General features: G+C 37.1%; 1 protein-coding gene and 2 pseudogenes across 4 annotated transcripts; 2 read left to right on the top strand and 1 right to left on the bottom strand.

The window, feature by feature from the left end:
* The first annotated feature begins 5808 nt into the window (after positions 1-5808).
* On the top strand, positions 5809-6659 carry LOC308415114 (testin-like; annotated as a pseudogene). The gene has a single exon. The product of its transcript is annotated as a testin-like (transcript).
* Positions 6660-10850: 4191 nt separating this feature from the next.
* LOC308415566 (putative ribosome biogenesis protein RLP24) lies at positions 10851-11331 on the top strand (annotated as a pseudogene). The gene has a single exon. The product of its transcript is annotated as a putative ribosome biogenesis protein RLP24 (transcript).
* A 29112-nt stretch (positions 11332-40443) lies between these two features.
* On the bottom strand, positions 40444-142113 carry WDR44 (WD repeat domain 44). 2 transcript variants are annotated; one of them, XM_080909540.1, is made up of 21 exons: positions 141936-142113; positions 141666-141851; positions 104065-104098; positions 98116-98190; positions 81985-82627; positions 81100-81230; positions 80036-80131; positions 79223-79359; positions 78379-78462; positions 72201-72307; positions 68728-68879; positions 66818-66956; positions 63708-63772; positions 57374-57487; positions 52473-52595; positions 46987-47178; positions 46715-46816; positions 46398-46513; positions 45270-45397; positions 43684-43818; positions 40444-41499 (listed from the first exon to the last, which is right to left on the bottom strand). In XM_080909540.1, exons 2-21 carry the CDS (start codon positions 141740-141742, stop codon positions 41405-41407), a joined length of 2745 nt encoding a protein of 914 aa, XP_080765666.1. In that variant the 5' UTR covers positions 141743-141851; positions 141936-142113; the 3' UTR covers positions 40444-41404. The 2 variants fall into 2 exon arrangements, with proteins under 2 accessions (XP_080765666.1, XP_080765665.1); XM_080909539.1 differs by having other exon boundaries at positions 141666-142113.
* Between the last annotated feature and the right edge of the window lie 2066 nt (positions 142114-144179).

The following is a 144179-nucleotide window of genomic DNA, read 5'->3' as shown; positions in this document are numbered from 1 at the left end:
GGCTATCTTCTGATTATTACTTTGACCCTTTCCCTTGGTCAATTGTCAAATGTTGTAGAGTCACTTGTACCAGTGGTAACATCTCAAGAGTTCTTCATAAAGGGAAGTCCCTTAATGTAGATGGCAAAGGTTACAGATTCTGTTTGGTATGCCTGTAAATTTGTAGTTGCCCTGAATTGTTATCAAAGGTCCTATGGCATATGGAGTAGATAGAGAAGGTGTCTGTACAGCTTCTGCAGAGGGTGAATCTTTTTAACCTTTTCTGTCAGAGAGCAATAACCCTTAAGATGCCTGGCAAGATGAGAAGGATACCTAAACCTCTGTAGCAAAGGGTGAATGTGGAGCAAAAGGGGAAGTTCCTTTGGCTCCTGTGTCAGATGAAGAAAATTATCTGTCTTTTCCCACATTTGACAAATGCACACGCTTTCTGTGTTCTGATTTTGATGGTTCCACAATTCTTGAAGAAGACACTAAGAGTCATAGAACCCCTTGGATAAATGGTGATGGATTCAACATTTTCTGTTTTGGTATGAACAGTTCAACAGATCTTTTAGAAGTTGGCAAATGATCTAGATTGTTTAGGGTAAATGGGCCAGGTTGCAAAGCAACTAGTTGAATTTGCTACAACATTTGTAAATGGCAAAAGTTTATAGATGCCTTTGTTCGGTTAGTAATGTCTCTGAGACCCTGATACAGATATTGAATATTGGTGAGGACCTTGGATCAATAGAGAAGGTCTTCAAAGCTCTTATAAATCAGTAAAGGTTTCACTGGACTTTCAGGAGATAATACATTTTCTACCCTACTCTTTCAGTTTTGTTCAGTTCCATGCATTTGCAGTAGTTATCCAGGTAAGGCAGTCTCTGTAGATCTTTTCTTAAATCCCTGTTCATCTATTTGATCTTGTATTTCCTCCCCTGTTTTGTCACTGAAAATGTCTTATAGCTGCTCTATCAGAAGCAGAATTCATCAGAGCCATTACATCTGGTTTCAAAGGTAGTCAAGTCCCTTGTTTTAAGGTGGGAAGTTCTGAAGCTCTTTGAGAGTCTGTTGTACAAATTGGGACTGTCCCATAGCCCCTTGGGCAGAGGGCTGGGGTGCTACACTTCCTTCAGAGGATGAGGGAATCTCCTCTCTTGCCATTGCATAGATTACATTACATTCGTGGCCCCTGATCCATTTTGAAGTAAATCTAGTAGTCCATAGACATTCAACCAACACAACAGAGTCTCCTGAGACAATGTGTCTTAATCAGTGATTTTACCGCTCTGAACAGACACTATGACCAAGGCAACTCATATATGGAGCTGGATTGCAGGTTCAGAGGTTAATCCATTATCTTCAAGATGAACATGGTGGCATCCAGGCAGGAAGGATACAGCTGGGGCTAAGAGCTTGATATCTTCATCTGAAGGCTACTAGCAGAATACTAGCTTCCAGGAAGGTAGGATGGGGTCTCAAGGCCCACACCCACAGTGACATACCTACTCTAACAAGGCCACACATACTATACCAGGGCCACACCTTCTAATAGTACTATTTCTGGGACTGAGCATATTCAAATCATCACATTCCACCCTCTAGCCCTTCTAGGCTTACTGAAACATATGAGGTTATATGGGACATACCTAAACATAACATAATACAAAATACATTTAGTCTAATTTCAAAGGTCTCTATAGTTTAAAACAAACTCAACAATGTTAAAAGTCTGAAGTTCAAAGTCTCTTTTGAGAGAGACTTAACTATAACTCTCAAAGCAAGACAAGAAACTAGCTGGACACATTCCAAACTCTGCATCATATCTATCTCTGATGTCAAGCAGTCTTCAGATTTCTAACTTCTTTTTCATATTTGTTGACTGCAACAAACTTCTTTCTCCTTGGCTGGTTCCATTACCTGTTAGCGGCTTTCCTCGGCAGATATTCTATGGCTCTGGTATCTTGGAAATCTTGGGATATTCAAGGCAACTTCAATATTACAGCTTGTTATTTCAGTCCGGGATCCACACATGATCATCTGGGCTCCTATAAATGGCTGGTGTCTTTCTTCAGCTCTGGCCTCTGTAACACTCAAGCTAAGGTTGATCCATTCCAATGCTGCTGCTATTCTTGATGATCATCCCATTGTATTGGCATCTCTAATACACTGAGATCTTCCAATGCAACTAGACTTCACCAATAAATAGCCTCTTCTGTTCTCTTCATGGTTACAAGTCTCAAATCCTTTGCATAATAACTTCAGTCCTGGGCTGGAAACTACAGCTGGTGCTGCATGTTCACCAATGGTCTTCCATGTCCTCTCACAGTGCCAAGCCTCACATGCTCTTCATGACTCCTTCACGTTTTCAAAACCAGTACCACCTGAGTGATTTTTACATATTACCAAGTACAACTACAACATGAGCTACAGACTTGACTATCTCTGGAACACAGCTTCTTATTGCTCTCAGGAAACACTTCCCAGAAGATTTCACCTCAGTCATGCTGGTCATTTTTAATCACCACTAATTTCTTAGCTCCAGCTAACCAGAATCAATTGTCCCAATAGCCCCTTTTATTCTGGACTCTAAAGCCAGGTCCATGTGGCCAAAGCTGCTGAATTCTGCTGTTTGCTGGAGCTAAAACATGGTCCTCTTACTGTATTACATTATCACTAGCCTTCTGTTTTCCAACTCGTTCATTGTCAAAGCTTGACTGTCTTGGAACTTGCTCTGTATATTAACTTTGAACTCAGAAATCTACATGCCTGTTTCTTAAATACCAGAATTAAAGGTGTGTGGTCTACAAAGCCTAGAATAAGTTTTTTTATTCACCCAGAACTTGCTATGTTCTAGACTGGCCTTGAACTCAAGAGATCTGCTTGTGTTTGCCTCCTTCGATTAAAGGCTTGTACTGCCATACTTAGATATAAATTTGGGTGGAATCTTGCCTCAAGGTTCTCCCTTAATTCAATTTAATATCCTTGAACACAGGATTCAGATACATTTCATTTTCTGGTGACTCTACTGTCAGGAACATTTTTTTTTCTGCCTTCACTAAGTCTGAGCACTCAGAAAAGAAGAAAACATCTGTGTTTGAAAAAAAAAAAAGTTAGTGTTAATCTAATTCAGTTTCATTATTATCTAGATGAAGCCCAGAGAAAGGCTTCGCCACTGGTACATGTGAACTCAAGTATTGTAGTGTTCACATGAGTTCAAATATCCTCTCATTCAGCCTGTTTTGTGTAGGTGAACATATTGTTGAGAGATCATGGGTACAGCTTTCCCGTCATATCTAGAAGGCACTATCAAGGAGTAGAGACCTGGTCCTCTGGATCTTATAGTGCCTACCCTACAATGTTCCCTGGGACTATTGAAGGTATATCATTGGGTTTCAGTATGCTATAGTCAGTTATCCTCTGAATTTTGACCAGTTCTGGATTCTGACAATAGTTCCCTTCTACTGCCAAGAGATACTTCTTTGATGAGGAGGGAGAGATACTCTTATCTATGGTTATAATATTATGCATTTAGACTATAGTGTACTGGTTTAAGAATGTGGTAGCAGGTTTTTCTTTACTGTCCATGAACTCTTTTTTTTTTTACAATGAAAACATCTTCACATTCAGTTTTATTTAATCAAGAGTTAAACATAGTCTACTGTTCTTATGAAGACTGTGCTTTACAGTTATCTACAATCTCATGAAATATTTTCTATGAGTATTTTTGAAAATATTTAATACATGAAAGAAAATGAAGTAGATGTTCCCATACATGCTGGTCAGATTTACTTGCTGCATGACTGACATTATTTGTCTGTATTATTTTAAGTATATTACATATAGAATGATCAGTCATGGCTGATATTCACAATTACAGATTGTCTTGGTCATTTGTATTTTTAGACATTAAGCATAATATTAAATAAATTATTTCACATACATATGTCAGTGCAGTATGTGACACATGCTAGTTTGCAAGAGCAGATTCACATATATGTTCATGTACATGTGTGCAATAGTGTGTGTAGACTGTTGGGTGGCATTAGATGCCCTTCTCCATAACTCTCTACTTTCTATACTGAAGTAGCCTTTGGTCTGTACCCAAAGCTTTAGTCAACTAGTCTAACTAGTAACATTGCTCTAGAGATGTCTTCTCTCTGCCTCCTGGTCATTGAGAATGCATGTTGCCTTGTTCATCAGTCTGTTGCCTAGGTGCTGAATATTTGAACTCTTGTCTTCATGCTTAAAAACTAACTAGTTTTATCTGCTGTCTTAGTTAGGGTTCCATTGCTAGTCCATGAACTCTTGACTGTAGAATTGTTTGGTTTTCAGTACCAGGCATAAATATCTATTTACAGGGTAGGTCTTAAGTCCAAGTAGATAGCTGTTGGTTGCTCATCAAATAAAAGTAGCAATGTTGCACCATCATGAGTATCTTGTCATGGTACTCACTGTAAAATCTAGATTTATAGCTGGATAACTCTTCAAATTGCTTCTCTCTCTTGTCACCTTTCATAATAGTTTTGGGTTACATGAGAGATACACTATAGGGATATGGCTTCCAGGTAAGTTCTAGAATATGCTGACATTTTGACTCTGAGCAAATTTTAAAAACTATTTGGGTTTTAATTAAATCGTCTGTAAAGAATGGAGGGAAATAGTGTCTGTTTCCTAAATGTAGTGCGAGGTTTTATAAGATTTAAATAGTAAGTATAATAGAATACTCTTTCTGAAATTTAATACATATTTGTTGTTGCTGTGATTGTACTTCCACAATGTAAAGTAATCCTTTAGTCATAATCCCTAAACTCTTTCATACATTTGTTTGCTTTTCAGTCTCTTTCCTATTTGTCCTTCCTGTACTTGTATTCAGAGCACATAGATGCTCTGACATGATGTATTCATGAGTCATGTGACTTTCAGTATTTGTAGTCTTCTATAAGGTTTACTTTACTTCTTTTCCTTTTATAATGAAAGCAACAAGAATATAAAGTATGCTCTTTATGTACTTGCTGCTTCCACTTACATACGTGATGTCATAGTTCACTAAACAATGTGACTCTCATAAGAGATTTGTTTGAAAGTTACATTATAAAGAGTGTTAAGTGGAATTAAAAGTGTGGTCCTTCAGTCGATGAATGGATACAAAAATTGTGGTATATTTACACAATGGAGTACTACTCAGCTATCAGAAACAACGACTTTATGAAATTCCTAAGAAAATGGATGCATCTCGAGAATATCATCCTGAGTGAGATAACCCAGTCACAAAAGAACAGACATAATATGCAGTCACTGATAATTGGATACTAACCCCAGAAAGCTCTGAACACCCCAGAAACAACTCACAGACTATATGAAGCTCAAGAAAAACAAAGGCCAAAAAAAAAAAAAAAAAAAGCCTCAGTCCTTCTTAGGGAAAAAAATGTATAGCACCCTCTCAGAGTGTGGTACACCTGGACCTCAAATCATTAATAATCCAAGAGCTAAGATGATAGCTTTGTGGCAATTTTTTGGTATTCACAAACCATTATGCTTAATCTATACCCAACAAGAAATCTGTTTCCATGTTACGTTTTGTCCTACATGTACTTCATGCTTATGGTGACTAGTGGGATTTCAATGCATGCTATCAAACCTCTAAGAGAATTAAGTACTGACAAAATTATTCATATAGTGTTATGCCAAAATGCCTTTAAATATCTGTAAGTGTATCCCTATTTTTAAAAAAAAAAGCTGTAAGGAATAATAAAAAAAATATGGTCTATTGAATTTTTTTTTTTAATTTTAGAAATTTATACTAGATTTTGTTTCCCCTCTTAAGAGATGGACTTAGGTCAAAATCGAGGATTGGAAACCCCATGCCTAAAATGCGAAGAAAAATGCCCAGGGTTTGAACTACACTTTTGGAGGAAAACATGTAACTGTAAATGTGCTCAAGAAGAACATGACATACTCCTAAGCAATGACAAGGATCAAAAAGTAGAGACTCTTTGAAGACACCAAGTATACCACCATGATCACCAAGCTGAATTCATCTGGAATTCCCATGTACAAACACAATAGTATAATGACCAATCCAGTTGCTGCCAAGAAAAACGTATTTTTCAATACTGTTGCCTATGAGTGGGCTCCCGTTGTCCAGAACCAGGCACTACATGCAGATGCTACATAAGGGTAAACAGCCAGTGTCAGGTTCAGAGGGGGCACAGTACTGGAAGAAGCAGCTGGCAAAGCAGCTCCCTGCACATAACCAGGACCCTTCTAAGTGTCATGAGTTGTCTCCCAAAGAGGTGAAAGAGATGGAACAGTTTGTGATGAAGTATAAAAGTGAGGCTCTGGGAGTGGGTGACATGAAGCTTCCCCCTGAGATGAATGCTCAAGGTGACAGGCTGTACAACCATGCTGGATTCAGAAACACCACAGTATCAGTGGGTTCCAAGGACAATTCTATGAAATCTACGAAGACCCAATATTCCTGTTACTGTTGCAAACACCCAATGAAAATAGGAGACCCAGCCATCTATGCTGAAATGACTGGCTACAGTAAACTCTGGCACCCGGCTTGTTTTAACTGCAGCACCTGTGGGGAACTCTTGGTCCAAATGATTTACTTCTGGAAGAATGGGAAGGTATACTGTGGCAGACATTACTGTGACAGTGGGAAGCCCCGCTGACCCAAGCAGAAAGCAAGATGTGGGATTTTGTTGTTAATAAAGACCAGCCTTAGTTCATGGTGATCTGATAGGATGCATAGGAGTATTTTAATCTTCTTATATCTATTGAGGCCTGTTTTGTGACCAATTATATGGTCAATTTTGGAGAATGTACTGTGAGGTTCTGAGAAGAAAGTATATTCTTTTGTTTTAGGATGAAATGTTCTGTAGATGTCTGTTAATTCCAGTTTGTTCGGTACCTCTGCTAGTTTCGCTGTGTTCAGTTTCTGCTTCTATGATCTGTCTATTAATGAAAGTGGGGTATTGAAGTCTCCCACTATTATTGTGTGTGGTACAATATATTCTTTGAGATTTAGTAGGGTTTCTTTTATGAAAGTGGGTGCCCGTGTATTTGGAGCATAGATGTTCAGGTTTTATACTTCATCTTGATAGATTTTTTTTCCGTTGATGAGAAAAAAAACTGTCCTTCTTTATCATTTTTGCTAACTTTTGGTTGAAAATCTATTTCATTCAATATTAGAATGGCTACTCCTGCTAGTTTCTTGGGACCATTTGCTTGGAAGTTTATCTTCCAAGCCTTTTACTCTTAGGTAGTATCTGTCTTTGTCTCTGAGATGATTTTCCTGCATGCAGCAAAATACTGGATCCTGTTTTTGTATCCAGTCTGATAGTCTATGTCTTTTTATTGGGGAATTGACTCCATTAATGTTATGAGATATTAAGGTATAGTAATTATTGTTTCTTGTTATTTATGTTGTTAGAGGTAGAATTATATTTTTGTGCTTTTCTTCTTTGCAGTTTGTTTCATGATTATTTTTTTTTGCTTTTTCTAGTGTGTAGTTTTAGTTCTTGTTTTGGGTTTTTCCATTTATTATCCTTTGTAGGGCAGGATTTGTGGACAGATATTGTGAAAATTTGGTTTTGTCCTGGAATATCTTGGTCTCTCTATCTATGGTAATTGAGAGTTTTGCTGGATATAGTAACCTGAGCTGGCATTTGTCTTCTCTTAGTGTCTGTATGACATCAATCCAGAATCTTCTAGCTTTCATAGTCGCCTTGAGAAGTCTTGTGTAATTCTGATTGGTCTACCTTTATATGTAACTTGTCTTTTTCCCATTTCTGCTTTTAGGTTTCTTTCTTTGTTTTGAACATTTAGTGTTTTGTTTTATTCTTTTGAATTTTGACTATTATGTGTCAGAAGGATTTTCTTTTCTGGTCCAATCTATTTGGAGTTCTCTACGTTTCTTGTATGTTCATGGTCATCTCATTCTTTTGTTTGTGATTTTTTTTCTATGATTTTTTGTTGAAGATATTTACTGTACCTTTCAGTTGTGAGTCTTCACACTCTTGTAGACCTATTAGGTTGTTCTTCTCATTTTGTCTTGTATTTCCTGGTTATTTTGGGTTAGAAGCTTTTTGGCTTTTGCATTTTCTCTGTTGTGTCAATGTTTTCTATGTTGTTTTCTGCCCCCTGAGATCCTCTCTTCCATCTCTTGTAATCTGTTGGTGATGCTTGTATCTATGACTCCTGATCTCTTTCTTAGGTCTTTTATCTCCAGGATTGTCTCTTGTTCTGCTTTCTTTATTGTCCTATTTCCATTTTCAATTCCTTCACCTCTTTGGTTTTCTTTTCCTGTAGTTCTTTGAGTGATTTTTGTGTTTCCTCTTTAAGGGCTTCTATTTGTTTATGTGTGTTCCCCTGGTTTTCTTGTAATTATTTAAGGGAGTTATTTGTGTACTTCTGGAATATCTCCATCATCATCATGAAGTATGATTGTAAATCTTGTTTTGTGTGTGTGTGTGTGTGTGTGTGTGTGTGTGTGTGTGTGTGTGTGTGTGTGTTGGGAAATCCACTACTTGCTGTGTCATAGGAGAGCAAGTTCTGATGTTGCCAATTTGTCTTTGTTTCCATTGCTTAGGTTCTGGTGTATTCCTCTTTCCATCTTATTATCTGTGATTCTAGGTGATCTTGTTGTCTCTGAATGGAGCTTATCTCTCCTCTGGGTCTGAGGGCCTGTGGGCTTAGGAAGAAGATTTCTCCTTGGTGTTCAGCTCTTTGCGTGAAGGCAGTGAGTTCTGATGGCATTGACTAGGTTCTGTCTCTGTGAGGTCGGGTGGAAGAGCACTGTTCTGGATGCTCAGCCTTCTGCGTGCAGATCCTGAGTCCTCATGGCTGTGACAAGGCTTTCTCTCGTGGACTCAGTCAGGAGAGCCCTTGTGAGGCTGTTCTGGGAGCTCAGCAATGTGTGTGCAGGTCATGAGTCCTGATGGCAGTCACCTGGCTCTGTCTCTGGGCTGTAAATCTATTTAGGGATCTTAAAGGCTTCAACCAACTGACCAGAAGTAAGAGAGAAAGAAATACCAATGACCAGCTGTAGAATCCATGTGGTGGGTAAATTGAAGCAAGCAGCCCCTGAGAGTTCAATGCTTAGTGCCACACACAGGGGTGGATCCAGATACCTATAGGGGCTTCTGCTGAAAGCCACAAGTGATTGGAGAAATTATAAAGCAGATTTTTCTCTGGAAGAACTCAATTTACTGGGGCTGACATGACCTCTGGCCAACAGAGAAACTATGAACACTTTTTAACACCCTAGTGCAGGCATGAAAGAGAAGAGAGAAAATTCACACACACACACACACACACACACACACACACACACACACACTGAGTGGATGAAACAAAAGGCAGAGTCCAATAACTCCATACATAAAAATACATACATACATACATAAAGACAGACTGACCTACAGACATACCTACAGACAGACCTATACACATTCACACATAGGATGTCTACAGCAAAGGTCTAGCAAGCAGGCTCCAACATGGGTGGAAGAAAAACCATGTCAATATGCACTCACATAAACCTTAAACATATACATACACATCGTTGATCGATAGAAGAATGCCATAACATACTCTCACACAAATCTTACACATGTACAAGCATACACATAGTTGATGGGTGGAAGAAACAATGTTTGAGCCTCCTTTCACACAAACATTACACATATACTAATGTAAAAAACAAAGTTTTTAGGGGCTCTGAGACTTTTCCAAAACACCCCATTCTTAGAATGTGAGACCCTAAAAACACAGAAACAGTTAAAATCAGACTCAGAAATTTTCCAGTGGCTATGAGATGCCGCCTGTGCTCCCCCCCCCCACACAAAATATACTGACTGATAGCCACCTGGCCCTTTAGAAAGCCTAGATAAGGTCCTGACACATGCCATAGTTAGCTCATGCTCTAATCACCCATATCTGAGAAACAAAACAAGGACAAAACCCCTCAAAGATTTAAAATATATAAACAAGGTTCTGAAAATGTAAAAACAGAGTTTTAGTGGACAGGTCAAGCTATACTGACCAAGCTGAGTTAAGACAAAACAAAAGTGACTGCTTTTAGGAACAGCTCCCCTACCCCTCCCTGTACTGATTTCCAAGGAGAACTGCAAATTGTCAACAACCTGACTGCCAAAGTTTCTCCCCCCTTACCTCCCCCTTCCTCTCCTCTTTCTGAAAATTATACTGCTGACCAATGGTTAAATAGTAGTTCACCCCCCTCACAAAAAAAGTATAAAAGATGTATACTTTTTATATTCAGGGTTGACTCTCCCTGCTTGGATGAGCAACCCCATGTACATGGAATAAAAACCTCTTGTTATTACAGCGGCCTATCATCTAATTGTGTTCTGTGGGTCACGCTCCTGAGCTAAGACTCCTCGGGGTCTTACAATACACATAGTTAATGGATGGACAGACCAGTGTTCCAACCCTCCACTCACAAAAACCTTACATACATACTCCTGGGTGATGAATAGAAAAAACAGTTTTCTAACCTTCCCAACTTTATCCTTTCTTCCATATCTTATATATCACAGCAAAATCTTTCAAGCAGTATAAAATTACAATATAATTACGTTTTAGTTTTTTTCTAGTAAATTATTATGAAAAATGATATGCTCCCCAACATCTTTACAAGAGAATATGTAAAGAAAATAGATTATTCCCCAAACCTCATGTACAATCACAGCAAGCAACTTGTGATATATTAACAGAGTTTAAGCAAGCAAGGTAGTTTTCTCGGCCAGTTTCTATTACTTGCAGACAGCAATTTGCAGTAACAAAGAAAGGAGTAATGCTTTTATTCTTTATCTTTAAAGAAATCTTGTGGCAGGGTCAACATGAGGATCAAGAAGTGTCATTTTTGCTCTGGGCCAATCTCTCCAGTCCACGGCATGATGTCCATCCTCAACGACTGCAAGGTGTTTCGATTCTGCAAATCCAAGAGTCATAAAAACTTCAAGAAGAGGAACCCATGTAAGGTCTAAAGCCTTCCTTAAAGTAGCAGGCAAAGAGCTCAAGGTGGACAACTCACTTGAATTTGAAAAGTGTAGAACCGAGCCTGTGAACTACCAGCAGGAGCTGTGGAATAAAACTATTGATGCACTGAAGAGAGTTGAAGAGATCAAACAGAAGCGCCAGGCTAAATTCATCATGAACAGGTTGTAGAAAAACAAAGAGCTACAGAAGGTTCAGGACATCAAAGAGGTCAAGCAGAACATCTATCTTATCTGGGCTCCTCTTGCAGGCAAAGGAAAGCAGCTGGAGGAAGAAATGGTCCAGCAGTTACCGGAGGATGTGGACATGGAGGAAGCTTCCTAACAGTGCTGCCTGCAACCGGCCCTGTGCACACTAGAGTCAGATGGAGACTTTTGGCCCTTAAGTTATTGATTGGTTCCATAAAGTCCCTCAGACAAGGGTGATTCAATGAGCTTCCCCCTTAAATCTTGCAGTCTGTAAAAGCATCCCCTTGTGGGTGCTAGGTCTCAGCTCAGCATTCTGCTTCACTGTCTTATGCTCATGCAAACAGGAAAGTTTGTGTGTAGGTGAAGACATGAACTGTGGGTGTAACTTGGTTGAGCCAACTGACTTCCAGTGTGAAATATGAACTGAGGTAATATTTTCCTTGCATTGGGATAGTCTGCTTATTAGGGTTATTGTAATGGAGGTCACACAGGAATTGACTGTTCTCATGTCTACCTGAGTCTCTTTTGTTTTGGTCTACTATGTTTAGTAACTTCTTAAAATTGCATAATAGCAGCATACAGTACAGTTGAATTATGTTGGGCCATCAGACCTGCTTCAGCTATTCTAATAGGCAGCTGTGATGGTGGAGGTGTGCCGGGAGGATAAACTTTGCATAAAAGGCACCTCACTATTTATGATTTGGAGAATGCTCAGTTCCAAATTGAGACATCTGTCCCAAAATATTCTCCTCTTCTTCCAGCCCATCACTGATCTTGAAGCAGAAGAATATTGGTGCCTTTCAAAGTTTAGTGTGCAGTTTTCTCCCCCCGCCCCTTTTTTGAGACGCGATTTCTTTGTGTAGCTCTGGCTGTCCTGAAACTCACTCTGTAGACCAGGCTGCCTTGAACTCACATAAAATCCACCTGCCCTTGCCTCCCATTTCTGGGATTAAAGGCATCATGTCTAGCATTTTTTTATTTTTATTTGTATTTTTTTAAACCTTAAGGCTCAGTTAAGAGCACTTGACTGCCCTTTCAGAGATCTTGAGTTCAAATCCTAGCAACCACACGGTGTCTCACAACCATCTGTAATAAGATCTGATGCCCTTTTCTGGTGTGTCTAAAGACAGCTACAGTGTACTTACATATAATAAATAAATAAATCTTTAAAAAAAAGAAAGAAAACCAACCAAAGAGAAACTCTGGCTTTGGAAAGAAGAATTTATGACTTGAATGCTGACTATTATTTGTACACTTCCTAAAGTTAAAAAAAAGTAATCTTTTAGGAATCTTAAAAGAATCACAAATCTAAACTTCTATATAAAAATCAGTCACATCAAGCTTAAATCCTCAAAATAAATATCTATTCATCAGTAATTCTTTTTTTATTTAACTTTTTTTACTTATTCACTTTACATTCTTCTCACTGCCCCTCTCCAGGTTTGTCACTGCCTCCGAAGATCCTTCCCCGATACCACCTCCCCTTCTCCTCTGAGAGGGCAGAGGCCCTCATGAGTATTCCCAGACTCTGGCACCTCAAATCTCTTCTAGGCAAGGCATTTCTTCTCCCACTGAGGCCAACAAGGCAGCTCAGCTAGAAAAACATATTCCATGAACAGGCAACAGCGTTGGGGATAGCCCACACTCCAGTTGTTTTGGACCCAAATGAAGTCTAAGCTGTACATCTGCAACAGGCCCAACCCATGCATGTTACTTTGTTGGTGTTTCAGACTCTGAGAGCCTCAAGGGTCCAGGTTAGTTCATTCTGTTGGTCTTTTTGTGGAGTCTCTGTCCTCTTCAGGGCCTGAAATCCAAGAGTCAAAAAGCTCTATCCACTGATTGGCTGTAGGTGTCTATATCTATCTCAGTCAGCTGCTGGGTGGAAGCTCTCAGAGGACAACATGCTCCTGACTGCAAGCAGAGCAGAATACCCTCCAGTATTTTTCCTGGAGAACATTTACCATTTGCCCTAGAATCTCCAGAACCATCAAAATGTAAGAAGGGGTATCTGGAAACTTTACCAGCTGTTCAAAGATCTTTAGCATGTTCAGCAACTTCCCCAAGAGTGATGAGTTCCCAAAGAACAAGAGAACATCTGCAGTCTGCCCAAAGTATTCAGAAAGGTTTTCCATCTTCACTAAGATATATGCCCCACCTTCCAGGAGATCAGGAACCTTCTTCATTAGCACAACACGTTTTAGGACTTGTCCTCAATGCTCAGAGGCCTATGGAAACTTCTTCATGCTCACTTTGATTTCCAGGACCTTTAATGTCTTTACAAAGACCTGTGAATCTTTCTACAACTACCCAGGGTACTACTGCTTCTTCACCAACTACCCAAGGGGCTCTAGAAGTTTTGTTGTCTCTCCCAAGCAAAGCGAAACCTGCCAATCTGCACAAGAGATACAAGGACCCCCATAGACAAAAAACTCCGGTAATTTCCCCTTCATCCTCTGTGGCTCCTGTACCCCTAGCAGTGGATCTAAAGCCTCTGGCCTCATTTGATCATCTCAGGAAACTCAATCATATTTTCTGCATGTTCATGGACTTTTAGATTTATCTCAGTTTGGCTCCGAGCCCCTCCAAAATGACAAGTCACCTACCCAATGGCAACAGGGAAGTCCCTCATCCTCAGAAGGAAATACAGCACATTTTCCTCTGCACAAGGGGCTGTGGGACACTCACTATCTGTACACCAGACTCTAGAAATCTCCACATCTACACAGGGAACTCTAAGACATTTTCTGTGTGGTCCAGGTTATATGGCAACTTCCCTGTCTTCCCAGGGATCCAAAGGACCATTGCCATATGTAGAAGTGGATATGAGGACATATTTACATGCTAATATATCTTCAGGACTTTTGACAAATATCTCAGATTTTCCAAGACATATGCTGTCTGACCAGGATCCTGAGGGAAATTCTTTACCTGCTCACGGAAGTCTCACAAACTTGCCATCTTCTGAAGGAGCTGAGGGAATTTCTCTATCAGCCCATCAAGCTCCAGTACTGCCTACCTTAGAACAAAGGTATATCCATCATTTGAAACTAGCTGAAATTGATCTGATGAATCCTTTTTCCCAAGGGGCTGTAAGACACTTCCAGTGTGCCCAAAATGCTGGAGCATATTTGTTACCTTGTGTAGGGGCTCTTAAATAATCTGTGAATGACCAGGAGATTCAGAAACATTTGACATCTGCCCAAGAGGCTCATGAAACTTTGTCATCAAACTCTAAAGCTGTAGAAAGTTCTCCATGTGCAGGGGGTCTGTAACCCTCTCTGTCTGTTGTTGAACATATGCTATCTGCCAGAGAGCCAGAAAAACATTCCAAATCTGCACCTGGGTCTCTAGGTCTTTCACTATCTGCCTCAAAGCTTCCAGAATGCTTAGCACATTTACTAAAAAATTTGAAATCTTGCTAATCTTCCAAGGAGAAATGCGGAATGTTGAAAAATTTACAAATTGTTCTGGAATCTTCTCCAAGTATTTCAGGGACACCAGACACTTTGTCTTTAGCTTCAGGGCATATACGACTTTCTACATTAGCAAATAAGACACAGAAGCTTTCACAATATGCTGAAGGGGCTGTAAAATATTTTTCTGCAACGGGAACTCAGTCATTTATGGCATTCCCCCCACCAAAGCGTTTTAGAAAATTCCTTATCTGGACAAGGGAATAATGATTCATTGACATCTTCTCAAGGACCAATGGAATGTTTGCTTTTTACCCCATGGGCCGTGAGCAAGCATAGGTCCACAAAAGGGAGAATAGAAAACATATCATCTTCTGAAAGGCCAGTGAAACCTCTTTCTGCTTTACAGGAGCTTTCTCTATTGATTCAAGATCCTCACCAACATTCAAAATCTGCCTCAGTGCCTCCAGGACCTTACCAATCTGACAGTGGCATTCAAAGACCTTTGCCATCTCCAGAAGTTTTGGGAAATTCAACAAGTGTACCAGGTGCTTTGCAACCTGGCCCACTTATCCTAAAAGCTCCGGATAATTTGCAAACTGCTGAAGGACATTTCAAACTATCTGTGCTAGGAAAGGGGGTGTGGGAATCTTCACTATCTACCCAAGGGTCTCTATGACATTTGGGACCTTCTCCAAGCATTCTGAAACTATCAAAAGAGAAATTCAGATAGCATAGACAATTGTCAAATGTAGGAAAAGACATGGAAATTTCCCCATCTGACACAGGAGCCAAGGGAAGTTGTTTTTTTTTTTTTTGTGAATATATGTATATTTTTTGTTTTCTTTATTTCTTGGACTTCATACAGTCTGTGAGTTGTTTCTGGGGGAGTGCAAGCCTCTGGGGTTAGCATCCCACTATCAGTGACTGCACATTATGTCTGTTCTTTTGTGACTGGGTTATCTCACTCAGGATGATCTTCTCTAGATGCAGCCATTTTCTTAAGAATTTGGTTAAGTCATTGTTTCTGGTGGCTGAGTAGTATTCCATTGTGTATATGTACCACAATTTTTGTATCCATTCGTCTTCTGAAGGACATCTGGGTTCCTTCCAGCTTCTGGCTATTATAAATAGAGCCGCTATGAACATTGTGGTGCATATATCTTTGTTGTGTATTAAAGTGTCTCTGGGGTATATGCCCAGAAGTGGAATAGCTGGGTCTTCAGGTAGTACTATATCCAATTTTCTGAGGTATCGCCAGACAGATTTCCAGAGTGGTTGTATTAGCTTGCAACCCCACCAACAGTGGAGAAGTGTTCCTCTTTCTCCGCAGCCTCGCCAGCATCTGCTGTCATCTGAGTTTTGGATCTTGGCCAATCTGACTGGTGTGAGGTGGGATCTCAGGGTTGTTTTGATTTGCATTTCCCTGATGGCTAAGGATGTCGAGCACTTCCTCAGATGTTTCTCGGCCATTCGGTGTTCCTCAATTGAAAACTTTTTTTTTTTTTTTTTTTTTTTTTTTTTTTAGCTCTGTACCCCATTTTTTAATAGGGTTATTTGATTCTTGGTGTCTAGCTTTTGGAGTTCCTTGTACACCTTGGATATTAGGCCTCTATCTGATGTGGTGTTGGTAAAGATCTTTTCCCATTCTGTTGGTTGCCGTTTTGTTTTCTTGACGATGTCCTTAGCCTTACAGAAACTTTGCAATCTCATTAAGTCCCATCTGTTAATCTTTGACCTTAGAGCTTGAGCCATTGGTGTTTTGTTCAGGAAATTTTCTCCTGTGCCTATGTGTTCTAAGGTTTTCCCTACTTTCTCATCTAATAGTTCCAGTGTATCTGGTTTAATGTGGAGATCTTTAATCCACTTACACTTGAGCTTTGTACAAGGAGATAAGAACGGGTCTATTTTCATTCTTTTGCATGTTGAGTGCCAATTGGACCAGCACCATTTGTTGAATAGGCTGTCCTTTTTCCATTGAATGTCTACTGCTCCTTTGTCAAAAATCAGGTGACCATATACATGAGGGCTCATTTCTGGATCTTCTATTCTATTCCATTGATCCACTTGCCTATTTCTGTACCAGTACCATGCAGTTTTCAGCACAATTGCCTTGTAATATAGCTTGAGGTCAGGGATAGTGATTCCCGCAGATGTTTTTTTGTTGTTGAGGATGGATTTCGCTATTCTAGGTCTTTTGTTATTCCATATGAAATTGCACATTGATCTTTCCAATTCCATGAAGAACTGGGTTGGAATTTTGATGGGGATTGAATTGAATCTGTAGACTGCTTTTGGTAGGATGGCCATTTTTAAGATGTTGATCTTTCCAATCCATGAGCATGGGAGATCTTTCCATTTTCTGAGATCCTCCTCAATTTCTTTCTTTAGAGGTTTGAAGTTCTTGTCATACAGGTCCTTCACTTCCTTAGTTAGAGTCACACCAAGGTATTTCATAGTTTTTGTAACGATTGTGAAGGGTACCTTTTCCCTAATTTCTTTCTCCACATGTTTGTCCTTTGAGTATAGGAAGGCTACTGATTTGTTTGAGTTAATTTTGTATCTGGCCACTTTGCTGAACTTGTTTATCAGCTGTAGGAGTTCTCTGGTGGAATTTTTGGGGTCACTCAAGTACACTATCATGTCATCGGCAAAGAGTGATGTTTTTATCTCTTCCTTTCCGATTTGTATCCCCTTGATCTCCTTTTGCTGTCTAATTGCTCCAGCCAGGACTTTCAGTACTATGTTGAATAGGTAGGGGGAGAGTGGGCAGCCTTGACGAGTCCCTGATTTTAGTGGGATTGCTTCAAGTTTCTCGCCATTAAGTTTGATGTTGGCTGTTGGTTTGCTGTATATTGCTTTTATTATGTTTAAATATGGGCCTTAGATTCCTGTTCTTTCCAGGACTTTTAACATGAAGGGGTGTTGGATTTTGTCGAATGCTTTCTCAGCGTCTAGTGAGATGACCATGTGATTTTGGTCTTTAAGTTTGTTTATATGGTGGATTGATAGATTTCCTTATGTTAAACCATCTCTGCATCCCAGGGATGAAGCCTACTTGGTCATGATGAATGATGGTTTTGATGTGTTCTTGGATTCGGTTTGCAAGGATTTTGTTGAGTATTTTTGCATCAATGTTCATAAGTGAGATTGGTCTGAAGTTCTCTTTCCTTGTAGGGTCTTTGTGTGGCTTAGGTACGAGGGTTATTGTAGCCTCAAAAAATGAGTTGGGTAATATTCCATCTGATTCTATCTTTTGGAATAGTTTGGCGAATATTGGTGTTATATTCCCAATAAATGTCTGATAAAATTCTGCACTGAACCCGTCTGGACCTGGGCTTTTTTTGGTTGGGAGGCTTTTGATGACTTCTTCTATTTCTTTAGGTGTTATAGGGTTATTTAGATGGTTTACTTGGTCCTGGTTAAACTTTGGGACCTTGTATCTGTCTAGGAATTCGTCCATTTCTTCCAGATTTTCCAATTTTGTGGAGTATAAGTTTTTGTAGTAGGATCTGATGATTTCTTGAATTTCCTTAGTTTCAGTTGTTATGTCACCACTTTCCTTTCTGATTTTGTTAATTTGTATACTCTCTCTTTGCCCTTTAGTTAGTCTGGCTAGGGGTTTATCAATCTTGTTGATTTTCTCAAAGAACCAACTCTTTGTTTTGTTGATTTTTTCAATGGTTTTTTTTGTTTCTATTTGGTCTATTTCTGCCCTAATTTTGATTATTTCTTGCCGTCTACTCTTTTTGGGTATATCTGCTTCCTTTTGTTCTAGGGCTTTTAGCTGTGCTGTCAGGTTGCTGATGTGAGCTCTCTCCAGTTTCTTCTTGGAAGCACTTAGGGCAATGAGTTTTCCTCTCAATACTGCTTTCATTGCATCCCATAGGTTTGGGTATGTTGTGTTATGATTTTCGTTGAATTCTAGAAAGTCCTTAATTTCTTTCTTTATTTCTTCTTTGACCCTGCTATCCTTTAACAGAGCGTTGTTTAGTTTCCATGTGTATGTGGGCATTTTGTTGTCTTTGTTGTTGTTAAAGACCAGTCGTAGACCATGGTGATCTGAGAGGATGCATGGGAGTATTTCAATCTTCTTATATCGATGAAGGCTCGTTCTGTGTCCAATTATGTGGTCAATTTTCGAGAAGGTGCCATGGGGTGGTGAGAAGAAGGTGTATTCTTTTACTTTAGGATAGTATGTTCTGTACATATCTATTAATTCTAGTTGGTTCAAAGTCTCTGCTAGTTTTGCAGTGTCCTTGTTCAGTTTCTGTTTCCCTGATCTGTCCATTGGTGAGAGTGGGGTGTTAAAGTCTCCCACTATTATTGTGTGGGGTGAAATGTATTTTTTGAGCTTTAGTAGAGTTTCTTTTATGAATGTGGGTGATTTTTTATTTGGAGCATATATGTTAAGGATTGAGAGTTCCTCCTGACAGATTTCCCCGGTAATGAGTAAAAAGTGTCCTTCTTTATCTTTTTTGATAACTTTTGGTTGGAAGTTTACTTTATTCGATATTAGAATAGCCACTCCAGCTTGCTTCTTGGAGCTGTTTGCTTGGAAGTTTTTTTCCCACCCTTTTACTCTGAGATAGTGTCTGTCTCTGTCTCTGAGATGAGTTTCCTGTATGCAGCAAAAGGCTGGATTTTGTTTATGTATCCAGTCTGATAGTCTATGTCTCTTTATTGGGGAGTTGAGACCATTTATGTTAATAGATATCAAGGAATAATTGTTTCTGTTTCCTGCAATTTTTGCTTTTTTGGGTTGAGTTGTGTCTGTGTTTTTTTTCTTTTAGTTTTCTTGTTTAGGAGTTTTCTTGTTTTTACTAGGCTGTATTTTCCCTCCTTGTATTAGGTTTTCCACCTATAATTCGTTGTAGTGCTGGGTTTGTGGTCAGATATTGTGTGAATTTTGATTTGTCTTGAAATATCTTTGTCTCTCCATCGATGGTGATTGATAGTTTTGCTGGGTATAGCAGCTTGGGCTGGCACTTGTGCTCTCTTAAGGAGTTCATGATGTCTGTCCAGGCTCTTCTAGCTTTCATAGTCTCTGTTGAGAAATCGGGTGTGAGTCTGATTGGTCTGCCTTTATATGTTACCTGACCTTTTTCCCTTACTGCTTTTAGTATTCTTTCTTTACTTTGGGCACTTGATGTTTTTACTATTATGTGTCGAGAGGTATTTCTTTTCTGGTCCAACCTATTTGGAGTTCTGAAGGCTTCTTTTATGCTCGTGGTCATCTCATTCTTCAGGGTAGGGAAGTTTTCTTCTATGATTTTGTTGAAGATATTTACTGTGCCTCTTAGTTGATACTCTTCTCCCTCTTCTATTCCTATTATCCTTAGGTTAGGTCTTCTCATTGTGTCTTGTATTTCCTGGACATTTTGGGTTAGGAGCTTTTTGTTTTTTGCATCTTCTCTGGCTGTTTTGTCTATGTTTGCAATGTTGTCTTCTGCCCCCGAGATTCTCTCCTCGATCTCTTGTAATCTGTTGGAAATGCTTGCTTCTGTGACTCCTGATTTCTTTTTTTGGTGTTCTGACTCTAGGGTTATCTCTTTTAGTGCTTTCTTTATTGTGTCAATTTCTGTTTTAATTTCCCTCTTCCATTCCTTTATTTCTTTGGTTCTGTTTTCGTCTCGTTCTTTGAGTTCTTTGAGTGTTTTTCTTGTTTCTTCTTTAAAAGCTTCTGAATCTTTTTGCTTTTCCTCCCTTTCTTGTTTAAGTAACTCTATCAGCGTCTTGAGGCATGATTTCAGGTCTGTGTCTTCTTTCTCTGGAGTGTTTGGAATTCCGATGTTTGCTACTATCGGAGAGCTGGGTTCTGGTGTTGCTAGATTGTCTTGGTTTCCTTGGGATATACTCTTTCTCTTTCCTCTTGCCATTTTGTTGTCAGTGATATGTTCTTGCCTTTCTTTTGTATCTGGTCTGTGTCCCTGGTACACTTTCCGTGTGCACTCCGCAGAGATCTCTCTACTCCGTGGCAGCCCAGGTTCCGGGTGGCAGCTGGGCCAGGCTCCGCTCTGCGTACTGAAGTTGACTCTGGGTGGGAACAGACGTTCCTAAGATCTGTTCCTGGTCACAGATGCTCAGCCTCTCTGAGCCACCTTTCCGGCTGGCAGGTGGGCCAGGCTCTGCTCTGTGTCCTGAAGTCGTCTCAGGGTGGGAACAGAAATTCCTAAGATCTGTTCCCGGTCACTGGATCTGGGAGGACAGGGCAGGTCAGGGCAGGGGGTGCCCTTTCCGTGTGCACTCTGCAGAGATCCCTCTGCTCCCCCGCAGTCTAGGTCTCCTACTCACCAGTTGCTCATCCTGTTCGAGCCGCCTTTCCGGCTGGCTGTTGGGCCAGGCTCCGCTCTGCGTACTGAAGTCGTCTCCGGGTGGGAACAGAAGTTCCTAAGATCTGTTCCAGGTCGCAGTTTCTCAGCCTGTCCGAGCCGCCTTTCTGGCTGGCTGTTGGGCCAGGCTCTGCTCTGTGTCCTGAAGTCGTCTCAGGGTGGGAACAGAAGTTCCTAAGATCTGTTCCCGGTCACTGGATCGGGGAGGACAGGGCAGGTCAGGGCAGGGGGTGCCCTTTCTGTGTGCACTCCGCAGAGATCCCTCTGCTCCCTTGCAGCCTAGGTCTCCCACTCACCAGTTGCTCAGCCTGTACCAGCCGCCTTTCCGGCTGGCAGTTGGGCCAGGCTCCGCTCTGCGTCCTGAAGTCGTCTCCGGGTGGGAACAGAAGTTCCTAAGATCTGTTCCAGGTCGCAGTTTCTCAGCCTGTACGAGCCTTTCCCAGAAGTTGGTTTTTTGTTTTTTTTTTTGCTCCATATTCATCTCTTGCTACGAAGGTTTTGGTGTCTTCCTCAACTTGCCAAGGATCTCAAGGGTCTTTGCTATCCACCAAAGCAGGTATAAAACACTCACACTCTGCACCAGATGTACAGAAACCTTGTCCATCTACTGCACAGGACTTAGAACCTTTGGTAACTACCCAAGAGCCACTGGACAGTTACACACCTGGTGAACAGAATCTGTATTCTTTGCCATCTACACAAGGGGATTTCCCTTTACAAAGGACTCTTGAAATGTCATCACTGGCACAAGGGACCCTAGAGCCTTTGGAAACTGACCAAGGGGAAGGGACAAAATCCCAATCAAAAAAGACCATCTGGGACAGGCTACATCAGTACATGGGACTGTAGGACCATCATCCCATAAGACAAGGTCCTTAGGATCTAATTGGTATGCTCATAAGAAGCACAGATATTGACATCTAATCAAGGGGCTAAGAAAGTTTCTCTGTCTCATCTCTCAGAGCTGTTATGGGATTGCCCAAATCTGAATCTAAGACTCTAAAAAATTTGCCATCAGAACCAGGACCTATGAGAAATTTTAATTCTTTTCAGAGCACGCTGTCCTCTGAGAGCTTCCACCCAGCAGCTGACTGAGATAGATATAGACACCTACAGCCAATCAGTGGTTAGAGCTTGGTGACTCTTGGATTTCAGGCCCTGAAGAGGACAGAGACTCCACAAAAAGACCAACAGAATGAACTAACCTGGACCCTTGAGGCTCTCAGAGTCTGAAACACCAACAAAGTAACATGCATGGGTTGGGCCTGTTGCAGATGTACAGCTTAGACTTCATTTGGGTCCAAAACAACTGGAGTGTGGGCTATCCCCAACGCTGTTGCCTGTTCATGGAATATGTTTTTCTAGCTGAGCTGCCTTGTTGACCTCAGTGGGAGAAGAAATGCCTTGCCTAGAAGAGATTTGAGGTGCCAGAGTCTGGGAATACTCATGAGGGCCTCTGCCCTCTCAAGAATTGAATCTTGATCTTTCCCTGATACAAGAGTCTTTGGCATGTCTCCTTTCCCCAACATCGTATGAGATTTTCTGCCTTCTCTATCTAAATAAGACACTCTGTAACATTTACCATCTGCTACAGGGGCTCTGAGATCTTCTTCATCTAATCTCCCCCCCACCCCCCGCCCAGTTTCAGGTTGCCTCAGAATGTTTCAGGCTGAAAGAGATGGCCTCTCAAATGCCCCATCTAAGCAACTGGGCCTCAGAACTGCTTTTCATGACAAAAGAGACTCCAGAAACGTGTCCTCTAATTAAGAGTGAATTAGACCTTCAAGTTCTGCCCCAGGAAGCCTCCAACTTACCCCTTATACCTAAGAAAACACCAGCGCTCCCTAACATACCAAATAGAATCTCTAAGGCAGCCCATCTAAAGAGGTGCGTCTGGGCCATACACTCTCTTACCATAACATTTTCAGTTCTATTTATCCACAAGTCACCTTCATGTTTTCCTACTCTGTGCCCCATTTCAACAACAGGAGTTTAGAAAGTTTTCTGATCAACCATCTATCAGACTTACAGCTTCCACGTCAGTCCCTGAGATTCTCTCTTCCATCTCTTGCAGTCTGTTGGTGATGCTTGCATCTATGACTCCTGATTTCTTTTTTAGGTTTTCTATCTCTAGGATTGTCTCTTTTTGTGATTTCTTTATTGTTTCTATTTCCATTTTTAATTCCTTCATCTGTTTGGTTGTGTTTTCCCGTAGTTCTTTGAGTGATTTTTCCCCCCTTGGTTCTCCTGTTATTGTTTAAGGGAGTTATTTATGCACTTCTCCAAGATCTCCATCATCATCATGAAGTTTGATTTAAAGTTGTAAGTCTTGGGCTTTTTGGTGTCTTTTGCAATCCACTACTTGCTGTGTTGGGAGGGCTGGGTTCTGATGTTGCCAGTTTGTCTTGGTTTCTATTGCTTAGTTTCTTTGTCTTTCCTCTTGTCATCTTGTTATCTATGGTTATAGGTGATCTTGTTGTCTCTGACTGGAGCCTGTCTCTCATGTGGATCTGAGTGCCTGTGGGCTCAGGAAGGAAATTGCTTCTGGGTGTTTGCCTCTTTGCAGTTAGTCAGTGAGTTCTGATGGCAGTGACACTATTCTGTCTCTGTGGGCTCAGGAGGGACAGCTCTTGTGAGGCTGTCCTTGGAGCTCATCCATTTGTAGGTAGGTCCTGACCTTGATGTCGGTCACTGAATCCCAGAGTGCACCACCCTATCTGCTCAGGAGATCACCAGGCTTTCCCTTTCCTGAGATCCAGTGAGGGTGTGTGGCAGGCTTAGGGCTACTGTGGGCTCAGGTGGGAGAGCGCTTGCAAGGCTTCTCTGGAGGCACAGCTGTGTGCAGGCTGGTCCCGAGTCTTGATGGTGGAGACCCAGCCCTTTCGATGGGCCAGAAAAAGCCCGTTTTTCTTTTAAATTATCTTAGATACAGAGTTAGTCAGTTCTTCTCATTTGTGGTTAGTCAACATTGATTTGGGGTTCTCCATGATACAATCTATTCATGTACTTTTAGAATGTGATGCACAAAAGTAGGTCCTGTCCCTGGGATAGCCCATTATTCTATGTTGCCTTCTCTATTCTTCAGGAGTCCTGGTATGCTCATAATGATGAATGATCTTGAGTGATCCCTACTCCCTTAGGCTCTGGGCTTGTTCTTTATCGGTGAAGATTTGTTGTGTATTCCAGTGGGAAGGCCTCTTGCCAGGTGAGGTGAAGGATGGCAGAATACCTTAGTGGCAGACTAGGAGCAGAGCGTGTAACCCAGAAGTGACTGAGAATGGCTGCTCTGGAGTCTGGGTTAGAAAATTACTTTCTATCTATAGAATATGAGAAAGTTAACTTTAGCATCTCTGTTTCTTTATTTATACAAGGGGAGCAGTAGTAATACCATTCTGAATGAGGTCATCCCTTGCAAATACTCCACATAGTTCCATGAGTTGCCTCTGTGTGTAGTTTGGTGTGAAGGAGGAGAGGGAGGTATGACTTACAGATGGGGGCTCTCCAGGAAGTCATCAGGGTGTTAGGGTTTTTCGATTCCATCTTAAGAATACTTAACTCCAGTAGGGAATCCATGGGCTTGTCACATTTAGTCAATTTTTAGTTTAGCCCTGTGAAAAAGGTACTGTGTTGTCATCTGCTTGCAAGAAAAAGCCAGATTTTATAGCTCAAGTAATAATCAGAAGGAACATATTTGTCAGTAGCACAGCCTGAAGCTCTAGCAAAAGCCAAGTCTGCTCTAATAAGGTGGTGTTGGTAATTATAAACTTATGTTTTCTGTCTTGCTCAGTTTTCATGATGGATCTAGTCTTACATTATATCTAGACAGTTTTCCACTGAATATGTATTCTCTCAGAAGATCTCAAAGACAGCAATAGCAAGTGTAATTGTGTTCTAGGTCATGGGCCCCCAAATTCTTGATCTTGGAGCAAGTATAATTGTGTGCTCGGTCGTGGGTCCCCAATTCTTGAACTTGGAAAGCATCATCTGAAAAGGAAAAGATGAAAAACGTTACTGTTCCATAGATTTATGTATTTTTTTATTCCTTCTCTCTGTCATTCTATCTTCATTCACTTAGCCCCTGCAGCTGAAGATGGAACCCAGGGCCTCACAACTGCTAGGCAAATGTTTTATCATTGAGTTTTATATACTTTCTCTACTGGTTTTGAAGCTTTGAAATGTTTAAGAATTTGTAAAAGTGCTACAAAAATTCTTGTAGTGGTACAACTCCACATTTAGGCAGCCCTGCCTTTGAATCCCTAACATATTACTTTTCTGTTACTGCGTGGGGCATTAACACAAACTCAGAAGCTTAAAATAATGCACATTTACTAGTTTCCATTTCTCTGGGGCACTACCATGGGCAGGGGTCAGTGAGAAGCACTTCTTTTAGTCCACAGGTTTTGACAGCACTGGGTCCTCATCTGGATGCTCAGAGATCTATCTTCCAAGCTAGTTCAGGTCGGCATAATTCAGTTCATTGTGGTTAGTTGTAGGAACTGGCTACATTTGCTGTCTGTCGGCTGTTGGCCTCCATCAACTCTCAAGAACAGTGTCAATCCCAGCCTGGTGGCTGTCATACTAAATGGTTGTCTATTGGTCCAATTTCAGTTGGTTGAACCTTCTAGGGATCATCTGATATGGTCAGGTCTCCTTTGGATGAACTCAAGGTCATTTGTTTTGTTTGGTAACATACTGGGGGGTGGCAATATTTCTTCATTGGCAGAGTTCTCACTTATGTGTAATGGAGACAGACAGAACACAGAACAGAACTAGAGGGAACCACAGAACTCCAGTTGCTCTATCAACTCCACCAATCACTTGGGTTAGTGGCATCAGTTCTCATCTTTTGTTTCCCCTATGCTAAAATAAGAGTTGTGCTACCATTCTCCACAGTATGAGATTGTTGTTAGAACTGCATGAGATCACACATGCAATGCTAAGGGAGCTTTCCAAAGACACCAGTTATAGCACAGAAGTGCTTCTTTCCTTCTTTCCTACCTTTTCTTTACTTTCTCCTACCCATAATGAAATGGTTTTGAGGGTGAAACTCATGCTAACATGCCAAAAATTTTCAGGATTTACTTCAAAGGGAGTTGTAATCCTAGTATAACACACGGGCCTTAAGAAATTTGACAAGCAGGATGGCCCAAGTGAATATACTTCAATCTCACCTAGAAGGAGGACCAAAATAATCACAGGAGACAAAGGGAGAGAGGGGCCTGGGTGGGAGAGGGGTGGGGGGGGGAGGAAAAGGGAGGCAGGGTCAGATATGGGAAGTGACAAGAGTGAAGGCCAGAGGGCCAGGAGTATGAATGGAAATATGCAGCTACCGGGGTGTGGGGTGGGGGGACCCCTAGAAAGTCCCAGAGACCTGGCATGTGAGAGGCTCTTAGGACTATGAGGTGAAAAATGTAAGGATTCTTTTGGTACCTAGTTGTGTTAGATGGTGTTTTTCTGGAACAAACACATGAAAGAACGTTTTAATGAAGCAGACATATGTGAAAGGCTAAGATGGAATGTTTCACTGAAGCAGACACAGTTGAAAAGATGTTCTACTAAAACATACACATAAGAAAACACATGATAAAGGATTCTTCACTAATGACACACATAAATTGGTCCAAATTACAATGCTTTGTTAAGTTCCTTTTGCATGGATTCCACAGAGAAAAAAAAAAAAAACACCAAAAAATTTCTTGTGGAGTGCTGCAGTTTCTTGTCACTTCTGCAGACTTGGGATTGTGATTGGCAGAGTGATGTCAGCTGAGACAGACTCACATCCAGAGACAAAACCCACGGAGGACATGTGATATTTGGAGGGGGTATAAAAAGGACTTGACGGAGAGTGACAAAGGATGAGCTAAGCTTGCTAATGGAGCTAGCTGTGCAATATTTATTGGTCTCACCTCTTCCCTAATGTTCACGTCCCTGAGAAAACACAGCTGCAAACTTCTCCTGACATTTCTACTGGTTCCTCGTGCTGACTCGTGCTGATTCCACTGAGGCCTGGCTGTTCCAGCTAGGTTGTGTCATAGCTGTTGCTTTCTCAACACTACCAAATTGGACTACTGACATATTTATGAAGTATTTACAAGTAGATCCGGGCTGCCTCTACTGACCTATGAACTAAACTTGCAATCTCCAGACAACACACATGAGAGTTTCTCCAGAGAACCATTTCTAAAGAGATCCAATTCCCCATATCCTTTCTTTATCACTACTTATGGTGGGTGATGGGCTAAAGGAGATGTTAACGTGTTTAAGAATCATTAAAAATAGGTTTTGAAAAAATTAAAGTTACGGAAATCAGTGGGCCACAGCTGCCCATAGATGAAACCTGAAGAGACCACCTCCACAGTGGAGGAATGTGGATACGAATCCACTTACAAAGTTTTTGAACCAGAAATTTTTTCCTGTCTAAAAGAAATTCAGAGAAAAATGCAGAAGAGACTGAAGGAATGGCTGACAAATGACCAACCCAACTTGAGATCCATCCCATGTTATGTTGTGCTTGCAGATAGGAACCTAGCCTGGCTATCTTCTGAGAGGCTATACCAGCAGCTGACTGAGTTAGATGCAGATACTTAACAGCCAACTATTGGACTGAAGTTGACAACCATTATGGAAGAGTTTAGGGGAAGGACTGAAAGAGCTGAAGGGGATGGCAATCCCATAGGAAGACCAACAACTTCAACTAACTTGGAACCCTAGGAGCTCCCAGAGACTAAGCCACCAACTGAAGCCCATACATGGGCTAGTCCAAGGCATCTGACGCATATGTAGCAGAGAGCTGCCTTGTCTGGTCACAGTGGGGGGTGCACCTAATTCTGTAGAGACTTCATGCCACAAGGAAGGGTGATACCTAGGGGAAGGGGAAGGGAAAGACTGTATCAGAGATGAAGGGGAGGAGCTATGGGGTGAAGAATTCTGGAAGGAGACACCAAGAATAGGAGAAACATTTGGGATGTAAACAAAGAAAATAATTGATTATTGACTTTTTTTGTGAAAATACAAAGTAATACTTTTCATTATAGCACTTTTATGATATGGATTTATGGATTTGTGTGTATGTTAATAGCATGCACGTGTAATGTGTTTTCATATATGTGTGTGTGCGCACGTATGTTTAAGTATATGTGCATACATGTGCATGTGGAGATCATGTGTTAATGCTGGGTGTCTTTGATGACGCTATACTGTATTTACTGAAGCAGGATCTGGCCTGTCTAATGAATGAGTTTGTCCCTGGGGTGCCTATTCTCCAGCTCTCCAGAGTATAGTTGAGGATACATGCTCACTCATCACTGGGTACCGGTGATCTGTACTTTTTCGGGGCAAATGCTGTATCTGCTGAACTATCTCCCAGCTCCTATTAGTTTTTTTTTTTAAATCACTTTATTGAATATTCTATGTATTTACATTTCAAAAGGTATTCCCTTTACCCCCTCTCCCATTTCCCCTCTCCTTGCTTCCATGAAGATGCTCCCACTCCCAACCACCCACTTCCACCTCATCAACTTGACATGCCTGGGAAAAGAAGTATGCAATGGACCAAAAGCCTCTCGATTCACTGAAGCCAGATGTTTTCTTGTTGTTGAGGATAGATTTTGCTATTCTAGGTCTTTTGTTATTCCAGATGAAATTGCATATTGCTCTTTCCAAATCTATGAAGTACTGCCTTGGAATTTTGATGGGGATTGCATTGAATCTGAAGATTGCTTTTGGTAAGATTGCCACTTTTACAGTGATGGTCCTTCCAATCCATGAGCATGGGAGATCTTTCCATTTTCTGAGATCTTCCTTAATTTCCTTCTACAGAGATTTAATGTTCTTGTCATATAGGTCCTTCACTTGCTTAGTTAGAGTCACACCAAGGTATTTCATAGTTTTTGTGACTATTGTGAAGGGTATATTTTCCCTAATTTCTTTCTCCACATATTTGTCCTTTAAGTAGCTGAAGGCTAATGATTTGTTTGAGTTAATTTTATATCCAGCCACTTTACTGAACTTGTTTATCAGCTGTAGAAGTTCTCTGGTGACACTTACTTAAGCTAACATGTCATCTGCAAACAGTGATGTTTTTACTTCTTCCTTTCCAATTGGTATCCCTTTGATTTCCTTTTGCTGTCTAATTGCTCCGGCCAGGATTTCCAATACTATGTTGGATAGGTAGGGGGAGAGTGGGCAGCTTTGTCTAGTCCCTGATTTTAGTGGGATTGGTTCAAGTTTCCCACCATTAAGTTTGATGTTGACTGTTGGTTTGCTGTATATTGCTTTTATTAAGTTTATGTATGGGCCTTGGATTCCTGTTCTTTCCAAGACTTTTAACATGAAGTGGTGTTGAATTTTTTCAAATGCATTCTCAGCATCTAGTGAGATGACCATATGGTTTTATTCTTTGAGTTTGTTTATATGGTGGATTACATTGATGGATATCTGTATATTAAACCATCCCTGCATTCCAGTGATGAAACCAACTTGATCATGGTGAATGATTGCTTTGATGTGTACTTGGATTTGGTTGGCAAGGATTTCATTGAGTATTTTTGCATCAGTGTTCATAAGTGAGATTGGTCTGAAGTTCTCTTTCCTTGTAGGGTCTTTGCTTGGTTTAGGAATGAGGGTTATTGTGGCCTCGAAAAATGAGTTACGTAGTGTTCTATCTGACTCTATTTTGTGGAAGAGTTTGGAGAGTATTGGTATTAGGTCGTCAATAGATGTCTGATAGAATTCTGAGCTGAACCCATGTGGACCTGGGCTTTTTTTGGTTGGGAGGCTTTTGATAACTGCTTCTATTTCTTTAGGTGTTATGGGGTTATTTAGATGGTTTACATGGTCCTGGTTTAACTTTAGTGTCTGGTATCTGTCTAGAAATTCACCCATTTCCTCTAGATTTTCCAGCTTTCTTGAGTATAAGCTTTTGTAGTAGGATCTGATGATTTCTTGAATTTCCTCACTTTCAGCTATTATGTCTTCACTTTCCTTTCTGATTTTGTTAATTTGGATACTTTCTCTTTGCCCTCTAGTTAGTCTGGCTAAGGGTTTATCAATCTTGTTAATTTTCTCAAAGAACCAGCTCTTGGTTTTGTTGATTCTTTGAGGGTTCTTTTTGTTACTATTTGTTCAGTTTCTGCTCTGAGTTTGATTATTTCTTGCTGTCTACTCCTCTTGGGTGTATCTGCTTCCATTTTTTTCTAGAGCTTTCAACTGTGCTGTCAAGTTGCTAGTCTATGCTCTCTCCAGTTTCTTTTTAGAAGCATTCAGAGCTATGAGTTTTCTTCTCAGTGCTGCTTTCATTGCATCCCATAGGTTTGGGTATGTTGTGTTTTCGTTTTCATTAAATTCTAGAAAATATTTAATTCCTTTCTTTATTTCTTCTTTGACCATGGTATCATTTTATAGAGCATTGTTTAGTTTCTGTGTGTATATGGGCTTTTTGTTGTCTTTGTTTTTATTAAAGACCAGCCTTAGACCATGGTGATCTGATAGAATGCATGGGAGTATTTCAATCTTCTTATATCTATTGAGGTTTGTTCTGTGACTGATTATATTGTCAGTTTTGGAGAAGGTGCTGTGAGGTGCTGAGAAGAAGTTGTATTCTTTTATTTTAGGATGAAATGTACTGTAGATGTCTATTAATTCCAATTTGTTCATAACCTATGCTAGTTTCACTGTGTCCTTGTTCATTTTCTGTTTCCATGGTCTATCCATTGATGAGAGTGGGTTGTTGAAGTCTCCCACTATTATTGTGTGGGGCGTAATGTATTTTTTGAGCTTTAGTAGGGTTTGTTTTATGCATACGAGTGCTATTTTGTTTGGAGCATATATGTTAAGAATTGAGAATTCCTCCTGATAAATTTTTTTCTGTAAGGATTAAAAAGTGTCTTTCCTCATCTTTTTTGATAAGTTTTCTTTGAAAATTTATTTTATTTGATATTAGAATGGCCACTCCAGCTTGCTTCTTGGGGCCATTTGCTTGGAAGTTTTTTTCCCCAACCTTTTACTCTGAGATAGTATCTGTTTTTGTCTCTGAGATGAGTTTCCTGTATGCAGCAAAATGCTGAATTCTGTTTATGTATCCAGCACGATAGCCTATGTCTTTTTATTGGGGAATTGAGTCCATTTATGTTAACAGATATTAAGGAATAGTGGTTTCTGTTTCCGTCTATTTTTGCTTTTAGAGGTAGAATTGTACCTGTTTGTCTTTATTCTTTTGATTTTCTTGCTTAGGTATTTTCTTGTTTTTACTAGGATGTAATTTCCCTCCTTTTATTGGGTTTTCTACCAATTGTAATGCTGGGTTTGTGTTCAGATATTGTGTAAACTTAGTTTTGTCTTGAAATATCTTAGTCTCTCCATCTATGGTGATTTAGAGTTTTGCTAGGTATAGCAACTATACCTAGTTGCTATACCTAGTTGGCCTGACACTTGTGTTCTCTTAGTGTCTGTATGATGTCTGTCCAGGCCCTTCTAGCTTTCATAGCCTCTGTTGAGAAGTCGGGTGTGATTCTGATTTTGAGTATTATGTGTTTGGAGGAATTTCTTTTCTGGTCCACTTTATTTGGATTTCTGTAGGCTTCTTTTATGTTCATGGTCATCTCATTCTTAAGGGTAGGGAAGTTTTCTTCTACGATTTTGCTGAAGATCATTACTGTTCCTTTTAGTTGATATTCTTTACCCTCCTCTATTCCTATTATCCTTAGGTTTGGTCTTCTCCTTGTGTCCTAGATCTCCTGGATAGTTTAGGTTAGGAATTTTTTGCCTTTTTCATCTTCTCTGACTGTTTTTTTCTATGTTTTTCATGTTTGCTTCGGCCCCCGAGATTCTTTCTTCCATTTCTTGTATTGTGTTGGAGATGCTTGCATCTGTGACTACTGATTTTTTATTTTGTTTTCTACCTCCAGGGTTGTCTTTTAGTATTTTCTTTATTGTTTCCATTTCCATTTTAAATTCCTTCTTCAATTCCTTCATCTTTTTGGTTCTGTTTTCTTCTAATTCTTTGATTTCTTTGAGTGTTTTTTTGTGTTTCCTCTTTAAAAGCTTCTATGTCTTTATGCTTTTCCTCCCGTTCTTGTTTAAGGATCTCCATCAACATCTTGAGGTATGATTTCAGGTCTGAGTCTTCTCTTTCTGGAATGTTTTGTATTCCTCCGTTTGCTGTGATGGGAGAGCAGGGTTCTGGTGTTGCCAGGTTGTCTTGGTTTCCACTGGGTAAGTTCTTTTGCTTTTCTCTTGCCATCTTGTCTTCTGTGATTATACATGGTCTTGTTGTTAGTGATTGGTTCCTGTCTCTCCCGTGTACCTGACCTGTGTCCCTGGATCTCTGCTGTTCACGGTGGCAAATGGCCTGAGCGTTTGGTCCTCACGCATGTGCCCTCTGGGTGGAAACTGAGTCCCTACTGCAGAGTTCCTGCTCCCCTGAACCAATCGTTGGGGGAGGGTGCTGTTACCATGTGCTCAGCCCAGATCTCTTTGCACCCTGGCTACTTGCAGTGCAGCCTCACTAAACCTATGTCCCTGTATTTCAGCTGTGTCCCTCGATCTCAGCTGTTCCTGGTGCAGATGGCCGGCCCGAGCGCCTGTTCTGCATGCACGGGCCCACCCTGTGGAAACAGACACCCTATGGCAGGGTTTCTACTCCCCTGAACCAATCGGGGGGGGGGGGGCCTTTTCAGGTGCTCAACTCAGACCTCTCTGTGCCCTGACTACTCCCAGCGCAGTCTCACCAGGCCTGTGTCCCTGGTTCTCTGCTGTTCCTGGTGGCAGATGGCCTGAGCGCCTGTTCTGCACAAACGGGCCCCTGAGTGGAGACCGAGACCGCTATATGATTTTTTTATTCTAGCTTTTAGTTCTTATTTTCCGTCTCTCCCTCCTTCTCTCCTTCTTTGGTTGTTTCTTTCTTTTCTGGACCCCCTCTTTCTCTCTCTCTCTTTCAAGATAAGTTCTCTATTATGTAGCTGTGCATCATAATAGAACTTACTGGAACATACTCTATAGACTAGGGTGTCCTTGAACTCACAGATACATTCCCTTCCTCTACCTCCCAAGTGCTGAGGTTAAGGGCATGCTCCATACCACCCACCTAGCCCTTATTAGGTAACTGGACAAAATTATTTTCAGCATGTACCTTACAAACACCAAGGTTATGTTTATTGGATTTAAATGGAAAACTGCTTTCCTGAAATTGCAGGGCATTTTTCAAGAGATAATGGGAAATAAAGTTGATTAGAAATTTGTTGAGTGCCAGAATTTTTTGTACTGAATTAATGAGGTGGGAAAGGGCATTAAGTTTCTAATTAACTTTTATAAAGTGAATGGGAAGTCCACATGGATATCAGGACTTAATAAAGACTGGATTTATAAATTTATTGGTTGAATAACTAACTCCATTTGTGTGTACACTTTTTCTATTTTTACTAAAAAGAAAACTGTATAAAACACCCTTCTCATATTTTATTTGGTTAATACAAGATCAGAGCTTTTTTTTTAACAACTTTATTTTACAAAACAAAGATAAATGAACAGATTTTAATCATTTTTGCATAAAATTATACAATATATTTTTGTCAGTACTTTTTTTTTAAAGGTTTGATAGTGTGATAAAGATCCCACCAGTAACAATGAGCATAAAGTACATATAAAAGAAGATGCAACCTGGAGGAAATAGTCAATGTTTTCTCGGTGTGTAAAGATTTTTTTTTTTTTTTTTTTTTTTTACAATGAGCAGATAGTACATGTAATACAGGGTACAACCCAGAATTTGTCAATGTGTTCTTGGTGGGTAAGGATTGAGCATGACTATTTTTTTTGTTTTGTTTTGTTTTCTTTATTTCTTGGACTTCATACAGTCTGTAAGTTGTTTCTGGGGTAGTTCGAGCCTCTGGGGTTAGCATCCCACTATCAGTGACTGCATATTATGTCTGTTCTTTTGTGACTGGGTTATCTCACTCAGGATGATATTCTCTAGATGCAGCCATTTTCTTAAGAATTTGGTTAAGTCATTGTTTCTGGTGGCTGAGTAGTATTCCATTGTGTAAATGTACCACAATTTTTGTATCCATTCATCTTCTGAAGGACATCTGGGTTCCTTCCAGCTTCTGGCTATTATAAATAGAGCCGCTATGAACATTGTGGTGCATATATCTTTGTTGTGTACTAAGGTGTCTCTGGGGTATATGACCAGAAGTGGAATAGCTGGGTCTTCAGGTAGTATTATGTCCAATTTTCTGAGGTATTGCCAGACTGATTTCCAGAGTGGTTGTATTAGTTTGCAACCCCACCAACAGTGGAGAAGTGTTCAGAAGATCAGAGCTTTCATACAAGTAAAACCAAAAGCAATCATAAATCTCAACTTCATTTTGTCCTCCATGTAATATCTTTTTTTTTTTTTTGGCTTAATTTTTTTCCCCCTTCTAAGACGGACTGACAAGGACACAAGAATTTGGTTTGAGCCTCATCTTCTTTTCCTGGTCACCCTCTAATGGAGGTGAGTAAAATTAAACAGAGGCTAATAAATAGCAGGAAAAGTTTTAATTAGATCTTCAGTCTGTGGGTCACAACCCTCAGAAGACCATTAGAAAATAGACATTTACATTAGGATTTATAACTGTAACAAAATTACAGTTATGGAGTAGCAACAAAGTAATTTTATGGGTGGGGATCACCACAACATGAGGAACAGGGTTAGAGAGTCACAGCATTAGGAAGGTTGGGGACCACTGATTTGGAAGAATTAGGAAGAGAGCTCATTAATTAGAGATGGGAAAAATTGAAATATTTTTATGTTCAATTTCACACTTTGCTGAAGCCCTGGAAAGAGGGATTCTACTTGCCCCAGTGAGAAAGCTAATAGAGGCACACATATGTACCATCATCTTGAAGACACTTTTGACACAATCATCTGGGAGGTGGAGGTAGGAGAATCAGAAGTTCAAAGTCAGCATCTGCTTTTAAGAAAACCAAACAAGCAGAAAAACAAAAAAGAAGGCTCTTCTACTGAATTAACTACTTTTCTCCTACAATGTAAGAAGATTACAAAAAAAAAGCTGTTTCACAGGGGAATATAAGTTTTTTTTTTTTTTTTTTTTTTTTTTTTTTTTTTTTTTTTTTTTTTTAAGAAAGGTGTCAAACAAGACACCTGGGCATTTACCACAGAGACACTCCAACATACAACAAAGATACATGCACCACAATATTCACAGAAGCTCTATTTATAATAGCCAGAAGCTGGAAAGAACTCAGATGTCCTTCAGTAGATGAATGGATACAAAAATTGTGGTACATTTACACAATGGAGTACTACTCAGCTATCAGAAACAGTGATTTTATGAAATTATTAAGAAAATGGCTGCATCTAGAGAATATCATCCTGAGTGAGGTAACCCAGCTACAAAAGAACAGACATAATATGCTGTCACTGATAATGGGATGCTAACCCCAGAAAACTCTGAACACCCCAGAAACAACTCACAGACTGTGTGAAACTCAACAAAAAGAATATATTTTAATTAAAATAGAACTGTATCACATCCCCCTTTCCTACCTACAGCCCCTCCCAGTGTCTCTCCTATCCCTTCAAATTAATAGCCTCTTTTCCTATATTATTGTTACATATATACATATATGTGTGTATATGTACCCACAAATACTTAATTACAACCTTAAAAATGTATCCGTATACTTTTATGTAAAAATGCTGAAAATTTGTTCATTTATCTTTCTCTTTTAAAATAAAGTTTTTCAATAAAAAAGGTGTCAAACAAGAAATTTATGTCTTTAACAATAGTTAAGTCAAATTTATGGAGTGTTAATATAACAATTTCTTATTATAATATCTCTGGGAGTGGGGAATTTCATTTTTTAGGTTTTTTTGTGTTTTAAAGACTTCTAGAATCCTTTTTTATTTGATTCAAGATTTAATTGTAAGGACTGAGGGACCCAAAGAGGACAGGATGTCTCCACGGGAATACCAACAAGGTCAACTAACCTGGACCCTTGGGGGCTCCCAGAGCCAGAACCATCAACCACATAGGGAGCATGGGCTGGACCTGGGCCCCCAAACCGCACATATGTAGCAGTTGAGCAGCTTTGTCCTCATGCAGGTCTCCAGACAACTGGATAGAGAGCTGCCCTTTAATCTGTTGCCTGTTGTGGATCCCATTCTCCTAACTGGACTGCCTGCTATTCCTATAGCACCTCGATGTGCCAGTGTAGGCGTGTGTAGTCCCCCGTGTGATACCTGAGGGATCCCCTTCTTAGAAGAGAAGGGATGAGGAATTGGGGATGATCTGTTGTGAGGGCATACTGGGAGGAGAAGGTGGGCTGATACTGTGATGTAAAGTGGATAAAAAAAAAAAACAAAATATAAAAATAATCTGAAAAAAGGTGCCCACAGGGCCAGAAGGGAGATGGCATAACCCCTGGAGCTGGAGTCACAGGCAGTTGTGAGCCACTCACAGTGAGTGCTGGGAACCATCTCAGATCCTCTGCAAGAGCAGCGTGCACTCTTTACCATAAGCCAGCCCAAAGAATCGCACAAACAGTATTTCACTGTAGTGACCACTCAACAGCAAAGTAAGTGTGAAAATGAAAAAAAAATAAAAAAATAAAAAACAGGAAGCAAGAACAAGTTGCCCAACTGTTACTACTCAACAATGAATGAGACCTGTTTTTCAGAGTCTCCTATATTTGGTTTCACACAATGCCACTAGCCATGTTTCTGAGTTCTGTCAAATTTTCAAAGTGCTAGAAGGGAGACAAGCAGAGTTCCAGATCCTTTCACAGACTTCACAGATCTCTAGGAAGACTGAAGAGTGGAGGAGGAATCAACCTTGAAGTTCCAGACAGCTATCAGGAAGAGGCAGGGATGGCGCGCCATCTTGTGGCCTCACTGCTGCAGCACTCAGGATGATCATGACATTTAAGGGCTGTTTGTTTTTGTTTTATTTTTTAATAATTTACTTAAAGACCTTACCACAGCTTTTCCTCCCTCCTCTCCTCCCAGTTCCTAATCTCCCTTCCCACCCCCATCATTCAGTACTCCATTTCTCCTCAGAAAAGGGGAGACCTCCCATGAATATCAATCCACCTTGGCATATCAAGTTGCAGTGGGACTAGGCACAACTCCTGAGGCCAGACAAGGCACCCCAATTATGGGAAAGGAATCCAAAGGCAGGAAACAGAATAAAACACAGTCTCTGCTCTTGCTGTTGGAAGTCCCAGCTGCAAAACTGGTACATGTATGCAGAAGGCCTCCATCCTTTCCATGTATGCTGCCTGCTTGACAGTTCAGTCTCTGAGCTCCTATGGGCCCAGGTTAGTTGATTCTGTAGGTTTCTTGTGGGGTCTTTGACCCCTCTGGCTTCAAAAAGCTACAAATCAGGGCCTTCATTGCGAAAGCTCTGCTTTGATGTATAATTGCCTTACATTTAAATTGCCTATCTCCTGTTGTCAGGGTGGCAGGGCATCCCATATTTGAAGAAAGAAATTATTTATCAGGGTAGGCTGAGGGACAAATGATTGGAAAACAGTCCAATAGACCAACTGGACCCCAAGGTATACTTACGAGGCAGAGAAAATTGACAGTGACAAAGATGGATAATGAGGAGTTTTCACTCCATGCATGTTATTCTGGAGGTTCATCAATTTAGGAAAAATGGAAAAAAGAAATGTTTGCCAATTTGTTAGAAATCAAAAACAGAATTGGGGCTTAAACCCTTTCCCGACCCTTGAAATCAAGAAATTATTAAGTCATGCACTTCTGCTATGGGTTGGGTCTTATCTTTTCCCAAAAGACTGAAGTGTTGCTGACTTAATCCCCAGAGTCCATTGTAGAAATTTATTTTTCTCTTTAAAGAGTATTTTTAAGTGTATACGTGTATTCCACCATGAGTTTATGTGCATATCTGTGCAGGTATCCACTGAAGACATCAGACCCCCTGAAACTGGAGTTATAGGAAGTTGTGAGCCACCTGATGTGGTGCTAGGGACTAAACTCAGATCTGCAAGAGAAATAAGCCCTCTGAAGCACTGAACCATCTGTCTAGCCCCTATGGTGGAACCTTTAAAAGGTGAGACCTAGGGGGGAGAGATTTAGGTCACTCTGGGCATGTCACTGAAGGTGCTAGTGGGGCTGCAGTCCTTTCTTCTTCCCGTTTGGCTTCATTATCATTAAACAAATGGCTTCACTCTGCCACATGATTATTTTACCACAGGATTCTTTTACAGTGTGCTATCACAGTACAGGCCCGAAGCAGCAGGGCCAACTATCAAGGACTGGGACCTCAAAAACTCGTGAGTAAAACACATTCTTTTAAAAGTTGATTATATCAGGCATTTGTTATAGTGCCAGAAAGCTGACCGACAGAACTTCCAAAGAGTTGTAATTGTATAGAAATCTGATAACTACTTCCTCAGCCAGGTGCTAAGTCATGTTGACTGATGCAATTTAATAAGTAATTTACCTCAGTGCTCTTCCTTCCAAAAGTACATAATCACAACTGCATCATGAGAAAAGTATCAAAGGCCCAAGAATCAAATCTAGGTTATACTTGGTAGCAGGTGCCTTTATTTGATAAACCATCTTGCTGGTCCACTCTTAATTTCTTAATTGTAAAACAATGTAGACCATATTAATATAAGCCTAAGAATAGGAGAAATAGGTGTAGAGGGTAGAGGTACTTTTTACAACATATAAACACATTAAACTATTTGAAATTTTAAAAAATATGATGTCTATAAATGCAACATGGCATGTAGGTTTGATATTAGAACACTGGAAAACATGGTAGAATCCATATAAAATCTGATGTCTACTTAATAATAATGTACCAGTGCATATTTTGATGAACATACTCTGGTAATCTTAGACAACCATTAAGAAAAATTGGGTCAGGAGTGTAAGAAAACATTCTATTTTTACTACTATAATTATTATATATTTGTGCAATGAATATGTGTGGTGAATGCACATGTGTGAATATTTCTGCAAATGTTCACAGACCAAGGAAGTATTCCTGGTGTCCTGCTTTATTCTCTGCCAGACCTGTGTCAGTACCTTGATTATCTGCAGTTGAAATACCTACCAAGGCAGAAGTACTCTCAAAGAAGTCAGGCCATGCCAGGTGCAGTGGTGCAGACCTTTAATCCCAGCATTTAGGAGGCAGAAGCAGGACGGACTCTAAGTTTGAGGCCAGCCTGCTCTATTGCTCTACAGAGAGTTCCAGGATAATTAGGAGTAAACCGACAGTGCTTGTCTCAAAACAAACAAACAAAGAAAGTCAGCACTAAGCTGCCTCAGAGTTTCAGAGTTGAAGAGATCTAATTCAAAGAAGTGGCACTGGATACAGACCTTAAGACTAAAAGTCTATGATGAATTAGAAAGACAGTTCAATATGTTATATAGAGTATATAGTAAAGTGAGAGATCCAAGAGCCAAAAAAAAAAAAAAAAAAAAAAAGAGGCAGAGAGGGAAAGGAGAAGTGGGCAAGGACAAGGAGGGGAGAAGGAAAGGAGGCCTAGTGAGAGGTCCAAAGTGGGATCCAGCTCAAGGGGAGGCCCCAAGCCCTGACACCATTACTGAGGCTATGGAGCACTTACAAAAAGGGACCTATCATGGCTGCACTATGACAGACCCAACAAGCAGCTGAAAGAGTCAGATGCAGATATTTACACCCAACCAATGGACAGAAGTTGCTGACCACTGTGGTTGAATTAGGGAAAAGCTAGAAGAAGCTGAGGAGGAGATGACCCTGTAGGAGGACCAGCAGTCTCAATTAACCTGGACCCCAAGATCTCTCAGACACTGAGCCACCAACCAGGCAGGCATATACCAGCTAATATGAGGCCCCCAACACATATGAAACAGAGGACTGCTGGGTCTGGGTTCAGTAAGAGACAATGCACTTAACCCTCAAGAGACTGGAGGCCCCAGGGAGTTTAGAGGTCTGGTGGGGTGGGGGTGTGGTAGGGGCAACCTTGTGGGGACAGGGGTACGGGGGAGGTATGGGATGAGGAACAGTTAGAGGGTAGACTGGGAAGGGGATAAAATCTGGAGTGTAAAAAAAAGAAGATTAAATAACACTTTTTAAAAGTGAAAGAAGGCAATGCAGGGGAAATCCAAGAGAGATGAAAAACAATCAAGTAGAAAGCCAAGAATGCTTAATTTCAAGACCATGGTGGATTAACTAGGATATGATGGTGACTCCTCAGGTCCATACATATTGGAATAAAATGCAGGACATGTGAGCATACATGACACTACTACCCACTGTAGAATTATACTCAGAAGCAGTTTTAAAGGCATGTAGCAAATGCATTATAACTTAAAGATTTTAAATATGTTTATGACAATAATTTCTTTTTCTTGCATCTCTTGATTTACTAAAGTCATCGGGAAATAATTCACTTTTAACAAATGTTGATGACCAACTTTAATGATATACATTTCAGTTTCAGAAACATACGCAGACCATCAACAACATTACCAGGGTTCCATTGTCCCAGATGTTATTTCATTGGTACATTTTATGGGTATTTACAAAGCCTTTCAAATTCAACAACACAAAACAAAACAGCTTAATTTTTAAAAACTACAATGCTTTAAAAAATGTAAACAGTTCATTTTTACATTATTGTAAAAAAGAAGACTCACTCCTTAATGTGGCTTATTTTTAAGTGAGCAAAGCCGGGTGCTCATGGATAAAGAAAAGAATTCTTTACATAGAAACGTTGTGCTCCAGTGTGGCAAAGAAAAGTTTATATATATATATATGTATATATATATATATATGTATATATATGCATGTATATATATATACACATATGCATATATATATATATATATATATATATATATATATATATATATACATTTACAAAGTAAAGAATAAATCCACAATTTAGATCACAAAAAAAATCTTGTCCCCAAATTGAGAAATTTATAAAAAACCATTTATACATGGTTATTGACCTATTGAAAACCTATATAACATTTTCAAAACAATAATTCAGTTCAAAGATACATTTCTTAAAAACAAAGTTTTGTGCAAAAAAATTTTTTAGAACTAAAAACAAGACCACCTCACCCAGTAGGAGGTCAAAGAGCCACCAAAATAATTTAAGTTTGTTAGATTTAGTGCATGTAACCAAAAGGCACGCACATGTGATTAATATATTAATATCTTTTCATGCAGAAACGTGTGCATGTTTATAATTATATAACAAAACATCAACATAACAAAACATAAACTCTATGCTTGGCAATGTTAATCTAGCCACATTCTTTTCTAGTCTGTCTAGGAGTTCCTAGATCACTAACACTGCCTCTCTCAAAAAATATATATTATATTTGAACAACTTTCAATAAAAACTAAAAAGGGTGTTAGCCCAAAACACTATAATATTTTTCTCATTTCTGATACATATAGAAACTTACTGATATTCTTATTTTAAATATAATTTCAAATTAAGATACAGTTTTCCTTTTGTTAATAAACACTTTGATTGCTCCAGTAAAATCAGCAGAGAGAAGAACTTCTGTGTTATCTGTCTTCACAATACCTGAAAAGCACAGAATAAGCATATTATTAGTTGATTTTAAAGGACCAGAAAGCCTGTTGTCGAAATTATATGTGCTCATGACCCTGTTTCTACCTTTGCAGGGGGGTTGGGGGGGTGAGAGGGGTGATCCTCTCCCAACCATCTGTTTTTGTTTGTTTGTTTTGATCTTTAAGAATTCTTACATCCTATGGTGCTTTTCTTCCCAACTAAAGCTATCTTAGGAATGTTACAGTTCTTAGTTATTTTATGCATTTCAAACTCAGGATTGGAATGGTTGGTAGAATGTTATCAGCTGGGCAATCTGTTGGTAAAGGGGGTCTCTATGGTAACTGATTGACTGTGGTAAAAGCTGGCTTTACCCCAGACACTGAAACTGCTGTGAAATGAGTACATATGTTCACTCTGTGAATGCTGACAGCACTCTGCCTTTATGGTCTGTAAAGAGCTAAAGGGTTTGCACCTCATGTGAAGAACACCATCAACAGCCAAGGCACTGAAGTGGACAGAGTGATTGGGAGAGGGAGACCTTCATGGAAGCAAGTTGAGGAGGAGGGAGGGGAGTGAAATGGAAGGGTATATAACATTTGAAATGTAAATACAGAGAATATCCAGTAAAATTGAAAAAAAGATCTATGTAGCTAAAATGAATGGCCAAAATGCTCACATTTTCATTTGCCAGCTGTGTAGAAGCATTTGTCAAACAAATTCCATGTTAACTAACTTGATATATATATATATGTATGTATGTATGTATATATGCAGACTAAAAACTGTTTATATAAGAAACACTGATTATGTAGGGATAAAAGAATTTAAATTTTCATTGAAAATGTGGGTATAGGATGTGTAATATAAAATGTTTTCTCACTCTAGGTTTGTTAATATCATCCTGTGAGCCTCTGAACATTGCTTATAATACTTCTACCATACCTTAAAGGCAAGCAGCACAGCAGTAGCAAAGGATTTTGAGACATGAGAAAAACAGAAGATGAAAATTCTTTATTAAGACTCAATAATAAAACCTGAGATGTTGGCTAGAGTCTCAGAACTAAGTGGATGAGGTAGGAGTTTGAGCCTGATCCAAGATAGGGGTACAAACAAAAACCCTGTCTTGAAAAACAAAACAGCTCCATCTGTGTACCCTATTTACTGCTGTGATTGCATGGCTCTCTAAAAGCTCTGCCTAAAAGGCGCAAAACTGTTCAAAGTATTCTGTGACTGAATTTCCTAGTACAAGATTATTTTCTCTAGTAACTGGCCCACAAATTCATGTTCTTAACCACATTCTTATGGACTAGCACAGAACATTTTATGTAATTGCTTGGAACATTCGCTCTTACTTTTGACAGTTTCTTTTCAATTCTTATTCCAAACATTTTAAATACCTTAAATTATGTTCAGCACAGGCACAAGGAGTCACTGGCAAGCAAAATCTCTGTGAATTTAGACCAGCCTTGTCTACAAAGTAAGTTCTAAGCCAGCCAGGGCTCCACACTAAGACCCTGCCTTAAGACAAATAAGTGAAATCACTGCTCATCCTCAAAGCACATGCTTCAGATGACACAAAACTCCAGGTCTGAAAATAGTTATGTATATTTCAAGAAGAACGGCATTTGTAAAAAGCTAAAGAACCTTGCTATCATTTGAATAATTAATTCAGCCAGCAAATGATTATTGGACACCAACTAAAGCAGGCAAGCACTGCACTAGGCATTCATAACACAACATTAAATAAGGCAAAGTTTGCCATCACTGTCTAGAAGAAGCTAATTAAAGTTGCATTAATATCTTATTTTAATTTAAATTTTTTATCATATCATTTATCAGTGGGGTGCATGGGATACGAAGTGTGAGTAGTCAAGAGTAGTCTTTCCTTCTACATGGTCTTGGGGACTAAACTTAGGAGTCAGGCTTGGCAGTGGGGTTGGGGGTGCTTTACTGGCTAAGCAATAATTTTGATTTATCTTTAAGGAATGCTGCCTGCAGAAATGATAAATTTTCAATTTTCCAAAATTCCTAGATGAATTTAAGTGTGTAAAACTTATAAGACATATGTCACTATAGTATTCAGAAATGGGTATCTAACAATTTTTATGTTCACAGAATTTTTTTACATGCAGGAAATCTCCCCATAGGTAGGTAGAAAAAAAAAAAAAACAGAACAAACAAAATATAGGTACCTACCAGTAGTTGTGCTATCCAAAACTTCGGCATCTTCATACTTATCAATCCCTTCTAACTTTTCAGATTGCACATCCAAGGACAGCATCAAACTTGGGTTTGGAGCAAAGATGGCTGACGTAACAACTGCATTATGTGCTGGGAAAAATTTATTTCAAGATAACTGAGAAATTTTATACTACGCATCAAGACAAAATGAGAATATGAAAAAGATCTTTTTAAACATGTAAGACTAATTTTAAACTCAGAAATATTTTCTACAAACTGTCTCATAGATACTACTCTTCCATTACTTTTCGAAGGTTAGGTCAGGATCAATTCTTCTTTGGCATAGAAAATAAAAGTTAGCAGCGAAACACAACCAGTTATAATTGCTAAACTTCCAATAAATCTGTGAAGATCAGGCTGTGCCTTGGTCTAAGTTTTTCCCTGTCTTGCTCTGGGTGACTGTGTATGACCAAGCACCATTTGGCTCTATTTTGAATAGAAATGCAGATACAGGATGACACTGCATCTTATCTGTACACATAGACCCATCACCTGTACATCACCAAGAACTAGCAAGCATAGACTGTAAAACTACAAGGGTAGCATCAATAAACTTACCAACATAGACTGGAAGAAATGACTACTATGACTTATTAAAACTATATCAGGACAAAATCCAAACCAAAAACAAGCCCCAGAACTTGGTGAATACATCAAGAGGTGGGATACGTTTATCTGGCCCCTATAAAAAGACAGGCCCTACCATTTTAATGACAAGGGTTACAAACTCAGGGATCTGCAACCTTACCATGTGGTCTATGTCAAAAACAGAGAATGCACTATAGTCCCATAAGCTTCAGCATAGTATATTCCTTTTTGCTTGAAGTGTCCCGCTTGAATTGCCTGTCAGCTCTTTCTCCATCCTGTGCTTTCATAGCTTGGCTGTGGCTTTGGTCTTCTGAGTGGTCCAGAAGCTCTTCTGTTGTGTTCCTTAAATGTCTTATCTAACAGCTTTATTGACTCTGCATCTATCTGCCTCTGCCCCAGCAAGGCCTCTTTGAACCCTGTGACCTCTTTAACCATTTAGTAGCCACCTATAAGGTATTAATTACTGTGTCATGTGCAGCGTGTAGTTTGAAACTTATTATTAGTAATTAACATTGGAACAAAGCAGCCAGTAAGATGGCCCAGTTAGTATAGATTCTTGTCACCCAAGTCTAGCAACCCTGAAACCAGGAGTTTGATCCCTGAAACCAGGAAAGAGAGCAATGACTCCACACAGTTGTTCTCTGGCCTCCACACTTGAACAGCTTCATGTAAGGAACTATACCTCCCACACTACTCCCACACAAGCAATAATTCTTAAAACTTGGGATAGACAAAACTGTGTTGGCCAGTGGCCAGCTATCAAAGGAAACTGGGACTTCTTGGGAAATTGCAGCCAACAATGTCCTAACTTACAAATTTATTGTTACTCTATAAATTCTGACATAGTAGAAAGACATAAATATGTCCATCTATGTTTCTGGCATAGTGAGATCTCAACAAATCTCTACTCCTTTATAATAATGCACATATATATGTAAGCTGCATTTGCTTACCTTTAATACCTTCCCAGAAGTCATTACGATCTCTCCTGACTGAAGTAAACTTGCTTAGGTCATGGTAAGTACTCCAGATATAAACATATTTATCTTCTGAACCGCTAACGAGGTAAGTAAAGTCATGGCTATATTTGAGCAGGACAGGTCAAAAAATAAACAGAAAAAAAAATCAAGGTTTCCTTCTATCAGTGCTTCCTAATTTAAGATATCTACAACAACACCTGAGGTAAGATTGTTGAGAATTAAAGCTATCTCCTTATTCTGGATTCTGAATGTGGTTTGATGCATAGCCAGGCTTTTTTGATGATGTGTGCTCATTACTACGAATTTGTTTGAACACTATTATAATTACTATACTAACTCTAGGGATAATCAGGCTAATCTTTTCAGACATAGGGGTGTTAGCTATTGTTCACATTTTGAACATTAATTATTATTGCTGTGGACACAACCCAGAGTCTCAGCATGCTAACCAAGACTCTATTAGCCTTAGAATTTTCATCAAAGCCCTGTTAACTGCAATGTTGGTTAATCTATTCTAGAACTAGTGACTTAAAAGATAGCAGAAGCCAACTGAATGGCTAGGCAATTACTGGGTACTTCAAGAAGAAAATAATGGATTTTTGAGAAAAATTGAAAGAAGGATTAGAAAGAAGAAAAGCTAGGGAGCTAATCCTATTTCAGGAGAGTTTACAGATCTCAAATTAAGAGCTCAAATAATAACAAGCAAAGGTGGAATGACAAGGTACTTTGCTTTAAGAAAGATAAATGCTTTCTTAGCTCCTGCCCCTAAACAAATCAAGACAATATGTGTGGTAGTAGCTGTAGAGTGGAGTGTTTCTTAAAGGCTTACACACAAATTCAAAGGCCAACATTCTGGAGCTAAAAATATTCTAAGCATGTCTCACAATTATGATTCTAGGTCAATTATTTAATGTTGTGTGTTTTGGTTTCTTTATTTGTAAAACAGGGATAGTTTTTTTTTTTACCTAACATATAGATACACAAAGTAAGCATTGTATGATGATGATACGTGTAATGCCAGGTATAAAAATGTAAAGATTTAATGAAAATTGAGGAGTAAAGAAATGCCATACTTTTGGGAATTTCTCAGTGCCAATTTACCTGAAACTCGCTTTGATCTGGCTGCTGCTATTGACATAACCCTTATACTTCATGGACAGTGAAAGGTCTCTCAGATCATACAGTCTGATTCTGGAGTCATTTGAGGTTACCAGTATCTAAAAGTAAACCAAAAGCAAAGTTAAAAATATCACCTTTTAATGTAAATTAAGCCATAACACCAAAAGGATGTTACATAAAAACTAAGTAAACAGCAAAACTACAAACAATAGTACTCCATGTTCTTGCCCAATTTTAAAACTAACTTCAATAATTCATACACAGTATAGAGAGAAATGGTTCTGACTACTATATAGTACCTTATTTTCTCCAGGTAAAGGTTCAATGCCAGTAATTTTTCTTCCAACCTTGTTTCGCCCTCTAGTAGATCGCACATGTATTTGCGTATGGTATTTCAAATGCTAAAACAAAATCATAAATTAAAAATATCGTATTTAGAAGAAACCTCCATTATTATTTGTTCTAAGTCTCAGATATTAGCATTTTACCTGATTTTACAGATAAAGCTATTAAAGTCTCCACATGGTATAACTAGGATATAAATTACTTGTTAAAACCACAATGGTCTTACCTCTGTATCATAGAAAATACATCTACCATCATATGTCCCAATTACTGCATATTTGCCATTCTGACAAAAATTGGCAGCAGTGATCAACTTTGTCTGACCGTCTACTTCATTCCATAAAGCCACTTTTTTGTCAGGTATGTTCCATAGGCGGAGCTTTCCATCCAATGATCCACTGAGAAAATATCTGTCATCCTAAAAAGGTGACAAAAATGCTTTTATTTTCACATCATGGAAAGTTTAGCTAATTAACTAACAAATCAAGTGATTAAAAATACTGTTCTAGAATGGAATCTTATTTGACAAGTATTTGTTGCTGTTATTTTCTTTTCATTTAGAAAGCTGCATACTAGGAAATCAAGTCCGGGCCTCATGCATGAGGGCTCTCTCAGTCAGATACATCTGCAAATAGCCACAACATGTTAGTCTTTTATTTTGTGTACTAAAATTGACAACACTTGTACATGACAGCTTTCATGTTGAAGAAATAGAATTTGAATTACTTCATACTTTTCAAACTGCTTTTCCAAGATTTTGATGTTAATATAAATGTTTTAGTAAGCATCACATGAAATAATATCTACAACCAATTAAGTTAAGAAATTCTGGAGTGCAAATATTTAAAAACAGTATTCTCAGTTAATCTCTGTTTTGAATCTCCAACTTTTAAATTTACTTCACCCTGGACTTTGAGTATGCCTTTGTTTCCAGGGCATGTGTAACACTGGGATATAAGGCTAACACCAGTTACAATGTACTGAATCTGCTTTTTGGGAACTCTGATACTGAATTGTAGACCAAATGTTCTGTATCTTGAGGAGCTGCTCCCATCCTGGGCATACTGCAAAGTCAGTAGACTTTTTTGATTGTCATAGTGTGGTGTAGGAGAGGATGCTACCATGTAAATAGAAGTACTACAATAAATATACAGGGCGTTCCTATAGTACTGAATGTCAATATTCTCAAGGTTGAAATATCCTCTGTAGTGTAAACTAGTCCTACCACTCAGCTGGGCTAAGTTTTGGTAATGTGATGAATACATATTAGGGATGGGGTGAGTTGAATTGGTAAAGTGTGAGGACCTGATTTCGAATCCCCAGCACCCACATATATGATGACTCACATCTCTTACTTCAGTACTGCAGCAGAGACAGCCAGACCCCTAAAGCTTCCTGGCCAACCAGTCTAGCTAAATTGCTGAGCTACATACAGGTTCAGTGAGAAACCCAGTATCAAAATCTAACATGAGAGATATTACAGACAGCACTCACATAAACACAAGGACTACATATTAAAAATGAGGATACTTTCTTTATAAATTTTTTCTTAATCACTGCTGAAGACTTTTATTGATAATATATATTATGTGATGGATATTTTTGAGGCTGTGGTTTAGTAAACTATACATAGCAACTGCCAGAAAACCTGAATAAGTGTAAAGTATGTCATCTTGGAATTCAGATTTTAACAATTTTAATTACACAACAGCTTATGTCTCCAATATACCCATCTATTTAATTAATTAATTTTATTTTGTTTATAACTTGTTACTTTCTTTTCAGGTAACTGCAGTACAATTACATTATATAAGAAAATATTGACATAGCTCTGTTCTTCCCCAGTCCCTGTTAAAACCTACTCATGCCAGTGGAGGTTTTTGAACTATAGCTTTAGGTTTTCAAAGAAAATTATAAAAAATAATAGACTGAACAGAGACCTCATTAATAATATACTATATAGGAAACAATTACAACCTAGTGTTTCCTTTCTCTACTGCTACTTCAGTAGGTAGATTTCCCTCAGTTAGTGCTATGTACAAAATCCATGCTTCATCTTTAAGGGAAAAGATGAGCACCTTATTTAGGAAAAAAAAAATTCTACTAGTTTGACAGTTAAAACTAATAAGGTACAATCACAGATTATACCTTTTTAATTATGTCTTGACTATTTTAAGGGCTTAGAATTATTACTGTCTATATTATACAGGCTTATCAGGGGAAAGCCATTATACTAGGGAAAATTTAGTTATTTTTCCTAATTTGGGGAAAGAAAGAAGACATGTATAAATGACTGAATGTTGCATTAAAAAAGATAATGGCTATTAAATATATAGGGATGGACAACCTGACTGGAAAGATAGCTACTCATCAGATTATGGGAGAAAATGTCAGTTTAGACCCAGCTCAAGTCCTCCACTTATTTTAATCTGGCAGTAATGGTGTCATCAATGAATATTTTCCTTGTGCTTACATTTATTATTATTATCATCATCATCATCATCATCATTAATTTTAATTTTTACACTACGGATTTTATTCCCCTCCCAATCATCATCATTATTAATTTTAATTTTTACACTACGGATTTTATTCCCCTCCCAGTTGTTCTGCCCTACTGTTCCATATCCCATACCTCCTGCCCCCCTACCCCATCCCAGTCTCCAGGAGGATGTTTCCACCCTACCCATCTTGACAGAACTCTACACTCCCTGGGGCCTCCAGTCTCTTGAGGGTTAAGTGCATCTTCTCTGACTGAACCCAGACCCAAGAGTCCTCTGCTGTATATGTGTTGTGGGACTCATATCAGCTTGTGTATGCTGCCTGGTTGTTGGTCTAGTGTCTGAGAGATCTCAGAGATCCAGGTTAATTGAGGCTGCTGGTCCTTTTACAAGGTTGTCCTCATCTTATCCCCGCTTTTCACTAATTCAACCACAGGAGTCAGTAGCTTCTGTTGGTTGGTTGGTCATATCTGCATCTGACTCTTTCAGCTGCTTGTTTTTCTGAGGACAGCCATGATAGGTCCCTTTTCGTGAGCACTCCATAGCCTCAGTAATAGTGTCAGGCCCTGGGGCCTCCCCTTGAGCAGGATCCCCTTTTGGACCTTTCCCGGGACCTTCTTTTCTTTAGGCTGTTCTCCATTTCCATCCCTTCCTGGTCTCTAGTACATTCTGAAGGGTCATCCCAACATCCTATCTCCTGAGGTCACCTGTTTCCAATCTTTCAGTTGGCCCTCAGGGCTTCAGTCACTTTCCCCTACCCAATGCCACAAGGGAACTTGTTCCACCATACTCATAGCAGTCTTATTTGTGATAGCCAGAAGCTGGAAACAGTCTAGAAGTCCCACAACAGAAGAGTGGATACAGAAATTGTGGTTCATTTACACAATGGAATATTACTCAGCCATTAAAAGGAGAACATCCTGAGTTTTTCAGGTAAATGGGTACAACTAGAAAATATCATCCTGAGTGAGGTAACTCAAACCCAAAAGGAAATGCTTGGTATATACTCACTAATATTTGGATATTAGCCAATATATATATATATAGAATACCCAAGATACAGTCCACAGAACTCAAAAGGTCAACAAGCTGAAGGGCCCAAGTAAAGATGCCTCAGTCCTGCTTGGGATGGAGAAGAAATCAGCCACAAGGTGGGAGGGAGGGAGAGAGGGAGGGATCTGGGAGGGAAATAGGAAGGGGGCAGAAGGGAACATGATCTTGTACTTACATTTGCAGAAAAACAAAACTAATTGAGATTTAAATCTTTATGGCTCTATACCAGAAATGCATAAGATATCTGAAATCCCATGTATTTTCACCTTTGATGAAATTAATTGCTGTTTGTTTAACTTGCTTCAGGACAAACCTTCATTATATAGCCCATATTACCCTGAAATTTACAATGGCAGGCCTCACATTCATAATCATGCTGCCTCAACTTCCTGATTACTGGAATTCTAGGCAAGTACTGTCAAACCCAGTGAAATACTTGGTTTCTAAGAATAGATGTTAAAGAACTGAAGAATGAGTAAAAAGAATCAACAGTGTGAGCCAGGGTCAGCAACACATGTATGTTGCCTCAACTACTCAAAAGTCTGAGGCAAGAGGATCACTTGAGGCCAAGATTTTGATGTGAGTCAGAACAAAAGAGTGAGACCTGATCTAAAAACAAACAAACAAACAAGCAAACAACAAGATTAAGATTAACAAGAAGCTGGGGAGATGGCTTGGTTGGGTAAAATGCTTGCTACCAAGTCAGGACTTGAGTTCTGATGTTGGTTGTGGCAGCACAAATCTGCAACCCAGTGCTGGGCCAGTGGACAAGACAAGGGATTCTGGGGAGCTTGTCCAGCTAGTCTAGTCAGAACAGTGATGTCCAGGTTCAGTGAGCAAGACTTTCTCACAAAAAAATAAGGTAGAAGGCTTACAGATGTGGCTCAGCAATTAAGAACACTGGCAGCTCGATTAGCGGACAAAGATTTATTTTCCAGCTTGTACTTGGTGGCTCAAGCATCTATAACTCCAGATCCAAAGTATCTAACACCCTCTCTGGCATTGCACATAATCAGGCACACATGTGGTACACAGATATACATGCAAAATTTCTATATGTATAAAATTATAAAAGTTTTATTGGTTATTAAAAATAAGCTAGAGGAAGATAACCCAATATTGATTTTAGCTTCCACAAGTGAACACATAGCAAGCACACCTACATGTGCATATATAAGCATACAACCACACATACATACAACGTATACACAAAATAACATTAATAAGTTTTATTAATTCAGGATATCACATGATAAAATTTCACTGTTACTCATTTCAGTCTTTTGTACTTTGTCTCCCTTCCTCAACCTTTTCCCCAGTTCTTACTCATGTACTTACCTTTATTTCCTTACACCTACCATTTCCTTCTTTTAGAGACCATGTTTTCCTTGCAGTCCAGTCTAGCCTCAAACTAGTGAGCCTCCTGACTTAAGTTTCAAGAGAGCTGGCATTATAGGCATGTAGTACCATATTGAGCTGCTATTTTTCTCTCTCCAATATCTCTCATCTTTAGTAGTATAATTTATTTATATTTCATGTGTTATTAAGGATTTGGGATAACGTTTTACTACTATATTTAGAACATAATCCCCCATATTTAATGCAAATTATTAGAATATTTCTCATCTAATCACTGAATGGTTGATTGATAGGGTTCTCTATACCTGTATTGGCCTCAAACTCATTTTGTAGTTGAGAGTTACCTTAAACTTCTGATTCTTCAATCACTACCTTCCTAGTGAATATAGCCATACATCACCAAAACCAGTTTGTTTAGTGCTTGCAACTGAACTCCAGGCTTCCTTTCTGCTAAGTAAATATCACTCTAAGCTATATTCTCAGCTCCTTTCCCCTTATTTTGAAACAGGCTTTCTCAAGATAGCCCTGACTCTTTTAAATTTCCTATATTCACTAGGCTGGCTTCAAAGTCAGAGAGCCACATGCCTCTGCCTCCTGAGTCAGAGAATAAACGCTTGTGATATACCATCCAATTCCCTTTCCCATTTTTAAAGCAAAATAGAATACTAATGTAAGTTCTTAATTACGTGGCTACTAATGTTCTTTTTTTAACACTGTCGTTTCAACTGTTCTTCACAGAAATCAAATTTCTTCATCTCCCGTTTAGTATAACAAAGAGTATATATAACTGGTTACTTACTCTTGGATGGAAAGCGATGGCAGTGACAAAATCTATGTGTTGAAAACAGCAAAGGCATTCTCTTCTAGAAATGTGCCATAACCTGACTGTTTTATCCATAGAAGAAGACAGCAGAAAGTAGTTCTAAGGAGAAAAATGCTATCAGTTACTTTATCACTGAATATATGAAAACATGACTTATACAACAAAACTGAACTAGACATAAATTTATTTTGCAGTTTTTACTTTTATATACTATATTATTGTTATGTGCAGCCTCAAAAGAACATGGCTATTTCAATTTACTTGAAAAAATTATTTTTTTTCAAATTATTATTGAATGTATTCTACTGATGCTAAGACACTTAAGCATTACTTACTACATTACTATGAATGTTACAATATATGATAGAAAATATGTCAGGCACTAGCAGAGGAATAAGGCTTATCTTAGTGTCATAATCTGTATATATTGAAATTTAACTATGAATATATGATATCTATTAATTTGATTATTCAAGTTTAGTTATTTTTCACACCTAAAACACTGAATTCTAACATATATAAATCCTAATGTCCCTTATAATGTCTTCAAAAAGATTCCCCTGTAATGCAGTATAGAAATAAAAGTTATTGTGCTTCTGTCATATTCTAGGCAAGGATGTTAGAGAATAGTTAATGTCCTATTTCTCAGAATACATCACAGAACTTTCTGAACTGGAAGAGGTAGGATAATCGATTTAGGTGTTGTATCTGCCCAATTATCCTGAAACCAAACATCGACCCATTAACAGCTTCTGGTTGACAAAGTCTCAAGAACTTCTAAAACTCATATGTTTAAAGGGAGAAATGTAGCTTACACTGAATGAAGAAAGTTAAAGGGACTCTAGAATTTTTTTGGAAGTTTCTAGACATGACAAGCAAATCAAGGTTGTAATAACACTTATTGAGTATTTACAATTTGCTAAAGGCTTTGTTCTTAGCACTACACACAACTCTGTGAAGTAAGCATATTTTTGTCATCCTTTTTGACAAATGATAACAGTGAGATTCAGAAAATATAAATAAGTTGTCTAAGATTACACAGTCTGTCAGTGGTAGAGTTAGGGTTCAAGAGTAGGTGGTCTGACCCCAGGTTTAGGCTCTAACTATGTTTTGCGGAGTACAGAAAAGAACCAAGATTCTTTGTCATTTGCCCAAAGTAATTAAGAACACTTAATTGTCGCCTGTGTGGCAGTTCATAGCTGTAATCTTAGGGATGTGGAGTCAGGAGAATCTGGAGTTCAAATACATCCTTAGCTACATAGTAAGTTTGAGGATACTCTGGCGACAAGAGACCCTATTTACAAAATCATAAAATAATAAGCCAAGGAAACTAATTGCAAATATTGATTTAGCTATGTAACTCTATGGGAGCTATTTTATAAAACACACTTAAAATGACTATTTTTTAAAAAATACATATTATACCTTATTAAAGTATAGAGTTTAGGAGTCACACATGGTGCCTCATTTAATCTTATCATTTGTGGATGCAAAAACTAACATTGTGAAACTGACATCACTGTATTATAAGTTTTGATTATGGTTTATAAAAGAAAATAATCTAGTGGTTAGAGTTAATATATCAGTGGTAAAGAACTTGTGAAGTTCTAGGGTTGACCTTCAGTATCACAAAATAAAGAGTATAAAAAGAAGGGAAGAATTTAGAAGCACTGTAGTGGACAGTGAAAGACATAAAACAATTATTTTAACTTTTAGAGATTACCCAGTTCCAGAAAAGTTTTAATGAACATATAAAATTTATGCTATAATTTTCTTTTGGTTAATAGCATCAAATCTATTGCCCAAGGTTCTATAATACTAGCTTTTTTTAGAGCTGAAGGTGTAGTTCGGTAGCAGAGTATAGAGTTAGCACCCAAATAAGCCAACCAAACAAACAAAAAAGTTCAATAAAACAAAAATTGGTTTTATTCCTGCTTGCTTCAAGCATATGAGATAGATGATACTATGCCAAGAGGTTTGTTCAATGCATTCTCACTAAATGAAACTAATTAAAAAATTATGTGTATTAGAGTTTTATCTGCATATATGCCTGTTCACTACATGCCTATGTGGTGTCTATAGAGGTCAGAAGAGGGTGATAGATCCTTTGAAACTGTAACATATATTTGTGAGGCATCATGTGTGTGCTGGGAATTATATCTAGGTTCTTAGGAAGAGCAGCTAGTGCTATTAACTGCTGATCCATCTCTTTACCCCTATGTAAGTGTTTGTATTTACTCAATTAATCTTTCCTTCTAACTCTACAAAGAAGCTACTTTTGTTCTGGATATTTTGCAGGTTAAGTATAGTATAGTTTAAAAAAGTGGTCAATGATGCCAGAACTATAAGGGGCAAAGGAGTTAGAATATGAATCCTACATTCTGACTGCAGAGATGCACTCCTAACTAGATGGATAAATAAAAAAGATATGTTTTGAGTGAAGATGAAATACAAAACTATCTAGCAGCCAGATGTTTATAGGTTCTCAGTTTCTTATTTTAATTAAATTATAATTACATCATTTCCCCCTGTTACTTTTCTCTCTCCAAACATTCCCATGTTCTTTCCCTCCAACCCTCCCATGTCCTCTCTTACTCCCTCTTGAGTTGATGTTCTCTTTTTCATTGACCATTTGTCTTACACATGTACACACACACACACACACACACACACACACACACACACACACACACACACACCCCTGCTGAGTCTGTTTAGTTTTGTACCAAAATGAAATAAAATAAGAGAAATAAGATCTAATATTCCACAGTACAAGATGGTGTGTGTAATCCAAAGTACAAGAAAAGAGGAATCTGAAGGTATCCAAGAAACAATCTACAGACCTTATGAAACTCAAAAAGAAAGGCCAGAATCCGGATGCCTCAGTCCTCCTTAGAAAAGAGAACATAATACTCATGGGAGGAAACACAGAAACACAGAGGACAGAGACTGCCTCACCTGAAGATCCATCTCAAATGCAGCCACCAAACCCACAAACTATTGCTGATGACATGAAGTGCTTACTGGCAGGAGCCTGATACGGATGCCTCCTCAGAGGCTCTGCCTGTTCCATATTGATACAGAGGAAGATGCTTGCATCTAACCATCAGACTGAAGACAGGGACCCCAAAAGAGGAGCTAGAGAAAGGACTGAAGGAGCTGAAAGGGTCTGCAACCCAATGGGAAGAACAACATTATCAGCCGACCAAACACTCCAGAGCTCCCAGGGACTAAAACACCAACCAATGAGTACACATGGAGAGACCAATGGCTCCAGTTGCATATGTAGCAGAGGATACCATTCTCTGGCATCAGTGGGAGTAGAGAGAGCCTTTGATCCAGTGAAGGTTCATTTATTTAGTATAGGGGAACAGAGGGTGTTTGGGAGAATGAGCACCTTCATGGAAGCAAGTAGAGAGGGAGGGGGGATGGGATTGGAAAAAGGGGATAACATTTGAAATGTAAATATAGAGAATATCCAATTTAAAAAAGGGAATCTGATGGTATCAAATACATAATGGTAAATCCTCAAGGAGGAAGATGTCAATTATCTGATTTTTTTATCATTACATATTATATATGCAAATTGAATATCATGGTAGATTTCATAAATATAAAAAACTTGGATATTTATATAGAAAAAGGTTCTTGTGCCTTTGAGATGGCTCAGAAAGCAAAAGTACTTGCTGTTTAGCTTGATGCCTGAGTACAATGACTGGGATACATATGGTAAGAGAGATCTAAATCCCACCTTTTGTCTGCAGGTTTCCATATGCACACATTGGTACATGATCCCAAAGACATGTGTGCACAAATAAATAATTAAATATTCTTTTAAATTTTCAAAACTAAAACTTTACATATTTTAAGGGGGCTCTTTTCCTGTTTGTGTTCATGAATGTGCTTGTAAACAAGTCTGTAAGCGAATGTGGAGGTCAGAGGACAACCTTAGGTATTGTTCCTCAAGTGCTACTTATTTTTATTAGACTGAGACTTACTAGCCTAGAACTTTCCGAGAGTCTCATGGTTCTACCTGTCTCTTTCTATCCAATCCTAGGATTATAAATATGTGCCATTCAACCTAACTTTTCTTCTTATGTTAGTTCTTAGAATCAAACTCAGTTCTTAAAGATTCTAAGGTAATTGGTTTAAAAACCAGACTACCAAAGAGAAACAGAGTGACACAGAGAGAAAAAAAATTGACAGATGAATTATATAAAACACCCAGAACATCTAAGGAAAGTGAGCATAAGGTTTTTCTGATTAAAATAAATTATCAGAAAATTTAATTTTCTGATAATTAAAACATACAGATACGTCTTAAATTCTAGTTATTAATGTCTAGTTAATGCAGGTTGATTTTTCTCAAGTCATTTAAATATTATTTTCTTTCTTAAATTCTAAATATATTTTAGATTTTGATTACTGATATCAGTTTAACAGATCAAGAAAAATTCTAAGGTGTTCTGTGTTTAAACACCTTATTTAAAATTTGAAACATCTTAAATTTTTAGAAATTAAGGAATTCATTGGCAAAATTGTCCCTTTACTTCTGATATAATACCAAACTGTGGGAAAAAATTTTCAAAATGAATTGAAATGAAAAATGAATAATTGCATGAAGGTAGCAAGTTAGCCTAAAAGTGGGCTTAAAGACAGGCCAGACTTAATCTTTGTAGGTGAAGTCATATTCATTTTGTTAAGCATCATTTATTTCTGAAAAAAAATCACTGCACATAAAAAGCAAATGGCAAATAATACAAAATACATCTAACTTGTTAAGCAATAGCCACACTTGAAATTACTCTTTTAAGAACTTAGGGCAGTTTGTAAGTAACTTTCACAAAATAGACAGCTGACAAATTATAATTTCTTACTTTAGACCACGAAAGATCAAGGAGATCAGCAGTATGTCCTTTATATTTGCAAAATGGCCGCTGCCGAAAAGGTGCACTTTTGTCGTCTGGGTCTTCTTCAGCTCCACTGCATACCTAGTTAGATATAAAACAAACTCTATAACTCAGGTGGAATGCTTCAGTTCCCCACCCAACTACTCTTTTATAAATTTGTATGGTATCCAACTGAAATCTCAAGCCACCCAAAGTGGACTTCCCTGTTTATGCTGATTTATTATTTACCACCTTTGTTTTTCTCTATGCAATGACAAACTAGAATCATCTCTGAGGCAACATACTCCTTTCCATGTCTAAAAGAACCCCCTTTTTGTCCTTTTCTAAGCTTCTGTTTCTTCAGAAGTAGAACTAGCTTAAGGGGGTGAGTCATGACTGGGCCAAACTAGTTTAAGATTAGATCACTTTATTCCTGAAGAATCACTAGGTTAGCCATAGGGTATGTTCAAGGGAGCTCACTTAAGAGAATTTCCCATTTTTTGTCTTTGAACATTTCCATGTGACACTTAAGACACTAGCTGCCTTCTTAGGATCACCATAAAGTATGGAAAGACCCAAGACAAAATAGAGTAAAAAGGAAAAAGTTGATGGAACTGTTTCCCGGGTGATACTACTGAGCTAACCAATCCCAGGAAGCCTTATCTCTTGACTCACTTCTTCATTATTTAAGCCATTTTAAAGTTAGGTTTCTGTTATTTTACAAAAGTAAGTAATAATGCCATACATGCATGCCGAAATTGGTTATTGCATGCTATGTGTATTTATCATCAGAATGAATCCTAGATAGGAAATCTTTGAAATAGTTAACATTATGCATATTAATATATTAAGAAAAAAATCCTCCAGGTCAAAGAGGTTAAAAACAACTTATTATAAGGTCACACAGCCACCTGTGAACAAGAGAATTAATGTAGAATATGTTATCTAACTTGTAAGTCCTGATTTACTTCAATTGCCACAGAGCATGCAGCATGAGAGACAATACAGAGTTCCAGCTAAGCCTTTATGTTTAGGTAAGAGTGGTTAGGATGAGCCTAGAAATAAAAGTTCATGGAATGATAAAATGATACTAGGGTAAACAGGTATTTCTGAGACTACCTCTTATAAGTGTAGTTCAAAATTCTAGGTGGTATAAGACCGTGGAGAGCCAATACAGAATTCTGAAAAGAAAAAAAGTAACCAGATCTGGCTGGAGCTTTAGAAAAACTGAACACAGTCAAAGATTGTTTGGATGGAGCAGGTGAAGGCATGAATAATGATAAGTTTAACAATGCAGGTTTCCACCATTTTTAACAAATGATGCTGATCCAACTGGCAGTCAGCATGTAGAAGAATGCAAATCCATACATTCTTATCACACTGTACAAAGCTGACGTCCAAGTGGATCAAGAACCTCCACATAAAACCAGATATACTCAAACTAATAAAAGAGAAAGTAGGGAAGACCTTGAACACATGGGCACAGGAAATTTTCCTGAACAGAATAGCAATGGCTTACTCTATAAGATCAAGAATCGACAAACAGGGACCTCATAAATTTGGAAAGCTTCTGTAAGGCAAAGGATACTGTCATTAGGACAAAACAGCAACCAACCAAATGGGAAAAGATCTTTGCCAATCCTACATCCAATAGAGGGCTAATAATATCCAATATATACATAGAACTCAAGAAGTTAGACTCTAGAGAATCAAATAACCCTATTAAAAATGGGGTACAAATCTAAACAAAGAATTCACAACTGAGGAATATCAAATGGCTGAGAAACACCTAAAGAAAATGCTCAACATCCATAGACATCAGGGAAATGCAAATCAAATGAACCCTGGTGAGATTGTCCCTCACACCAGTCAGAATGGCTAAGCCCAAAAACTCAGATGACAGCAGATGCTGGCGAGGATGTGGAGAAAGAGGAACACTCCTTCATTGTTGGTGGGGTTGAAAGCTAGTACAACCACTCTGGAAATCAGTCTGGCAGTTCCTCCTGAAAACTGGACATAGTACTACCTGAAGACCCAGTTATTCTACTCCTGGCACAACAAAGACACATGTTCTACCATGTGCATAGCAGCCTTATTTATAATAGCCAAAAGCTGGAAAGAACCCAGATGTCCTTCAACAGAGGAATGGATACAGAAAATGAAATGTGCTACATTTACACAATGGAGTACTACTTAGCTATTAAAAACAATGAGTTCATGAAATTCTTAAGCAAATGAATGGATCTAGAAAATATCACCCTGAGTGATGTAACCCAATTGCAAAAAAAAAAACAAAAAAAAAAAACCAAAAAATAAACAAACAAACAAACAAACAAAAAAACCCCAAAAAAACCAACAACAAATCTAACATGGTATGCACTCACTGATAAGTAGATATTAGCCAAAAAGCTCAGAATACTCAAGAAACAATTCACAGACCACACAAAGCTGCAGAAGCAAAACCAAAGTGCAGATGCTTCAGTCCTTCTTAGAAAGGGGAACAAAAATATTCTCAGGAGAAAATATGGAGACAAAGCTTAGAACAGAGACTGAAGGAAAGGTCATCCAGAGACTGTCCTACCTGGGGATCCAGCCCATATTCACCCACCAAACCCAGACACTATTGCTGATGCCAAGGAGTACATGCTGACAGGAGCCTGATATAGCTGTCTCCTGAGAGGCTCTGCCAGAGCCTGACAAATACAGAGGCAGAAGCTCACAGCCAGCCATAGAACTGAGAACTGGGTCCTTAATGGAGGAGTTAGAAAAAGACTTGAAGAAGTTGAAGGGGTTTGCAACCCCATAAGGACAACAATCTCAACCAACTAGAGCTCCCAGGGACTAAAGCACTATCCAAAGAGTACACATGGATGGACCCATGGCTCCAGCTACACATGTAGCAGAGGATGGTCTTGTTGGGCATCAATGAGAGGAGAAGCCCTTGGTCCTGCCAAGGCTTTATGCCCCACTGTAGAATATTAAGGTGGGGAGGTGGAAAGGGGTGGGTTGGTGGGTGGGTAAACAGCCATATAGAAGCAGAGGGGTGGTGAGATAGGGGATATGGAGGAGAATCCCGGAAAGCAGGTAACATTTGAAATGTAAATAAACTATATCTAATAAAATTTTTAAAAAATTGCAGGTTCGACTTTTGTGTGATAAGGATCTTCAAAGTTCTGAGCTAGGTTTGACCTGAGAGACTCCTTCCTGAGGACTAACGTTTATAGTTAAGGAAAGTGCTATCCAAACTGCCAAGAAAGACAAGCAATCAACATTTCGACCCCAATGTGAAGCCTACAAATCACAACAATAAGCAGTATGGGATATTCATAAGACTGTAACAGCGGCATTAATATCTTGGCAGTAACCAACAACTGTAACTGAATTTTTAAGGACAAGAGGGAACTCATGCCTTGTATTAGAAACCTAGCCATCTACCCACAGTTAGTGAGATTATGGATCTTAGAAGAGAACATACAATGGCCAACAATAGAACCTACTAGTACAAAACCAGCATAATTTCGAACTACATTCAAAACACTTATTCTTATACCCACAGATAAGAGTTTCTCCCAGGCCTCACCAAAGAATCTTCTATTTACAAGTAAAGACCATTAAAGAAAATCACATCTGGTAAAAACAAACTGATCATAGGGTGCCTAGCCCCATTAGCTATATTTAAAACACAACTCTTACACCTAAGACTTAGGGACCTTATATCTTTTGGTTGTCAGCCTAGCCTTTAACATCTCAGCCATCTATTCTGAAATAAACGTTAGTTGTCAAAACAAAAATAATACTTGGAAATTACTACTTCAAATAATTTTTTAAAAATCATGTTATCACTTTAAAAATGATATAAGGAACATGGAGGAAATGGGAACAGAAAGATTTTAAGAGCCAAAGGATGAGGATACCTGCCATGATATTATATTGTCTAGAAATGACAAAGATGCTTCAATCTATGATACCTCTACTATAGTGCTGCCTAAATAACACCGGAACAAAGACAAACCAATAAACCTGCAATGAGGGAGGGGGAAATGTCATGGAACAAACAACTATAAGTAACTAATAATGCTGGGAGAGCGAGAAATAGTCTCTCTCCGCTTCCATGGGGGTGGCGAAGAAAAGGAACTTGGAAAATGATGCAATCATATTTTAATAATAAAATTTAAAAATCATCAAAATATTAAAATATAGGAAAAATGAAAAATGAGGTCTTGAACTAGGACAGCAGCCATAGGATAGAAATAAGCTATGAGTATTATTTATTCATACCAGAACTTGAATTTTGGTGCTAGAGATGGAATCCAGGCCTCATGCATGCTAGACAAGGGCTGCAGTCCTAAGACTTTAAAAATTGATTAAAACATCACAGGAACCATGCAGGCAGACTAGAACACTGAGTTCTGGATTTTTTTTTTAACCAATCACTCTTAGATAAAGCCTTCTACCCAAAATTTTACTTCCAGATTAGTGAGCCCTGATTAAAAAAAAACATATTAACAGTCTCATCCTTTACATATATCCAACTTCCTGCCTAATAGTTATTTGTTCTTCATTAACTCTCAAGCACATTTCCCCCAGCATCAATTCCGTGCTGTTTTTAAGTAGCAGTTATGTGTTAGTAATACTCACTGACACTCTACCCCATAAAACAAGTTATAGGTTTAAAAAAAAGCACGCTTAAAATTTATAGCATTCAAAAGGATATTTTACACAGAACTGCATATTACACTCTTGTCCAACTATGGATTCCAAACTGAGAAGGCTAAAAGTCCATGCTAAAGCTAGCTCTACTAAGTTTTTAGACCTTTAGACAACAGAACAATCTACTCTCTCACACACACCCTACACTTTCTGATCTACTTTTGAGAATGAAGACAAACATTCATAGGAATCAGAATTCTAGGCTTTGGCTCATCACTCTGCTCAACTGTACAGAAAGAAGGTTCTATCATACTCTATTTGATATGAACAAAAAACATGAAATCACTTCAAAAGGAGTAAGAAACCACTACCATGAGCCAGACACAATGCATATGAAAATGATCTCTACTGGGCTTATTGTGCTCTGCTATACCTAAGTTACCTTAAATAATTCCAAAGCCACAAAAAAGACCTCATTCAGCTGTTTTGAGAAAGAATCAGAGGAATCAAAACCATATTAAATGACCTGCTCACAAAAATGATAAATTATTCAAGTATTTCAGAAGAAAAATATAATTAAATAGTGTAAAGAATGACTAACTTTTCTATTAAGGAAGTTTAATAGTTCTCACTTATGTCTTGCACTCAACTAACATTTTAGTTACAGTTATACGTAGAGATCAGAAGTGGGACATTGACAGAAACAGTTATAAATCTATAAGTTGCAAAATATATACAAGACAATCTTACATAGCATAGGCTGTTTTTAGAAGCAATAAAAACGTAGAAGTTTCATAATAAATTAAACAAATAAACAGATAGTTTCCCCCAAAGCAAAGCAGTTAAAACTGTCACCATACATTAGTGAGTGAAGGCTTTAGAGAAAAAGTAAACCATGAAAAATGGGCATAGTTTGAATGGAAAGAAAGGAGACTGGAAGCATCCAGATACGTGAAAAACTTAGAATAAAAGCACAGAGGCAGGAAATCAATGATGACTTCATGCCTACAGTATGGTGTAAGATATCCAGGATTAGTCCAAAGTCTAAATAGAAAAACAAACTGAAAAGGAAGACATGGTAAGCAATATAAATATGAAAATATATATGACATATTATGAAATCACATAACTAATAATTTTGCCTCCTGGATTTAGGGAAACTAACAAGAGAACATAAGATATTTGAGCTGAATCTAGAGAGGGTATTCTGAATAAAGCAAAAATATGAGGAAAGAATGAATCAACATGAAAGAATATTTAGGATATAGACCAGCATGAAAATTAGAAGTCACAGACACTAGAATATTAGAACTGAGATAGAAAGGCAGTTATGAGACAATATTAAGTATCTTTTTCCTGGATTAGTACTAAGGAGACCCCAGAAGAATTGAACTATAACTATAAAATGGCATAATTATTATTATATTAAAAACATTAAACCCACACTGAGGAGAAGTGATTATGTCTTACTTAACTATGAATCAGTAGGGTGGTACCTTGAATATTATTGTTGACCATTCTCACTTTGGAACAGTAATAAATAAAGCATTTTAATATTTTATGATAATTTTAATTAAATGTCTTGACAAAACTTTTTAATAATTGAGGATAATTTTATGGCATCAAATAAATGATAGAGTTTTATAATAATAACTATAAAATGTAAACATACCCCAGTGTCTGTGTCAGATTTTGAGGAACTTAGACTTTCCTGAGATGGTGAAGGTGACACACGACCTAAAAACAGCATAGTAACTGTAAAATATCAGACATGTATATATACTCATCTACCAACAAGAAATACTCTGAAATGATGATATTCATAGAATATAATACTCCAGAAAAACATATTTTTCTAAATGCATCCACATGATTATGTTTATCATTTTGAACAATCTTAATAAAACAGCTTAAACACTTCCCTAAGTCAGTAAACAAAATATTATTTAATCTGTGTTATTCCTAGTAAATACATTCTTACTCATTACAAAAAGCAAGGGGAAACAACAAAATCCCAAGAAATGTTCTGAGCTGAGATTAGGTCTCAATGGCAACTGAAACAGGTTTTCTGTCTCAGATTGAACAAAAAAAAAAAAATGACCAAGGAGAACAAAAAGCTCATTCTACAACTTTGTCTTGTTTAACACATCACCATATTCAATTAAATATAATAATATATGTTAAGGAAGCTCACAAAGGTTTTCTAAGAGTATAGGGTCCCTGGAACTGGTGGTCCGGCCTCATTATCTCAATTACTTTTTGAGGCTGAGGCAAGAAGATCTTAAGTTCAAGGCCAGATTGGGCAACACAGGGAGGCACTGTCACATGTATTTTTTTTCAATGGGAGGCAAATTGAGGTTAAAAATATAGCTTAGTGATAAAACTTAATGATAGATGCCTGGTTTTCTCGAAAACCTATGTTCAATTTCTAGTACCAAGAAATCTCTAAACAAATCAAACGTAGGCTCACACTAGCTGGCTGACTGAATCTCTTGGAATTTCTATGTCCTTAAATTGGTGGTTTGATTGTACTCTATACTGTCATCAATAATTAACTCTATGTTTCTTTCTCCTATTTCTTCTTAGATGACTGGGAAGGGATAACTGGTAGATAAAGTTTGTTACATTAAAAATTATAACCAAGCAAAGAGTACACATGAAGGGCCCCATGGCTCCAGCTGCACATGGAGGATGGCATTATCAGGCATTGATTGGAGGAGAGGCCCTCGGTTCTATGAAAGCTGATGTCCCAGTGTAGGGGAATGCCAGGGCGGTAAGGTGGGAGTGGGTAGGTGGGTGGATGGGGGAGCGCCTACATAGAAGCAGGGGGAGGGGATTGAATAGGAGGCTTGCAGAGGGAAAACCAGGAAAGGGGACAACATTTAAAATGTAAATAAATAAAATATCCAATAAAAATTATATATAATCCTAAAAAATTAAGAGTCTTTACTTAAGCTTTTCATTATTTCCTAAATTATCACATGACAAGAATATTTTGTTTAGGTATACTAGTGTTTACCATAAATTTGTAATATTCTAAGGTTTTTCTTTGTGAACTAAAAGTTTTTTTTTTTGTTTTTTGTTTTTTGTATATCCATTGACATATTGACAACTTAGTTTTCATGGCTATTTTCTTTATCTTCCTTTACTTAGTGATTATATATAGTATACTTATTCTTTTTTCAGTTTAGTTTGATCTGCCATCTTAATTAGAATTGAACTGAAAGTTACCAAGGAAATCTAAGGAATTTCTAAGTGGTTGATAAAACTGCATATTATACTTGAAAGTTATAACATTTATAAATGTTTTAAATCAAAAGATTTGTGGTATTCTTTTTATTAGGTCTAGAAATTTCTTTTTTTTCTTTTTTTTAATATATTATTTTTTTTAAACGACTTTATTTTACAAAACAAAGATAAATGTACAGATTTTAAACATTTTTTGCTTAAAATTATACATTTTTGCCAGTACTGTTTTTTCAGATATTAAAATAATTTTTACATAAAACTATGTGAATATACTTTTTTAGTCAGTACTTGATTTTTTCATGGGCTTGACAGTATGCATTGAAAACCTAATAGTTACAATGAGCGTAAAGTACATGCAAAACAAAACGCAACATGGAAATAGTCAAAGTCTTCTTGTTTTGTAAATATATATATATTTTGTTTTATTTCTTGGACTTCACACAGTCTGTGAGTTGTTTCTGGGGGAGTGCAAGCCTCTGGGGTTAGCATCCCACTATCAGTGACTGCATATTATGTCTGTTCTTTTGTGACTGGGTTATTTCACTCAGGATGATATTCTCTAGATGCAGCCATTTTCTTAAGAATTTGGTTAAGTCATTGTTTCTGGTGGCTGAGTAGTATTCCATTGTATAAATGTACCACAATTTTTGTATCCATTCATCTTCTGAAGGACATCTGGGTTCTTTCCAGCTTCTGGCTATTATAAATAGAGCTGCTATGAACATTGTGGTGCATTTATCTTTGTTGTATTTTGGAGTGTCTCTGGGGTATATGCCCAGAAGTGTAATAGCTGGATCTTCAGGTAGTACTATATCCAATTTTCTGAGGTATCGCCAGACTGATTTCCAGAGTGGTTGTATTAGTTTGCAACCCCACCAACAGTGGAGAAGTGGTCTAGAAATTTCTAGCTATTGCTGTTTGCCTTGTATTTATTTTTTGAAACACTCTTGTATACGTCTGGTCAGTCTTAAATTCTTGACCTTCTTACTTTAGTCTTGAAAGGGGTCAAGATTATAAGTACATAATACAATGCTCAGTAAATAAAGGATATTATGATTAGTGGTTAAGTAACTTGCCAGTTAATAAAAATAATAATTTGAATATTCTTTATTAGATTTTGTAGCTTGTTGAACTTTTAAATAACTGCATGGTCTTGACAAGTTCAATACCCTTAATCTGAAAAACGAAAAGAAAAGAAACCTGAAATTCTCTAAAATTAGAATACTTTGAACATTTTCTCAGTGTGTGAATTTCAGATTACAAAGCGTTCTAGGATTTGGGAACTGAGGACATTCAACCTATGTTGCATCTAAAACACAAAAATTCCATATTTACTTAGTTATTTAGAAAAATAAAAATAATCTGGGAATGGTGGCACACATCTTTAATCCCAGCACTTGGGATGCAGAGGCAGGTGGATCTCAGAGTTCAAGGCTAGCCTGGTTTACAGGGAGAGTTCTAGGACAGCCAGGCCTATACAGAGAAACCTTGTCTTGAAAAACAAACAACAAACAAACAAAAATGAAAAAATACCTTCAGTATTGTATTTCATTCTCATATTGTTGAAATAGTCAAAAGCATTTTTTAAAGCCCATATTCTCACTATATTGTCCTGTCCAGCTGAGGCAAGTAGTCGGCCACAGTGAGAAAATTTCATGGTCCAAACAGCTCCCTATAAAATAAAAGGTTCAAAATGACTTTACAAGCTTAAGAGACATTACTTTAACCCAGTGTTTTAAATTATACAATATTATACAACGTAAGACAAAACTCGCTTCCCCAACACAACTTATGGTCACAGGTGCACTGGTGCTACAGTTCCACAAAGGGAAGCTTTCAGAAGAAAGGCCTGTCAGGATCACTATAATTTCTCAAAGTTTAACCTAACAAATTTAAAAATCTTGAACTATGGTCACATATTAATAAAAATTAAGAGTATCTTTGGTTGCACATATGCATGTGTGTGTGAACTCATGTCAAGGTTGGAGGGCAACTTCAGGTGCCATTTCTAAGAGTTCCTAGGTGGCCAGTATGCTGTTTAGTTAAGCACAAGCCAGAGCTTAGAAATCTCAGTCCTTTAAGTAAACCTGAAAAGACAAAAGAAAGCTCTTACTTGTCACTAACAACTCCTATGAGGACTAGAAAGAATAAAGCCTACCCTAGCTGTGTCACCTGTGGCATGAACCCCATTTGAACTGACTAAATAGTATGCTCTTACTTACTTTTTTCTCTATAATGAATGCATAGATTCTTTATAGAAACTGAAAATATTGGAGAACTATACGTTCAGAAAAGTGTTAAAGAATGGGGGGTCGTTAGTTTGGAAGAGCCAAATCTTATTCCAACAAATAAAATCATAATATATTTAGGTGTAGTAAAAAGACTATCTGTCTATAGATTTTTATGATATAAAGATTATCAAAGTTGGAACTGACAGTTAATTTACTTTAAATAGCATTCATTTCTATAAAAGTCAAATACAGTAAAAAATATCATTTTTATCTTGATATATTTTACTTTAATAGGAAATAAATGTAGGATCAAAATTACTATAAGAAGACTGAGTAAGTTCCAAAACAAAAACACTTCAAAAAATTAAAACATTTGATGTGTAGTCACTTTATAGTTAGGGCAAGCTTAGGTTTTATTTGATTCCCTGATCAAGGGCTCAGCAGATTTTACCTAGTTTGATTGCTATATTCCTCGTGTTCCTAGATTTGCAGAAGCTAAATGCAATACAATCTGAGTATTTGTCTATATTGATAGGCTTGATTTTTTTTTTCTTGCAGTTTAGGGATCAAACTAGATCTTCACAGATATGAAGAAAGCACTCTATCATCAAGCTGTATATAGGTACTTTAGAAATCTGAAAGAATGTAATCTTCTATCTTTCTCTGTAGCTTGGCAGAACATCTTACTATAGAAAACACTTTGGGATTCTGAATATTTTCGTTAGGGTGATACGAATTGAAAGTTGGGTTTTATGAAGGCTGTACAAACAATATACATTATTACTTGCCCTAAAATACTTATTTAAATTATGGCTGGAACTATTTAAGTATTTTTAGAATTGACAGATTCTAAAATTATTTTCTAATTTAAGTGGTTTAAAGTTCAGTCCCTCTGCATTGTTTTCTCACTTTTATAGCCTAGAATTCATTTGTTCTAACGGTTACTTTTATTTTGAGATTTGGTTAACCTATGTAGCATAGGCTGGCCTTGACCTTGTCATCTTCCTGCCTCAGCCTTCTACATGTTCGGAATATATGCCTCGGTGAGTTCATTCACCCTAAAATGTTATTTATTAAGCAGTATTTCAGAGACAAACTCTTCATTTAAAATTATTAATCTAAATTTACTAAAATACATATACTGGTAAAGATAAGTTAGATAGAAGTCTCAAAAATACCCCACTAGTCATGAAAACTGAAACAGTTACCTACCATGTGTTCACCACTAAGATCTTGAACCACTTTGATCTGATCAAAATCATAAGGTCCTTTGAAGCCATGTGCCGCCTTGAACTTTACTGGTCTTGTATATGGCATTCCTTCATCATCACTTGATGAAGGGTCATCTTGATCAGTATGAAACACTGAAGACAAAGCAATGAAAATAATTAATGGTTAACTTGTATCTACTTACAAACATACTTTAAAATATATTGACCCTCAAGCATACTATTAGTAAAAGAGGAAGCAAAATTTATCTATTACTATGTAACATACTGGTTAGGAAGATGGAGTCTGATGCTACATTAATTAGATATTTAATCTAGCTATTTATAATCTGGATGACCATAGATAGGTTACTCAATGTTTCTATACCTCTCAGTTTTCTCACCTATAAAATGATGACGATGATGATGCTCACCTTATTGAGTTCCTATGAGTAAATTAATTGATTCAAGCTAACACAAGATTACTTGGCAGAGTATAAGTACTAAATACACTAATTAATAAAACAAATGAGTATAATAATGTTAAAGACACAGTGGGATATGGTCTTTGCAAATGAAGAAAGCCTATTTTTACATTATTCATTGTGTCAGTGTCATCCAAGTAGAACTGATTTTGAAGACATGAAGGGACCATAGAGAGCAGCTGAGGTTTGACACTGTGAGAAACCACAGAAGGCCATTGCTGAAGGTGGAGCCTCAGTTACAGGTGACAGCCCAGGACTGAAGGGATCATGCAAAGAATTTGAGGCTTGGCACCATGATGGAAGAAGCCCCATGAAAGGCTATTGGTGAAGCCTAGTTGCAGTGGAAGACTCCAGTGTAATTGGAGATGCCTGTACCATGGGGTGAGCACTAAGAGCATCAGCAGCAATGGAGTGAAATGGAGTCAGTCAGATCCTAAGACTGCTACAGAGGGCAGAGATGGAGAAATGACCCAAGCTCTGTGGAGGAGTCCAGAAGACCATGTATGGATCTGAGACATTGGAACAAGAAGGTAGAGATGTCAAAGCCATGGGATACCTAAGGAGGAAAGCTGTTAATAGAGAGTGAAACCATCCCCAAGAGAATTAATTTTGTTGTAGTCATCAAAGCTGAAAGGAGTTGGAGATCTGAAGAGTGAGTGCTTTGACATCAGATGTGGAGATGCAAAGTTTGAAGTTTGCCCAGTTGGATTTTGTTCCTTTGGTCCAGTATTTGCTCACTATGACATTTTAGAATCATAATGTATATCCTACATGATGTTCGAGGTATGTGATCTGCATTTTGATTTTGAGTTTTTAGGGGATTACATTTGTACTGTATAAATCTCAAATGAGATTTGAACTTTTAAATATTGTTGAGACTATGATAGACTATGGGGATTTTTGAAACTCAACTAAATGTATTTTTTCATTATTCTATGGCTAGGGATTGCTTTCATAGACTCATGTCTTTGAACAAACTTGTAGGGACCTAGGAGTAGAATATGGTGGTTTGAATATACTTGACAATACAAGGTACAACCCTGGCTATCACTGGAACATGGCTTCTTATGCTCGCAAAAAACACTTGCCAGAATATTTCACCTCTGTGATGCTGGTCTCTCCTTAAATCACCTTTAGTTTCTTAGCTCCAGCTTACCAACATCAACTGTCCCTGCAGTCCCTTCTATTCTGAACTCTAAAATCATAGCCACATGACCAGACTGCAGAGTTGTGCTGCCTGCTGGGGCTGGAACATGGCCCCTTTGCTCTATTATCACCAGCTTTCTGTTTTTCCAACTCCTTCACTGCCTAAGCTTTGCTGGAACTTGTTCTGCAGATTGACCTTGAACTCAGAGATCTATATGCATGGCTTTGACTCCTGAGTGCTGAGATTAAAGGCAAGTACCACCAGGCCCAGAACTGAGCTTTCTTTTACCTGGATCTTGCTCTGTACCAGGCTGATCTTGAACTCAAGATCTGCCTGACTTTATGTCTAAGGACTATAAAGACTTGTACTACCATGCCTGGACCTAAGCTAAGTTGGGTGGATCATGGCCAAAGTTACCACTCACTTAATCTGTTTATCTCCTGGAACACAGGATTCAACTCTACTCCACTTCCTGGTGCCTTTTTACCTTTGACCCATACATTTTATATATTTTTTTCTTTTTAAGCTTGCTTCATCAAGATGTTCATTATGAGAGTAAGCGACAGCACACAGTTTAAACTGGGTTGTTTTGAAACCTCCTTTGTCACCTTAGCTTTGGGCATATTCTGCTGGAAAGGGCATGAAGCAGACATATTCTTCACCAAAATATCTCAAGAATAGGCTCTCGGCCACATACTAAAATTCCTCTGAAACCTCTAGAACCAGATTTCCACAATTTAAATCATCTTCAGCAACAAAATTTTTTCATATTCCACTTAGGATAGCACATTAAGCACCAATTGAAGCATTCCACTGCTTTCTAAATTTAAAGTCCCAAAATCCACATTCTTCCAAACAAATATTATGGTGAGGCATATCACAGCAATACCCCACTCCTGGTTCCACCTTCTGTCTTAGGTTTCCATTGCTATCACAGCAATACACCACTCCTGGAACCAACTTCTGTCTTAGCTGGGTTTCCATTGCTGAGAAGAGATACCAAGACCAAGGCAACTTTTATAAGTAATATTTAACTGGGGCTGGCTTATAGGTTCAGAGGTTCAGTGCATTATCATCATGGTAGCATCCAGGCAGATATGGTGCTAGAGAAGGAGGTGGAAGTTCTACACCATGTTCAGAAGGCAAACAAGAGAAGACTGGCTTCCAGGCAGCTAGGAGGGTCTCAAATCCTATACCTACAGTGAGACATTTCCTCCAACACAACCATAGCTCCTAACAGTGCCATTCCCTATGGGCTAAGCATAGTCAAACCACCATACATGACAGGCGCTTTTATCTAATAAAATAACTGCCTAATCTAAGTTTACCTAATTAAGAAAAACATTTTAAAAGTTTATTTATTTTATGCATATGAGTGTTTTGTATGCATGAATTCCTATGTATTAAGTGTGTGCTTGGTGCCCTTGAAAGACAGAAGATGCTGTCAGATCCACTGAAACTGAAGTTAGAAACAACTCTAGGCTGCCATGTGAATGTTGGGAAATTCAACTCCTGTTTTCTGGAAGGGCAGCCTGTGCTTTTAGCCACTAAGCCAATTCTCTAGTCCCTTAAAAATAGTTTTAAAAGCCCAAAAATCTGACAAAACCACTTTTCTCCTAATCATGGCATAGTAAATCCTTCAAGGTTGTTATAATCACAAAACTACTGAACTAATTTATGGTTAATACATATATATTATCATTCTTCATAAAATTACGTGATTCAGTCGTGGCTATAAAAGTTTATTATATTCACTGATATAGAGTGCTTCTTATAAATGACAAACTAAATTTAGACTATACACATTAACTGAGTATTCAGTTGAAACATTCTTATTTTACTGACCTTCATCTCTTACACTTTTAACTTTATTTATAGCACGTTCACCATATTCCTCAGCAAGATGCTTTGCTCTCTTTACTGATTTTCCAAGAAATTTCTTTAGTTGAGTCCTGAAGAAAATATACAAAAATTATATTGTCACAACTTTTGCCACAGGAACTATCCAGAGACAAACTTAAGAGCTATCTTTTAAAACGTTAATAACATGTATTCAAGTTTTCAGATTCCTTTTTTTTTTTTAACGGAACAAACATATTCAAGTCATTAGCCTTCAGAGAAAATCAACATGAATATGTTTTTTCCAAGTTAAGAGTTATCATACATTTTAGACCTTTCAAATGTGAATAATTAACTGGCAGTGGTGGGGTGTATATGGGCATATTTAAGCAGATCTATTGGCCCTATCCCTAGATAATTTGATTTGAAGAGCTTGTGGAGAAGCCTTAAGTATGCAGTTAAATAACCTTGAGAAGACTATTTTAGAGGCTTGTCTCTAAAAATACATTTTTTCTAACAAAAAGGTAGGTTAAAAAAAGTCATTAATGTACAAAACAGAATACCCAGGTTGTCTAAGATGATCTCTTGTGTGATTTTTTTTCTTGCATTTGGGTATACACTGTAATAAAATTAGGCTGAGCTTTACCAATAGACACCCTCAAACACAAAGCAACATAATTATCAAAAGCTTCCAAAAACATGATCTAATTATTATCTTTCCAACTAAAAAGTAGATATCAACAGCAAAATAAATTAATAAGTGTTAGTATAAAATATAATAAAACAAATCCCTATTCTTTGAATTGCCATGGTCTTATTTACCTTATGGTCTTTGCACAGGTGTTTACTTCTGGTTTGAGTACTCCAGCACTGATTACTAAGTTTTATTTAGCTTTTAGGTCTCAGATTACATAATTTTCCCTCAAAAGGGCTTCCTTGAATCAAAACATGTTTTCTTGTACACCTCCATAGCACCTTAGTTTTCTTTGACAGCAATAACAAATATAGCTGAACTTTTGTGCATAATTACATATTTAGTATCTGCCTTGTCATTTAACTGGAAGGTCCATGAAGGCGTGATTATAAGTGTCTTAACTACTGTATCTACAGCAACTGATTCTTATGTATGGTTCATAGAAAGACTGCAATGTGTTTTTGGTGCTGCCATGAAGAGATGCCATGACTTATTTAGAGTAATAAAAATATAAGCTAAACATTTACAGATATAATTCAATCACTCTTTTGTAAGAAACAAATATTCTGGCATTGTGGGTCTAGCCCAGTGATATTGTGCTTCCTTAGCTTGTGTTGGTGTCTAGTTTTGATTCATGAGCATTGTGAAACAAGTTATGAAGAATCTAGATTCAAAACTTAGCAGAACAATGATGATTTCTGGTTTCAAGATTATTCAAACCTTTTATTTTCAACTTAAAACATTTCTGTTATTACTTTCAGTCATCATAAAATAGATTTGTAGTGCTGGGGATTGAACCTAGTGCCTTGCATATGCCAGGCGAGCACTCTACCATTGGGCTACATACCTACCCCTATAAAACCAGTTTCTAAAACCAAAATAACGTGGCTACTTTACAGATTGCCAATGTGAAATACTCTAGAATTGCTTGAGAAGGAGGTTCTATAAGAAATGTTCTACATTGGGATAACTTGTGAGCACTGTCTGTGAATGTGTCTATGAGAATATCTTGATTAATGGGAAGACTATGGGTGAAACCATTCCCTGGGTATAGGATCTCTGGTTGGGTGAGGCTACAGTTTTATTCCCCCTCTAAAGTACTTTATGTGGAAGACAACAGATTAAGGGCCTGCAAGCATATTTGAGGCTTGTTTAGATCTGTTACTGACCAGCCCTATTTCCTATGAGTTTGAGCAAAGACATTGTTTTTAATGCCCACTTAATAAAAAAAAAATGTTTGTTTTTAAAATGTTTCTTACAGGTGAAATTGTATTTTTAAAAGGAAAAACCAAATTATCTTTATGTCTGAGAAGTCAGCTGTATGAGCAGCTGTGACCACATCATATCATGCTGATGTCATAGAAATCAATAAATTCTTACCTCTCAGGAAAAAAGAAGAGTAGAGAAATCGTGCTGAGCACTAATGTGCAGGTATTAATTAATGACTACCTGCAACTTAATGTGGAGGTATTATGACTAGCTGCAAGAACTGCCTTATCTGCAATTATAAGATATGCTCTAAATACACCCTTTCTCTTTTAAACTGCTCTTATCAGGGTATTTTTTTATCATGCCAACAGGAAATAAAAATACAATGATTATCATTTAAAAGCCAAGAAGACGTTTTAAATCGTTGAGGAGGTGAATTTCTAAAATATAGTCTTTCATACCTTTAAATATGGCACTTAATATTTAGTAGATACCTTTTTAATTGATGAATAGTGTCAGTTACCATTCATAGTATTCTGGGGGATTTTCAGACAGGATTCACTTAGGCTCAATTATTGGTTGTTTCCTCAGATTTCAAAATAACTTGTTATGGTCCAGGAAAGTCAGAATGGCAGGCCAATCTCCATTGGCCACTGGCTGCCTTCTTGGTTTACCCCATCATTCAGTCCAAATAGTTCTATGTTGTATGTGTATCATGGTAACAGAAAAGGTTGGAAAGAGCCCCTGTATACAGACTATTGTGCTATGTATGAGTCCTCTAAACATTTTCTGATTATAATCTTGCAATCTGAATATTACACAAAAGTCTTAACATGTTAACATATATGCCATAGTCTGCAGCTTCTCTGTGGCTTGGGAAGCTCAGGTACTAGATTACCAGATTTAAAAAGATGCATGAATTAAAATTGAAACTAAATAATCCTAATTGTTTTTCTCTTAGGGAAAAAATGAGCTTTAACAGGACACAGTGATGTGCAAATGTAATTTCAAAACTCAGGAGAAAAAAATCAGGACAATGTGAGTATAAGGCCAGACTGAGCTAGTATATAGAGTCATATAGTAAGAATTTGCATAGGAATACCAATATAGAAAAAAATGATCGTGGTTTAATCTTTGGGAGCTCTGAAGGATTTGGTTAGTTGATAACATTGCTCTTCCTATGGAGCTGCAAACCCCTTCTGCTCCTTCAGTCATTTCTCTAGTTCCTCCATCGGGGACCCACCAACCAAAGAGTACACATGGAAGGACCCATGGTTCCAGCATGGTGAAGCACCTAAAGAAATGTTCAACATCCCTATTTATCAGGGAAATGCAAATCAAAACAGCCCTGAGATTCCACCTCACACCAGTCTAAGATAAAAAACACAGGTGACAGTAGATGCTGGTGATGATGTAGATAAATAGTAACACTCCTCCATTATTGGTGGAAATACAAGCTGGTACAAACACTCTGGAAATTAGTCTGGCGGGTCCTCAGAAAATTGGACATAGTACTCCCTGAATACCCAGCTATACCACTCCTGGGCATATACCCAAAATACACTTCAACATCTAATAAGGACACATGATCCACCATGTTCATAGCAACCTAATTTATAATAGCCAGGAGCTTGAAAGAACCCAGATGTCCTTCAACAAAAAAAAAAAAAAAGGATGCAGAAAATGTAGCACATTTACACGATGGAGTACTACTCATCTATTAAAAACAATGACTTTATGAAATTCTTAGGCAAATCGGTGGACCTGGATGGAATGGAACTAGAAAATATCATCCTGAATGAGATAACCCAGACACAAAAGAACACACATGGTATGCACTCACTGATAATTGGATATTAGCCCAAATGCTCAGAATATCCATGATACAACTCACAGACTATATGAAGCTTAAGAAAAAAGACCAATGTGTGGATGCCTCAATAGAAGGGTGAACAAAATAACCACAGAAGTAGAGGAAGGGAGGGGCTTGAGAGGATGGGAGGAAAAAAAACATAGGGGAAAGATCGGGTATAGGAAGGGACAAGAGAGAAATACAGAAGGTCAGGAAACTGAATAGAAATAGGTAGCAGTGGGGGATGGAGAACTGGGGGAAACCTCTAGTAACTCCCAGATACCAAGAAAGCAAGAGGTTCCTAGGACCCAACAGGGATGACATTAGCTGAAATACCCAGCAAAGGGGAGATAGAATCTTTTGAGACCATATCCAGTAGATAGACACAGCCCCAAGTTGAGGGATGGGGACACCCACCCATCTCAAAAATTTAACCCAGCATTGCTGCTCTTTAAAGGAAATGCAGGGACAAAGAGTGGAACAGACACTGAAGAAAAGATCATCCACAGACCAAGCCACCTGGAGATCCATCCCATCTGCAGACACCAAAGGCCAACACTATTGCTAATGCCAAGAAGTGTTTGCTGACAGAAGTCTGATATATAGCTGTCCCCTGCAAGGTTTTGCCAGATTCTGACCAATACAGATGTGGATGTACACAGCTAAGTACATCAGACTTAGCATGAGGTCCCCAATAAAGGTGTTAGAGAAAGGACTGAAGGAGCTGAAGGGGATTGAAACCCCATAGAAATAACAATATTATCAACTAACCTAACCCCCCAGAGCTTCCAGGGACTAAACCACCAACCAAAGAGTACACAGGGCTGAACCCATGGCTAAAGCTGCATCTGTAGCAGGGGGATAGCCTTATCTGGAATCAATGCCCTTGGTCCTGTGGAGGCTGGATGCCCCCAGCATAAATGGAATGCTATGGCTGTGAGGCAGGAACAGAGGGAGGGAGGGGTGTGTGTGGGGGATCACCCTCATAGAGGCAAAGAGGAGGGGAGATGGGATAGGGGATTGTGAAATGGAAACTGGGGAGGGGGACAACATTTGAAATGTAAACAAATAAAATGACCAGAAAAAAAGAACAAAAAAAAAAAAAAAAAGAGAGAGAGAAAGGAAATCAGCAGGAAGGGAGGGTAAGAAAAGGAAATAGGGTTGGCTATGAGCAAATAAATTATATACATGTATGAAAATGTCATGATGAACAACATGTATAATATGTGCTGATAAAATCCTTTGCTTTTAAAATTAGAAAACAGCATTATGTCCAAGCAATATTGCAAGGATGTGATCCTCTTATAAGTTTAAGATAGATCAATGACTGGCGATGGTAATTAGTCGGAGCAACAGACAATACCAATGGGATGGTGGTAATATAAGGTAATAATATCATATTAGAAGGTTCAGAATGAGTGTAACTAGTGGCTGTATAGGAGATATGTGGAGAAAGAGGATCACTCCTCCACTGTTGGTGGGGTTGTAAGCTGGTACAACCACTCTGGAAATCAGTCTGGTGATTCCTCAGAAAATTGGACATAGTACTACCTGAAGATCCAGTTATACCACTTCTGGACATATACCCCAGAGAAGCTCCAACATCTAACAAAGACACATGCACCACAATGTTCACAGCAGCCCTTTTAATAATAGCCAGAAGCTGGAAAGATCCCAGATGTCCTTCAGTAGATGAATGGATACAAAAATTGTGGTATATTTACACAATGGAGTACTACTCAGCTATCAGAAACAATGACTTTATGAAATTCCTATGAAAATGGATGTATCTAGAAAATATCATCCTGAGTGAGGTAACCCAGTCACAAAAGAACTGACATAATATGCAGTCACTGATAATGGGATATTAACCCCAGAAAGCTCTGAACACCCCAGAAACAACTCACAGACTATATGAAGTTCAAGAAAAAACAAAGGCCAAAAACAAAAAAACAAAAAAAAAAGAAAATGAAAAACCATTATGCTTAATATTTACACACCAGGAAAACTTTGACTATTTCCAGGTTACATCCTGTTTTACATGTACTTTATGCTCATTATAACTAGTAAGATTTTAATGCACACTATCAAACCTTTAAAAAAAATCAAGTACTGATAATAATGTATTCATATACTTTTATGCAAAAATGCTTAAAATCTGTACATTTATCTTTGTTTTTTAAAATAGTTGCTCAATTTATAAAAAATTACAACAAAAGTAAAAATAAATAAATAAAACACTTCTCTTTTTATGTTTTTATTGTTTTTTTTTAAAAAGGAGATAAACCTCTTTAAAAGACCTACGTCACAATAATGAAAAACGTGACCAAGAACATTTTCATTTCATTTTTTGATTAAAAATATACCTGGCAATTTTATTAGCTTTCTAATACACACTTAAAAAGAAGAAGAGATGTAGTCTAACTCACGTTTTCTGTTTTAACCTTCCACCATCAGTATCCGTTTGTTGTGACTGTAACTTTTCTTCATCATCTGACTGTGTGGCATCATTGCTGCAAGAAGCAGAATTGATTTGAACAAAAAACATTTTCATTTTCAAAAATGTTCTTTAATGTTTATTTGTTCAGTTACTAATAAGAAAATTTATCTTGATAAATTTTATCTAACTTCAAATTAATGAAGAACTGGAGAATTACTAAATAGTTTTCAAGATTAAAGAATGGAATATTAAAGCAAGCTGCAATGTGTGAAATTTAAGTTAACGCAAGTTAGTAGCTGATGATATCCTACTGAAACAAGGCTGTGCATACTACTAATAAAGTAACTTATAGATAGCTTTTATCTTAGTTCATCAGGTACGATATATATTAAACTTAATAAAATACTTGCTTTTCTAGAACTTATTCCTTTGACTGCATTACATAAAAAATATCAGGCACCTCATTCTAAAGCAATTTTTCTGACTGCAATAAACACTACAAATATTTAGAAAGCGAAGTTTTAGAAAATTAAGTGCTCCTCACAGTTAGGGTTTTAGTCTTAATGTATTGTTTTAATATCATCTCTAGCATAAATCATTTAAAAGACAAGAAAGTAAAGAGTATGAGATTATTAAAGATTTAGAATAGTCTCCCAAAATAACTATATGTCTATAACAGAGATAAAAGGCAAAAATACATAGTTGAACTAATTTTACATTTATATTAAAACAGAAAATTTAGTTTAACTAAATAGGTACAGTTGTAGTTCACAAACCTAAATAGTCACTACTGCATTGCAATACAGTAAATGCTAAATAACCTTAAGTCATACCTTACATACTCCTTTGTCCTTCTCATGATGTGCAGAGTGAGAGGATTAATACCTGTTGGTAACTTCTCTTCAGCAAGACTTAAAGGTATTTCTTCTCCAGTATCCAGGTTCTTAATCATCACACTGGCTAAAATTTCCTGGATGCAAAAAGAAAAATCAACCTTAATTTTCTTTTAAAATTATTTTGAGTTGTATGTACAGACATATATAGCTACTGATTTTCTAGACTTAGTCATATAAGGTACTGATCTATCAAGCCATCATATTGCCACCAATAAATATATACAAATGTAAAATGTAAATTAAAAATAGTGTAAATTATTACTGTAACATAAAGCATCAGAGTGTTAACAATTTATTTTTTTTCTCTTTTTTATTAGATACTCTGTATTTACATTTGAGATGTCATCCCTTTACCCCACCCAGCTCTTATCCCCCCTCCCCCTCCAGTTGACTTCACAAAGGTACACTCCCTTCAGATCCCTCTCTCCACCCCATTGCCTTGTCATTCCCCTACAATGGGAAAACATGCCCTCCCTGGAACAAAAGTCTCTTCTCACATTGATGCCAGATACTACTATCTTCAGCTATATATGCAACTAGCTAGAGTCATATAGATACACCTGAGCATGCTTGCAGCTAACCATTGGTCTGAACTCAGGGATCCAATTGCTAAAGAACGGACCTAAGGAATGTTAACAATTTCTAAGTGTAGTTTATCGTCTTTATGTACATTTATAATATTATATAACCAACACCATGATCAATCTCTAGTCATTTTCCTATTATGATTTTTACATTTTATGTTTTTACCTCATCAGTAAGCTCTCTCCCAGAGTTGGATCTAGGTCTCTGAGGGCCTATCACTTCACCTGCTACTGTCTGCACATCAGGTGCTTTTCCATTTTCCTAAAATCATAATGATATAAACAGACAGTCTGAAACAATTTCTATAAATTTTAATTATTCATTACTATATGCACTTCTATAAAATTCCACAAGTCAGATAAAAGAGCCTACTGAACATTTAAAAGACAGACTTTAGTCCTTTATTATTCTCTCATACTGAAAGACATTAGATACCAAAACTACTGCTGCTCATGAAATCATGCCTTAGTAGTATTACAAATACATGTTTTATTTGAACCCATCTAAAACAGTTCTCTATTAAGATTGTAATTAATTCGGGACATATGTGGATACTGCTGAAGAAGGGTTAGGACAACGTCTGTTTATATAAAAAGCTAGACAACAAATACGTTAAAAATTTTACATACAGTTGTCATTGCATATTTTTTACATTAAAAACAATATCTTAAAAAGGCAAACACAAAATCCTACAAAAGCACACTGTTTTTGACCTCTACTGTATTGTTATACAAGATGGTCTTGTCACATTTCCAGGTCTGTTAACTACCTCCCCCCCCCCCCACTTAGCTACTTTATAAATTATCCTGAGTTCCAGAATTTGGCTGTGGTAAAATGCTATGCAGTATTTTTGTATAGCCAACAGCCTAGTGCATAATCTTTTTATGTCTTGGAAAGGTAACATACATTTAACATGGCAGCAGCTATTTTTATAAATACCATAACCTGCCACACACTTGGCATATAGTAGCACATTCATTCTTGCAGAAAACATTCAAGATGGGCAATTTCCCCCTGTTTTATCAGTGAGACCTCTAAAAATCACATGCTAAATAGCTAGCTAACCTCACTAAACTAGTTCATAGCCAAGTTAGACATGAAAGCAAAGTGGTCAGGTGTCAGGAACAAAAAAAAATATTTGGCCTAGAAAAAAAAGAGTTTCAATAGTTATATCAGCCAGCTATATAGTTTGAATTCATCTATATCAAATACAACAGTAATTCACTAACCTGGGCAGTAACTATTTTATCTCCACTGGTAGCACTTGCTAAATCGAGAGAAGGTTGAGAATCTCTAACTGTACTCTCTGAAGCCATACTTGTAGTTAGCAGAGAATCAGATGTAATATTGTCTTTGGGTACTGAAATGACAATAAAACTAATAATAGTAACAACAATAATGACAATACTTATGATAGAACAATAATACCAACATTTTTATATACACACACACGTACACACATGCCTATTCAAGCAACTGTACACACACACACACACACACACACACACACACACCAAGTCACACACACCAAGTGCTTTTAACCTTTAATTTTTGTAACAAGTGTAAGAACAGTGACTTTCACTGCTACTTTTCTTTATTGAAAAACCATGCTTCAAATGAATTATTTAACTTCATCAAGACTACACTTTACGCATTCAAGATCTAGGATTTAAATTAAAGTTTTAAGTTTTCCAATTCCATTTTCTTTCCACAATTGCCATGCAAATTCTTAGAAGGTAAAATGTGTGAAAGTCTGGAGTTTGTCAAGATATTTAGTAATATTATTGTAACTTATTACCACTATAATACCTTTCACCTTTTATCAACTTATTCAAGACATAATTTATATAACCTAGCTATCTGTGTTTTTTTCTTTAGCACAAACTGAAACAAAAGTAGAAAAGTTAGCTGAAAATCGTAGAAAATGTCTATGCCTGGAAGATGGAGGCAGAAGGAGGTCCATAAGTTCAAGGTTAGCCAACATAGTAAAGTCCATGATAGCCTGGATGACATAAATAGACCCACTCTTACTTCTCCCTTATCCAAAGCAGAAACATTGAATTTTCAACTCTCATCTTCTTACCCAACCAAAATGTTTCTCAATTAATACTTGCCATCCAGATCAGGTGTTTTAAGAGTCTCAAGCTCCAGTTCACTTTTCTTTTTTCTTGGTGGTGGTGCAGGTCGAGATGGAGGTGGGGGTCTAGGGGGCGGAAAATTAGTTGGTGGAGGTGGGCGTGCAGGAACAGGTTTCTTTGTACTGGCTACTATATCAGGTTCTGGAGTAAGGTGCCTTGGGGGTTTGGCGGGAGCCACTTCTTCTGCAGCAGCATCTTTAGTAGATGAAGCTTCTAAGGATGCAGGATCTAGAACATCATCTTCTTTGATTTCCACTGCATCCTTATTCAATATTTCAGTTTCTAGTTCACAAGCATCAAGTTGCTCAGCCGAACTTCCTTCAGTTAAATTATCAGTTTTATCTACTGTTTTCTCATTCTTCTCACAGGTGTCATCAGAAGGAAAACATCTTTGTGTTTCTAGTTCAGTTTCTTCAGCTACATTCTGTCTGTCTGTCTTTTCGAAATCTTGTTGTAGTTCATGCTCTATGGCTAATAGTCCAGGTATATTAGTAAATTCTGTCCCAGCCACAGAAGGGCCAGCAGTAGCCAGATCAGAAAGTCCTTTTCCTTTGGAATCCAAAGAGTCATCTTCCAATTGTAGTACTTTCTGACTTTCCTCAATAATACTTTCAATTATCTAATGAAAAGTTAAAAAAGTTTTAAAAATAATGAAGCTATTTACAAGAACAAAATAATATCCAAGTCAGTATGTGTCAGGAAATGTTTACAACACTTTATTGATTTTAATCTTTACAATAATATATATGGAATTTCACTTCTAATTTCATCATTTTACACATGAAGGAACTACAGTATACATGGACCAAGTGATTTGTCCAATGTTTTAGAGCTAGTCAGTGATAAAAGGAGCACAAACCCTAAAAGTTTGCTTCCAGAATCTATACTTTCAAACAGCATAATAGAGGATTTATGTTAATACAGTCACAAAATTCAGTCAACCTTGTAAGCTGAGTCATATATCTTCCTATGAAGACTCCAATTGTCAAAAGTTCATTTACATAGCTCTGCCACACTACACACTATCTACAACACTCTCTGCTACCTCTAATTAACAAAATCCACTTATGATAAGAGTTAAATTTGTTTCAGTCTGAACTCAAGAGTATAGGAGACAAGCCAGCAGATGCAAGGCAATGAACATTCTTGAACTGTAAGTAAGGCTTCATTCTTCAGACTGAGGACAGATCTATGAAAAAAGCTCAAACATCAGCCCACATTGCTTCTCTTCCATTTCTCATGTCTAAGAGAAAATGCATACAGGTTAACTATATCCTCAAGTAATATTTAGAAGAAAATATATCTTCTACCCAGTCTTTTTTAAAACTTATTTTTATTTTATGTACATGGGTGTTTTGCCTGCATGTGTGTCTATGCAAGGGTGTTGGATCCCCTGGAACAGGAGTTACAGAACATTGTAAGCTGCCATGTGGGTGCTGGGAACTGAACTCAGTGTTCTTTTCTTTTTCTTACAACTTTATTAAAAAACCAAACAAACAGATACATGTACTGATTATTAAAAGCATTTTAGCATAAAGATATATGAATACATTTTGTCAGTACCTGATTTTTTAAATGTTTGATAGTATGCATTAAAATCTTACTATTTACAAAGATTTGAGGCATCTCTCTAGCACACCTCTTCTACTCAGTGTTGTCATTACTAATATATTAAATCCCCAGATCTATTCCTCCTTCTACTGTCCCAACTATGTATATTTTCTACTTTCTCAGTTCCCCAGCTGAGTACATTAACAGAGTAGTCCCAGACATATGATTATCAGCTTCTTTTTTGTTTTTTACAATTCCACACCAGTAGGACTGATAATCACTGCTGTTCAGTAAGATTCACCTTGATATCCCAGAATATTGCAAGTAATAGTTTTTTTGTCTTAAAAGTTTTAATACTAAACATTACCTCATTTTTACCACATATAATATTTACTAAGGCTCAAAATGTTTATCGAGTTAGGTGTTTAATCAGCATTAATGACTTCAGTGATAACAAAAATCAAATAACAATGTGTGAAAATGAATAAAATGGGCTATTGTAGAAGAGGAGATGGAGGAAATTTAAGAGCCAGAGTCAGTAAATGACTGACTACAAGGAAACTGACTTCAGGATAAAACAGGGCAACTTAAGTATAAACTCACAGTGGTTGTGACACTATATATAAGACCTGTGCAAGAGTTCAAGTCAGACCAAATCCCAGCATGAAGAGAAGTTGTGGGTACAAAGTTCCACCCATGCCCACGGAGAGGCTACTGGCAACTGACAACTATGTGGAAAGGAAGGGTCAATTTTCTCTAAGAGCTTCCATTGTAAGCTGATCATGCTCCAATAGAAGACCACCCATCCAAGAATATATGGGTCACAAAAAAAGGATTTAAAGAGTTTTTAAAAAAGAGAAGACAAAATTTGATAGGGAGGAAAACGGGTAAATTTGGGAGGAGTTAGGGAGAAATGAGTATTTTGAAAACACATGCAATTCTCAAAGAAGTAATAATTTTTTTTAAAGAATGACTAAAATACGAGGACATAAACTCAGCTGGGTATAATATAATTTTTAAAAAGCCTGGTAGCCACCTAGTGTTTACTAGGCTTTTGGTTTGCTCTTCAGTACCAGGGGAAAGGGAAGGCAGGTTTGGAAGTAAATGGGAAAAATTTTTAAAAAGTAACCCAGCAGTTTTATAAGCTGAAGGGAAGTTAGGCACAGGAGATTAAGATAACAGAATAAAGTTTGAGAGTTCTAGAGAAAAAAAAGGAAAGAAAGACTACAGTGTGTCACATCCAGTATACATCATCAGAGGTCTCAGAAGACAGCTGAATTATCTCTTTTACATATGAAAAATTCTGAAGCCAAATCATTAGAAAATTTGCCCGAATGCCTTATAGTTAGTAAAAAGAAGACCAAAACTTGAAATTCCATGCAAAACTTTGGATAGGAAAAAAGTATACTTAATGCTCAGCAAGAGATGATATGAAATAGAAGAAGATTAAAAACACGTTTGCAAGAGCCAGGCCACAGCCATCATGACTAGCAGCCCACCCACACACTGCTAAGTACCCAGAGAAGCCTCAGAAGTACTCTCACACCTGAGCTCAGGAGTGAATCCCTAGTTCCTCTCCACTGACTATCCTAGGAGAGACCTCCAGGAACTCTTGGGGCTCAGGTAGCATGGTACTTCCTGGGAACGAACTGTTCCAGCATGCATCTGTGCCCAGAGCCAGAGCCCATCCACTGCCATCCAAACTCACAGCCTACTCACAGAGAACTGAACACCCAAGAGGAATCTCCCTCCTGAGCTTACAGGCCCACAGACACACAGGAGAGACAAGTTCCAATCAGAGACAACAAGATCACCTAGCATCACAGGTAACAAGATGGCAAGAGACAAAAACACCAGACATTAAGCAATGGAAAACAAGACAACCTGGCAACATCAGAACCCAGTTCTCCCACCATAGCAAGTAATGGATATCCCAATTCACTGAAAAAAAAATGAAAACAAGATGTGAACGTAAAAATATTACTTCATGATGATGATGGAGATCAAAACTAGCACATGAATAACTCCCTTAAAAATTTACAGGAAACCAGGAGAGTATACATATGAAAATAAAACCCTTAAAATTGAAATATACACACACACAAACACACACACACACATACACACACCCACACACACAAATAAAAATAAACTTAAAGAGCTACAGAAAAAAAATGCAACCAAACAGGTGAACAAATTGAAAACTAAAATAGAAACAATAAAGAAATCACAAAAGGAGACAACTCTGGAAACAGAAAACCTAGGAAAGGGATCAGGAGTCATAGATGTAAGCATCATCAAGAGAATACAAGAGGTGGAAGAGAGAATATTCGGGACAGAAGATAACATAGAAAACATTGACACATCAGTCAGAGAAAATGAAAAAAAAAAAAATGAAAAAAAAATGAAAAAACTCCTAACCCAAAATATCCAGGAAATCCAGGACACAATGAGAAGACCAAACCTATGGATATTAGGTGTAAAACAGAGCAAAGACTCCCACCTAATAGACCCAATAAATATCTTCAACAAAATAATAGGAAAAAACTTCCCTAACCTACAGAAAAAGATGACCTAAACGTACAAGAAGCCTACAGAACTCCAAATAGATATGACCAAAAAAGAAATTCCTCCTGACACATAATAGTCAAAACACCAAATGTTCAAAATAAAGAAAGAATAATAAAAGCAGTAGGGAAATAAGAACAAGTAACATATAAACACAGACTAATCAGAATTACACCAGAGTTTTCAACAGAGACTATGAAAGCTAGAAGATCCTGGCCAAACATCATACAGACCCTAAGACAACAAAAATGCCAGCCCAGGTTACTATACCCAGAAAAACTCACAATTACCATAGAGGGAGAAACCAAGATATTCCAGAATAAAACCAAATTTACATAATAACTGTCCATAAACCCATCCCTGCAAAGAATAATAGATGGAAAATTCCAACAAGAGGAAAACTATACCCTAGTAGAAGCAAGAAAATAATATTCTTGCAACAAACCCAAAAGAAGAAAAGCAAACAAACATAATTCTACCTGTAACAACAAAAATAACAAGAAACAACAATCACTATTCCTTAATATGTCATAATACCAATGGACTCAATTCCTCCAATAAAAAGACATAGACAATAACACTATAAGACATAAACAGGATCCAGCATTTTGCTACATATAGAAAATTCATCTGAGCAACAAAGACACTACCACAGAGTAAAAGGATGAAAAAAAATCCAAGTAAATGGTCTCAAGAAACAAGCTGAAGTAGGCAGTTGAATATCAAATAAAATAGATTTTCAACCTAAAGATATCAAAAAAGATAAGGAGGAAACTTGTTAGTCATCACAGGAAAACTCTATCAAAATGAACTCACAATTCTGAACATCTATGCTCCAAATACAAAGGCACACACACTGATAAAAGAAATTCTACTAAAGTTCAAAGCATATATTACACCACACACAATAAAAGTGGGAGACTTCAACACCCCACTCTCATCAATGGACAGATCATTGAAGCAGAAACTGAACAGAGACACAGCGAAACTAACAGAAGTTATGAACCAAATTTAACAGGCATGTATAGAACATTTCATCATAAAACAAAACTATATATCTATATCTATATCTATATCTATATCTATATCTATATATATATATATATATATATATATATATATATATATATATATGCTTTCTATTCAGCACCTCATGGTACCTTCGCCAAAATTAACTACAGAGTTAAACAGGCCACAACAAATACAAGAAAATTGAAATAATCCCATACATCTTATCAGAGCACCACTGATTAAGGCTAGTCTCATAGCAACAAAAACAATAGAAAGGCCACATACTCATGGAGTCAGAAAAATGCTCTACTCAATAATGATTGGTTAAGGAAGAAATAGTGAAAGAAATTAAGAATTTTTAGAATTAAACAAAAATGAAGGCACAACATACCCAGACATTTGGGTACTGCAATGAAAGTAGTACTAAGAGGAAAACTCATAGTTTTGAGTGCCTCCAAAAAGACACAGGAGAAAGCAAAAACTTGAAGCTTGAAAGCTCTAGAACAAAAAGAAGCAGATAAACCTACAAGGAGTAGAAGGCAGGAAATAATCAAACTGGAGCTAAAGTCAATAAAGTAACAACAAAAAGATCTATACAAAGAATCAACAAAACCAGGAGGTAGTTTCTTTGAGAAAATCAACAAGATCTATAAACCCTTACCCAGACTACCCAGAGGGCACAGAAAGAGTATTCAAATTGACAAAATCAGAAATGAAAGGGGAGTCATAACAACAGAAACCGAAGAACTTCAAGAAATCATAAGATCCTACTACAAAAGCCTATACTGAACAAAACTGAATAATTTAGAGGAAATGGACTAGTTTCCTGACAGACACCAGTTACCAAAGTTAAATCAGGACCAGACAAACCATCTAAATAGTCCCATAACTCCTAAAGAAATAGAAGCAGTAATCAAAAGCCTCCTAACGAAAAAAAAAAAAAAAAAAAAAAAAAAAAAAAAAAAAAAAAAAGCCTAGGACCAGATGGGTTCAATGAAGAATTCTATTTGACCTTTATAGAAGCCCCAATACCAATACTCCCAAAATTATTCCACAAAATAGAAACAGAGGAAACACTACCCAACACATTCTTGGAAGTTACAATTAAGCTCATACTTAAACCACACAAAGATCCTACAAAGAAAGAGAACTTCAGACCAATTTCCCTATAGAACATAAATGCAAAAATATTCCATAAAATTCTTGCAAACGGAATCCAAGAACACATCAAAACGATCATTCACCATGATCAAATGGGCTTCATCCAAGGGATGCATGGATGGCTTGATATAACGAAATCCATCAACATAATCTACTATATAAAGAATATCAAAGAAAAACAAAAACAAGGATCATCTCATTAGATGTTGAGAAAGCATTTGAAAAAATTCAACACCCCTTCTTTTAAAAGTCTTAAAAGATCAAGAATTCAAGGCCCATAACTAAACATAGCAAAAGCAATATATAGCAAACCTGTAACCAACATATAACTAAATGGTGAGAAACTTGAAGCAATCCCACTAAAATCAGGGACTAGACAAGACTGCCCACTCTCTCCCTACCTACTCAACATAGTACTGGAAGCCCTGGCCAGAGCAATTAGACAGCAAAAGGAAGTCAAAGGGATAAAAATCAGGAAGGAAGAAGTCAAGGTATCATTATTTGCAAATGATATGATTGTATATGTAAGTAACCCCAAAAAGTCCATAAGAAAATTCCTACAGGTAATAAACAACTTCAGCAAAATGGACAGATATAAAATTATCTCAAACAAATCAGTAGACTCCCTCTACTCAAAGAATAAACAGGCTCAAAAAGAAATTAAGGAAACAACACCCTTCACAATAGTTACAAACAAGATAAAATACCTTGGTATGACCCTAACCAAGCATGTGAAAGATCTGTATGACAAAAACTTCAAGTCTCTGAAGAAAGAAAATGAAGAAGATCTAAGAAGATGAAAGATCTCCTCCCCAATAAAGAGACTTAGACTATCAGACTGGATACATAAACAAAATCCAGCCTTTTGCTGCATACAGGAAACTCATCTCAGAGACAGACAGAGACAGACACTATCTCAGAGTAAAAGGGTGGGAAAAAAACTTCCAAGCAAACAGCTCCAAGAAGCAAGCTGGAGTGGCTATTCTAATATCGAATAAAGTAAATTTCCAACCAAAAGTTATCAAAAAAGATAAGGAAGGACACTTTTTACTCATTACCAGGGAAATCTGTCAGGAGAAACTCTCAATCCTTAACATATATGCTCCAAATAAAAAAGCACCCACATTCATAAAAGAAACCCTACTAAAGCTCAAAAAATACATTTCACCCCACACAATAATAGTGGGAGACTTTAATACCCCACTCTCACCAATGGACAGATCAGGGAAACAGAAACTGAACAAGGACACTGCAAAACTAGCAGAGACTTTGAACCAACTAGAATTAATATATACAGAACATACTATCATAAAGTAAAAGAATACACCTTCTTCTCACCACCCCATGGCACCTTCTCGAAAATTGACCACATAATTGGACACAGAATGAGCCTCCATCGATATAAGAAGATTGAAATACTCCCATGCATCCTCTCAGATCACTATGGTCTACAGCTGGTCTTTAACAACAACAAAGACAACAAAAAGCCCACATACACATGGAAACTATACAACGCTCTGTTAAAGGATAGCAGGGTCAAAGAAGAAATAAAGAAAGAAATTAAGGATTGTCTAGAATTCAACGAAAACGAAAACACAACATACCCAAACCTATGGGATGCAATGAAAGCAGTATTGAGAGGAAAACTCATAGCCCTAAGTGCTTCCAAAAAGAAACTGGAGAGAGCTCACATCAGTAACCTGACAGCACAGCTAAAAGCCCTAGAACAAAAGGAAGCAGATATACCCAAAAAGAGTAGACGGCAAGAAATAATCAAAATTAGGGCAGAAATAGACCAAATAGAAACAAAAAGAACCATTGAAAAAAATCAACAAAACACAGTTGGTTCTTTGAGAAAATCAACAAGATTGATAAACCCCTAGCCAGACTAACTAGAGGGCAAAGAGAGAGTATCCAAATTAACAAAATCAGAAAGGAAAGTGGGGACATAACAACTGAAACTGAGGAAATTCAAGAAATCATCAGATCCTACTACAAAAACTTATACTCCACAAAATTGGAAAATCTGGAGGAAATGGACGAATTCCTAGACAGATACAAGGTCCCAAAGTTAAACCAGGACCAAGTAAACCATCTAAATAACCCTATAACACCTAAAGAAATAGAAGAAGTCAACAAAAGCCTCCCAACCAAAAAAGCCCAGGTCCAGACGGGTTCAGTGCAGAATTTTATCAGACATTTATTGGGGATATAACACCAATACTCGCCAAACTATTCCAAAAGATAGAATCAGATGGAATATTACCCAACTCATTATTTGAGGCTACAATAACCCTCGTACCTAAACCACACAAAGACCCTACAAGGAAAGAGAACTTCAGACCAATCTCACTTATGAACATTGATGCAAAAATACTCAACAAAATCCTTGCAAACTGAATCCAAGAACACATCAAAACGATCATTCATCATGACCAAGTAGGCTTCATCCCTGGGATGCAGGGATGGTTTAACATAAGGAAATCCATCAATGTAATCCACCATATAAACAAACTCAAAGACCAAAATCACATGGTCATCTCACTAGATGCTAAGAAAGCATTTGACAAAATCCAACACCCCTTCATGTTAAAAGTCCTTGAAAGAACAGGAATCCAAGGCCCATACTTAAGCATAATAAAAGCAACATACAGCAAACCAACAGCCAACATCAAACTTAATGGTGGGAAACTTGAAGCAATCCCACTAAAATCAGGGACTCAACAAGGCTGCCCACTCTCCCCTACCTATTCAACATAGTACTGAAAGTCCTGGCTGGAGCAAATAGACAGCAAAAGGAGATCAAGGGGATACAAATCGGAAGAGATAAAAACATCACTCTTTGCCGATGACATGATAGTGTACTTGAGTGACCCCAAAAATTCCACCAGAGAACTCCTACAGCTGATAAACAAGTTCATCAAAGTGGCTTGATACAAAATTAACTCAAACAAATCAGTAGCCTTCCTATACTCAAAGGACAAACATGTGGAGAAAGAAATTAGGGAAAAGGTACCCTTCACAATCGTCACAAAAACTATGAAATACTTTTTCATAGTGTGACTCTAACTAAGCAAGTGAAGGACCTGTATGACAAGAACTTCAAACCTCTAAAGTAAGAAATTGAGGAGGATCTCAGAAAATGGAAAGATCTCCCATGCTCATGGATTGGAAAAATCAACATCTTAAACATGGCCATCCTACCAAAAGCAATCTACAGATTCAATGCAATCCCCATCAAAATTCCAACTCAGTTCTTCATGGAATTGGAAAGATCAATGTGCAATTTCATATGGAATAACAAAAGACCTAGAATAGCGAAATCCATCCTCAACAACAAAAAAATATCTGCGGGAATCACTATCCCTGACCTCAAGCTATATTACAAGGCAATTGTGCTGAAAACTGCATGTTACTGGTACAGAAATAGGCATGTGGATCAATGGAATAGAATAGAAGATCCAGAAATGAGCCCTCATGTATATGGTCACCTGATTTTTGACAAAGGAGCAGTAAACATTCAATGGAAAAAGGACAGCCTATTCAACAAATGGTGCTGGTCCAACTGGCACTCAGCATGCAAAAGAATGAAAATAGACCCGTTCTTATCTCCTTGTACAAAGCTCAAGTGTAAGTGGATCAAAGATCTCCACATTAAACCAGATACACTGAAACTATTAGATGAGAAAGTAGGGAAAACCTTAGAACACATAGGTACAGGAGAAAATTTCCTGAACAAAACACCAATGGCTCAAGCTCTAAGGTCAAAGATTAACAAATGGGACTTAATGAGATTGCAAAGTTTCTGTAAGGCTAAAGACATCGTCAAGAAAACAAAACGGCAACCAACGGAATGGGAAAAGATCTTTACCAACACCACATCAGATAGAGGCCTAATATCCAAGGTGTACAAGGAACTCAAAAAGCTAGACACCAGAGAATCAAATAACCCTATTAAAAAATAAGGTACAGAGCTAAACCAAACGTTTTCAGTTGAGGAACACCGAATGGCCGAGAAACACCTGAGGAAGTGCTCCACATCCTTAGCCATCAGGGAAATGCAAATCAAAACAACCCTGAGATTCCACCTCACACCAGTCAGATTGGCCAAGATCCAAAACTCAGATGACAGCAGATGCTGGCAAGGCTGCGGAGAAAGAGGAACACTTCTCCACTGTTGGTGGGGTTGCAAGCTAATACAACCACTCTGGAAATCTGTCTGGCGATACCTCAGAAAATTGGATATAGTACTACCTGAAGACCCAGCTATTCCACTTCTGGGCATATACCCCAGAGACACTTTAATACACAACAAAGATATATGCACCACAATGTTCATAGCGGCTCTATTTATAATAGCCAGAAGCTGGAAGGAACCCAGATGTCCTTCAGAAGACGAATGGATACAAAAATTGTGGTACATATACACAATGGAATACTACTCAGCCACCAGAAACAATGACTTAACCAAATTCTTAAGAAAATGGCTGCATTTAGAGAATATCATCCTGGGTGAGATAACCCAGTCACAAAAGAACAGACATAATATGCAGTCACTGATAGTGGGATGCTAACCCCAGAGGCTTGCACTCCCCCAGAAACAACTTACAGACTGTATAAAGTCCAAGAAATAAAGAAAACAAAACAAAACAAAAAAAATATTTACAAAACAAGAAAACTTTAACTATTTCCATGTTACATTTTGTTTTATATGTACTTTAGCTCATTGTAACTATTAAGTTTTCAAGGCATACAATCAAACCTTGAAAAAAATCAAGTACTGACTAAAAAATATATTCATATAGTTTTATGTAAAAATTATGTTAAAATCTGAAAAAAAGTACTGACAAAAAAATGTATAATTTTAAGCAAGAAATGTTTAAAATCTGTACATTCATCTTTTTTTGTAAAAGAAAGTTGTTAAAAAAAAAGGAAGATCTTCATGCTCATTGATTGTAAGAATCAACATAGTAAAAATGACAATTTTGCCTAAAGCAATCTACAGATTCAATGAAATCCCCATCAAAATTCCAACTCAATTTATCATAAGGTTGGAAAGAGCAATTTGCAAATTCATTTGCAGTAACAGAAAACCCAGGATAGTGAAAACTATTGTCAACAATAAAAAAACTTGTGGGGGAATCGCCACCCCTAAGCTCAAGCTACATTACAGATCAATTGTGCAAGTGGATCAATGATCTCCACATAAAACCAGTTACACTGAAAATATTAGAAGAGAAAGTGGGGAAGAGCTCAACATCCCTAATCATCAGGGAAATGAAAATCAAAACAAGCCTGAGATTCCAATTCACACCAGTCAGAATGGCTAAGATCAAAAACTTAGATGACAGCAAATGTTGGCCAGGATTTAGAGAAAAAGGAACACTTCTCAACTCATAGTGGGATTGCAAGCTGGTACAACCACTCTGGAAATCAGTCTGGCAGTCCCTCAGAAAATTGAACATAGTACTATCTGAAGACCCAGCTATACTACTCCTGGATATATACCCAAAAGATATTCCAACATTTAACAAAGACACATGTTCCAGTTCCACAATGTTCATAGCAGCCTTATTTATAATAGTTAGAAGCTGGAAAGAACCCAGATGTCCTTCAACAGAGGAATGGATACAGAAATTATAGTACATTTACACAATGAATCAGCTATTAGAAACAATGACTTTATTAAATTCCTAGGCAAATGAATGGAACTAGAAGCTATCATCCTACGTCAGGTAACAAAAGAACATATATGGTATGCACTCACTGATAAGTGGATACTAAACCCCAAAAGCTGAGAATACCCAAGAAACAATTCACAGAACTTATGAAGCTCAAAAAAAAAAAAAAAAGGAAGCCAGAATGTGGATGCCTCAGTCCTCCTTAGAAGGGAGAACAAAACTCTCAGGGGAGGAAATGCAAGGTCCAATAGAGGAGCAGGTATTGAAGAAAAGATTATTCAGAGGCCGCCTCACCTGGGAATCCACCCCATATGCAGCCACCAAACCCAAGCACTATTGCTGATGCCAAGTAGTGCTTACTGGCAGTAGCCATATATGGATGCCTCCTTGGAGGCTCTGCCAGAGCCATACTGATACAGAGGAGGATACCTGCAGGTAACCATCAGACTGAATATGAGGACCCCAATGAAAGAGCTAAAGAAAGGACTGGAGGACCTGAAAGGGTCTGCAACCCCATGGGAAGAACAACATTATCAACCAACCAAACCCTCCACAACTCCCATGGACTAAAACACCAACCAGTGAGCACACATAAAGAAACTCATGGCTCCAATTGCATATGTAGCATTGTCTGACATGAATGGAAGAAGAGACCTTGGGTCCAGTGAAGGCACGTTTCCCAGTGTAGGTGAATGACAAGGTACTGAGGTGGTGAGGGTGGTTGGGAGAAGGAGCACCTTTATGAAGGCAAGTGGAGAAGGAAGGGGGAATGGGAGTGGGGAAAAAGGGGTAACATTTCAAAAGTAAATACAGAGAATATCCAATAAAAAATTAAAGATAACAAAAAACAAGTATGCAAATAAAAGGAAGATATTAGAAAAGGGGGTTTTTCAGACTTCTTAGCCCCATATGTCTATATACAGAAGAAAACAAGGGGGTGCTGTGTGTCCCCAATAAGAGCAAGGTTATTATAAAGGTTTGACATACTCACTGAGTATAAGAGAAAGGCCAGCACTATAAAAGTAAGGTGTCAAAATGAGGTTGAAAATCCATGTCTTCCCTAATCTGCTCTCGTCTCACTTTTCTCCAACTTTATTATTCACTATCACATGAATATGATACACAGACTAGAGAGGGTGACTCCACCTAGTCACTTTACTCACACCACAGATCCATCAGACACATTTTTTTATCCTGTTGATGATAGAGACTCCTACCATACATATTTATAATGCTGAATACAGTCATTTTCTATGGATTTGGGAGCAAGGAAGGAGGCAGGAGAGAAAACAGTATTAAAAGCAACCAAGATGATGACACCAGTGTAGTTTAAGCATCAAACTCTCTGTGCTTTCCAGGTGGTTATAAAATGAAACCTATGTACTTTAATATGACACAGGCATCCTCATTACATAGACTTAATTAGATTATTCAAACATTCTGCACATTCCACATCTCTAAACCACTGGTAACATCCTTCCTCTTTTATCTCTGTCCACCAAAATCTTATCTATTCATCAAAAATCAGCTTAAATGCTACTTTCCCCATAAGGTTACCTTTGTGCCTGTCATCAAATAGGAGATAGTTTATTTTGGGGTACTTACGATATTTTGTACTTATGATATTTGTAGTTTAACATTTATCTTCATCTAATTTCCATATTTTCTTTTTGGCATGTTGTTGTATAAAAGCTGGTTTGAAACTCCTGATATAGCTCTAGATGACCCTGAATTTTTCTGATTCTCTTACCTCCACAACCTAAATGCTTGTTCCACCATGTCTGGTTATGTTTATTCAAATTCTTCTACAAAAATGTAAGCTACTTAAAGGCAGGGTAGTTAGTATTATACTCCTACAGTCTTTATTAGTAACTTAAAGAATGATTAATTCATCTAAAAAGGCTAGAACCTTAAAAGAGTATTATTAAGTCTCATTTTATGTCCCAGAAAATTGTCTCACTAGTTTTTCAGTTTCTATTTAAACTCTGTTTCAAATCACCTTTTGGGCATTAACTATAGACAGGATAAGTTGTAAGTAGGAAACTAATTTTTTAAAGGGAGAAATTAAAAACTGGAGTGGTGATAAACACTATAATCCTAGCACTTGAGTGACTAAGACAGCAGGAGGAGGAAAATCATAGCAAAAAAATAAACAAGTTTCAAAATTAAAAATGGCTAAATGCAATTTAAAAGATTTGGCAGAAGCATATTAATGATATGTAACTATGAAGGAAATATAAACATGGTAAGAATAAATTTCTGCTGGGTAGTGATGGTGCACACCTTTAGGCAGATTTCTGTGAGTTTGAAGCCAGCCTGGTCTACAGAGTGAGTTACAGGACAGCCAAGCCTATATAGAGAAACTCTGTCTCAAAAACAACAAAAGAAAACAAAAGCCAAAGCCAAAAGAAAGAAAACAAACAAAAAGTATACCAGAATAAAGTGTAGAATAAAATTCTATCTACAGTGTTATCAGGAAGAAAATAAGTATATGCAAATGGTTGAGAACCAAGATTAAATCATGAAAAAAAAAGCAGTTCCATTTCTGTTCTATATGCTAATACATAAGAATACCTCTTCTCCCTCCGGAATCTTTTCTATAGAATAAAGTATGATTAGAGTTAAAATCCAGTCTGTTGTATTTATACATTTTATAAGGGTAGAATCGCAGTTCTCCATTGACAGCAATTTTGCCCCCAATCCATACTATGTATGTGTTGATACTTGGAGACTTTTTTAGCTATTATGATTAAAGAATGATGAGAACACAACTGGTGCCCAGGTAGGTAGAGGAACTGTAAAATATATACGACACTGGCTACTTCCCTTTACAACAAGAAATATGTATGAAGAGTGCTACTGCTGGAGAAACTCTGAGAATGAGCTGTTTTGCTGAACTCTAGAAACTTAATTGGTTGGAACAATGCCCATGGACCAGAAAACACTTAAAACTTGTATAAGAAAATTAATACAAATATCTTTTTCTTTGGATGTTACACTGCTACTATAAACTACCACAAGCATCCCATTTTACAATGCTTTTGGGTTTCCTCTCTTTTAAACATTTATTTATTTGTTTGTTTGTTTGCACACCAGAAGCTGTCCTCCCTTCCTGGTCCCCCTTTCCCAGAGTCAGCATGGCTGTCCTCTGAGATCCCTCCCTCACTCTATCTTACTCATTTAAAACAGGGTGCATTGCTGAGTCTGAAGTTTTATGTCTAGCTTACAGACCAGAAAACTCTATGGGATCAACCTGTGTTCATCCTTGCACTCCTAAACATAATAAGCACATACAGTCACAACCAGCATTTTTTATATAGTTTCTGGGAAATTGAACTCAGGTCCTCATGCTTAAACAGTATGTGTTTTTGCCCTCTAAGACATCTTCCCAACCCTAAAATCTATATCTCTCTTTTGTAAACTAACTTCTGGAGCTTCACAGCACTGATTATTTAAAAGATACTATGGACACTATCAGTGTAAGGTCTTTCTGGTACCTCTAACTCCTAAAGATATCATAAAATTTCTACAATGAGCCTTTCAGTATCTGTACTTTGTTGTTATTTTGAGATGATCCTAACTATCCCTAGCTGTCCAGGAACTTGCTATGTAGATCAGGCTGACCTCAAACTCCTAGAGATCAGGTTTCCTCTAGCTCCCAAGTCCTGAGATTAAAGGTGTGCAGTGCCACATCTAATCAGCTTCTGTAACTTTTAATAGTAAACTCATGACTAAGAAAAGCCTAAACCAATAATTACAACCATATTTTGCTATTGGTGTTACTGTTTTGATTTTTTGAAACAGAATCTCCCTTTGTAGGCCTGGCTGATTTGGAACTCACTAGGAAGATCACAGATTGCTGAGATTAAAGGCCTTTGCCATAGTGCTTAGCAGCCATATTAAACAAACAAACAAACAAACAAACAACTATTTCAAGGATGAATTACCAAGTAGAAGATGATATGACTTCTCAAAAGTCAATGTCCCTTGTACCTTAAAGCTGACAGACATCTACTAAAACAATTACTATGTGTAGAATAGCATGCTCAAACAATACAGAAACCATTCTACTTTAAATATGTCATATAAATGTGATGCCCCCTACAAACTAAAGTTGACATTATATCTTTCCAACCTTTTTAGATACATCTTGTCTCAATTCTTGTACAGGGGACTCATTTCCAGCTTTGTTTGCTGTACTCTCTGTTTCCTGTTGAAAGGAAGAGAAAACCAAATGAGAACATCCTTTATTTAAAACCTTACTCAAAAATGGTGGAAAGGGGAAAAATACAGCATTAACCAAAGCAAAGAATACATAAGAACATCTCTCAAAAAGTAAAATAATAAAGTAATAATACTAATCACACCAAAGAAATATAAAAGTTACCCACAGATGGTATGCCACTGTGATTTGCAAAAAAAAAAAAAAAAAAAAAATCAGCAAATCTTTAATTTTCACTTTTAAATGTTAAAATTGAGCCTAACTTTTAGCAAAGGCTTATTTTTATTTAATATGTATTAGTGTTCTTCCTGTATTGCGTGTGTATGCATATGTATATTCATAAAATATAAGCTATTCAGTCTGTATAATGCTACTTGTGTATATATTTTCATGATTGACTACTTGATATTGGATAACGAACTAGTACTTTGCCCTGGGAAGAATATTTGCCCCATTTTCAGCATTTCTTAGTTTATACAGTTCTTTATGTAGGGCAGAGCCTTGTGGAAAAGAAAGCAGTTTTTAAAAGAGTATATTTATTTATTTACCCATTTTAAAATTTTATGCGTAGAACTGTTTTGCCCAAATGTACATATATGAATGTATATATGTGCATGCATGATTTCCTGGGACTGGAGGACTAGTGGCTGTAAGCTTTCATATGCCTGCTAGAAATCAAACTTGGGTTCACTGTGAGAACAAGCGCACTTAACCACTGAGTTATCATTACAGCTCCAGGTTAGTTTTAAACTAAAGATCTATTAAAATCTTAGTAAAGAGAACTTGAACAAAGAAATAAAAAATTTGAAATATTATCTTTAATATAGCACATGAGAAAGAACTGTCAATCCTATCAATTTTAAGTATTTTAATTCAATTATCTTTCAAATGTTTATTATCTAAAAATCAAAAGCATTTTAAAAGATAATTTAATGGAAAATTTTCTCATTTAATCTTAGCAAAAATATACATGAAAACTTCTTAAGCAACAATTTGATTTGTTTTCATTAATATTTACAAAGATCCTAGGTTAATACCCTTACACTAGCAAAAACTGCTAGGTAGTAATCAGATTTCAATTTTATATGGATTAACAATACTTTTTTGACTTTGAACTTAAATGGTAGCAAGCTGATATGTCTAACGTTAAAAGGAATCATATGGTACCAGCCAAAAGACCTAATCTCTAGGAAAGGGAGTTAATCAAAATGCTTCTTAGTAAAACCTAAGCATATATAAGTCAATCATATGTTTCATGGGGAGAAAAAAATAACAGTAGTTAACTATATATATACTTTTTCTGATAACATATCAGGCTGGGAGGATAAGACTATGGAAGTTATGCATGTGACATGACAAAATCACCTAGGTACTTGATACTTGAGACAGTCTTCAGTATCTTCTTATGGGGTGGGGGTGTTTAATACTGAATCATAAAACTTACTAAGTCCCAGCCTTCCTAATATCATGCCATTCCTCTAACCCCTAGGTATCACAGTATCAGAAACATGCTTTCATAAAAGGCACAATTCATGATTCACGTTTTAGTCATCCATGCAGATAGTATGCTCTACTTGTGTTGGTTAATAGAGTTGCTTACATTTTCTCCAGGATCTGTAATTACATGATTGAACATTTTACTTTTAATATGCTACTCTCAGTTCATCCATAAACTCTGTTCTATTTGCCCCTCCTAGGAATACCCATGTGTCCTCTACCCAGTCCCTTCTTTATACCTAATATCTCTATGGCTACAGATTGCAGTTTGGTTATCATTTATTTAATGGCTAATATCCATATATAAGTGGATACATACCATATTTATCTTTCTGGGTCTGGGTTATATCACTCAGGATGGTTGGCCAAGAACGGGAGGATCAGGAAATAATGGAGAAAATGGATGTTTTGGAGGGAAGTAATGCATGGAAAGACTGCTAGAACTTAGGTGCATTTGGTGTTATGGAAACCTAGTGCAGTAGAAAGTTCCTAAAAGCATACAAAGGCAATCCTAATGAAGTTTCCAAATAATGAGGGAGACAAAGTCACAAACTAGCCATCTTTTGTCAGCAAATAAAGCTTCCAGTACCAGAACTGGGTTAGATCTGATTGAGTTGTTGGCCACTGAAATCCCCAAGCTACCCTGCCTACTGCCACAACAATGATTACTATCCTTAAACTGACAGCAAGGTGCCACTGCTGAGGACAACACCCACACCACTCACTGAACATAGAGGTCAATTTGGTGCCTACATAGAACCTTCACCCCTACCTTCTAGTGTCACTGTACAGGAAAGTACCCTGCAGGTTACCAAAAGTGAAACATAAAAGCCAACCTAGCCACAAAACCTTTGTTCTACAATGCTGCCCTGCCAGCAAATTATGTTAGATAAATGTTGAAACAAAGCTTGTGAGAATAACCAGCCAATGTTTCATTTGACTTAAGGTCCACTCTATGAGTTAGAACCCATACCCAACACTTCTTGGGTGATCAAGAAGCAGACCAGGTTAAAACCAAATAATACTGTTTTTTTTTTAAAGTAGTGATAAAATGACTCCTAATGATAGTCTGTTATAAATTCAACTATCATTAGACAACCTTCCTATTGCAGCAGATGGGAACAAATTAAGACATTCACAGCCATATATTATGTGGAGAGAAAGGCCTTAGAACTAAGTGAAATGTCCCCATCAAATCCCTCCACTCAAGGCTCAGGAAACCCCATAAAAGAGAAAGCAGAAAGTGTGTAAGAGCCAAGAGCACAAGGCCCTCTAAATCAACTGTGCAAATCTCATATGAACTCAGAGAGACTGAAGCAGTAAACACTGATCATGCATGAGTCTTTACCACGTTCTTTGTGTATATATTATAGGCTTAAGTTTAGTGTTCTTATGTGACTCCCAAGTAGGTGAGTGAGTGTGTCTCTGATTCTTTTGCTTTCCCTTGGGCTTCTTTTCCATCTGTTGGTTTGCCTTGTTAACTTCCATGTGACAGTTTTGTTTTATCTTACTATATTTTATCATGTTTTGTTTTGCTGTTATCTCATAAAAGACTATATTTTCTATTGAGAGATAGAAAGGGAGCACCTCCAGATATGAGGAGAAGGGTGAAACTGGAATGAGTAGATGGAGCGGAAACTGTAATCAGAATAAATTGTATAAGACTCTATTTTCAATAAAATAATGCAAAAGGGTTTGTGAAAACTCATTTTCACAATTAATTTGTACAAAACTGATTCATCTATACTCACAGAAATATTTGTTATTTCTGTGTTATCTATGAAAGACCTTTAAGCTAGGTGTATAGAAACAGTATCTCACAATTGTCACCTCAGTATTTTAGAGGCCAGAGCAGGGGGGTTTGTTGGCAATACAAGGCCAGCCTGGCTACACAGTTAAGTTCCTGGATGGATAGAGAACACTAAGCTACAAATAGTAAATATATACAAAGAAATTCAGAAAACACATCATGAAGGAGATACAAATGAGCAGGAAACGGTACATGGGAGGTTTTGGAGGAAGAAATACTATAATTATAATCTCAAAATGAAAAATTGATAAAATTTAATAAAAACTAGTTGATAGAATTAAATTCATTAATTCTATCAACTAGTTTTTACTAGTGAAGAGAGGGATATTTAATAGAGATTAAAGTTACAAAAAACTTTCATCAACTTTCTGCTGAGAAAATAATAAAAAAGAAACAATTATTAATGGCTATCATATCCACCCATCCATTCCTTTCAATGTTATTTCCATTGTCTCTTTATCGGAGGCAAAATAATCTCAAATTCAAGGTTACCATGGGCTATATAGTAAGACCTTGTTCTCCACCCCCCACCTCTCTGTCTTTGCTTTAAAATGATACAGGATAGAATTCTTAGCTTGCCATCTAAGGCTCATCACAACCTTCTCCATTATTTCAGCATTCTATAACTGAAGCTTCTACAGATGTCACACTAGTTAAGTGTTTTGAATGCTTCCAGCAAATGCCATCCCTTGACATATTAGTTCACACTGTTGTTACCTAACACAGTATCTTGCCAATGGTATTCTATCTAACCATGCAATGTCCCAATTTTCTAATCTTAGCACACTTCTATCTTCTTTTTTAAAAGGCTTTTTATTTCCGACGTTAACAGTGCTCTTATGGCTGCTACACTGTGTTCTCTTCCTTCTTGAAATACTCAGCATTTAGTCTGTTCTACAGAAACCAAGACCATTTATCCCTTTCCATAGGTATCTATAATATGAGACTGTAAAATTACCACAAACCAGGACCTTTATTTGTACCATTTGAGATATTTGAAGGTGGGAAGCTGGAGAGAAGTCAATATTGAAAGCACTCTGTGCTTTCCCACAGAAGCAGAGTTCAGTTATCTGCACCCACATCTGGGTGGCTCACAACTGACTATAATGCTAACTCCATGGGCTCCAATGCTCTCTTCTACTCTCTGTGTGGTCTATATACACAGAGACACATACACATATAAAACTAAATTGTTAAAAAGGATACCTGTAGATATGTCCCACATACATAAAACATACTCAGTAGCCTCAGAATATGTACATCACACACTACTAAGCAATGAACATGAACACAATGCTTATAAATGCAACATGTTTGATGCATCTCAATACTTTCAGCTAATTTCATAGGGGCATATACTATATGATTACAGAGATAAAAAACAAATTTGAAAATGATGTGGGTTGTTGGGAGCATGTTCAATATGAAGTGGTAGCAGATGCTCCTGACATAGTTCTGTAACTTGGTTGTGGTGGTTACCCAGGCATACACACAAAAAATCCTGACAGAAGATTATACATTCACACTGCACCAATGTTAAATTCCTATGATTAAGTTATAACCACTGGAGAAACTGGGCAAAGGATATACAGAGTCTCTTCCTACTATTCTGTAGTTTCCTGTGACTCCATACTTACTTTTAAATAAAAAGGTAAAAAGGGAATAGTATCCAACCTCATGCTTATTTACTAAAAATGCACATGTACTATCTCTTTTTAGTCAAGTAATAAGAATCTTTAGTTACTGGAATAAAGTAGATTCTCTAAACCTATGTTATAACCTATAAATGTCTTAGACTCAAGTGGCTTAAAAACCTACAACCACAAAAAGCAATAAGTTCTAGATAAGAAGATGAGGAGGTAGCAGATGAGAAGAAATAAGAAGGCTATTTCCACCATCTATCTTCTGCTCTTAGGACATTTAAACAAACCACACACACACACACACACACACACACACACACACACACACACATAAGCATATATATGATTTTGCATATATAACTTTTAGACATGTTTAAGAAAGAATTTTTATGAAATATAAGAATTATGACAGACCCTTTCTTAGGTATCTAGTTTAAGAAAAAGAGCTTTTTAAGTATTTTGTATATTATCATTTTCCTTTATAATCTCTCACTCTGAGAAATGATAGCCTAAATTATGTTTATCATTACTTTGCATTCTTTCCAGCTTGACCACATTTGTTTCCTCTCATTTTTCTTGTTTGTTTGAAGTCTCATGTGGACCAAGATGGCCTTAAACTCATTTTGTAAACAAAAATGAATTTGAAATTTTAATTTTACTGCTTCCACATCATTAAGTTATATACTTAGTCCTTTATGGTGTTCTTTTATTTTTACGATAATAAAAATTAATGAAATTCTAAAATATAAGTATATATCCTTTCTTAAAGCACAATATACACTTAGGTGCTTATGGGCTAATTAATTAGAAAATTAAATGAGTATAATGATATGCTGTTGAAGAAAAAGTATGTTTTTTAAAAAAGGTACAAGAAGGTGACAAATACCTCAATTTTGAGAAACCACAACTCACCTTGAATGATAAAAGTCCAACTTTTCCTGGAGACCTGTTCAGAAACAAAAGATGGTATTGAATAGAAGAAATCAGAAAGACTTCTACATATTAATAAAGGCATTTTAAAAATTGGAATATATTTTGTTACTGGAAAGTCTTGTTTTTATATAACAAAATCTGGAAAACAGAAAAAAAGCACAGAAGAAACCTAAAGTAATTATTTATAACATTGCTATTCGCCTTCATATATATATATACATATATATATATATATATGTGTGTGTATGTATGTATGTATTCATACACACATACTATGGATCTGCACCAGGTCTTCTAAACTCATATTATGACTTCCAGTTTTGTTTTTATGTGTTTTGTATGGGATTCCTGGGTGTTCAAAATAGTTTGTCCTTTCCAAATCTGATGCGATAGTTTTGCTTTTATCTTATATTTTATTTTGTTATATTTTAATTTTGTCCCTTAGAAGCCTGTTCTTTTCTAAGGAGAGACAGAAAGGGAGTGGATTTCAATGAGAGGGGAAGTAGGGAGAAACTGGAAGGAGTGGAAGGAGGAGAAACTATAATCAGGCTATATTATGTAAGAAAAGAATATTTCAATAAAAGAAAAAATAAGAATTAATGAAAAATACTCTAACCTTAAACATAGACAGTGATACAGTAATTTCAAAATAATTTCTCAATTCTCACCTTTTTGTTTTCTCCAAGCAAGAACCATTTAATATTTGCTTCAATATACAATCGAACAAATATATTTTGGCCACTAATTACTTTACCTCAATGCTGAATGGCAACAGTCGATAATTAACATGCCATTCCTAGATTTTGAAAAATAAAATGCAGTGATCATAGATGACACAGCTTTGTGTTGAAATACACCTTTAAAGCCAAACCCATTTAATTAAACAGTATCTTGGTGCAGACAAAAAAAATTGATTGAAAGATTAGGTGACTTTTCCTTTAAGTCATATTTAAAGGCAGACCCAAACTACCATATTCTTTATATGCCAAATTTGGAAGATGTTATTACAGAAATCTTCAAAGTCTAATTAAAATTTAGTGGGAAACTAAATTACTTTCAAGGAACACTAACTAAATCCCTCCACTGAAGAAACACTTAAATAATTCCACTAAGTGACAGGACTAGAGATAAGAAGATGAAGCAGACAACTGTAGTTACTAAGGTTGTTTAAAAACCCAACAACACAAAACTAGCTGTCATAAACAGTGCCCATTGAACTAACAGTGTCTGGTCAATATAAATTTGTGTTAACAAGGGACAATTTCCAGAAATGAAAGCGGGTTTTGTTTTCTTAAGAAAAGGACTTGCTACATAGCCCAAACTCAGGATTTTCCTGCCCCAGTCTCCTGATTTGTAGGATTTTATGTGTGACCACAGTTATTTGGTTCTCTAGTCAAATCTAAATCTATACTGCTGTATAATAAAACCCAGCATATATAAAGCTGGTTACACCTGGGGATATTCTAATTCCAAAGAAAGAAATAGATTGATTCTGTATAAGTGGATGTTTAAAACAAACAAGTACAATCAAACAAAAACACTCAAATTATCATGTACCACAAAACAATAAAGAGGAGGAACAGACCTTTAATAGACTTCTAAGAGCAAGAAAATTTAAGTTGTTTAAAACCAAAACTAAAACCTAAATAACTAAACACCATATGAAACAGAGAAGGGAGAAAAATGGATTATCCCAGAATCCGTATACCTAGAGAAATTTGCCCTGGTTCTTTAAGTGCCAGCATCCTCTAAAGAAAAAAAAAAAAAAAAAAACGATATACTTAGCTCTTGTATGCAATAAGTTTCTGGTAGTTTAATAACAATATCTAAGTTATTGGCCAGTTGCTAACATTCATGGAGCTATTCCAGATTATACAGAGTAACTAGTTCCTCCTAAGAGAGAAGGGACATAGTAAAATAGTCTGTTAAGGAGGCTAACTTCTATGAATTGAATACTGGTCTAAGATAACCTGGTGTATTATCATATCATTTAATGATTCAGTTTGTCTTCTCTAAAAGGGGGAAAAATTTACTCTGGACTGATGTGAGGATTCAATCTGAATGGATATGTGAATACAACATAGTATATGGCAGTTTCTTTAACAACTTTGAATTACTCCACATTTTTCCATGTGTTATAGCAGCTATTGGGAGTATTTAAAAATAGTGGAAAAAAACAGATTACACTGAGCTGGTGATTAAAATGAAGTTTTACCAATAGGTGATATAAACAAAAGCCTGGTAACCCAAAACACTCACATTTAAAGCATATTTTAAATGTATAATTGTTCAAGAGTTTGGTGGGCAGCAAAACATTTCAAAGTATCATGATTTCTACTAATTTGTTCAGTTTGAAAGTGTTTTTTATCAGGGTAGTATATAAGGCTAGAATTCTTTTGTCACACATTTCACTTTGTTATTCTATTTCTAGAACTTTAATGGCTAGTAAAAAGTAAAAAATAAATATATTTAACTTGTAAATGACCTTTGTCATATATCAAAATGAAAAAAAGAACAATGCATCTCAGCATAAAAAACAGCAAACAGGGACTGCAGAGATGGCTCAATGGTTAAGGGTTTCTTAGGTTAAGACACCTAAACTCTGCTAGTTTCTCTTGCAGAGTTTAGGTGTCACTTCCCTACTGGCTTGAAACTGCTCGTAAATCGAGCTCTATGGGAACCAACATACTTTTCTGGCCTCTATAGGCAACCACACACATGTGGCACACTTTCACACAGACATAAATAATAAATAAATCAAGTAGTAAACATTATAATATATATCCACTTCAAGCTGTTCCAATAAGGGCTTTGTAAACAATAAAACAATGGCTATCATATATTCCTAAACCATGTAAGCATGTTTGAACTTTTTTAGTCCTCAAAATTGTCCTACTAATTATATTATTTTCACAGAACAAAAGCCTGACTTAGGTTAGACTCAATCATTTAAATTCTATCTTTAAAACACAGAACCTTAGGAAACCTGACTCTAGGCTCCTCAACCACTTTGCAGTATTGCTTCCTTTCTAGGTAGGCAAGGCCATAAAACACTACAAAAGTTGGGTACTCAAAGAATTTACTTCTCTGTTGATTTTCCATATGAATCTTTCCTTATTTCTTTCCCATCTCTTTCCCAGGCTATGACATATCAACTGGGCATTTAGTGTAGCTGTTAAGGGCCAGTGAGAATGCAAAGCCTTAAACAGGTTGAGTCAACTCAAGAAGCAGCACTAATTGCCTTCACTGAATAGCAGCAGCAACTGTATTTTACTAACCTTTGTCTTTTAATGTTTTTAACATAAAGTTTCAAATTATCTTGTATATGAATGTATGAATAAGCCTTGCAGTCTCAATATCTATCGTCTAGAAATATCTCTTTAAATAAAATACATGATTCCCCCTTAATTAGTATACACAAACATAATAAATAACAATTCCCTCCTGGAGGCGCTAAAATACAGGAATTTATTTACTTTCATGTGAAAGGGCCTTGGGATATCTGTGTTTTGTAGTTTTGTTTCTTCCTTACTTTAAGTGGTCACTTCTTGACTATGTTCCCATGCTTCAAAGCTTTCTTGCCCTTCTAACTATGTTTCTTATCTGTGCTGAACAGAGAAAGCACATTTTTGAAAACTGTAACTGCATGGTCAAAGAAGAACAGGAATCTGGGATGCTGCCAAAGACATTTTATGTATGTGATTTTATTTTGCACTTTGTAGCACTTTTTCAATCATTTAAAGGTTTTAAAATGCTTATTTCTTATGCTCGGCTCTGAGAATTATCATTAACCAAGATGTAGCAGACAGAAAAGTATGTTACTAATCTTTAGAATCCTGGGACCACTCCGCCCCTCTATGTATCTCAGTCTCTGATTTGAAAGTGAAGGTAACATTTACCATTTGAGAGTAGGCATAAAGTACTTACAAAAACTACTTAGGTCAGGCTTAGGGAGAAAAAAATAAAAGAACAGATGTCAAAAAAAAGTTATCCTTTTACCTCAACTATCAACTAGCTGCAATATCCTAAGCAAGGATCTGTAGAGTTTTTGTGATTTTAGAACGATTTTTAATATTGCAAAAGCTCAAACTTTATTTTTTCAATTTATTCTAAGAAAGATGTGATAATAAAAATATTACTAGGGCTGGAGAGATGGCTCAGCATTTAAGATCACTGGCTCTTCTTCCAGAGATCCTGAATTCATTTCCTAGCAGCCACACGGTGGCTCATGACCATCTAATTACCTTTGTAATAATTTCACCAGGCCTTATTCATTTTATCTTAATAGCCAAGCTATATGAGAAGTTCAATATCATCCTATGAACATAGTAAGAAAACAATGTTAGTGTAGGCAGAACCCATTCTACATAAAAGGCAAGTGAAGAAAGGCACAAATGTCAGTTTATATGTGTAAACCCTGTTCTTTATGTGACAGTTTTATATTATATATACTACATAAGCAGAGACACTATGACATATCTACAATCCTTTCAGAGAGATTTATGGCAAAAGGTGGTCTTGTTGGCCAATTTTCTATGAGACTTTGTCTCAGAAATAAAAGGAAAGAAGTAGGGAAGGAAGGAAGGAAGGAAGGGAAGGAAGGAAGGAAGGGGCAAGACAAATGATGTTCCTAACTATTAGAAATAATGAATTATATATGTGTGTGTGTGTGTGTGTGTGTGTGTGTGTCCCCAGCATGCTTCTAAAAGCAACTGAAATCTATACTCATAGCAATTTTTTGTAGATGGGGTTTTATACAGCCCAGATTTGCTTTGAAGTCACTGTATATCAGGGAGTGATATTGAACCTCTTCTCGTCCCCCTGCCTCTCTCCCAAGTGCTGGGATTACAGACATATAGCATAACACCCAATTTATATGGTACTGGGGACACAACCCAGAGCCATGTGCACTATATCAACTGAACCAGCAGGCAATTTTTAAATATGCATTACTTGCTATTGCCATATTCTATACCATAGATGTTAAACTTTCTCAACCCTTAAAGAAAACCTTCCTATACGGATCCTCCTCTCCAGCACTCAATAACGACCATTCTACTTTCTATTTCTAAGTAAGTGAGGGAGAGGATAAAGCTTTTGACTTTTTGTGCCTGTATTATTTTACTTAACATAATGCCTTTTAAGTTTAGCCATGTTGCTATAAATCGCAGAATGGTCTTTTATGGAAGAATTGTACATATATAACACATTATCTTTATCTATTCAGACTCTGATAAACATTTATCTTGATTTTGTATCCTACTTATGAATAATACTATAGTAAACATGGGAATTAAAATATTCATTAGACTATTGAGTTCATGTTCTTTGGCTACATACCATCAAGTAGAATTACTAACTCATACTGTAGTTCTATTTCTAGTTGAGGAACCTGTATACTGGTCTCTCTATATATAAATTAGGTGTTATGGTACATGCCTATAATTCCAGCACTTGGGAGACAGAAGGGAGAGGACCAGAAGAGTTTCAAGGTCATCCTCAGCTATGCAGTGACTTCAAGGCAATTCTGAGCTAAATAAAACTGTCTCCAAAGTATTACTATACTAATTTATATCCCTACCACCAATGTACAGAGTACCATATTCTCACCGCTTACCCTATGACTTGACAACAGTCCAACAGGTATGTCACAAATTTTTTTGCATTGCCTCTATGATTAATGATGTTGAGCAGTTCATATATTTGTTGGCTATTCCTATGTCTACTTGTCAAAACTGCCTCTTCAGGTTTTTGTTGAATTGGGGTATAGAGGGTGAGAAAAGGTCACGGATCATATAGGTCATCTCAAACTCACTAGTAGCTGGGCATGAACTACAAATTCTGATCTTCCTGTCTCTGTCTCCCTCATACTGGGATTGTAGGCATATTTCTTTGTCCATTTAAAACAATTGTTTTACTATTTTATAGGTATGGGGTGTTTGCCTGCTTATATTTCTGTATACCAAGTGTGTGCCTAGTACCCTCAGAGGCCAGAAATGGGTGCCAAATACCCTGGAACTGGAGGTGGTTATGAGCTATACCATATGAATGCTGGAAATTGAACAATGGTCTTCTGGAAGAGCGACCAGTGCTCCTAACCACTAAGTCATCTCTCTAGACCCTGCCCATTTAAAAACTGGATCATTATTTTCTTGCTTCTGAGTTGTTTAAGTTTCTAATATATTATAGATATTAATCACGTAAAAAAGTTTGTAAACATTTTATTGCAATCTACACTTTTTTCTCTTCCTCTGTCAACTGTTTCTTTTCCTGTTCAATAGCTTTTATGTTCAATGTAATCTCACTTGTAAATAATTGCTGTTGCTATTTGTGCTTTTAGAGTCAGATAGAAAAAAAAATCACTGACTAGATCAATGCTCACAGTAAAAAGTTAAGTTTGTAGCATACTGAAAAAATCTATTAGTATATTTTAGCTATAAACATAAAAAAACAATTAGTGAAAGTTTCAAAATGAAAAGTCTGCTTTAAACAAATATTGGGAGTGCTACTAAAAAAATCATGGCTTTCATGTTAAAAAAAAAAAACAGAAAAAAATAGTACAGCTTCCACTTAGGATTTGAATATAAATGGAATTTTCATATTAGTATCTCAGCAACTGTCTGCATATATAGAATACTTTTATTTATAATAACTTGCTTTTATATTTCTAAAATGCACTCTCAGTTTATCCTCAAGATTAATCGCCAACTCCTGGGCTCAAGCAATGCTCAGTCTTTACAGTAGGTGTTACTGCAGTCATACTACATGCTAGCTATAAGATTTCCTATGATGAAGTTATTTTGCACACTATTTACAGTTTATACTAATAAAATTATATTTGAATATAAAAGTATGCATTATAGATATTTTCCCTAGTCTCTTATCTGTTTAGTATTTTGATGATGAGTTTTCTTTGTGCAGGTACTGTACTGGTGGCTACAATAAAGAAGTACTTTACTATCTGCAATATAGTCATTTAAAAAACTATAACACATTAGTTTTGTGTTTTTGTAGATTTTGGTAGTCATTATTTTTTTTTAAAAAACTGTAACCTAGTTGACTGTACAGGAAGTAAAGCCACATACAACTGCAAAAACAAAGGTGCAACATGTCAGCAAAGCAACATTTTATCAATTCTCTTACAGGTACACTTTGGAACTTGTTAAACTTGACTTTTTATTGTGTTGAGGACAGTCTTTACTTTTTAAAATAAAAATAATTTATTTCCAAAATATTATATGTGCCTAATGTACACAAAGACTGAGTTAGATCTCTAGCACACCTCAAATAATATAAGAGAACCAGGTTAACACTCCAGAGATTTAGACATAACAACTATGGTTTGTTTTGCGATCATGGTTAGTGGGGAATAGGAAACACTTACTGCTGGTAGAAGTACAAACTGGTGAAGAAACTACGGAAATTAGTGTAGAAGTTCCTCATAAAACTACAAATAGACTTACCACATGATCCAACTACACCACTCCTGGGTATATACCCAAAGGATTCCCACAGCCTACTCTAGATACCTCGTCATTCATGTTCCCTGTTCCTCTACTCACAATAGTGAAGAAATGGAAACAGTCTAGATGCCCATAAGCTGATGGATAGATCACAAAATATATTTGCACATTTTTAGTATTCAGCTATTATGGCATTCACAGGTAAATGAATGGACCTAGAAACAATCATTCTGAAATAGGTAGCCCAGATCCAGAAAGACAAATGTAATGTTTTCTTCCATTTGTGAATGCTAGATTTCAACCTTCCAATGCTTACGCTTTATCTGGAATGACCATAGACGTTAGCAAATTACTAAGGAACCACAAGGAAAGGTTTTCATATTAGAGGGAGATAGAATGCACTGGTATAAAGAGTTAAAATGGGATAATGGAATAGAAAAGATTAAATTGGCGTGGTAGAGCAGAAGAGAGGAAGGGAGGGAGTATAAGAAAGGAAAATTACATGAAAGGGTTTTTTTTTTTTTTTTGAAAGTCATATGGAAAATTACTACTATAGAAGCTTCCTAGTACACACATACATATAATATACAGTTAAAATGAAGCTACACTTTAACAGGGCAACAGTGTTCATACTAGACACATAGGCTAACAAATAAAAAGCCCAGTGTCATCAGTGGGTTAATTCTTTTGGCTCTGTGGCCTGGAAAGGTCCTATAGACCCCCAAGCATTAAAGCTATTGCTCTTGCTCTTGGTTACCTTTCAGAATTTGACAGTAAGACTGTTTTGCTCATTATCCCACATACTTTAGTTGTGGAACAGAGAGAAATCAAGCTGGTACTGACCTGGAAGCTTCACCTGTACTGGCTAAATTTCATAATGCTTAAGGAATCATGCATGCTTCCAGAAAACTAATTATCAATCTTACCCAGCTGTGAACCCCATGAACTACAATATGAATAGCCAGGCAAGATATGCCCACTGGTGCATAGAGGCATAAATATCATGGGAGCAAGCAGCCACTTTCTGATTGGATTTTAACGTCCTGATCTGTAGGGTTTTTGTGAAGGTCTTGTATCTGCTCCACCTCAGGACAAGAGAGGCAGGACACACCTTAGCCAGGTGAGTATCAGGCTGTAGAGAAGCCACAGGGCACTGCTCCAAGGGTGGGGAAGCAAAGTCTGAGGTGTCTGAGGTGCGGGACATACAGGCAGAACTGGCTCAGGGGTTCCCGGGCCTGTAATGAGGCCAGCGCCATCTGCTTCTCAGGCTCTTGGACACCCAGGCGCTACTGGATGCCACAGAAGAGCTGAGAATGAAGTGGGGGCTTGCAAGCTAGTTCTAGCCTGGGGCATAGAGCGAAAGAGGGAAGTTCCAGCTAGTCCTGCAGGGGCAGTCTTTGGCTTGACAGTGGCTGGCTACAGACTAGGGTTTGGTGGCAGCCTCAGCTGGGAGCACAGAGTGGTCTTCCACAAGAGATTAGAGAATGGTTCTGTAGGTGAAGGGCTTCTGTATGGCTCCCCACATTGGATCCTGATAAAAAGAGACAATCCATAGTTTTAAGGCATTTATTGTCATAGGGGTAAGTAAGTAGATGAGTAAAACCATACCCACCCCCCTCTCAGGGTGGGTCTAAGATTAAATACCTTTTACAGGAAAGAGTATCTGGGAAGAAAAATTCATTGACTAAGCCTCCAAGCCTTTAAGTACTTCATTATAATGGAGATCTGTCTTGAGCCTACCTCTACCAGTGGAGGGGATGGGGGTGTTGCCCTTATGTGACTGATGGCCTCAAATGTATGGAGGGCTGTGGCTAGTTTCCCAGGAGTCTGGCAAAACTCCTACTATCCTGTATGGTAACCTGGCCTGGTTTCCCAGGAGTCTGGCAAAACTCCTACTATCCTGTATGGTAACCAGAGTTTCAAACGTCAGCTCAACGGGGAACCAGGGTGCCTTTCACAGTCCCACACTGATCTATCTACAGGGTAAAACCCAGTTTTGCTAACCATTATCAGAACTAGGCAGGTAATGAGAGTCTACCACCACTATTATTCTGCTAAACTGACATAGCACTATATGTATACCTAATGACTGGTACTTATATTCACATTATACTAACATATCAATACATCTTTCAACCCTTCTCTGAGAAACTTCTATTTGCAGTAGATACTAATACAAACACCACGACTAACTAAGGTGCAGAGAATATGAGACTACGGAGTTAAGAGCCTTAAATGGAATACATATAGCACCCCTTTACCAAGGCTCAGAGATTACTGTGATAGGGTCAGAAAGAGTATAAGAGCCAGAGGTGGTAAATGCCTACAAAAAAAATGTCTTATAGTCACAGCTGCTGCATATATGAACTCGCAGTGGTTCATATCTTGTGGCAACATACACAAGATCTGTGCAAGCTCAAGCCTGACAAAAATCCAGCATGGAGAAGGGAATTTGTAACAAACTCCTACTCCTATTCTGTGAGTTATTGGCAACTATTAGCTGCTGCAAGAGGGAGACACCACTTTCTCTAAAAGCACAGCCCTTGTAAGCCAAGCACACTCTAACGAAAATTCCATGCACCTAAGAGTATTTGAGTATCAGAAATTGGCCTTGCTGAGTATTAAAAAACAGACACGAAGTTAGAGAAGAGGTTGTGGATTTGGGCAGAGTTAGGGGGTGAATATGACCAAAGCATGAAAAACTCCTGCAGAATTAATAAAAGTAAAATAGTATACCAACTATGATGTTACCGACTATAAAGGAAATATAGTAATACTTTCTAAAAATTAGTCTCATGGCAAAAACAGAGTTTTAGTGTTTGAACATATCATAAAAATTCTCTCCAAGACCAGTGAAACTGCTAATGTGGTAAAGATACCCACATTTCAATTCTGAAGCCCTTAGTTCAATTCCTAGAACCAATGTAAAGGTAGAAGGAAAGAACCAACTCCACAACGTTGTCTGTTTACCTCCACATGTTTACCATGACCTTCCTGGACACACTCATATATACACATTATGCACAAATGGGTTTTTTAGAAAAACAATCAAAGGATTCATTTTCAGAAGTGTCCAATCTTTTGTTATTCTATTATGACATTGTTATCTACATATGTGTTGATCCATATTTATAGTTATCATGGAATATATGCAGCCTATAGCCACAGGCTGAACATACTTGCAATTACCTCATTTCTTTAGAAAAAAATGAAAAAAATAACACAAAAGCTTAAATTAATGCATTTAACATCTATCTATTGCATAATGATAGAATGATGCTTAAACCCAGGCTTGAGGCTTTGGGTTCAATTCCCATCACAAATCAACAAAGTCTACTTACAACTAGGGAGGGTGTGAGTAGTTTCTTTGCTGTTTCCAACAAACCACCTAGTTGTCCAAATTACTTTAATAATTCTTATGACCCTTTTTGGTTTCACATAGGTAGATACTCAGCTAGTTGAAACTTTAACTATTTATTAAAGAGTTATCTAGAAGTAACATCAACTTCTTAGGTAAAGCCAGAGACTACATACCAGATACTAAATAGTCAATATGATATCAATCTAAAAGTAAAAGTCTTAATTTTAGCCAATCAATAAATATGAGAGCACATAAATTATGAGAGCTGAGTTTTAAACCTAAACCTGCAAATAACTATCTATACGGCAATAAAAATGTTTGAGGGAGGATTTGCTATTTTCATTATGAATATTTAGAATACACACAGAACTTGGAGAATAATAAGATAAAGCTACACCATATTTGCTGACCATGTTCAACAGTGATAGATCAATACCCCTCTCTATACTCTGCTCTCATAAAGTCCTAATTATTTATAGCTCACACACAAATTTCTTAAGTTGGTTGCATCAATCTTTTTTTAAATAATATATTTGGTTGAGCAGTAATATATGTGTATACACTAAGTGTGTGTGTGTGGAGTTCGGGAGATAATCTGCAGTAGTTGGTTCTCTCTACCATTCAGGGTTGTACTGAACTCGGGTTGAGGGGCACTGACTGATCAGTTCAAATGTCTCTTTGAACAGATCAGTAAGTTCTCCTTTAATGTTTATTTCTTGTGATTCACATGCCAAAGAAACTGTGTTGTTCATCTTATACAAACTTACATGATTTGAATTATGTTGACTGTATGACCATGATAATAACATAAGAAATATCATTTCCCTAGGGAACTAATTTATTTTACGAAGTACTCAGGAGTGATGCTTCAGAAGTAGATGTGATGCACAAAGGGAACCTGGAAAGGATACAGAGACCACTTCAGTGATTCCAGGATCCTAAGAGGCTGGTGGTCATGCCATAAAGGTGTCTGGCTCAGATGCACAATACCAGGTCCCATAGAGGGGACTGTCAAACTTGTGGTCTACAGCCTAGGCTGTGCTCAAAGGCCAAGGTATCTGGGGAATCACAGGGCCTGGTCCTGTTTCCAGCAATGTGCTCTGCAGTTGCAGCTTGCTTCCTATTTTTCTATCGGTGTAGCCACAAGGACAGTCATTTCAGGATGAGGTCATAGTTTGTTGAGGAGCCAGCTCTACCCTAATGGTATGCTGAAGAGGATTTCCTTTCTGTATATGCCAGAGAGCAGCAGGCAGGAGGTATCATAAAATGGGTTTTGGCCACATGTAAAACACTGGGGTTCATTTATTACCCTTTTTATAATGATAATTCTCAAGTACAAAAATTCTCTTGGCATACAGCTTTTCTATTTTCATTTGTATTTTAATCACACTACCCAAGGTAGACTACTTTTCATATTCTAGATATGTGTTTTCCTCTTTTTGTTGGGCACTAGGCTGCTGTTTTCTAATACAATTTTGCCTTCACTGAGGAAGCTTATATTCAGGTTGACAATGTTACCTGCAGTAGTAACACTGAAGCTTTCCCATTTTAGGATTAAATTCTGTCCATCAGTTTTATTGTACTTGTTGTCCCCCCATCGGGAGTCACAGACACAAGCATCACCAACAGAATGCAAGTATCTCAGCACCTCATGTCACCTTCTCCAAAATTGTCTATATACTCAGTCACAAAACAGGTCTCAACAGATACAAGAAGATCGAAATATTCCCATGCATTCTATTAGATCACAATGGACTAAGGCTGTTCTACAATAACAACAAAAACAGAAAGCCCACATACACATGGAAGCTAAAGAATGCTCTACTCAATGATAGCTTGGACAAGGCAAAAATAAAGAAAGAAATCAAAGACTGTTTTTTTTTAGAATTTAACAAAAATGAAAGGACAAAATACTCAAACTTATGGGATACAATGAAAGCAGTGCTAAGAGGAAAACTTTTAGTGCTGAGCACCTCCTAAAAAGAATCTGGAGAGAGCATACACTAAAACTTGACAGCACAACTGAAAGCTCTAAAACAAAAAGAAGCAGATACACCCAAGAAGAGTAGACAGCAGGAAATAATTAAACTCAGAGCTGAAATCTACCAAATAGAGACAAAAAGAACTAACTATTCAAAGAATCAACAAAACCAAGAGCTATTTTTTTAGAAAATCAACAACATTGATAAACCCTTAGCCAGACTAACCAGAAGACACAGAAAGACTATCCAAACTGACAAAATCAGAAATGAAAGACATAACAACAGAAACTGAGGAAATTCAAGAAATCATCAGATCCTATTACAAAAGCCTATACTCAACAAAACTAGAAAATCTAGAAGAAACAGACAATTTTTAGACAGATGACAGTTACCAAAGTTAAATCAGGATCAGATAAACCATCAAAACAGTCCCATAACACCTAAAGAAATAGAAGCAGTCATCAAAAGCCTCCCAAACAAAAAAAGCTCAGGCCCTGATGGGTTTAGTGCACAATTCTCTCATACCTTCAGAGAAGACCTAATAGCAATACTCTCCACTATTCCACAAAATAGAAACAGAAGGAACACTACCCAACTGATTTTTCGAAGCCACAATTACATTAATTCCTAAACCACAGAAAGACCCTACAAAGAAAGAGAACTTTAAACCAATTTCTCTCATGAATATCGATGCAAAAAATACTCAATAAAATTCTTGCAAACCGAATGCAAGAACACATCAAAATGATCATTCACCATAATCAAGTAGGCTTCATCCCTGGGATGCAAGGATAGTTCAATATAAGGAAATCCATCAGTGTCATCCACTATATAAACAAACTCAAAGAAAAAAAATACATTATTATCTCTGTAGATGCTGAGAAAGCATTTGACAAAATTCAACACCCCTTCATGTTTAAAGTCTTGGAAAGGTCAGCTATTCAAGGTTCATACTTAAACATAGTAAAAACAATATACAGTAAACCAGTAGCCAGCATCAATGTAAATGGTGAGATACTAGAAACAATCCCACTAAAATCAGGGACTAGACAAGGCTGACCACTCTCTCCCTACCTATTAAATATAGTACTTGAAGTACCAATCCTACATCTGATAGAGGGCTAGTATCCAATATATAAGAAAGAACTCAAGAAGTTAGGCTGTAGAGAATCAAATAATCTTATTAAAAATGGGGTACAGAGCCACACAGAAACTTCTCAACAGAGGAATATCAAACTGGCTGAGAAGCACCTAAAGAAATGTTCAACATCCCTAGTCATCAGGGAAATGCAACACCCTAAGATTCTGCCTCACACCAGTGAGAATGGCTAAGATCAAAAACTCAGGTGACATCAAATGATGGCAAGGAAGTGAAGAAAGTGGAATACTCCTCCACTGTTTGTGGGATTGTAGGCTGTTACAACCACTCTAGAAATGAGTCTGGCATTTCCTCAGAAAATTGGAGATAGTATTACTTGAGGACACAGCTATACCACTCCTGGGCATATACCCAAAAGCAGCTCCAACATCTAACAAGGATACATGCTCAATGACGTTCATAGCAGCCTTATTTATAATATCCAGAGCTGGAAAGGAACCAGATATTCTTCAACAGAGGAATGGATACAGAAATTGTGGTACATATCCACAATGGAGTACTACTCAGGTATTAAAAACAATGAGTTCATGAAATTCCTAGGCAAATGGATGGAACTTGAAGCTCTCATCTTGAGTGAGGGAACCGAGTCACAGAAGAACAGTCATGCTATGCTCTCATTTATAAGCAGATACTAACCCTCCCCAAAAGAAGCTCTGAATACCCAAGAAACTATCCATAGAACTTATGAAGATCAAAAAGAATAAAAACCAGAATGTGAATGTCTCAGTCCTTCTTAGAAGGGAGACCAAAGCAGGGGAGGAAATACAAGGTCAAATAGAGGAGCAGGGATCTACAGAGACTGCCTCACCTGGAGAACCACTGCATATGCAGCCACCAAACCCAAGCACTATTGCTGATGCCAAGAAGTGTTTACTGGCAGGAACCAGACATGGCTGTCTCCTCAGAGGGTCTCCCAGAGTCATACAGATACAGATGAGGATGATTGCAGCTAACCATCAGACTGAACATGGAGACCCCAATGAAAGAGCCAGAGAAAGAACTGAAATAGCTGTAAGATTTGCTCCCTCATGGGAAGAACAACATCATCAACAGCCAAGGCACTAAGGTGGAGAGGGTGATTGGGAGAGGGAGCACCTTCATGGAAACAAGTTGAGGGGGAGGAGGGAAGGGAGCAGGGGGAAGGGTATAACATTTGAAACGTAAATACAGAGAATATCTAATAAATTTGAAAAAAAGAAATATTTCCCAGAAACAACTCACAGACTGTGTGAAGTTCAAGAAAAAAGAAAACAAAACAAAACTAACAAAAAAATAACATTATGCTCAATCCTTACACACCAAGAAAACGTTGACTAATTCCAGGTTACCTCATGTTTTACATGTACTTTTTGCTCATTGTAACTAGTAAGACCTTAATGCAGAGTATCAAACCTTAAAAAAAAAGGGAAAAAAAAAGCCAAGCACTGACAAAAATGTATTTGTATACATTTATGCAAAAATGTTTAGAATTTTTTTGTTCTTTTTTATCTTTGTTTTTTAAAATAAAGTTAAAAAAAGAAATATTTCAAAGAAAAACATTCAGAGTTGTCTGGAAGGATGGGATGGGTACATTGTCTGAAGAGAGTGAATAGAAAAATACTGAAGAAAAAGTGTCAGAGGTTTGGTGCAGAGTGTGCTAAAATTTCAAAAAATACGAGAAGGTGGTTTTCAATATTTTTACACTCATAACAAGAACAACCAGAAGAGAATGCAGCTTTGCTTAGATGAGAATTGTTTCTTCAATTAACATCATTAACAGTCTTTTCAAAGAAGAAAAACATTGTAGAATGTGGAAACTGGGAACTATAACATTCAAGAATAAAGTCCCAGGCTGTTCTAAAGTTCAGTTTTATTGTATCATATACATTATTTCTTAGCCTATGTGAGAATTTGTATAGCTCATTCCCTATGAAAACCTCATAAAAAAACAAGGAGAATGAAAAAGGATACCATAAATAATATACTCTAATAATCAACAATGTAAAGCAGGTAGATATCACAAATTATACATATATTCATTACAAGTTAATCCTAAACAAGTTTCTGACACAAACTAGTAAACTGTTTAAGACCTGTGGGCAAGCAAAAGTAATACTAATTAAGAATCAGCAAGCACTCACTGAAACCAATCATGCAAGATTATCCTGGTTTTCCTTTTAGATGGGGTTACTGTACTAGAATATAAAAGGAATACTGTACACAAAAATCAAGATTAAAGCACTGTTCTAATTTGGCTTCTATTGCTAAGATAAACACCACCACCAGGGAAATTTACAAAAGAAAAGAAGTCTGGGTTAATAGTTCCAGAAGAGCAAAACTCTATTTGGCGAGAAAGCATGGCAACAAGCAGCAAGCATTGGCAGGAGCAGGAAGCTTATGGTTCACATCTTAAACCTCAAGCATGAAGAAGACAAAGCCTGTCTCCAGTGGTGTACTTCCTCCACAAAAAAAAAAAAAAAAAAAAAAAAAAAATCATTACCAACTGTGGATCAAATGTTGAAATACCTGAAACTACAGAGAATTTTTTTTTTTTACAAATCAGCACAAACACTAATTTCCTATCTACTTCAAATTCTTAATAATGTTCTAGATAAAATACATTGACCATGTTACTAAATTTCCTAGTGAGGCAAAGAAGGGCCTGAAAGATATCATACTGTTTAGAAGATTCAGAAATATTCAGATGGACAAGAATAATAGATTAAATTTTAACAAATCAAAATGGAACAGTAATAAATGCAAACTGCACAATAAAGAATTCATAGATTAACAACATATCTAGTGAAACCTTATATGCTTCTCTTGATAGCTTACACTTGAAAAAGCTGTGACATGGTTTCCAACCAAGACTGACTTAACAGAATAAAGGAAGCAGGAATATTATATGCACCTTCTCACTGATGGAAATACAGTGAAAAATGCTGTGTACTATGTGAGAAATAACATTTTAAAAAGAACACTGGTGAATTAAAAGGGGAGAAAACAATTTGGTGAATGTTCTGAAACCCATGTGAAATGATATAAAGAAATAAGGATTTCCAATCCAGAGAAGACAAGAAAAAGGAAGGAAGGAAGAAAGAAAGGAAATTTACCTTAAAATATTTGAAGCGCTCTATATCAGAACAAACAATAAAAGCAGAAATCCTAAGGTGAAATTGTCTTCTTTTTTTCAACTTAATAAGCTTAATAACAGCAGTAGTTTAGAACCTCTTCTGTGATAAGGTGTTCAAACAGAACTGTATGATAACCTTAACAAGGACATTACAGACAGTTGGAACAAATGACCTCTAGGTCTCTTGTTCCTACTCCTTAAAGTCACAATGTCACTAAACCTCATTTTTCACGCTTGTAAAATTAAAGCAATGGATACACTAGGCTTTTGGGTTCCTCCACTTAATCAACAAACCATTACTGGTTGCTTTCCATAAGCCAGGCATTGCCAAGCAACAATGAAAAAACAAAGATAAAAAAGACACAGCCTTTGCCCACAATGAGGTCACAATAGAGTAGGTGAGGCAAACTTATGAATAAACAACTTTAACATATGATAAATGTACCCAAAGACTCACATGATATAATGCAAGGACACAATAAGGGCACTTAAGTATATGTAAAGGGATGAAAGATATTTAAAAGGCTCTCTGGAATAATCCTTTTAGTTATTTCTACAATGGGAGCTTATTGGAGGCTAAAGAAAATGAAAATTGATGTAAAACATTAAATAGAAACAAACACTTCAGCCTTATGCATGAAAGTAGTACTTGTTTGTATGTGCATGAGAGAACTCGTGTATTATTATTGTAGTGTTGAGGCTGAAACTAGAACCTACACAAAGCAAAGATGGCAATGATGTCATCAAGGATGATCTCTTACAGGTCACTGTTCTGTGTGCAGGCTATTTTTAACTAAAAATATTATGCATCACATGGTTGTAGTTCTCATATCGGAATAGTTTGTAATCTAATTTTTTAAATATTAATAAAATACAGAAGAGGTCTTTATAATTTTTGTTCTAAGAATCCTAATATTTTTAGCTAGGTCACTTGGATTAATCATATCTTTCCACATGCTCTAGAACCTTCCTTAACTTGATCTGAAACTTTGATTTTTCCAAGTGAAGACACAAACTAAAGCTTTGATGGTAGAGGCAGAATAATGAAAACAAATTAAAAAGCTTTATAAACAAAGGGGTTATATTCAGATGCACTATTTCTGTCATCCTGTTAAAACTTACTCATTATCTGATAGAATCTTTGAAAAATTAATGGAGGCCTTGACTTTTCCTTTTGGATTTAGTTCATAAAGTACATGCAGTAATTCCAAATGTATAGACAAACTTTCTCATTGAAGTCTATGGTTTAACTTTAAAACTATTTTTATTTGATATGTACAACAGTATATTAGAACAGCTAGCTTGAACACCTGGATCTGAAAATCAAAAATGTTCCAAAACTCAAAATTTTTGAGCACCAACAATGATGCCACAAATGAAAAACTGTGTAACAAATTTCATGTGAAGGGTATGAAGTTCAGGCTCATAAAGTACTATAAAATTACCTTCAAGTTATTGCCATGGGGCATAAATGACTCATAAGTGATTCCTGCCTTTAGAGTCAGTTCCCATTCCAAATATATCTTATTATGTCTATGAAAGCTCAACTCCTAAAAAAATTAAATCTAAAACATTTCTGTTCCCACAAATTTTGAATAAAGGATATTCAACACATTATGTCATTTTCAGGTATAAGACATAGAATAAATTCCTGTGAATCCCCATTATACCTGGACTTTTGAATAACAGCCATCCCAGAATCATTATTATATGTTCTGTCTGTCTACAAAAGTAAAACTGGGCAAATTTTTCTGATTTAGGGTTTTGAAAAAATAGTTTTAGTGGGTGTTCGTGGCACATGCTCTTAATTCCAGCTTTCCAGAGGCAGTGGTAAGTGGATCTCTTTGAGTTCCAGGCCAGCCTGGTCTACAGAGTGAGTTCTAGAGCAGCCAAGGCTACATAGAGAAACGCTATCTCAAAAAAAACAAAAGTTTTATCAAGCTGGGTGTGGTGGTACATGCTATTAATCCCAGCTTTCAGGTCACAGATGAAAACAGATCTCTCCACTTTAGGCCAGTAAGTTTCATCAAGCATTCCCACATGTAGATCCCTAAGCAATATATGAAGATTTACTATTTTTGAGCTTTCTACTAGAGCTCTTTCCAAGAAAAAAAAATGATAGACACTAAAAACCAAAACAAAAAACTAACAACAACCACAGTAAAATTCAGCATTATACTAAAAACCTTAGAGTTTGTCAGGCTAAATGCCCCTCTTTTCATTGTACTCTACTGTCATAACTAAATTTCACAGCTGGGCTTATATACACAGATTGTCATATTTAGAAACTGAAAAGAAAATAGAGAATGAAACACACAGCTTACTTTCAATATGGATGCCTCCTCAGAGGCTCTGAGAGAGTCATACAGATACAGATGAGGATGCTTACAGCTAACCATCGGACTGAACACAGGGACCCCAATGAAGGAGCTAGAGAAAGGACTGAAGGAGGTGAAAGGATTTGCAACCTCATGGGAAGAACAACAATACCAACCAACCAAACCCTCCACAGCTCCTATGGACTAAAACACCAACCATTGAGCAAACATGGAGAGACCCATGACTCCAGTTACATATGAGAAGAGGCCTTTGGTCCAGAGAGGGCACGTGTTCCCAATGTAGAGGAATGCCAAGGCACAGAGTTGGAGAGGGTGATTGGGAAAGGCTGCACCTTCATGGAGACATGTAGAGAGTTGGAGCATGGGAGTGGGGTTGGGGAAGGAGACAACATTTGAAATGTATGTATATACAGAGAGTATCTAATAAAAAAAAGAAATGCTTACATTACTACCATAACACGATTGAGAAAGGGATTATTGTCATCCTCACTTTACAGACATGAAAGTCAAATTCAGTGACTATAGTGAGATCATACAGCCAGAGTGTGGTGGAGCCAGAATCCAAGTCTGAATCATCCAATCAGAGCCTTAATAATGAAAGAAAAAATACAACCAGATACATCAAACACTTGTGAGTGCACTCACATGTGTGTGTGTGTGTGTGTGTGTGTGTGTGTGTGTGTGAGAGAGAGAGAGAGAGAGAGAGAGAGAGAGAACAGACAATGAATAATCCTTAATGTATTTATCTATAATTAGAATACAGCTTAAGTGCTTATCTGAAATTAGAATTTAAGCAAGAGTCTATACTTTATTTACTAATTCTATCTTATCAAGTTAATTATGTAGTAACTCTTCTTATGCGTGACAAAAGGACAAAGAAGCAATCGAATGGATAACATCATTATATAAATATTTAGTGACATTAACTCAATGAAGGCAACTGCACAGTGTGTAGTCAAAGTTCTATCAGAATATATTCAGTGTAAAGGCAAAAATGCAAATATCATCTACTTATATGGTATTATATACAGTTAGCAAATATGCTTGATGAAGGATAGGAAGGAAAATTAACAGCTGCATTTTATTTGCTTAGATTGTTTCTACTGCTAAAAACTCAAGACTGCTACTACTATTACAAACTGACAGAATGTCTAGATAGGTACTCAGATATGTATATAAAGCTGACTTAATTCAACATCTTTAAAATGGAGTAATAGGGGTAAGACAAATTAACATCAACAGTCAATTTGTTATTATTTAAAAGAATCAGTCACCACATATAAAAAGTCATTTAGGGGTATTCTTGCATTATACAAAGGGTATTAGTAACATTTCAGACACATTATTATATATTAATCATGAACTGGTGAGCAATCTGCAATACAAAATAGATTTTGTATCACAATTCTTACAACTAATGATCCTCCCACAACCTGAAGTATTAAGTTCCTATATTAAACAGAAATCAATAAAAGTATATATTAAGAACTCACATTGATATATTAACCCAAAAAGGTGCCTTTCCAAGTACACTGGGAAACCCTCATTTAGAAAGCAGCTATTTATCTGATCATAATAGCAATTTAACTCAATTTCCCCAGAACCTTGGTGAGCCATATTGGAAGCAGAACTATCTTTGGCAAGATGGGTTTCCAACCTATATCCAGTAAACTATAAAGGCATACATGTATTTTTGGTTTGTGTGACATTGTGACACCTCACTGTCATATATAAAATTCAAGCTCAAAAATTACACAATCAAGTTACAAAAAATAGCTACAACAACAATCATATAATGTTCTAACTAAGTTCTCAGTTTTCTGTTGAGTTGCATTCATAGCTATAGTGGGCTGCATGTGACCTGTGTAGGTTAGGCACCACTGCTTGTGGACAATTATTGTTGGGTCATCTTTTCCGATTTTATACTCAGATCTTCACTGTTCATGCCTTGAATTGTAAAGACTTAAAATCATTGTCAAGTGCGAAAATCTACTTTTTATAAAGAACATTAGATGTTTACAGTTTCAAAAGCTATCTTTTTTTAAAACTTTATTTTAAAAAACAAAGATAAAAGAAAAAAATTTTTAAACATTTTTTGCATAAATGTATACAAATACAATTGTGTCAGTGCTTGGCTTTTTTTTTTCTTTTTTTTTAAGGTTTGATACACTGCATTAAGGTCTTACTATTTACAATGATCAAAAAGTACATGTAAAACAGGGCTACCTTATATATAGTTTCTTGCATATTTAGCCCCAGAGTCTGTTTTAGGGTTGTTATTTCTCTTCCCCTAACCTGAAAGTTACCTGAAAACAAACAATCTGCAAACAAAGAGGAATCAGTAAACACACTAATCCTACATTTGCCACCTGTTCCATATTCAATTAAAAATCAAGAAACTCAAAAGGCCACCTCAGACAGTGCAAAAACAAAATCCAAGAGCAATCTCATCCTTAACATTGCCAATTTTAAATTCTTTATTATGCTTAGGAAAATATAATAAAACAACCAGCCAAAACCCAGGAATGTAGCTTTGAGGTAGCCAGCCTTCCTAGCCCTGGAAAAATCTCAGTATTGAAAATAAACTAACCAAACAACCACCCACCCACCACCATCAAGAACAACAAACAAGCAAGTAAAAGTCAAAGAAAAAAAAATTCAACACCAATGCAAACAAAAATCTATCATGACTACACACTACAAAATTGACTAACGATGCATTTTCTTTTCGTTTAAAAAAATCTATTTTAGTCTTGAGGGAAGAAAAGGATGGGTTGTTTCTTAAGTAGCTAGCTAGGTCACAAAAAATGCCTGACAGAGTCCTGAAGAGGTAAAAGGGATAATGACACAGAAGCAAAGTGCCTAGAGTTATTCAGCTGGAACAAAGCTTGTTGCTCGGGAACATTTCTTATAGGAAGGTGACTATAAAGAGCTGCTTAACAGGAACCACTTTGTAGCTTCATGCTGCCCTTTATTCTCTTCCGGTTTTGCCATACGGAAAACATAAAAATAAGATAAAGTGAAACAGTGTAACAAGCAACTGAAAGAAGCAGAGCAAAACACAAGTTGTTTCTATGAAGAAAGTGCTCTTTTCCTAAATTCATTGAGGTGAACCAGGCACTCGAGTAAGAAGCAAACAGGGGTTTAATTTCTAAAGCCCAGCAAGCTGCAACAGTAAAAACTGTTAGCAGACAAAGGCCAACACTAAAATGTAAAGTCTAAACAGGAACTTGGACAGTTTCTGATGCTCTGAAAGCAAGTATGATGATTTATTTTTTTTGCATAAATGGTCAAGCAAGGAAAAAGAGGAAGATAGATATAAGATAAATAAGCCACATAAAGCAACCAATTCCAAGCTAAACAGGAAGAAAAAAAACCCAGCATGAAAACATATCCAAAAGTAACATACAGACTGAGCAGGTCACACTCAGGAATATATAGGCATATCAATAATATCCATGCAGGTGACAACAATTATTTTAAAAAGACATAAATTTGAAAGACAGTAAGGAGGGGTACTTAGGAGGGCTTAAATGAAGAAAGGGGGGAAAAGAAATTATATTATTATATTATACTCTCAAAAATAAAACAATTTAAAAGCATTCAAATTTATAAAACAAGATAATACTTGAGTTGTTTTAAACCTTTGTCTGTGTCAAGTTTTACATTTTTTGATGTACAATATTATGTTTTTTTCTTTCTTTCTTTTTTTTTTTTTAGTTTTTCAAGACACAGTTTCTCTGTGTAGCCCTGGCTTTCCTGGAACTTGCTCTGTACACCAGGCTGGCCTCGAACTCAGAGATTCACTAGTTTCTGCCTCCAAAGTGCTGGGATTAAAGGCATGCGCCATCATTGTTCCACTATTAGTTATAGTCCTGTGGAACATTTTACTTGACTCTATGCCTAATAAGAATCCAATTTAATATCTCCAATTTAATAATATGCTAAAATTAAAGAAATGGCATCAAAGAAAAAAATCACTGGTTTTGCCCTTGAAATACAAACCATAACCACACTCATACCACTTCCTCATGGTCCTATCTTAAACTTGCTAGTATAAAAAGGGACATCAACAAAACTCATGAAATCTTGGAATTGTGGGTGCTATACAATCATAATTTACTCTTACTTTCCTAAAAGATTTTTAGTATGTACTTGGTATGGTGTTTATGTGCATGTGGTACATGGACCTAAGTGCGCAGAGGCTAGAGCAGAACATCTAGTGTCTTCCTTTATCACTTCCCTCCTTACTGCCTTGAGACAAGAACTATGACTGAACCTCACTATATAGGAACTCGCTATTTCAGCTAGACTGGCTGACAAGTAATTTCTCTGTACCCACGCATCTCTGAGCACCGATTTCGGGATTATAGGCATGCATAGCCATGTCTGGCTTTTTACGTAGGCACTAAGGATTCAAATCTAGATCCTCATGCTTGCACAGCAAGCATCCTTACCCATTAAGTCATCTTGTCAGGCTCAAAAATATCATGTTTTAACTAAGTAGTAGAAAATAATTACTCAGATTTCCCTGGATACTGCCAATGCCAGTTTATTAACAAGGTAACAAAAATCTGAGAATATAGATATAATAATTAAATAAGTATTAACTAAATGCTAAAGATAAGACTCATTATTTTATTATTCAGAGAGCCTATGTCCTATGCCTCTAAGTGCTCAGATGAAAGGCATTTGTAAACACTGCCTGGCTCAATGTTATTTTTATGAACTCAATTTATGTTTTATATATCTAAATTTCTATTCTTATATTCTTTTATGAAACATGTATCAACAATTAACATTCTATAAAATGCTTAAGCTATGTACGTTTACCTACATAAGAGTGGATAGACCTTTGAGCCAGGGATATCTCTAAGGTCTGCCCTGCTCAGGACAGCAGACAGCGTGGAATTCTACAAACTTTTCCCAACCCTCTGAATAAAATGTTTCCACAACAAAAACAAAAAGAGTCCATAGACCAAGTTTAAGCCCTTTATTATTTATTATAAAGATTATTCAATCTTATTTGTATCTTAAATAATATTTATTCATGTAATTTTTCTACTTAGTTGTCAGCAATGCATTTTCCCATTAATTTAACAGCCAACTGAGGATTTATTGGGTATAAACTGTTAAAGCATACCACAAACTCATTGTGACTGTTCGAAAACATATCTGAGGAGGAACAGAGAACAAAAGAAAAAAAAAGGAATACTATGTTTCTTCTTAGGGGCTTGTGGCCAAAAACTGACTTAGAGTTACAAGATAAAAAAAAAAAAGGTCACAATATAGTATTATGCCTGACTAAACAACTGACAATCTATGAAACAATTAAAGAAAAAATTATGTGCAGATACACTTTGATGAGGCTCTGGAAACAAGTCAGTGGCTCATACTTTGAGTATGATATCCCCTAGAAACAAAGGTAATCCTACCATTCACATATGTATACTGTTATAAAAATACAAGATAACATATAAATTTTCTACTTAAGCATTAATCTAATTAATTATTGGCCAGGAGCCAAATCCAAGGCAAAGATTTTGCTATTGAAAAAGCTGGAATTCCAGACCCTGCTCACTACCTTTTAAATAATATAGTCTTTGTTTCTAGGGGATATAATACTCAAAAAATTGTTAATAAAAATTAATTTGTACAGGATAGCTGACAACAACATCTAAGACTCCACTATCATCATTTAGTATTTACTGAGTATAGGATATCATAAGGTTACAAAGGTTCCATAAACACAAAACGCTGTCCTCATCTCAGCCCCCTCCCTTACCTGGCACCTGCTATAAAAACTAGTGTGTGTGGGAAGTGGGGGGGGCAGAGAAAGAGAGACAGAGAACAAGGGAAGAATAGAATATGGTGTGGTGTCAGAGAGAAAGCATGGTGTGTGTGTGTGTGTGTGTGTGTGTGAGAGAGAGAGAGAGAGAGAGAGAGAGAGAGAGAGAGAGAGAGACAGACAGACAGACAGACAGACAGACAGACAGACATACAGACAGAAAGAGTGAAGGAGGGAAGAAGGGAAGGAGGAAGGGAGGGAGGGAAGGAGGAAGTTGAATGAGTGGACATTTGACTGAGCTAGGAAATTCAAAAGTAAAAGAAGTGGAACATTACAGAATAATTCTTACACACCAATTCTATTCTCACCTAAACCTTCTACATATCAACTGTGTACATCTCTCTATGTTAAAAAATAAATTGAATGCTAAAATAAGTTGGCAAGGAGGTATGAATACTACCTGTCACTTTAGTTTGACATGGGTAGGTAAGTGTGTCTTTAAAATAGAGACTTTTTAAAATGCTCATGGTACTGTTGATATGCAAAAAGGTGATTTCCTCAGTCTCCTAATTTTATTAAAGACTTTCAAGGGCCAACTTAAAAGAAACTATGAAATTAAGTTTCATCCAGAACTACTCTTAACAAATCAAGAGCACTGACAGAAGCAATACTCCCAAATCTTTCTCATAAACCTACTTAATGATATAAATTGCCTGCTTTGGACAAAGTGTATTTGAATACAGCACACTTATTAGTTAACTGGAAGATTTCATCTGTAGTTCACTAGAATATAAACGGTTCAAAAAGTTTTGTACTAGAACAACTTAAGGAATGAGAAAATGTTAATTCTCTTATCAGAAAACCTCAAAGGTGATACATGCCTACCTAGTAGTTAGGAAGTAGAGGTAGGAAGGTCAAGTGTTCAGGGTTATCTTTGAGCTACATAATGAGTTCAAGGCTAGCCTGAGTGATATGAGAAAAGAAAAAGAACATTTCACAAATATGATGCTTTACTCTAGGCTTTTAAAAGGTAAGTCCCTTTCTTTTAAAAATAAGCTATGTAAAAATAAGCTATGTAACTCTGCATTATGCATCTACATAAACAGACAACCCTGAAACAGTCAAAAGAGTCTTGAGCATAAAGAAAAGATCAGGAAGCATCATACTGTCGAATTTCAAAACTACAGAGCTATTATAACAGCATAACCATTGTATAAACAGACTATGAAACAGAACAGAACGGGACCCTAAAACAAAACTCACATATTTATTCCCAACTATCATTGACACAAAAGTACTAAGAACACAAATTGGAGTAAGGACAATAAATATAGTTGGAGAAATCACATACTCAAATGTAGAAGAATTAAATTAGACCCATATCTCTTACCAATTACAAAAATCAACTAAAAATAGATTAAAGATCTAAATATAAAACTGGAAACTGACACTACTAGAACACAGAATAGAAAAAGCACTCTAGGGTACAAAGGCACAAGCAATGATTTTTATAGGTGGGAATATAAAAGAACAGTAGATCAATTCATTTTTAAATAGCATTTTATTAAACTAAGAGATTCTACACAGCAAAGAAAATAATAGAGAGATAATTTATATAATAGGAAAAATTAAAAGCATACTTGTGACAAAAGGTTAATGGTCAGAATCTGTAGGTAACTCAAATTAACATCAAAATAAAATTCTTAATAATCCAATAAAAATGAGCATGAGACCTGAATAGAAATTTCTCGAAAGAATAGGTACATATGCACAATGTCATGTTTTTAATCCATAAAAAATTAAATCATGGAATTTGTAAAGGAAATAGATGAAACTGATTTATTTTTGAGCAACGAAGAAGACGAGGAAGAGGAAGGGAAAGAGGAAGAGGAAGAAGAAGAAGGAGGAGGAGGCAAAAGCTTTCTCTGACACATGAATCCTCGAGGTTAATCTTTATTGAAAATGTGTGAGTGTTCTATATGTATAAGAATGTATGTCATGAAACTAGAAGGGGAACATTGAGAGCAGAAAAACATCTTAAAGGGGAAAAGGATGACAGAGTGTATGTGACAGGAAAGCAGAAGGGGAACATTGTACTGAGAAAAGGGAGCAGTGGGAAAGGGAGAGAGAGATAAGGAGGAACAACAGGAAAAGTGAAAATACCAGAATGAAGCCCCTTACTTTGTATGCTAATTTTAAACAACCAGTTTGGAGAGCAGGAGAATATCACTTATTATTTTTCTGTGATTTCTTTTTCTTTGTCATTTCAGTGGCTATAAAAATATAATTATAATCAAACTCTGTGCAAATGGAAGAAAGAATATATACAAATGACCAACAGGTAAAAGAAATATTATACTGTATAGCACTAATCATTGGGGAATTGCAAATCAGAATAACAATGAGATCTCTCTCTCTAATAAGAATGGCTAATTACAAAAAGATAAATGATAGCAAATGCTAGTGAAGTTGTGAAGAAAAGAGAATCCTTGATAGGAATGTTAATTACTATAGTTATCACTAAAAAATAATGACATGCAATTTCCTTAAAAGCTAAAAACAAAACTATAATATGACCAAGCAACCATATTATTGATTATATATCTAAAGAAAAGAAAAGAAATCAACCAAAAAGATATGCCTGAACCTCTACACTTACAGTAGCACTATTCACATAGTCAAGGAGTGGAAAGCTAAGTGTCTACTAGCTGATGAAAGGATAAATATGGTATATATACGCATAAGAATATTCTTCAGTTATGCCAAAGAATTGTGTCATTTATGATCACTTTTATGGGAATGAATGTTATTTTGTTAAGTGAAATAAGCCAGACAAAAAAGATAAGTACTTCATTAGCTCATTCATATAGAATTCAAGTAAGTAAATCTTATAGATGAAGTAGAGTCATGGTTACCAGAAGTTTGAGAAGAAAGAAGGAAGGATGTGACAAGCCTGATAAATGGGTGTCACATTAGTTAGAAGAAATTCATGTGAACTACTGCATAGATTGGTAGCTATTATGGTAAGTTATTGTATGTTTGTACACTCTTAAGAATTTTTAATATTTTCACCATAATGAAATAATAAATGGAGATAAACACCATACAATATATGCATTATCAAAACATATTATACCACAGACATGTATATTCTTACATATCCACTGTTTAAAATAAAACTTTCCTTTGATATTGTAAAACAAAATGGAACATGTCATATATATATTGACATCCATATTAGTAGTATCATTGATAAGAGTAAACCACCTAGAACTCATTTACTCCTAAAGAACAGCTGTAACACAATCAGAAGTTATTGCTACACTTTGCAGCATTAGCAGTACCAGAACCATGTATTAACAGAAACGACTTCAATATTCTAAATATTTCTTATATTTCAGCAAGATAAACATGTATTTTAAACCTATTTTAGTCACAAAGCTGTGACATTTATAGAAGACAAAAATTTATTAAGTGAATAGGAAAAATGTAAAGATCTATATAATTATTCTGTTGTTTCCTTTCTTGTTTATTCAAAGGCAGCAAAAGAAAGGTAACATTTTCTCAAATTAGAATAAATTAATTTTCAAGCTAAGCATTCTTTAAACAGCCTATAAAAAACTGTTTTAAATGTCAGATTATTTATTTTATACCTGTTGGTAAATCAAGGTGCTTTCTTTCATTCAAGGTACTTCAGCTATTTAGTGATGATGCTATATTCAGAATCCTAATTGTAGATGTACTTTCTAAACACCTTTGGGATCTGAAGTTCATTCTCATTGACCTTACAAAGGGATAAACATGGGTGGTAGGTAGGAAGGGCGATGCAATTCATTCAGTCTTTGAGACAAAGGCTAACTCTGAAAGAGAAAAACAGTTTAAGGAACACAGGGCTTTGTGTTGTTAATTCTGTATGTTTCAAATGTTTACATGTTTGGAGACAAAAAAGGTTTAGCGAAATTGAGAGCAATGATGGAATGACAAATTATACATTGGTAGACATCTGCAACTAGTAATAAAATGCTGAGACCTGAAGCACACACTCCCAGAGCCTAATTATATGGCAAATCCCAGTATCTGAGAGAAAGCAAAACAGCTAGAAAATAACTGATAGAGTGGTTGCTATAGTAACTGAGATAAATTGCTATACTGACTATGATGAAAAAGCACTGAGGTAGCTATCAGACTTGAAGTCCATAGTATATCTTGGTTCCTTTTCCTTCCATTTTAAATCATGAAAGCAAACTAATATAAAAATGGACCAATTTGAAATAAGGGAATAGACAGAATTCCGTTTTGAAGATCAAGAAAGCAACCAATTAAGGATTTAGCTGTTTAGCTGAAAAAATTTACCAAAACCAGAGGGGAACATAACTGATGAAAAGAAGATCATGGAAAATAACTTAGATGTCTATAAATAGAATACAGAAACATAGATTATCAATTCCAATAAAATATCAGTAGGGTATCATAAAATGACTACAAATTTTATTAATTTAAGCAAAGCCTGAACTAGGTACTAATCTCTTACAGATGTGTATCCCTATGACAAAAATGGCCAAGGGAATTATACATCCTGTCTCAGCTACCAGCCCACAGAAGGTAGCTCATTTTCTGGTCCCCATATCAGGTGCTCAGGGTGACATTAACCTCTTCCATCTCCAGCACAATTTCCATGATCTCAAACTATGATCCTTTCTAATATTATCTCTACTATACTCCCAGAAAGTAGCTACCAAATTTGCAGCAGGAGTGTAATGAAGGAAAAAAAATCCTCTCGGTTGGTAAATAGAAGAGAATAGAACTGAATAAAATATATTGGTTGTTGTAGCAAAGTTACATACCCCAAATCAGAAACTATTTTCTGTTCTATAAAACTACCAATGAAGGGCTGAAGAAAGGATTCAGTCCATAAAGTGCCTGTCATGCAAGCCTGAAGACCTGACTTCTGATCCCAAGAACCCTTGGAAGTTAGACATGGGAGCTGGAGAGGTGGTTCAGTGGTTAAGAGCACTTGCAGAGGACCCATGTTCACTTCCAGCAACCACAAGGCCGCTTGCAACCGTTGGAAACTCCAGTTATAGAAAATCTATTGCCTTTTTCTGCCCTCCACAAGCACCAGACACAGATGCATTACATATTTATATGCAAGAAAACATCTATACACGTAAAATAAATAAATAAATCTCTAAAAAAGCTGAGACAGGTATGTACCTATAATCCTATTACAAGATCACTGACTGGGGCTTTGTGAACAGCTAGTCTTGTTCAATAACAGAACTACAGTGAGCAACCCTGTCTCAAAATATGAGGTAAAGGATGACTGATATCAGCCACTAGCCTCCATAAGCACATGAACCCACAGGAACACTCCTATTTTCATACATACGCACACACTTTTTAAAAGAGTATCTTTGGGGCTGAGTACTAATCTCAGTACTCAGAAAACAGAGGCAAGAGTATTTCCATGAGTTCAAGTTAGCCTGGTCCACATGGTGAGTGCCAGGCTAGTTATGCCTATTTAGACCTTGTCTCAGCACTTTCTCAATTATGTTCATAGCAACTTTATTCTTAATAGCCAGAAACTGGTAAGAACCTAGATGTCCTTCAACTGAAGAATAGATAAAATGTGGTACATCAACACAATTGACTACTATTTAGCTATTAAAAACAAAGACATGAAATCTGCAGACAAATGGGTAGAATTGAGAATATCATCCGGAGTGAGTATCCCAGTACCAAAAAGACATGAATGGTATGCACTCACTTATAAGTGGATAGTAGTCATAAAGTACAGGATATCCATGCTACATTCCACACACCCAAAGATACTAAACAAGAAGGAAGGCACAAGAGAGGATGCTTGAATCTCACTTAGAAAGGGGAATAAAACTGTCATACAAAGGCAGATGGAAGGAGGGAACTAGGTGGTAGAGGGGGTGGTGGGGGGAGACAGGAGGTTCAGGATCAGGTGCAAGCAAATGGCCATCAAAATGAATAGAAATTTGCAACTGACTAGGGTGGGGAGGTGGGGGACATTTCTAGGACTTAACAGAGACCTATTCTAATGGAGGCACCCATGAACCAATGGAGAAGACCTTAGCTGTAACACATAGCATTAGGGATATGGAACCTGAAGAGGCCACTTCCTGTAATCAGGTAGGAACCCCAGTGGAGCAAAAGGGACACCAACCCACCCACAAACCTATAACCCAAAGTGTATCCTATCTATAAGAAATACAGGGACAGGGGATGGAGCAGAGACTGAGGGAATGGCCAATTTGAGACCCATCCTATGGGCAAGTATCAGTCTCTAACTCTATCAATGATACTCTGTTATGCTTGCAGATGGGAACATGTCCTCTGAGAAGCTCCACCCAGCTGCTGACTCAGACAGATACAGACACCCACAGTCAAACAGTGGATGGATTTAGGGACTCTTATGGAAAAATAGGAGGAAGGATTGTAGGCCCCCAAAGGGGATTGAAGTTCCTCAGGAAGACCAACAGCATCAACTAACCTGGTCTCTTGGGGCTCTGAACCACTAACCAAACAACATACATGAGCTAGACCGAGGCCTCCCTTGACATATGTAGCAGATGGGCAGCTTGGTTTTTATGTGGCTCCCAAACAACTGGGGAGGGGGTCTATCCCAAAATATCCCAAAATCTGTTGCCAGTCCATTGGATATGTTCTTCTAGCTGGGCTGCTTTGTCTGGCCTCATTGGGAGGGGATGCACCTAGCCCTGCAAAGACTTGATGTGCCAGGGTGAGGGAATAGCCAGAGGAGGTTCCACCTTCTCATATTAGAATAGGGGGAAATTGTGGGAAAGGGTAACCAAGAAGGGGGACATTGAGCAGGGTGAAAAGTAAATAAATAAAAGTTAAATAAATAAAAATATAAAAATAAAGTGTCACTTTTCACCTTCATAGAATTAAAAAAAGACCTTGTCTGAGAAAGAAACAACAACAAAACAATAACAAATTTCTAAAAATAAAGAATTGGAAATTAAAGAAAAAGACTACCCATGAACTCAACCTATAACTATTTGTTTATAATATTTTACTTTGTTTTAACTTCGGCTTTTTGAAACAGGAACATGGTATACAGCCTAAATTGGTCCTGAACTCATGATTCTCCTGTTGGCATTTCCTCAAGTATTAATTTTAGAGGAATATACCATATCTGCTTTTTAACATTTTTAGAAAATCATGTTTTATGTCTAATTTTATGAAATAAGTTATCATAAGATAAAGTGTTCAACTTACATTAATTTGTACAGATTCAAATTACGTCTCCAAACTGCCATATTGCTACCAACTGTCTTAACTCCATGAGTCACCAATTGACAGTTGGAGGTCACTACATTTAGAAGCTAAATTTACTAATTAATATGTAGAAGGTTTTTCCCCACTTCAATATGTTACATGAGTATGTTAAAACTGCACTGATAAATATATTTCTATCAATCTACAGAGCCAAGAAACATCAATATAATCTCTGATTGAATGCCAACTCAGGAACCATTTTTATGGTAGTTCTGACGAGTTCTCATGTAGCCAAGGCCGAACTGACACTCACTATACAACTAAAGATGAACTTCAACTCCTGATCCTAAATTAGATGCATGTCACTATGCCTACCACAAACATCCATTTACAAGTATTTTTTTCCTAAATTATAACATACTAATATTTTGCAAATAAAAATGTGTTCTGAGGTGTATGTAGTGGAACGGGCCTGCAATCCCAGCCCAGGATGCTGAGACAGGAAGGTCATAGGTTTGAAGCTATATATTAAGACAATGGCAAAACCAAAACACATACCCACCACCACCACCACCACCACAACCACCACCACCCAGAAACAAATATAAATTTTCATTTCAGGGATAAATGCTTCTGATGCCTAATCAAAGTGAGAAAAAGTAGTTTTCAATAAAAGAAGCTATTCAATTTAGGGACCTTTTTAGATCTAACAATTCTGGTTTGGGGGGGGGGCTTGCTTTTTTAAATTTCTCTATGTGTATATGAGCTATAAGTGAGCTACTATGATCAGCTAAACCTAACAATTAATTCTTCCAGATACTTTGATCTGTTTCCATTATACATTCCATGTTTTACCATTATTCCAGCCTAAAACATGGTGGTTTGCTGTCAACACTAACAAGACCCCTAGAAGTGAAACAAAATTACAGGTTGACTATTATAGATAAGCTATTCAATCGTTGGTTTTCATTCTGACTTAGAGGAAATGAATGAGTCATAGTTAGAATCCTGTAACATAGTCAGTGTCTTTTGGGAGGTAAGGCATGAAAACTGTGTGAACTAGAAGTAGACTACCTTCGTGGTCTTAACAAGTTATATGCCAAATATCTGCAGCATAGCTACTTGCTATAATTCTCTGTCCATTCAAATGCCAGTATCACATAGATAAGGGATCAAAAGACCTGAATTTTAGTTTCAACTATGAAGTAATTTGTTACTTCCTTCTCTAAGTCCAGGTTTCACTTTCAACTAAGTGGGCAATATGAGCCAACTTATGTCTAGTTAACTCCTATTCTAAAAATGCATTATCTTAGCCTAACACCCTGAGACCTAGGAAGTCTAAGACTTCGATTGTCACTAAAAAAATGAAAATATTACATTTATTTTTATAAAAATGTTCTCACTTGCAGCCCTTTAGAATATATAGGTATAATTCACAGTTGGGAAAGGCATCTAACTCATATATAATTTAAGCAGTAAATAATTTCAAATCTGTGAATTGTGAACCATGCATGTATCAAAGCCATCAATGTTTGCTAAAATAAAAGATTATAAAAACATATAAGCCAGGCCTGGTGGAGCAGGCTAGTAAGTCCAGCTAACTCAGGAAGCTGAAGAAGGCCACAATGTTCAAGGCCTGCCTGAGCTACAAAAAGTTCAGGCCAGCCTGGGCAACTTAGCAGATACACATAAAATAAAAACAAAACAAAACATAGGCTGTGAACACTGCTCAATATTAGAGAGTACCTAGCAGATCCTAGATTCAGTTGTTAGTACAATATAAACAAAACAACACACACGCACGCGCACGCGCGCGCGCACACACACACACAAATACCTATAGATTTCTCTAAGAACAAAAGTTTATCAATAAAAGCATATACTACTAAATATCAATACAATGACAGATATTTATATGTCAAAAGGTTCTCAAAATGTAATTTCAATTTAAAGTTGAGGAAATGAGATAACTCAAGTGTTGGACTCTTTACTGTTATGCCACAGTTCTTTTTGTCTTTTCTGCTGTATTAAGCAGCTGAGCAGAAAGAATCCCATATTACGAAACTGATCTATTATAGAGTTCTGTAATTAATTCACTATGGCATCATAGACAATCCACTTTCTCACTATGTAGTTAAGTTTTCATGTTTTGGGAAAGAGTGCAATGCAATTTCTAGGTATAAAAATAACATTAAAGAAGTCCTATATAATAAAACAAAAATAGATTATTGAAAGATACATTTGGAATTTGTAGCCAAGAGAATGGAAAGGTTTGGGCTGCTGGTTGTAAATATATGTATCAGTTCAATTTAGAAGGTTGGTACAAAAGTATTTTATTCTGGGATCTACTAGGGAAAGATCCCTTTGTGATATATTAGAATAAATACTGCACTAGTATTTGGTGAACTGGTTTCAATTAGCTCTGTTGCTTACAAGTTGTTTCTCATATAAGGATATATTTAACTTCCCTAAGATCAGATATGTAGAAATGCAGAAAGTACCAGTCAAAAGGAATCATCACAAGTGATGATTACCTACTTGGGTAAGAGATGGTCTGCCACAGTGGAAACATAACTGCACTACACTCAAACTCTAATAACTGCACTGCTTATTAAATTAGTTTTCAAAATATAGATTAATGAGTAAATAAGAAATATAAGTAATAAATCAATATTAGGGAACAGACTGTGTGTTTGGATTCTGCTAATTAGCAAAATATGAGGAGTCTCAAGTGCATGCTCAATTTAATACAATTTAGTGAAATGCTCAATGTATTCCCATACACGCAAACATGAAGAAGCATTACTTCAAGTGGCCAAATTCACTCAATTGGCCTCTTAGAGCTAATATAGAGCCACTTTGGTTCATGTCAAGGAACAGAAGACATTTCTTATGATCAGCCAGCTAGTGATGCCACCTGTTTTCTAAAATCACAATTTGTTACTGGGTTTTTTAAGCTGTTAGCTGCCAAGCTAAGTCTGCTCACAGTACCTTACAAATATGCCACAGGCATAGAGGAAAATATAAACAAAGCCATCTCTTTTCTGCCTTCTTAATATTACTAACTGTCCTCAGGTCCAGTTCTCCAGATAAATGTATTTTCTTCCAATTCTTTCACTAATACACTAGGAGGGAGAACATATAATCCAAACAAATCTTGTCATTTTATTTATAGAATTCACCATGCTCAGTTTGGGGGTAAGCTAGAGTTAAATTTGGACAGGTGGGACTTTAAAAAGAAGCAAACTTTTTCACCTACTATAAAGTTCTTAAGGAGCTCTATTATCCCAGGGGAAACAAGTGCCTATCAATTCTCTCATGACTCATTGGATTCAAATAAGTAAAACAGTTCTCAGTTCTGTATACTTCCTCCCACAGTAACCACTCTATAAAACTAACAGATCCAATGCTGAGAGAGAGAGAGAGAGAGAGAGAGAGAGAGAGAGAGAGAGAGAGAGAGAGAGAGAGAGAGAATTCACATTGGAATACATTTTCTATGTCAGGTATTGAACTAAACAGTTTACACAGGTTCTGAAATAACTGTTCTTTCTAGATTAAACTTACTTTATTCAACAAGACAGAACAATATCCATATGGCTCTGAATTGCTAACACTAGTGAAAACTGGTAATTTCTCCTTCTCAACTTAAAAAAAATAAAAGGAAAGAAAAAAATTAAAATAACACATAAATGCTTACTAAGTGTTTTATTCTCTCACTTAACCAGGGCTGACAGTTTCTTACTTTAAAGGAAAAACCACACAGAATCCATTTATTTCAGGAGAATCCATTATATTTGAAAATCTAAATGCATTTCTCTACTATGTTCTGAGCCTGAATCAGATACTACAATTCAAGGGGGCTATCTTAAGATATATCACTCTCATCCCCAAATCTAACAATAGTGACAGTAGTCAGCTTCCTGCAAACACACACATTAGTAACCAGCACACATTTCTTTTTGATCTTGTTGCTGTAACTTTGGGAAATATAGTGTATATAATAAATAGCAGATTTCCAAAAGTCCTTCTAAAAGGTACTTGTCACTTTATATCTGTCAGAGTATTTCTTTCACGGGATAACTCTAAAAACTAAGAGTTCAGCTCTAAGAATCATACAGGAACAGTCACATTTTTACCAATTAATTTTCAAGATCTTATAGTTGGAGAATTTCAGTGCTTCTAGTTACAGACATGTCAAGAGAAGAGTTTGTGAAATAATTTGAAACTGTATTTTAACTCTGAAACGTGGAGGGGAATAAAATAAGTTAAGTCCAAATCCTGGTCAGAGAAGCTTTCCTAACAGTGAACTTCCTACTCAGAGCTAGCCATATTAATCACCAGTAAAACATCTTGCAAAACGAGAGAAAGGGCACCAAGCTGGGCTCTCCTTCCAAGGACCATATTACTCAGCACTTGTGTGTAGATCTGTGCTAGGCTGTGTACATTTATGTCCGGCTGCCCTTTCAGACCACATCATTCTCCCTAATGCTAAGGATCTTGTCTACAATTTCCTTTGGCACACAGTAAAGTGCTATTTCAGTAAAACGCAGCTGAAGTTGAACACAAGCGCTGGCAGCAGGACCTCCTTAAATAAATACCTGCGGTCTCCGGGCTTCTTTTTTTATGCAAAAGAAAAGGTGAATAGCAAATACGGTCGAGTTACAGCCACTTCAGAAATGAATAGGTAAGCTAAAGGTTTAAAAAAGAAAGAGCCAGGGAAGTTCAATTTCTCCTGCCACCGCTCCTTTTGGTCCCCGAGGGGCAAACCAGATGTCCGTAAGGTAAGCTTTGAACCCCGCAAATACAAATCGCTGCCTCTGAGGCACAAATGCCATCCACTCAATGTCTGGCTAAGACAAGAAAGGGGTTCCGAAAGAGTCCCCGAGCCGTTCACTAGGGGGGAAAAAGGGTGGAGGAGGATTCCCTCTCCGTCTTCCAACTCATCCTACCCTAAGAAGTCCCAGGTCTGGGTACTGAGGTGTCCAAGTGAGACTAAGAGGAACAGCGGTGACGGTCACAGCGGGATTTGGGAAAGGAGTATAGGGAGGTGCTGAAGAAGGAAGAGACTGGGATGTCCGAGCTCTGGGCCCCGGCTTCTGTTACTTACCCCACAGAATAGCTGCCCCCCAGGTGCACATCTTCAGGGGCATCATAGAATTCCTCGGTGTCGCTTTCCGACGCCATTTATAGGACACACCCGCGGGTGAGGGGGCCGGCTCCGCCTAGAGAAAGGGTGATTCTGAGCGTCTCCTCCTCGTCAGTTTGAGTGTGGAGAAGTGGGTCCCGGGCGACGCTGAGGAGGGCACAGATGACGTGGAGTGAGAAGTCGGTTAGGGGACAGGGGACCACCCTCAGTTGCTGGGGCTAAAGGGATGACCTGCAAAGCGACTGCCTGAGGTGGCTGCAGTGGGTCTGGGATTGTTGCCGGCGACTCGGGCGCTAGGTGTACGGAGAGCGCTAGAGAAGAGGCTGTGGCTCTTCTCAGTCCAGGGGAGCAGGCAGCGGGCGTGCCAGCGACAGCAGCTCCAATTTCTCCCGCAGCGGCAATTACAGTTGCAGCGAAAGCTACTAGCCCGCAAAATACCGACGCGCACCTAACCTCGCGAGATTTCGCGTCCGGGCCGGTAAAGCGTGGGCGGGGCGGCGAGGTGGCGGGGCGGGGGGGGGGGGCGGTCCCAGAGAGGCAATCTGATTACTAATGCGGGCGAAGCCTGTCAAAATGGCGCAAGCGTGTTGAGGGCGTTTTGGTAGAGGCCGGAAGTAGTGGGAATAAGGGAGGTGTCTAGTCTGCGCAGGGGAGGAGTCTAGGACCTGCGCAGGAGCAGCTGAGTGCCAAAACTCTGAGGCACACCCGACTTCAGTGGAGTTTCGCTTAGTGTCTTACTTACTGATTCTGCTAACTGCAGTTCGAAAGAAGCATTTTGAGAGGAATGATTTTGAGTCTCTTCTGTTTACCATGAGAGAGGGTGCGGGCATTTGGGATTGTATATTACTTACTTGTCTTAGCCAAGTCTGAAATACCCTGCCTTAGGGTTTTGGCAATTTTACCATCTCTAGTCTACAGAAATAGACCTGTCTTATTCACTTCCTACGAGATCCTTAATTGAGATCTCTACATATGATCCCGATGGCCAATGGGCAAAGTCCATAAGAAAGAGATAGCTGGGGTGTGTCTCATTTCCAAAGAGTTATGGTGGATTTATTGCTGGAGCTGAGCCAGCAATAGAACTCCCAACCCTTTCTCAGTACTGATTGTCGTCGCTGGCCATGATGTGAAATAAATTTTATACTGCCCAAGATGAGAGCCAACACACACACACACACACACACACACACAGAGAGAGAGGGGGGGGGGGTTGATTGATATACAAACATTTGACAGAAAAGAGGATACCGTTGAAAGACTAAGATCTTCAGCTACTCAATGTCCAGTGACTGAAATAGAAAGATACATTTTGAAAGACAGATGTTCTTTCTGAAACAAATGGTCATTCATTGCCCATTAAAGTGATAATACTGACTGTTAGTGTTTTCATGAGGCACAGTTATTTCTTCCACTGACGTCTTGATAGGCTCTTGGAGTAGTAGTTCATGCAGCCTTAATCAAGATTCAGCAGAAAAGCTTGGATTGGGACATAGGCTTAAAGAAATTAGAAACAGAATGCTAAAGGAATGGTGAAGCAGACCAACACCAGGCAAGATCTAGTGTGGAATGGTGGATTTCTACAAATTTAAATGCTATAAACTCCATTCTGAAACATCCCAGAGGGGTTAGGAAAAACACAAAATAATCAAATGTTAGTTTTTTTAGTAGAACATATGATAGTTCATATGAATAAACAAAAACTAGAATATAGCCTCATTCTGTTCAGATAACTACTGACAAATAAGATTAGGACTGACAATTTGATTGTCAAATAAGTTCCTTAGAAGAAAAACTGTGTACTGTATTTATATCCTTTCCCCCTACCTCCAACCCTCCCATGCCATTTTCTCTCCAATCCTTTTAATTATTATTGCCATATATATGTATATATATATGAATAAATATATAGAGATAACTTACTGATACTGGTTCATGTTGCTCATTAATCCTTTTAGGGATGACCACTTGAGCTATATGAACTTTTTAAATGAAGGTTTGAAATCCATACTTTTTAAGAAACAGGAAAATATCTGGGTTTCAAAAGCATTGTAAATGTCCATAGTGCAGGCAAGGGAGTTATAAATTCTTTTGAAAGTATAACTTTTGTCAAAAAATACTATTAGATGTTATGTGTTTTAAATGTTTTAATATAAAGAATAGACTTATGATCCTTACTACAAAATAAACTGGTGAGATGATACATCTTTATTGAATTATCTACAGTGTTAACAGTGATTAACACATCACATTGAACTCCTCAATATAAACAATTATTTGACAAGTAAAAATAAGTTAATTATACTGGGTGCAGTGGTGCATGCTAGCATTTGAGACGTGGAGGCAGGAAGAGTGGTATTCCAAAGTCCTCTTAAGCTGTATAATGAGTTGGAAGCCAGCCTGGGTGTCTCAAACAAACAAATAAACAAAGGTTCATCTCAAATTACAATGTTTGTTCACTATAGAAGACAGCCTTTT

The sequence above is a fragment of the Micromys minutus genome, assembly GCF_963924665.1.
Source record: "Micromys minutus genome assembly, chromosome: X".
Classification (NCBI taxonomy): domain Eukaryota; kingdom Metazoa; phylum Chordata; class Mammalia; order Rodentia; family Muridae; genus Micromys; species Micromys minutus.
The sequence above is the reverse complement of the archived record's forward strand: the minus strand, read 5'-3'. Positions and strand labels throughout refer to the sequence as shown.

What these genes read in the sequence shown, in the direction of transcription:
- WDR44 (XM_080909539.1), bottom strand. Translation starts at nt 141,742, where the DNA reads ATGGCGTCGGAAAGCGACACCGAGGAATTCTATGATGCCCCTGAAGAT. An exon ending in CCATCGCTTTCCATCCAAGA is followed by an intron (nt 47,179 to 52,472) that starts GTAAGTAACCAG and finishes TCACCTTTTTAG; the next exon opens with GATGACAGATATTTTCTCAG. An exon ending in CTTTACCTGGAGAAAATAAG is followed by an intron (nt 46,514 to 46,714) that starts GTACTATATAGT and finishes GTTTACTTTTAG; the next exon opens with ATACTGGTAACCTCAAATGA.